General features: G+C 48.2%; 2 protein-coding genes and 1 long non-coding RNA gene across 12 annotated transcripts; all 3 read left to right on the top strand.

Annotated features, from left to right (window-relative positions):
* The first annotated feature begins 5,577 nt into the window (after nucleotides 1-5,577).
* On the top strand, nucleotides 5,578-7,360 carry LOC107966930 (uncharacterized). Its single transcript, XR_001706986.3, has 3 exons — nucleotides 5,578-5,704; nucleotides 6,539-6,701; nucleotides 7,167-7,360. It is a non-coding gene; the product is annotated as an uncharacterized LOC107966930 (long non-coding RNA).
* Nucleotides 7,361-10,364: 3,004 nt separating this feature from the next.
* Nucleotides 10,365-34,959, top strand: PRXL2A (peroxiredoxin like 2A). 5 transcript variants are annotated; one of them, XM_009458819.4, is made up of 6 exons: nucleotides 10,365-10,654; nucleotides 22,507-22,669; nucleotides 24,436-24,527; nucleotides 27,899-28,039; nucleotides 29,371-29,535; nucleotides 33,952-34,959. In XM_009458819.4, the coding sequence occupies exons 2-6, from the start codon at nucleotides 22,525-22,527 to the stop codon at nucleotides 34,063-34,065; spliced, it is 657 nt and encodes a 218-aa protein (XP_009457094.1). In that variant the 5' UTR covers nucleotides 10,365-10,654; nucleotides 22,507-22,524; the 3' UTR covers nucleotides 34,066-34,959. The 5 variants fall into 5 exon arrangements, with proteins under 5 accessions (XP_009457094.1, XP_001153100.1, XP_009457093.1 ...); XM_001153100.6 differs by having other exon boundaries at nucleotides 10,492-10,654; nucleotides 22,490-22,669; XM_009458818.5 differs by lacking the exon at nucleotides 10,365-10,654 and adding an exon at nucleotides 13,070-13,086 and having other exon boundaries at nucleotides 22,490-22,669.
* Nucleotides 34,960-56,119: 21,160 nt separating this feature from the next.
* TSPAN14 (tetraspanin 14) lies at nucleotides 56,120-121,482 on the top strand. Of its 6 annotated transcripts, none has more exons than XM_016918762.4 (10): nucleotides 56,124-56,327; nucleotides 70,500-70,640; nucleotides 91,106-91,203; nucleotides 106,601-106,651; nucleotides 109,098-109,244; nucleotides 111,169-111,339; nucleotides 113,987-114,112; nucleotides 115,859-115,903; nucleotides 118,046-118,165; nucleotides 119,745-121,482. In XM_016918762.4, exons 3-10 carry the CDS (start codon nucleotides 91,123-91,125, stop codon nucleotides 119,814-119,816), a joined length of 813 nt encoding a protein of 270 aa, XP_016774251.1. In that variant the 5' UTR covers nucleotides 56,124-56,327; nucleotides 70,500-70,640; nucleotides 91,106-91,122; the 3' UTR covers nucleotides 119,817-121,482. The 6 variants fall into 6 exon arrangements, with proteins under 6 accessions (XP_016774252.1, XP_054515727.1, XP_054515728.1 ...); XM_054659751.2 differs by having other exon boundaries at nucleotides 56,173-56,327; nucleotides 70,535-70,640; XM_016918763.4 differs by lacking the exon at nucleotides 70,500-70,640 and having other exon boundaries at nucleotides 56,120-56,327.
* Nucleotides 121,483-128,666: the final 7,184 nt, after the last annotated feature.

Raw genomic sequence — 128,666 nt, forward strand, 5'->3', positions numbered from 1 at the left:
AAGCATACACTTACCACGTGACCACTCATAAATATTGATCCAAGGGAAATGACAATGTATGTCCAAACAAAGGTAATACTCAAATGTTCCCAGCTGCTTTATTCATAATTGTTAAAACCTGGAAACAACCTGATTATATCAAATATATCCATTAACAGGTGAATGGATAAACAAATTAAGCACATCTATACAATGGAATATCTAGGAGCAATTAAAAAGGAATGGAGTTCTAATGCACGTGACAACATGAAGGAATCTCAAAAGCATTATTCTAAGTAAGAAAAGCCAAATACGCCAGGTGCAGTGGCTCACACCTGTAATCCTAGCACTTTGGGAGGCTGAGATGGAGAGATCACTTGAGGTCAGGAGTTCGAGGCCAGCCTGGCCAACATGGCAAAACCCCATCTCTACTAAAAATACAAAAAAAAATTAGCTGGGCATGGTGGTGTGTGCCTGTAATCCCAGCTACTCAGGAAGCTGAGGCAAGAGAATTGCTTGAACCCAGGAGGCAGAGGTTGCAGTGAGCTGAGATCACACCACTGCACTCCAGCCTGGGCAACAGAGTGGGACTCTGTCTCAAAAAAAAAAAAAAAATTTAAAAAAGGCAAATACAAAATACTACATACTGCATGATGCCATTTGTATGAAATTCTACAAAAAGCAAGACTAGGAAATATAGGAAACAGATCAGCAGTTTCCTGGAGCCAGGAGGCTGAGGGAAGGGATTGACTACAAAGGGGTATGAGAGAACTATCGAGGGTAATAGAAACGTTCTATGTGATGATGATGGTGGTGATGGTACATGACTGTGTACATCTGTCACCAGTCTTCAAATCATACACTTAAAATTGGCAAATTTTACCTCTACTATACCTAAATTTAAAAATTATACTTTACTAAAGCTGACAAAAAAGTTTTAAATTCAAGCCAAAAAAGTGAGAAGGAAATTAATCTCAGGATAAGAAATGGGAGATAATTACAGGTAGATTTTTTTAATTTTTAAAATAAATGTTAGCATGTGTATTTAAGGTATACACACAATGTTATGGGATACATATAGTGAAATGGTTACTATAGTCAAGCAAATTAATATATTCATCATCTCATGAGCACCTATTTTTATTTGTTTGCTTTTGTGGCAAGAACAGCAAAAATGAGGCCTGGTACAGTGGCTTATGCCTGTAATCCCAGCACTTTGGGAGACCGAGGCGGGCGGATCACGAGGTCAGGAGATCGAGACCATCCTGGCTAACACGGTGAAACCCAGTCTCTACTAGAAAAAATACAAAAAAATTAGCCTGGTGTGGTGGCAGGCGCCTGTAGTCCCAGCTACTCGGGAGGCTGAGGCAGGAGAATGGCGTGAACCCGGGAGGCGGAGCTTGCAGTGAGCGGAGACCGAGCCACTGCACTCCAGCTTGGGTGACTGAGCGAGACTCTGTCTCAAAAAAAAAAAAAAAAAAAAATTAACCAGGCATAGTGGCATGCACCTGTAGTCCCAGCTACTCGGCAGGCTGAGGCAGGAGAATGGCCTGAACCCGGGAGGCGGAGCTTGCAGTGAGCCGAGGTTGCGCCACTGCACTCCAGCCTGGGGCGACAAAAGGAGACTCCGTCTCAAAAAAAAAAAAAAAAAAAAAAAAAAAGAATGGCTAAAATCCACTTATTTATCAGGAATCCCAAATATAGTACAATTTTATTTCCTATAATCCTCATGCTGTGCATTAGACCTGGAGCCTTGCTCATCCCACATATCCAAACTTTGTATATCCTCTGACCTACATCTCCCCATTTCCTCTCCTGGTTCCCCCCACCACCCCTAGTATTTGCTGTTTTATTCTCTAACTCTGTATATTTGGCTTCTTTTTTCTTAGATTCCACATGAAAGGGAGATAATGCAATATTTTCCTGAGTCTGGTTTACATCCTTAACATAATGTCCTCCAGGTCCACATGTATTGTGACAAATGGCAGTGGAAGCAGTTTTTAGAAAATCATTAGGGAACAACTTTAAATAAGTACATTTTAAACATAATGGAAATAGACCATGTTTCAGAAAAATACAATCTAATAAACTGAATCTATAGAAAAGTTATTAACTAGTTTTACTATGCTGGCATAACCCAGAAGCGCCCAAACTGATCAAAGACATCAATGAGTTAGAAGTAGCACAGTCCATGCTACCCTCACTTCTGACACCAAATGTGAGTTTGGGGGTCCTTAAGATCCGTGGGTTTGATAATGCACCAGAGGAACTCGGAACTCACTGACAGCTGTTATGTTCACGGTTATAGTTTATTACAGGAAAAGGATACAGAGTGAAATCATCCAAGGGAAGAGACACACAGGGCAGATTCTAGCAAAGTTCCAAACATGGAACTTCCAGTGTTCTCTCTGGAGAGTCCTGGACAGTGTTGCTTTCCCGGCATCAGTGTGTGGCAATACACACAGCAGTGGCACCCAGAGAAGCTCACCCCAGCCTTGGTGTCCAGAGTCTTTACTGAGGCTCAGTCACGTAACCTGGTTGGCTGCCATGTGGCCCACCTCAGTCACTGGCCTCTCTAGGGGTCAAGTTAATACTGCTTGGTCTCCACCCAAAATCACACGGTTACTATCTGACTGTACCAATACCATAGTGATTTGAATTGCAATGACTTTATGGTATTTTGAGATGTGATAAGGAAAACTGACTAACACTGATTTAAGCAATACAAACTTTTACTATTCACCTAACAAGATGCTTAGAGGGAGACTGGACGTCATCAGACCAATCCTGCAACGGTGTCAGCCATAAAACTGACTCTGCCTCCTGCTTCACCAACCTCAGCTTGTTGATAGTATGTTCTGCTTTGTGCCTCATGGTCATGACACGACTGCACAGAACTGAGCACAGCAACCAGATCCAAAGGCAGGAAGCAAGAACTCTATGCTTATGAGACTCTGTTTTTTACTGAGAATAAAAAAGCCTCAATAGACTACTTGTATCTCATTGGCCAGAACTGGGTCATATGCTCATTCTTGGACCAATCACTGGCAAAACAGGATAGAAATTAATTACAGTTACTGGTTGAGACCAACAATTCATTAGTGTTGGGAGCAAGCCCCCCAAAATCTGGCCATAAACTGGCCCCAAAACTGGCCATAAACAAAATTTCTGCAGCACTGTGACATGTTCATAATGGCCCTAACGCCCAAGCTGGAAGGTTGTGGGTTTACGGGAATGAGGGCAAGGAACACCTGGCCCGCCGAGGGAGGAAAACCGCTTAAAGGCATTCTTAAGCCACAATCAATGGCATAAGCCATTTATGCCTTAAGGGCATGTTCCTGCTGCGGTTAACTAGCCCTACCTATTCCTTTAATTCAGCCCATCCCTTCGTTTCCCATGAGGGATACTTTTAGTTAATTTAATATCTATAGAAACAATGCTAATGACTGGTTTGCTGTTAATAAATATGTGGGTAAATCTCTGTTCGAGGCTCTCAGCTCTTAAGGCTGTGAGACCCCTGATTTCCCACTTCACCCCTCTATATTTCTGTGTGTGCGTCTTTAATTCCTCTAGCGCTGCTGGGTTAGAGTCTCCCCAGCCGAGCTGGTCTCGGCACATTAGTCTGAGGTAAGGACCAACTGAGGCCTATTCTCAGAGGAAGTTGATCCCATACCTAAACCCAGTGGCAGGTCTGTTTGAAAGAAATAAGTGGGGAATAACTGTTGGGCAGGCAATTGGGTCTGCCACACCTTAACATTAAAAATACTGCACCAGGGTTTTTTTTTCAAAATGAATACTTTGAGAGTTCTAGTTTGAGTGTAATTAAATTTATATACTGCCTGTAATCCCAGCTATTCAGGAAGCTGAGGCATAAGAATCACTTGAACCCAGGAGGCGGAGGTTGCAGTGAGCTGAGATAGTGTCACTGCACTCCAGCCTGGGCAACACAATGAGAATCTGTCTCAAAAAAAAAAAAATATATATATATATATATATATAAATTTAGATACTCAATATATTTATGATAATCAAGGTTTTTAAATCAAGAACAAGGTTTTTTAAAATTTGTTTTCATCTTATTTTAAGAACTTTAATAACATTTCTAGTTTCTTTCATATAAGTCCTGCAATTCTGGTTCACCAAAGGCCCAAGTATTTTAGAGTATTTGTCACAATTGTGAATTGAACATTTTTCCACTGTCCATTTATAGGTGCTTATTGGTATTTGCATGTATCCCTTGCATCCTGCCATCTTTCTAAATTATCTCATGAGAGACAATACATTTAATGTTATGGAGCCAAACTGCAAGAGACTTACTCCCATCTCCACTATGTTCTAGCTGTGTGACCTGTGCAAGTTACTCTCTGTGCTCAGTTTTCTCATCCATAAAATGGGTAATAATAACCCTTGTAAAGGTTGTTACAAAGATTAAATAAAGTAGCATATATGAAGGTTTAGAACAGTCCCTGGCATATAATACATTATATATTATAATTTTCTATTATTATAAAATAATATTTTATTAATTCCAGTCACTTTTAATAGAATATCTGAGGTTAGTTAGCCAGAAGGTGGCTTATGCCTGTAATCCCAAACACTTTGGGAGGCTAAGGTGGGAGGATCGCTTGAGCCTAGGAGTTCAAGAACAGCCTGGTCAACATAGCAAGACCCCATCTCTACAAAAAAAAATAAAGCCAGGTCCAGTGGCTCATGCCTGTAATGTCAACACTTTGGCAGGCTGAGGCAGGAAGATGGTTTGAGCCCAGGAGTTTGAGACCAGCCTGAGCAACATAGTGAGACCCTGTTTCTATAAGATAATAAAATAAAAATTAGTGGGCCATAGTGGCATATTCCTACAGTTCCAACTACTCAGGAGGATGAGGTGGGAGGATTGCTTGAGCCCAGGAGTTCAAGGCTGAAGTAAGCTATGAGCTATGATCGTGCCACTGCACTCCAGCCTGGGCGACACAGCAAGACCCTGTCTCAAAAAATAAAAATAAAGATAAATCATATGATTAGCAAAAAGTGATAGTCTTCTTTACCAATGTTTATGTAATTTCATTTTTATTGCATTTTTAATACTCCAATACTATGGAGATAAAGGGCTAGTTCCTTATTTAATTGGAATCAACATTTTTCCAGGTAAGAAATTTGCTTTCAGTGTTCGATAAAGAATTTTTATTATATTTAAGTGATTTGCTTTTATTTCTATCTTACTTAGGGCTATGACTAGGAAAGTCTACAATTTTTACTGGATTTCTTTTCAGCATCTATTAATATGATAAGCAGTTTTGTTCCTGTTTTCTGTTCATATGGACTAATAGATCTACTAATGTTGACACCCGCTTACAATCCTGGACTAAACTCTACTTGATTATAGAATAGCAAACCTTGTAATTTCTAAGTTGCTCATTTTTTCACATTTTAACATGTCTGAAATTGGGTCAGGCATTACACTTAGTGGTGTCCTATGACTGCTATTGTAGTAACAGATGTGACAGTTGTCATTGCGTGCACATACGTCAATGTAGTCATAACTGCTTAGATTGTTGACCCTTCAGTTGAGTTATAGACATTGCTTGTACTCCATGAGTTGACTTTAAATGCTCTATAAAATCTTCTAGGGCCAGGTGCAGTGGCTGACGCCTGTAATCCCAACACATTGGGAGGCTAACAGTGGAGGATCGCCTGAGTCCAGAAGTTTGAGACCAGCCTGGGCAACATGGTGAGACTCCATCTCTATTTTTTTGTTTTTTATTTTATTATTATATACATATTTTTGAGACAGAGTCTTGCTCTGTCGCCTGGGCTGGAGTGCAGCGGCGCGATCTCGGCTCACTGCAAGCTCCGCCTCCTAGGTTCACGCCATTCTCCCGCCTCAGCCTCCCGAATAGCTGGAACTACAGGCGCCGGCCACCAAGCCCGGCTCATTTTTTTGTATTTTTAATAGAGACGGGGTTTCACCGTGTTAGCCAGGATGGTCTCGATCTCCTGACTTCATGATCCGCCCGCCTCGGCCTCCCAAAGTGCTGGGATTACAGGCGTGAGCCACGCGCCCGGCCTTTTTTTAAAATTTATTTTTATTTATTTTTATTTTTTTGAGACGGAGTCTCGCTCTGTCGCCCAGGCTGGAGCGCAGTGGTGCAATCTTGGCTCACTGCAAGCTCCGCCTCCCGGGTTCACGCCATTCTCCTGCCTCAGCCTCCAGAGTAGCTGGGACTACAGGTGCCCGCCACCAAGCCCGGCTAATTTTTTTGTATTTTCAGTAGAGATGGGGTTTCACCGTGTTAGCCAGGATGGTCTGGATCTCCTGACCTCGTGATCCCACCGCTTTGGCCTCCCAAAGTGCTGGGATTACAGGGGTGAGCCACCACGCCCAGCCTCTATTTTTTTAAACAGTAAAATCTTCTAAAATATTACTCCAAGATTTGACACTGAAATGAAAAAGTTTTTGCAAATGCAGAAATTCATAAAATCAGAGCAGTGGAACATAAATTTGATATTAGTAAAGCAACTTTTGTTATCAGAAGAATTACTTCATTTTCCTATATTCTTGCAGAGCAACAATTGAGACACTTATGGAACCTAAGAAAGCTATACATACACACACAAATGAAGTCTATTATGTTTTGCTATTGAGAAACACACAAAAGAATTGTAAGGCACTGGAAAAGTTGCCAAATCTCTTGAAATGGATAAAAGGAATTCCAAAGCAATGAAAGGTTGGTGTCATCAATTCATTTGTTTTGAAGGACTATCATTAAGATGTCAAACATCTTTTTGTCAAAAACTTCTGCTGATGTTGAGCAGAAGGCTATATGGAGCACCCTTTAAGAAATGCTGTGTTACCAATGTTTCTAATGGTCAGAGGATAATATTGTGTGACAAATCCAGAAATCAGCAACTCTAAGTCTAAAAATAGTAAAAAAACAAAAAAAACAAAAAAAACAAAAAACGAAAGAGTTGGGCTTTGAATGTGAAGATATCTAAGGAATGCCTTATCCTGTTCATTTCACTTATATTTTTTCTTTTTAAGTGTGCACACAGGGATAGATGAGTTGGGAATGAACCTAGACTTATAACAGAGTGCAGTAGTACCCTGGCCACAATGACTGGCCAATCAGTATGAGGATCTGGGTTTTGTTCACTCCTTAGTCTAACTGCCCCTTCCCCATGTTGGATCCTAGGAATCATCCCATGACCATAGGGAGAACCATCCTTAATATGAAGCCAACACATGGATAATGGCAGAGAAGCAAGAGAACCTCGACTGTTGATGACATCATGAAACCACAGGATCACCTCAAGGCAACTGGAATTGGGTTTTCTGTTAACTTGCAAATCAAAGCTTCCTAACTGAATAAAGACTCAGTTAATGTTAGTTGGTAGTGCATGCAATGATGGTTGAGGACACTTGAGACAATCCTGCTTTCTCAACCTGGGGGCAGAATAATACCACCATCTAGCCCTCAGTCAGCCATCGGTTCACCTGGTAAACCATTGGCCACATCTATGGAAGGTTTTAGAAAGAGGTCCCTATTGACTTTGCTTTGCTTTGAGACACACTGTGGAAGTATAGGATTTTTTATGCTTAAAACAAATAAGAAAGAGCTGAATTCAGGGATATTGGCATATAGAGAAAATATTTGAAGCTGATCTATGCACATCTATTTTTGAGATTCACATACAAGTCTTGTTCTTGATTTCGCTTTTACACATCCACAGAATGGTAACCTGGGCCTGACATATTGAAGTGAAGTATCAGTTTTTGCTCTATTTTCATCTTGATGCTAGCTGCTTCCTGACTGTTCCCAGCGAGCCCAGACACCACAGGGCCATAAGCTTAAAAAGATCATGTTACTTCAGTCACTGCTGAGTAGCAGACGAAGCTGAAGCCAGCTGAATCTAGAAGTGCTATGACGCTGAAAGAGTCAGGAGTCTTTACCCAGATCTGCCTCCTGCAAGCAGTGTTTTCTGCCTGCCCTATGGGACTTATGAGGGACAGAAAAGTTTCCCAGCCCCTGTCAAGATGGTAACATTATCTAAAGTTATCACAAAGCTTCTAGTCAACCTTAATTTCTACCACCTGAAATTCAGAACCTAAGGCTATTTTACAATCTTTACAACATTTAAATTATTTTTCTCTTAAAAGCTGGGCAGGTAGGTGGGTTTTCTTGGTTTATTCTTCAGGTTTTTTGTTTTGTTTTGGTTTTTGGTTTTAGTCCTTGAGCTTTGTAAATAAGTTTTCCTGTGCCTGCTTGCCTGTAACTTATTTTTCTGGTCTAATGACTGTTTTTTAATGAGTTCAGCCTGTGCTTTCTTGTACAAAAAGAAACGTGGGCATGTGAGGAGCATATTAATTAGCTATCAGATGTAGCCTGGTTTTTGAAGTCCAGATCTTCAGGATGTTACCGAAGTGTAAATATAAGCATGACTTTTGCACGTGATTAGTAATTACATCACAGTTAAAGCCTCAGGGGACCTTCCACGCCAGAATTCTGCTATCCCCAACCCCTGAATGGCTCTGTCATTAATGGTCAGTCTCCGAGAACTCATTTCCCAAGGAAATGACTTCCTGTTTTGTTCTAAGTGGCCTTCCCTGCAAACCCTCCTCACCTTTGAACTTCCTATTTTGGGATGGAAAGATTGACCCTTCTCCCGCTCCTCTTCACAAGGTAAGGAGAAACAAAGGAGAAGAAAGAAAGGTCCTCTGGAGAGAGATATATGTATCATACATATCTTATACATATATCATATATATCTTATATATCTCATATCTTATATATCATACATCATATATATATATAAAACTACACCCGCATTGCACCAAAGTATACGAAATATTTTCTGGCCTTCAAATCATATGCCTAACTCCTGCAGGAAAACTGCATGGGCACTCAGGCTGATCTCCCTTACCCCACAACTTAGATCCACCTCTCACATTTTCTAAGTTTATTTCCGCGCTGTCCCTGGGCCAGGCTCTAGGGTCCCAGAGGTGAAGTGGAGGAATTCACAGTTTGGTTGAGGAGAGACCCCCTTGAATAGATCAAGCTCCCCAAGTGTTGCTGTAAGTTTACATGGAACATGGAGTCTGAGTGGGAAGTCAGGGAGGTGAATCACGGAAGCCTTTGGACTTTGTACACCTGTGGGCAGCTCCCAGATGAAGGGGGGAAGGTGTTGCAGGCAAATGACCACCTTTGACGGGCGGGCATCAGCCTGCTTTGCCACTTCACCTTATGCTGCCCTGTGACTGGTCTTTGCACTGTGTCACCGATATGTCTTTTTTTTTTTTTTTTTTTTTTTTTTTGAGACGGAATCTCACTCTGTCACCCAGGCTGGAGTGTAGTGGCACCATCTCGGCTCACTGCAACCTCCACCTCCGGGGTTCAAGTGATTCTCCTGCCTCAGCCTCTTGAGTAGCTGGGACTACGGGTGCGCGCCACCACACCCGGCTAATTTTTGTATTTTTAGTAGAGACGAGGTTTTGCCATGTTGGTCAGGCTGGTCTCGAACTCCTGCCCTCAAGTGATCTGCCCGCCTTGGCTTCCCAAAGTGTTGGGATTACAGGCATGAGCCACCGAGCCCGGCCAACCACTAATATGTATCGTGAGCCAGCTCTGCTGTCTCTGAAAGTCCAACCTCCTACTTTTTGTTTTTTGTTGTTAAGACAGGGTCTTTTTTTTTTTGTTTTTTAAAGACAGGCTGGAGTGCAGTGGCGCGATCTGGGCTCACTGCAACCTCCGCCTCCCGGGTTCAAGCGATCCTCCCACCTCAGCTCCAGAGTAGCTGGAAATACAGGCACGCGCCACTATGCCTGGCTAGTTTTTGTTTTTTACGTAGAGATGGAGTCTTACTATGGTGCCCAGACTGGTCTTGAACTCCTGGGCTCAAGCGATCCTCCCAAAGCCCTGAGATTACAGGCGTGAGCCAGCGCGCCGGACACAACCTCCTACTTTCATGAAAGAGTGGGCACTTCCAACAGGAGGAGTAAGTGGATGAGCGGTGTGTGACAAACCCGCCTCAGCGTCGCCCGGAGTCCGCAAGGCTGCGGCTCACCGTTCTCTGCCCCATAGCTGGCATTGTGGAGTGAAAGGGAACGTGGGTGGAGGATTGAGGTTGGAAATTCTGAATCTGTACATACAGCTTGAAGGGGCTCATCGAATGTGTCGGTCCTTTAGATTCCCCCTGCCCATGGAGGTTAAAAAAAAAAAAAAAAACCTATCAAAAGAGCTATTCAAAACCAGGCTGAAGATTGGAAGGAAGTTGGCCAGCCTCGGCTGCAGGACAGGTGCTTCCAGACTCCATTAGGGGTGTCCAGCGCCTTCTTTTGCCCTAGGCAGCGCCCTGAAGAACGCGTCGGGGCCTCGGTTCGCGGACTTGAGGAGTGGACCGACCGAGCGCTGTGCGTAAAAGGACCGCTGGGGCACACGCCCGAGCGCCACCGGAGCTAGGAGACCGCGGCCCGGAGGTCGGCGAGTCGGGGGCAGGCCCGGAGCTCCTCCCACGGGGGGCGGGGCGGGTCACATGGCGGTGGCGCGGTAGCGCGCGATGCAGCACAGGCTGGAGGCTGCGCAAGCGCGGGGCCCGCCCCTGGGACCCTCCGGGCCGGGCGGTTTGGCCCCTTAGCGCCCGGGCGTCGGGGCGGCAAAAGGCCGGCAGAAGGGAGGCACTTGAGGTAGGTGCTGCGCGCCGGGGCTCCGCGAGGCACGTGATGTCCGTAGGCGGGGCCTGCCGCGGCGTAGGTGGGGAAACTGAGGCAGTGCAGGGCCGGCGGCGCGCGGTAGGGTGGGTGCTGGGCTGGTGAGGCGCGCCCCTCGGGCCCGCGCCAACTTTCTTAGGAGCCGCCGCAGCGCTGGCGCTCCCTCCGAGGACGACGACCCTTCCGCCACCCTGCGTGGCGGCCGATGGAAAAACCCTGCGCCCAGGCGTCAGAGAACGGAGACGGGGACCCGGCGCTGCTGCGGCGGGCTAGGGCCCCCTCTGTCCACGCCCGCAAGCCTTGAGTGACGCCGGTGGCGCCAACCTTCGCGAATTGTTGGGACAAAGAACAGAGGAGAGGGCCCTGCCCTGGAGCATGGGCCCGGGGGCCGCCCGGCTGGACCAGCCCCAGGTGCGGACCTGGCAGTCCTCGTCCTCGTCTCTGTGCCCGCTTAGGGTGGTGTCTTTTAAGAGGGCACGGTTTCTAGCGTTGTTCAGCGTTTCGGAGGCACCTGTTCCCCCTCTTTCCCAAGAGTCACAAACGCCTGACTTTAAATTGGGTAGAGCCCAGTTGTAAACTTAACAGCCCTGCTGAGGTCTAGGAATGAAAAGATGAACAATCTGCCCCCAGGGTTGTTGCTGGGGCGGGAGGTGAAGGCGCAGGTGGAGATGGTTAGAGGCAAAGGGAGGGAAGTCAAGGCCCAGCCGGTCCAGGGCTGTGGGAAGGAGGCACACCCGGGAGTCCACTGCCGGACCGGGGTTCCCAGCAGCTCCTGCGCCTCTTTTCCTTGCCACATTATGCTGTCTCCACAGCCCAGCAACCCAGAACTCACCTTTTTTGTTTGTTTTATTTTAATGTATTTTCCTTTGAACCTGGCAGGTGGTTTTTCAAAAAGAAAATAATCAGGATTTGTTTTGAAAAGCATTGTGAAAAAGTCAGCTTGAATAGTCTTGAATGCTCCTGCTCGGGCCCAGCTTTGGAGAATGAGGATTGGGATTTCCACTGCAGACCCCGACTCGTTACCATACTCATTCATCAGAAAACTCTTCATTTTGTGTGCAAATAACGTTTTGAGGGTAATCATTGCTCTAGAAATGAAGAATTATACATCGTATTTATTGCACTTTTTGTAAGGTACCTCACAAGGCACCTCCTATACATTTAATCCTTTGATTCTTGCAACTCTGTAGAAGGTAATTAAGGAAGCATTCCCATTTTACTGATGCAAAACAGTTCCTTGTCCAGGTTTATACAGCTTGCAGGAATTAAAGTTAGATATTATTCTTGGTGTGGGCCTTTCCTATATCCCCGTCTTTTATAAGAGCATGTCAGTTGAGACCTTCTGCATTACTTCTGAAGGGGTACAAAAGACATTTCTGATGATTTTCTCATCTCGTGTCATTTAAATGGTGCTCAGAAAGTTTGGATAGGACTGGAACTCTAGGGCTCAAGCCCCAGGCTCTGTCCCTATCTAAGCAATAGGGCAGCTGTCCTGCCAGTTGGGTTCTTGCTTCTTTGTGAAATGTTGAGCAGAAGCTCCAAGTCTCTGCTGTGGCTTGTGTGGCAAGAACCATCCTGAGGTGCTGTGCAGAGAGCCAGCCTCACCTTTGAGCTCAGTGGCCTCTGGCACAGGGAAATTACAGCTGGGCAGTGTCCTTTGCCTTCTCTGGCACTGCTAGTGCAGGAGGCAGTGTTAGCTGCTACAGGAATAGCATGGAGCGGGCCTGCAGGCCAGAGGGGCTGAGACAAGCCAGTGTTCCCACCAGACCTAGAACGTTCACCAGAAAGCAGGCCTGCAGTGACACAGCTGCAGAAGTTCACTATTTTGTGCCTGTCCTGCTTCAGATATCCTGTCTTTATAGGGGCACGAGTGAATCTGAGCCCTGCAAAAGAGAGAAAGATAATGCTGCTTTGCTGGTTTCTAGTGCGTTACCGCATTAAAAATTGCTCTTCTTATATAATCTTTATGACAACTCTTTAAAGTGCCCTTGTTTTTAAGAAGACACTGAGGTTCAGAGGGATAAAATAACTCTCAGAGTCAAAGAGAGAAAACCCAGGATTATTGGCTTTTAGCCCAGTGTCTTCTGTGGTATTGCCTTGCCTTCCTATCCACACCCATATAACTTGATGAAGCCGGAGTTCTGAGCCCAGACAGGAGGCTGTGCAAGTGAGATTAGAATGGCTTGCTCTTTGAGGGGTGGGGGGCCCTACAGCTTGAGGAAACAAGAGGACATAATCAGCTACTGGGAAACCCTGAGATACGCCCAAGAGTGAGGAATGTGGGGGCTGGTGCTGCTTTCAGCATCTATTCAGAGGTTTCTGGATCTGGCATTTGAGAGTAGGACTGGGCCAGAACCAGGCAGATACACACCCCAAGGAGCAGGGCTGAGAGTTGGAGACTGAGGCAGGTAGGTGAGAGCTCATTGCAAGTGACTGGTTTTGTGGTATATGAAGACAAGGGTGGGTGGAAGGGCATCTGTTGCTCATAAGGCTCTGTGTGCCTGCATCATCAGTATGCTAGACAAGGATGGACAGAGTCTTGTTATTGTGGGGAAGAGAGGTGCAGAATGGCTTCTCAGCGGAGACTAGGCAATGTTAAGACATTTGGCTTCAGATTATAAGCTGCTTACCAAGGATTGGGCTTGGGAGAGGCTGATGATGTTCTCTCCAGGCAGCAGATTTCCCAGGCCCTGTTTAGGGGCAGTCTTGCTCTTAGCTTGCCTGAGGCCAGTGAACAGGCTTCAAGACCTGCAGGGCCCCACTTCCTGAGCCCAGACTGCCATGCTATTCCAGCCTTAGAGGCCACTGGCCCGTGGCTGGCTGCCCAGGACCTAGCGTGTCTGATGCAGGATAAACAGTCATGGACTGGAAGTTGGGAGACCCAGACCTGAGTCCCAGTGCAGCCACTGACAACCTGCCCTGCCCATGTGACCTTGGACTAGCCAGCTCCTTCTCTGAGCTTTAGTTTCTTCATTTGCTCAGTAAAATGAGCTGAACCAGCGCTTTGAGGGAAGGAGAGGGAAACAGAGGAGACCAGAGAAGGAAGATGAAGCATCCTTTCAAGACTTGTTCACTGAGGGCCTGAGGCAAGGAGGCCCATGTGCACTCTTAGTTTTTTGTCTCCCTCAGCACCCTTTCTTGCTTCTCCCCTATCTCTGCCTCAGGCCAGCTCATTCTGAAGAGGGACGATTCCCTGGGTGGGGCTGGGCTGGGCAGGTGTACCCTTGATGTTTAGAATATGATGCTGTCTCTACTTGTTTCAGACATGATTTAACTCACCCAGTGCTGATACTTTGTTTCATTAAGACTTTATCAGTTCCTGCCCAGAGGCAGCTCCTGAAACAGTCAGGAGTTAGGCCCAGCAAAGGAGGCAGGGTGAATGTGCACACCCAGCAGAAGAACAGTGGTGGCAGGGGTTCCCATGGCTTTCTAGACATCAGATCCCTGTAGTTGCAGTCACATGGTACTTTAGAGTCTTTGGATGTCAGAGCTAAGACAACCTCATAGAATTTTGAGTTCCTTCCTCTGTCTATATAGATGATGAGATCCAGGCCCCGAGTGTCTTCATACCTTAAGTCAGATTGCCCTGCTAGTGAGCAGTAGAGCGAGGACCCAGCCTAAGTTACCTAAGTCCCAAGCTAGAGTGTTTTCTTTAATATCAAGCCAGCCCTGTCCAAAATTGCCTTTCATACTGAACTGAAATTGGAATTGAGTAGTTATAAGTTCCAAGTCTGCCTCACTGTGGAATTCTAAGAGTAAAATTCAGATAATTTCATTAACATTTAGTGCCTGATAATTACCAGGATCTGTGTTGAGTGCTGGGGATGCAGGAATGAAGACAACAACACATTGTGCCAACATATTGTGGAGACAGACATGTAAATAACTAAAATTTACAAAACTCATTTGTGCGTTGTGCAGGGTTATGGGTGTGTGCGCACACACATGCATGCTATAGAAGAGGTCAGTGAGCAGTCAGTTGTCAGGGCTTTCAGGAAAGGCTTTGGAGAGGAAGTGTTATGTGTGCTGGGCCTTATGAATAAGTAGGCATTTACGTGGTTGGCCTGGGTCGGAGGGGGGCATCCCAGGCAAAGGAAACAACATGAGCAACACTTGCTGAAGCCAAGCTGTGGAGGGCCCCATCAGCTGGCTTGCTGAGGAGTTTATTGTTAGTGAGAGTCTGAACACAAGGGAAAGGTGTAATCAGGTGGGGGTGTGCTGGGATCGCTCTGACTACAGCTTGGAAAATAAACTATAGAGGACCAGACTAGAACCAAGCCAGATTCAGTTCTGTGGTTCTTGAAATAGGCTAGGGACAGAGTTACAGGATCCTGGGTTTGGACAGCAGCAGTGAGGTCGAGAAGAGGATGGGTAGCAGATACATTTTAGAAGATGGACAGAACTTCCTGAGTCGATGTAGGCAGTGAAGGCAAATGAACAGTAAAATGTGAACCCCTGTCCCCCACTGTCCCCCCTCCCTGCCCCCCCATCTACTGAGCCATGGAACTCCAGCAGAGAAATCGACTTTAGTTTTGGATGTGGTACAACCGAGATACCTACAAAACCCCCAAGTGGAAACTTTGGGTCAGAACAGCAATAGGAACTTGGAAGTCAATAACAAAGTGGTGGGAGAAGTGCTGGAAGTCACCCAGGAAGGGAGTGTGGGTTGAGGGAAGCCACTGATGTGGCAGAAAAGGAAGGGAAAGCAAAGGGAGGTAAAGAATAGACAGCAGATGAGGGGCCTCAGAGGTGCCAGCTGACTTTCCAGGCCTGGGGTGAGGAATGGGGCAAGGGAGCAGGCTGCACGAGGAGCCACAGAGAAAAGGACATCTTCTTTTATTTGCGCTAGTATGACATGTGGGCTGTGTTACGAGCTTTGCTTCTTTAGTCTGCACCGGATAGCAGAGGAGTCTGGTGGCACTTGGGAAATGTTATAATCTGCATGACTGCAAATGACTCAAAGCTTTGCTCAACTTTTTGAAGGGCTAGGGGGCCTTGGCAGCTTTCCATTTAGATGTTTTCTGGAGACTGACTGTTGGCAGCTGAAGGAGCCCCAGGGTTTCTGGGTGGCCTGGTCCTGCCTATGGAGTGACTGAGCCTAGGGACCTAGTCCCGCCTCCAGCCCTCCCCTTGCCGCCTGCCCAGGCCCGTCTGCTCACCCCTGGATATACTTCTTTGTCAAGAGAAGCAGAGGTGTGGACGCTGTGTATGGTGAGTGCCTTGTTCCCAAGTTTGAAGCGTCCGAGGTTGGGGGTAAGAGACCGTTTGAGGAAGGGAGTTGCCTTGTATAGGAAAGAGACAGGGTCTCAAAGCTGGAAACTGAATTTGGGGCGGGGGGGCAGTGTTGAGGAGCCTAGAATGTTCTGACTCCAAAGTGACCTGTTTTTGTTAGACTCATAGGATGTCACTGGGGATCATTAGGAACTTCCTCATGGAGTTGAGAAAAATGGGGCCTGGGGAGGAATTGATTCAGCTTAGCCTAGGGAGCCCGACTGGGTCTCGTCCTCTTGCACCCATGTTCAGACCACAGCTGCCACTCTGAGCTGCCACAGCTGTTGTTTGTTTGTGGCTTTATCCTACTTCACCTTCTGTGGGAGAGGGTGGATCAGATAAGCCCAGCAGTGGGGAACTGAATGCTATAGCTGTGTCAGGTGGGGGCTGGCTCTTCTGTAAACAACCCTACTATTCTGTTTCAGAGAAACTGACCCTTTCCTTAATGGAAGGGGGGATAGAAAGGGGGAGGAAAGAGAAGGAACATCTGGTGTATGGTAAATTTCCTTTAGAGTAAACATGGTTTGACTGTACACGATGACTGAAAAAACAAGGTGATTAAAAAAACATTCTCTTTAAGACAGAGGGAATCATACTCCTGGATCTCCAGGACCGACTTCTTTCTTCTTTTCTTTGTTAATCAACAATTACAGCAGATGTAAACCCACTTCTGAATGTGTGGCGAGGAAAGGTAGTCTTTCAGGCTTTGGAGTCCTATTCCTGTTGACTCGGGTCCAGGTTGTAGTACTGCTGCCTGCTGGCTCTGTGACACAGGGAAGTTACTGAACTCTGAACCTCAGTGTTAGCTGCTAAACAGGATAATCTTTGCATCACAAGACTGTTGAGTGAATGAAATTAGGCCATTACTGACAGCTTCTAAGACGACTGGCTGCAGAGGTACAAAGGATTGCTGGCCTCCATACCTCTGCAATCTTAGAGGCCCATGTGAAAATGCATCATTTCTGTTTAGAAATTAAAATTCCTTTGATTGTCCTTTTTTGTGTGTAGGAAAAATTGTGATTTCAGAATTCAGGGTCTGCTCACTGTGCAGCAAGTCACAGTAGTACATGCTTCAAGACATGACAGGATGGGAGTTGCTTTGTAGCCCAGGGGACTTGGATAAGAGGCTAGGCCTGTGTGCTCTCCAGGTATTCCTGAAAGTGAATTTTCTGTGCTTCTCTCTGGCACAAGAGTGGGCTGCTAGAGGCCCACTGGGTGCGGTCTGTCCATGGAGAGGCCTGATGCTCACCACTGGTCCTGATAACACTCTCAGCATGGTGCTGCAGTGCCTGAGGATGGGGTCCACTGCCCCAGAGGGCTGATTCTCTGCTCACACTTTCAGGATCACAGTGGGAGGTCAGAAGACAGCACTTATGGGGGTTTTGAGGTCTGGATCTTGTACCCAGCCCTTGAACTTGAGGTATGGAGATGGGGGTCTTTGGAACATAGAGGTTTGAGTTCTCAGGGTTCCTTCAGCACTGACACCTGCCCCAGTCAGCCTGCTGTCTCCCAGCTTAGCTGGCCCCATCCCAGCCTAGCCTGTCCATGCTGCCTCCTGTGTCCTACACTGGCTCCAAAGCCACTTCCTTCTGGGTGCTTCTGTGGCTACCCAGACTGGCTGTTATTCCTGCACCACTATAGCCTCATGCCCATACATTGCCCAAGCTGCCTCACCTTCCCACTTGATATTTTTTTGTTATTTGTGTACCAGGTCCATATTTTCTTGAGGATTGTGTATCATTTTATGTCCTCCCAAATCGCCATTTATTGAACAGGTCAGTACTGAATAAATGTTTGGAAATAAATGTTGAGTCTAGTTGAGTTGAATTCTCTTGTGCCTAGGAGCAAACATGCCAAACGCCCATCACTGGACAGTGGGAAGGTGGAGGCTGTTTGAGTGTGGCAGGGGTGTGTTGGAAGAATGTGGAGCTGACTGTGAGGGGCCCTGGACTTTGTGAATGCACTGATGTGTCCTAGGAGTCAGAGTCCATTTGTGGGATAGATGTAAGCTGGTCTTTGTATACTGAGCAGAAATGCCCATCAAATCTGTGATCAGAGACCATTCTATGTGCTCCTGAGTCATAACACAAGTCAGAAATCCAGGAACATTTTGGAAGTGCATAAAGGTACAGAAGTTGTTCCAGGCTCTGGGAAATCTCTTGTTTACAGCAAGCAGATAAGAGCTGTGGTTTTCCTCCTAATTGTTCTGTGAACTGTCATCCAGTAATGTGTAACTTTGTCAAATTAAAGAATTGGAAGCAGGCCTGTGGCAGGTTCTTTCCTGTATGTCCCAAGAACTTTGGTTGTCCATAAGCCATTGTCTCTGTAATTCAATTCTGTTGAATTAATTTCAGCATGCACTTGTGGTGAGCCTGCTTTGTACCAGATGTGCGCTGTGCTAGGTATGAGAGATTCAGAGATAAACTGCAGAATGTCGCCAAAGGAGAGAAATCTGACAGGTCCAAACCAGTGTGTCAAGCACATCAGAAGAAATGTGGGTGATGTTTGGGCACAGAACTGAGGAGGGGGTGAATCAACACCTCTTGGGGGTAGAAGTGGGAGGCTGGAAGTAGGGGGCTGGCAGAACATCAGGGAAGCCTTCTTAAAGAGGCCTCTGAGTTGTGAAGCACAGAATGAAATAGGATATTCCAGGCAGAGGGATAGAGATGTGTGCATGTCTGTAATGTTCTGTTCTCAGGGTCTTGGCGGGGGGCCCAGCTCTCCAAGCCCAGACCGCCCTCGTGACTTGACTTTATTCTGGTGGCTGATGGCCAACCAAGCACGAAGTCCTGAATTCTTTGCTCTAACACAATGCTTCTCAAACTTTAACATGCTTATGAATTGCCTGCCAGTCTGACTAAAAGGCAGTATAAGATTCCTTAGTTCTAAGGTGGGGGTTGAGATTCTTCGTTTCTAGATGGTGCCATTTATTGGTTACATTTTGAATAGTGGGTAGTAAGAAACTCTTCTTTCTCAGCACAGGTCCCTCATGTCAGACTGTTGTACCCAAGCGAGTTAGTGAGAACGCCACACTTGGAGACAAATTAAGAGTCCTTTATTAAGCGGGTGGCCAAAGAGACGGCTAACGCTCAAAATTCTCTCGGCCCCGAGGAAGGGGCTTGATGAACTTTTATACCTGGTTTAGGAAGGGGAGGGGGACTCATGCAATAATTCTACAGAAGTAAAAACATGCAAGAATCAAAAGAAGCAAAATGGTTACAGAGAGATAAACAATTTAAAAGACAAATGGTTACAAAAAGAGCAACGGTACCAGGTGCAAGGCTCTAAATCTTTCATTATAATTAGATATAGGGAGTATGTCGGACACGAACTCAAGGCTTTATATTGTTATCTCTTTAAGAAAAATCCTGGGAACTTCATACATTGTTGGTGCTAGTACCTTATCAGTTAATTGGGCTCCTTTGAAACGCTGAGGATCTGCTTACACAGGTCAACTCCTTGCGGAAGGGGGTTGGGTAAGGAGCCCTTAGTGTCTTGTAAATTAAGGGGTCAATTGGAGTTTGTCTGACTTTCCCAGCTAGAAAGAGTCTTATTTACAGGAGAGGCAAGGCTAGGTGATTAAAGAGACAAGCAGGATAAAATTCAAAGTAGCGAGTTAGAGTAAAAACAAGGTTAGGCATTTCAAGACAACCATAGCAGCACCCCCTTCCCCAACACACACACGCACTGATTTTCCCCTTCTTTTTCCTCTTCCCAAGTATATAGATGCCAAATTCCTCTTTCTTAGATGTTGTTTTTTGTTTGGTTACCCCCGTTACCTGGAACTTCTTTTCTTCTTCTTCATCTTTTTTTTTTTTTTTTTTTTTAAAGACAAGGTCTTGCTCTGTCACCTAGGCTGGAGTTCTGGGCTATAGTGATCCTCCCACCTCAGCCTCCCAAATAGCTGAGACCACAGGCGTGTGCCACCATGCCCAGCTAATTTTTTATAGACAGGGTCCTCCCATGTTGTCCAAGCTTGTTTCAAACTCCTGGGCTCAAGCAACCCTCTTGCCTCAGCCTCCCAAAATGCTGGGATTACAGGCAGGAGCCACCGCACTCAACGAAGGTTCTCTCTTATTCCTTTTTTTTTTTTTTAATTATTTTAGATTCGTGGGGTACATATGCATATTTGTTACATGGGTATATTGTGTAGTGATGGAGACTGGGCTTTTAGTGTACCCGTTATCCAATAGTGACCCTTAAACCTGATAGGTAATTTTCACCCCATCCTGCCCCCACTCTCCCCTCTTCAGCTGTCCCCAGTGTCTGTTATTTCTGTCTTTATGTCCATGTATACTATTGATTAGCTCCCACTTGCAAATGAGAACACGTGGTATTTGATTTTCTGTTTCTGGGTTAGTTCACTTAGGATGATGGTCTCCAGCTCCATGTTGCTGCAAAGGACATGATTTCGTTCTTTTTTATGGCTGCCTCTTTTATTTCTTAAATCTGAATTTCCATGTGGCTTCAATGCTAGTCTGGCCTGTCCTTTCCTTCCCAAAGTCACCACCGACTCACTCCCACCCCAACCTCATGCAGTGCACCCCTCACAGCCCCCACCCTTGGCAGTGACATTTGGATTTCCAGGGCCTTTCCTGATCCTTTAGAGACATCCTCTCCCGGCCAAGTCCTGCAAGGGAGACTTGAGTCAGAGGTTTGATGGGCTGGGGTGAGGTGGGCCACACAATTACCACACCCACTCCCAGGCCTATACCTGGTGATCTAAGCACACAGAAGCAGGCTGGTACTTAGAGAAGAAGGCACCAGGGTATGCCAGAGCTTAGGATGGCGTGAGGACCAAATGGAAAGATAGATATTGTAAGTGGTTGTTGGGAGAAGGAAGGCTGGAGGTGGGGGTACTTTGTGGGCTGCTTCCAGGAGCTCCCACCCACAGGCACAAGTCTTCCTAGCTGGCAGAAGAAGCCAGGAACAAGGCTGAATTCTGACAGAACCCGCCTGGAGCTCCATTTCAGTTGCAGAGGCCCTTATCTTATGCAGCTGTCTTTTGCCCAGCCTCCTCTGCAGATGCCATAGGACCTCCTCTTTCTTTTCTTTTCTTTTCTTTCTTTTTTTTTTTGAGACTGAGTCTTGCTCTATGACCAGACTGGAATGCAGTGGCACAATCTCAGCTCACTGCAACCTCCGCCTCCCGGGTTCAGGCGATTCTCCTCCCTCAGCCTCCCAAATAGCTGGGATTATAGGCGTGCGCCACCATGCCCAGCTAATTTTTGTATTTTTAGTAGAGACAGAGTTTCACTTTGTTGGCCAGGATGGTCTCCATCTCTTGACCTCGTGATTCACCTGCCTCGGCCTCCCAAAGTGCTGGGATTACAGGCATGACCCACCGTGCCCTGCCAGGACCTCCTCTTTCTTTTTTTCTTTTTCTTTTTTTTTTTTTTGAGACGGAGTTTCACTCTTGTTGCCCAGGCTGAAGTGCAATGGCACGATCTCGGCTCACTGCAACCTCTGCCTCCCAGGTTCAAGCGATTCTCCTGCCTCAGCACCCCCAAGAAGCTGGGATTACAGGCACGCACCACCACGCCAGGCTAATTTTGTATTTTTAGTAGAGATGAGGTTTCTCCATGTTAGTCAGGCTGGTCTCGAACTCCCGACCTCAGGTAATCCGCCCACCTCGGCCTCCCAAAGTGCTGGGATTACAGGCATGAGCCACTGCGCCCTGCCAGGACCTCCTCTTTCTGATATAACACCTGCATTTGTTTGGCAGACATCTGTGTAGTTCTGTTCACAGGAGAAAAAAGTCGGATTACTAAACACCAGTGTTTAACAGTGGCCATCAGTAGGTGGTAGCTTCAGAGAGTATTTGCTTTCTTATCGACTATGGTTTCATGTATTCTCTGTTTGGTTTTTTCTATAAGCATATTTTGTTTTTATAATAAGGGAGAAATAAAGCTCTTCTCAATTGGGAGAAATTACTGCCTGCCTATAATGAATGAGGCCCTGCTGGGCACTGGCTGGGGGCTTGATGAGTAGGATATGGTCCCTGTTTCTGGAGGGTCCTCAAACTAAAGAGGAAAGAAGATAGGGGAACAAAACAGTGCGGTTGGTGTTCTAAGTATCCTCTGATCACAGAAGAGAAAGCTGCCCCTACCCAGGGACATGATCCTGAGCCACCTGGATTGTGAGGGAGAATCAGGCATTGATGAGGAGGGGAATGAGGAAGTAGTCTGCCTACAGGGGACATAGCTCGGCACAGCTCCGCAGAGCTAGGGGCTGCAACTTGGGGCATGAGAAGAGAGAGCAGCAAGAGAACCATTTGAGAAGGCTGTCCTTTCTCTGTCATCACTCCTGATGCCCTGGTGAGCTCCACGGTGCAGGAACCTCCATGTGTGTGCTGCATCCCCAAGTTCTGGTGGCAGCAGGTGCTTAGCAGCCCTTGTCCAGTCTCGCCTCTGACACTGCTGCTCCCTTCCCCTGTCCTGACCTCCTGGTTGGCTGTCCTGCCAGAGCCTTGCCTGGAAGATGAAATTCCAGCTACCCTGTGGGAGCAGTAACGCCTTCTTCCTTCTTCTCAATCTCCAGAAATGTCTTTCCTCCAGGACCCAAGTTTCTTCACCATGGGGATGTGGTCCATTGGTGCAGGAGCCCTGGGGGCTGCTGCCTTGGCATTGCTGCTTGCCAACACAGACGTGTTTCTGTCCAAGCCCCAGAAAGCGGCCCTGGAGTACCTGGAGGATATAGACCTGAAAACACTGGAGAAGGGTAAGTGGTGACCCTTCAGGTCTCAGTACTTTTCCAAGGAGCTGGGATACAGGCTTACTGCTTTCTTTCTAAACTCTCTCCTTTTTTTAATTGAAAAGATAATATAACAAAATTAGGAAAAATTTAATAACAATTTTTAAACTAGCAATAATTCTGTTACCCTAACACAGTAATTTTGATTTTGGCATATTCCTTTCCATGTGTACATATTACATAGTTGTGCTTGGCTTAGGTGCTGTTTTACATTTTAGCTTTTCTTATCAAAGCATTTTTCATTCTCTGTTGTTGTCTCTGTAACTATAATGATAAATTGCTCCATAATATTTAGTAATAATTACAATCTTTTACTAAACCAGTGCTTCCAGAGTGTATTCTGAGGAATTCCAGGCTTGTGGGATCGTCGAACTAAAAGGAGTTCCTGAGTGAACAAGTATGGGAGACACCTTTTATCCAATTCCATGCTCCTGATGCTCAGCACAGACATATGCTTATTAGAATGAGGTGTCTGGATTGCTGCTGATTCAGGCATGGCCAGCCCCTCCCTGTGAAGAAGCTGTGGTGTCTGAGGAATCACTTCAAGGTCACCCGTTAGAGCAGACCTGCCTATCTCCCTCTTCTGGGGGACTGCTAGAATCCATTGTGGACAGCTTAGAGCCACACACTCAAATGTGTTAGCTCTGCCTCCTTGCTGTGTGCTCTCAGTGTTAGAGCTGTAGCTTGGTGGGATTTCAGTCATGCCAGTGGTGTGGCAAGAGAGTTGGAGTGGTGAAGGTCTCATTGATGGCGTGGTCACCATGTTAGCCCCCCAGGTGGAAGTCATCGTCATCTGTTTAGTAAGGAAGGAAGCTTGCCAAAGGAAGGCAGGAGATTGTGCAGGTTTATAGTAGGTCACCTTAGTAAGATACTAGGAGAGAGAGAGACCTGTTAAGCTTTGTTCAACCCGGGGTTTCCCAATCTTATTTGATTACAGACTCTTCTCCCCACCCTCTCACCCACCTGACCCCATTTTTTTTTTTCCACATAACATCTACGGGAACATGGATCCCTCTGGGAAATACTAAAATAATTAAGGGCTCATATTTATTGAGCCCTCACCAACTCTATATTACCAGACATTGTGGTGAGCACTTTTATATTCATCTTTCAATATGCCCTGTGGCCCAAAGTGGAGCTACTAGATATTTGCATTTTACAAATGAGGAAGTTGAGGTTCAAAGAGCAAAAATAACTTGCCCAGAGTTACACAGCTAGATTGAGACTCAGTTGGACCTTAGAGCTGGGCTTGAACTAGAGTACTCTACTACCCCAAAGCATTTTATTCCTAGGCATCTTCTATCCTCTCCTTCATTAATAATATTGCAGTTAACATATTTAGGTTAAAAATTTGAGACTTTTTCAGTTTGGGCCATGTTTCTGTTGTAAAGGATTATTATACAATATCTGATGACATCAGCAATAGACAAAATGGCCATTTTTCCAGAAATGTCCCACTTCTGAATGTTCAGGTTAGAAAAAAGATTTTCATGGTGGGAGGGACCTACCGGGTATATAACAGGATTCTTAAGCTTGGTTAACTTTCTTCAGGAAGGTGTGTATTCTGTCTGTCTGTGTTTCCTGTGTGTCTTTTCCCACGTGTGAAATGCCTGTCCAGGTCCTCTGCTAGGCCGGGTCTCTGACCTCGGCTGGACTTAGTGTGGTTCATGAGCTGCTTAGCGATTGGGGCTGGGCTGGGAGGAGTTATCGAATTTCTTTTTTTTCTCTCTTAGAACCAAGGACTTTCAAAGCAAAGGAGCTATGGGAAAAAAATGGAGCTGTGATTATGGCCGTGCGGAGGCCAGGCTGTTTCCTCTGTCGAGAGGTGAGTGCAGATGAGGATCTATTCAGAGAAAAGGATCCTGGCAAGTAGGGGCCATTGTTTTCCGGCCAGAACCAAGGGTCGGTAAGCCAGCTTTAGCCTTTTACCCACATGTTCTGTTCTGTTATTTGCTCTAGGTATTTCTTTTGATTTGTGCTCTTTTTTTTTTTTTTTTTTTAACAACTCACCCTCTCCTACTGGGGTTAGCAACACATCTCAGTTTCCCTTAGTACTCCCAGGCCTTTCACCCTGTGCTGTACCTTCTGAGTCCTGGACTATATTCCAATTTAATCAGGGGCAGTGACCAGGTCCAATTCCATGCTTCTGATGCTCAGCATAGATATATGATGTGCCTGGATTGCTTCTGATTCGGATGTGGTCAGTCCCTCCCTGTGATGAAGCTGCAGTGTCGGAGGAAACACTTCAAGGTTACCTATTAGAGCAGACCTGCCTGTCTCTCTTTCCTTGGGGAGCTCTTAGAGTCCATCGTGGACAGCTGAGAGCCACATTCTCACATGTTAGCTCTGCCTCCTTGCTGTGTGCTCTCAGCATTGAATCTGTAGCTCAGTGGGATTTCAGTCATGCCAGTAGTGCATTTGGCATGAGAGTTTGTTGAAAGTTGGAGCTCACTGACTGGGTGGTCTCCAGGTTGGCCCCTCGAAGGGAAGACATCATCTATTTGTAGGTGATGGAGCTTATCAGTGGAAGGAAGGAACTGTGATTGTTGAAACACAAAATGCTAGTGTGAGAAGGAACATTGCCAATACTTGGATCTAGCCTTGTCCCTTTATAGGTGGGCAAACTGAGGACCAGAGTGGTTAGTGGTCTGTTTGTGGTCACACAGCCAGTCAGTGGCAGAAGACCCAGATTCTGAAATTACTGCCCTGCCTGGGATAAAACTGGGAATGACAGTATTCCTGCTCTTGAGACAACTTTGCATCTCAAGCAGTGGCTGTGGCCCTGTCCAAATTGTCATCCTCATGCTCCTGGTTCCCCTCCCTGACCCTGAGACACCACCTTTCAGCCTTGCTGATCTCTCCATGCTTGTGTGGCTGGGCTGGTGAAGAATCCACTTGCGCTGCTGGATGCATGTGATGCTTGCAGTACCCTACCCCCAGGGCGCTGTGTGCCTGCTATCTCAGTGGGTCCTCACCATAGCCCTTGGAAATACAGCTTGTTTTACTCTCATTTTATTATTCTCATTACAGAGGAGGAAACAGTTACAGAGGTTGTAACAAAGCCACCCTGATCGGGGAGATGTATTAATTTTCTATTGCTGTAACAAATTACCTCAAACTCAATGGCTTTAACCAGCACAGATTTATCTTGTAGTTCTAGAGGTCAGAATTCCAAAGCGGAATCTGGTTGCATTCCTTCTGAAGACTATAGGGGAGAATCCATTTCTTTTGCCTTTTACAGCTGTTAGAGGCCACCTATGTATATTGGTTTATGGCCCCTTCCTCTATTTTTAGGTCAGCAGTGGCTGGCAAGTCAGCAACTGCGTGGAAGCCTGTTTTGACTTGATTTCTCGGGGCCATTAAAATCCAGAAGGTTCCAAGAGCAACAGCTCTCCCTAATTATAACCTGTTTCCCTCTGTACTGGTCTGTGCCCACATAGAACATTTAGTGGAAACTTACGTTTCCAAAAAGATGGGTGGATGGCAATCTGAGTTATTTTGAGTGGCCCAACTAGGAGGTATGTGACTCCGTTTCCACGTCATGGCTTTGTATAGTGCCACACCGGGAGTAAAGAGCCAGGAAAAGTGAGTAAGACCTTTCATCTCAGCCAGGTGCAGTGGCTCATGCCTATAATCCCAGCACTTTGGGAGGCTGAGGTGAGAAGATCACTTGAGCCCAGGAATTTGAGACCACCCTAGGCAACATAGCGAGACCCTGTCTCTACAAAAAAAAAAAAAAAAAAAAAATTAGCCAGGCATGGTGGTGTGCACTTGTAGTCCCAGCTTTTCAGGAGGCCGAGGGAGGATGATTGCTTGAGCCCAGGAGTTCAGGGCTACAGTGAGCTATGATTGTGCCACTGTAGCTAGGCAACAGGGCAAGACTCAAAAAAAAAAAAAAAAAAAAAAAAAAAAAAAGCCAGGCGCGGTGGCTCACACCTGTACTCCCAGCACTTTGGTAGGCCGAGGCAGGTGGATCACTTGAGGTCAGGAGTTCAAGACCAGCCTGGCCAACATGGCCCATCTCTGCTAAAAATACAAAAAATTAGCCAGGTGTGGTGGTGCGCCCCTGTAATCCCAGTTACTTAGGAGGCTGAGGCGTGAGAATCACTTGAACCCAGGAGGTGTAGGTTGCATTGAGCTGAGATTGTGCCACTACACTCCAGCATGGGCGAGTAGCATGGGTGACAGAGCCAGACTCCATCTCAAAAATAAAAGACCTTTCATATCACAAAAAGGTGGTTTTTGATTATATCAAACACTGTAGTCCTCTGCTCTAGGGCAAAATTTGCCAGTCAGTAAAACTCTTGATAAATGTATTGTAATCAATTCTGCCTCATTAGTTGTCTTTTTTCTTACTCTAGAAAATAAATGAAAAATTAAATGTAGTTGCAACCATACAACAGCATATTTGTATTGGAGATGAGTAGACTGCATTTAAAAGGATTTTTGCTCATTCTTTAATTCTGACACCAAATGTGAAAAAAGGATTGAGTTCTTAATGTTGAAGCTTTACCATGACTCATGCAGTTTCCCTCATCCATCTAGCACACAGTTCCTGAGAGTCAAGGGTATCTGCATCTCAGCTCAGCTGCATTCTCCCCATTGTCCCACTTCAAATCTTTCCACCTGGTATTTAGCACCTGTTTTATACCCAGCCATGTTCTAGGCACTGAGGGTTCCAAGAAATGGAAGACATAGTTTCTAACTATTAGAAACATTTGGGAATGTAAGAGACAACCCTCAACTTAGTGGTAACATGCAGACTCAGTACAGAAAATGTCACCAAACAGGGAAGATAGGATATGCACAGAGAAGCAGGGCTTTACTTCAGGGTGGACTAGCCAGGGAGATCTTTTTAGAACAGGGATACCTTTCCAGAGGGTAGGGTTGAGCTGAAGAGAGAAGGAAGGTTATGGCTAGAGGAGCGTGTGTCTGCTGGGCCCTTGTGTTAGTTTGGTCTAGTGCAGGGAAGGGGCTGGGAGATGAGGTAGGAGAGAAGCATTGTGGGCAGGAGGAGAGGATGTGTTTGGGTATGGCTGCTCCCAAGCTGTGGTTAGGACAGCCATAACAGGAGCCTTGCCTCTGCTTTCTACTGGAGAAGACAAGGAGCCTGGGCTGCAGAGGGAACCTGACACCCTATGTGGAGGCCCACAGCCAGCTGGGACAGATGTCCCTGAACCCTTGTGTCTTCTACAGGAAGCTGCAGATCTGTCCTCCCTGAAAAGCACGTTGGACCAGCTGGGCGTCCCCCTCTATGCAGTGGTAAAGGAGCACATCAGGACCGAAGTGAAGGATTTCCAGCCTTATTTCAAAGGAGAAATCTTCCTGGATGAAAAGGTGTGTGTGATGGGAGGCTTTTAGACACAGACTGCTGGGGATTGTGCTCAGCTGTGTGATAGTCGGGTGGCCCAGGTATGTCTGGCCTGGAGCTGGAGGCTGGCCTTCCCTTCAGCTGTCCTGAACTTGCAAGGCCTTTTTCAGCCCCCTGAGCAGAGCATGATCAGACATTTTAAAGTTGTCCTCTCAGTTACAGACAGTCCCTGACCATCTGGTGGTTTGACTTAACGATCTTTCAGCTTTGTGATGGTGCAGAAGTGATAAGCATTTAGTTTCTACATTTCTTCAAGAACCCATACAGCCATTCTGTTTTTCACATTCAATATTCAATAAACTACATAAGTTATTCAACACTTTATTTTAAAATAGGATTGTGTTACATGATTTTATTCAACTGTAGGTTAATAAGAGTGTTCTGAGCATGTTTAAGGTAGTGTAGGCTAAGCTATGAGGTTAGGTGTATTAAATGCATTTCAATATAAGATATTTCAACTTATGATGGGTTTATAGGGACATAATCCCATTGTAAGTTGAGGAGCATCTGTATTACTTAAGTCTTTCCTGCCATGTGAACTGGGAGAGTAGGAAATAGCTGAAACTCCAACAGGTTCCTCCACTGTTGGGGGCCTAGTACAAAGCCCCACACCCTGTCCCTTAATTCATTTATTTCTTTCTCTTCTGCTCCCACCTCTGCAGAAGGTAGCACTGTTACCATCCTGTCAGGTGGAAGACTAGTGAGAAGGTAGAGTCAGAATTGAAAGCTACGGATGTCACCCTAGGTCAGGCCTACCTTGAGGTCTGAAACTGGACCCAGCAGGGTTCTGTTTCCTTGGCAGTTGAGAATGGACCTGGATTGGCTGGGCATGGTGGCTCATGCCTGTAATCTCAGCACTTTGGGAGGCCGAGGTGGGCAGATCATTTGTGGTCAGGAGTTCAAGAACAGCTTGGCCAACGTGGTGAAACCCTGTCTGTACTAAAAATTCAAAAATTAGCCGGGCATGGTGGCAGGCACTTGTAATCCTAGCTACTTGGGAGGCTGAGGCCAGAGAATTGCTTGAACCTAGGAGGTGGAGATTGTAGTCAGCTGAGATCGCGCCGTTGTACTCTAGCCTGACTGACAGAGCAAGACTCCATCTCAAAAAAAAAAAAAAAAAAAAAAAAGAGTGGACCTGAATGTGGGCAGTGTGTGTGTGTTGGGTGGGAGAGAAGACTGGAACCAGCAGCCTTTTGAGTCTTTGCCTGAGAACCAATGCCCCGTCAGGAGCGTTTCCTCCTTGAGGAAGGCAGGCATGTAGAGTACTCATATGGGATCTGTCTTTCTCACTCCATAGAAAAAGTTCTATGGTCCACAAAGGCGGAAGATGATGTTTATGGGATTTATCCGTCTGGGAGTGTGGTACAACTTCTTCCGAGCCTGGAATGGAGGCTTCTCTGGAAACCTGGAAGGAGAAGGCTTCATCCTTGGGGGAGTTTTCGTGGTGGGATCAGGAAAGCAGGTGAGTTCTTGGTGTTTACTTGTGGTCTGTAGGTGTCTGTGTCTGTGAGTGTGAGACTCCAACCAGAAGCTGGAGTGGGGGTTGACTTTCCCTGTTTTGGGTCTCCTAGCCTTCCTTCTAGCAAGCCAGGGAACATGAAGAAGGGAAGGGAAGGCAGTTGTTGTTTATCACACATCTTTCTCTGCTAGTACCTCATACTTGAATCTACTCACTCATCACAGTGACATCATGAGACAGTTTGATCATTTTGCAGACAAGGAACTTAGAACTGAAAAGGGATGAGCATCTGCACAAGGAGCACAGCTCATCGGTGGCTCTGCTAGGCCTGAACTCAGGTTTGCTGACTTTAAGTTCAGGGAGCACAGCTCATGGGTGGCACTGCTGGGGCCCGAACCCAGGTTTGCTGACTTTAAGTTTTGTTTTCTGTGCTTGAACAAAAGCATAGTTTTATTCTGTTTTTGAATTTACTCTCTTGCAGTGTTCCAGGCCACCATGGATGGATGATAGAAAAAAAAATAAGAGGAGAAAATAAGGAATAGAACCAGGCGTAATTAGGGGAAGTGGCAAGGAGGTGGCGGGGAGACGATGCTTTTTTCTGTGGGGATCTTGGTGTTAGGGCCGGCCTAGGAAAGGTATCTGACTCCTCTGCAAACAGGCTATTATTATAGGTCCTGGCTGTGAGGCTCCACAAGCAGCATGGAGCCCTAGGGGAAGGTGTGGAAAGGAGGAATGGGGTCTCTGTAGGCCCAAGAGCCAGGTAGGCAGTTGTTTGTGTCAGAGTCTAGGCAGCCTTGAGCCATGGTGGCTCCCCTGCCCTGGAGGGCAGTGTCAGCAGAGGCCAGGAGGATGTGTAGCAGGGATGGAGCAAAGTGGATGAGGGGGCTGGGCACGGTGGCTCACACCTGTAACCCCAGCACTTTGGGAGGCCAAGGCGGGCGGATCACTTGAGGCCAGGAGTTCCAGACCAGACCAGTCTGGCCAACATGGCAAAATCCCATCTCTACTAAAGAAAAGCTTAAAAAATTAGCCGGGTGTAGTGGTGCACACCCATAGTCCCAGCTACTTGGGAGGCTGAGGCAGGAGATTTGCTTGAACCCAGGAGGCAGAGGCTGCAGTGAGCTGAGATTGTGCCACTGAACTCCAGCCTAGGGGACAGGGCAAGACTCCATCTCAAAAAAGCAAGTGGATGAGGGAAGGGTATGGGAGAAGGACCTGGAAACTGGTGGCCTGACTTCTAGGCCTGTCTCTGTCAATTTTGGACATGACATTAACGTGTAGAAAGTGTTTTCTTTCTGTAGAAAGATGGGGTTTATCTGCATTGTTGGATCTCACTATTAATGTTGATAATTACATACTCTTCCCAATTTTGGAGGAATAAAAGGGAATAGAAATCCTTCAAGTTTAAGCTTTATTTCTTTTTTTTGAGATGGAATCTCACTGTGTTGCCCAGGCTGGAGTGCAGTGGTGCGATCTCGGCTCACTGCAAGCTCTACCTCCTGGGTTCACGCCATTCTCCTGCCTCAGCCTCCTGAGTAGCTGAGACTACAGGTGCCCACCACCACACCCAGCTAATTTTTTTGTATTTTCAGTAGAGACAGGGTTTCTACTCGTGATCTGCCCGCCTCGGCCTCTCAAAGTGCTGGGATTACAGGTGTGAGCTACCACGCCTGGCCTGAGCTTTATTTCTTACGTCTTCCTTTTACAGCTTGGTAACTGATTCGCTTGACTATATTAGAATTTAGCATAAAATGGTGTCTGATTTAACATAAACCTATTTGCTAATTTTCTGGTAAATCTGTCAAAGTGTCTTAGTAATAATGGTTTCCAATGAGTGCCTGTCTTGTTCTACGTGCTCAAGTACATGGTCTCGTGTCTTCCTCACAACCAGTCTAGGATGTTAGGCATTTTTATTCCCATCCACATATACAGCAGTCGGCCTAGAGATTTAAAATAACTCAGCCAAAGACACAGCTAAGTGGTACAATGGAAATGAAACTTAGGAACTCAAATCTGTCAAACTCCAGAGACCCTTCCCGGCCCTGCCCTGCCCTGCCCCGCCCCGCCCCTAGCCTCTCCTGCCCTGCCCTGCCCCTAGCCTCTCCTGTCCTGCCCAGCCCCTAGCCTCTCCTTGGAGGTGTTTCCCAGCGACCACTTCCTGATGTCCTTATGCTTGGGCAGGCCACTTCCCCAGTGGATTGCCCATCCTCTTCCCACTCTGACAATGTGGGGTTCCTTCCCCTACCCGCCTCTGCCTTCTCATGGCCTCTAGGGCAGGGCTTGGCATGCCTGCCAGCCTTTTCTTGCCTGGCGATGACTCATCTGGTGCTCATGGGCCCTACTGGCATGTTTCTGATGTTGCTAGGTGTGTTTGACTTTTGTTCGTATTCCCTGGAGCCCCTGGCCTTCATTCTCCTAGGCGGAAGGTTAACTGGCTAGCTGAACTTCAGGACTTACTTCAGTTCTTGTTGGGTGTAGAGTTTTTGTACTCTAAAATTGGGGTGGTGGGGATTTCCTTTTTTTTTTCTTTTTTTTTTTCTGGAGACAGAGTTTCACTCTTGTTGCCCAGGCTGGAGTGCAATGGCACGATCTCCGCTCACGGCAACCTCCACCCCCCCGGGTTCAAACGATTCTCCTGCCTCAGCCTCCCGAGTAGCTGGGATTACAGGTACCCGCCGCCATGCCCAGCTAATTTTTGTATTTTTAGTAGAGACAGGGTGTCACCATGTTGGCCAGACTGGTCTCAAACTCCTGACCTCAAGTGATCTATCCACATTGTTCTCCCAAAGTGCTGGGATTACAGGCGTGAGCCGCCGCACCCGGCCTGAATTTTCTTTTTAATAATAATCTTGAAAGCATTCTTAAAGAAGAAGCAGCTGGGCAACATAGCAAAACCCCATCTCTATAAAGAATAAAAAAGTTTAGCCGGCGTGGTGACATGCACCTGTAGTCCCGGCTACTTGGGAGGCTGAAGCAGGAGGATTTCTTGAGCACAGCAGTTCAAGGCTGCAGTAAGCTATGATCGCACCACTGAACTACAGCCTGGGAAACAGAGCAAGACCCTGTCTGTAAATAAATAAATAAAAAGTGTGTTTGCACTACAGAAAATTTAAAAACAGCAGAACATAGAAGGTGGGGAAAACCATCCTATGAGCTCAACCACTGTGGAAAATCCACTGGAACAAAGCTGAGTGGCCTTTCCTTTTGTTTTGCTTTGCTTTAGAAAATTGTACCTTACTAAACTAGATGTTCTTTTTTCATTTAACAGTATATTGTGAACATTTTCCTATGTCACTATATATTGTTAGTTTTTTGTGCGTGTTTTTGTTTGTTTGTTTGTTTAGATGGAGTCTTGCTCTGTCGCCCAGGCTGGAGTGCAGTGGCGCGATCTCGGCTCACTGCAACCTCCGCCTCCCAGCCTCCCAGGTTCAAGGGATTATCCTGTTTCAGCCTCCTGAATAGCTGGGACTAAAGGCTTGAGCTACCATACCTGGCTAATTTTTGTATTTTTAGTAGAGACCGAGTTTCACTGTGTTGGCCAGGCTGGTCTTGAACTCCTGACCTCAAGTGATCCGCCCACCTCAGCCTCCTAAAGTGCTGGGATTACAGGTGTGAGCCACAGCACGCAGACTATTAGTATTTTTAATGTCTGTATTATGGTTTACTGAGCAAGTAAATATAATTTTCTGATCTGCTTGCCCATAATCACTGCAGTGTGGTGGACCTTTTTTTTTTTTTTAAGTCTTTATAAATAATGACACAGTGTATTTACAGATTTTCTTTTTAAGATGAGTTTCCAGATGTAATGAATCAAAGAACTCTAACAAGGATTCCTTGATGCTGATCTCAAACATGTTATTTTGTCTTTTTTTTACTACCTCCAACTTTAGATAACTTTGGGGTATCTTGTGTCTTAGTGCATTTTTTTTCACCGTATGAGAAGAAAGTGGCTTCCAGTTTCTTAGAAGACTAAAGAAAAACGAGGGTCTCTCTTTTAGATGGTCATTCAGTGCCTTCCAAAGTCTAACCTCTGAGCTCCACTTCCACACCTTTGGGCCTTTCTGTGTTAGCTTCATTTTTTTCTCTTCACCTGGTATGTTCTTTTACCTGCATCTCTACTTGTAGACATCCTGGTTACCCTCCATGCATCTGTGAGGCCTTCCCTGATTGCCCTTGTCATGCTTTATCACTTCTGACTTCCTACTTCTAGAGCTGCTGGTACAGGCCAGATGGATGTGGCCTTCTCCGGTCTATCTTCCCTCAAAGACTGAACTCCTTGAGGGCAGGAGCCAGGCCATATTTGGATCTGTGTCCTTTGCTGTTCAAGCAAAAGGCTTGACAGACAGCTGGTCCTCGATGCCTGTCTCATGAACGAACGATTTAGGATGAGGACTGACATTATCTCTTGTTTCCTTTTAGGGCATTCTTCTCGAGCACCGAGAAAAAGAATTTGGAGACAAAGTAAACCTACTTTCTGTTCTGGAAGCTGCTAAGATGATCAAACCACAGACTTTGGCCTCAGAGAAAAAATGATTGTGTGAAACTGCCCAGCTCAGGGATAACCAGGGGCATTCACCTGTGTTCATGGGATGTATTGTTTCCACTTGTGTCCCTAAGGAGTGAGAAACCCATTTATACTCTACTCTCAGTATGGATTATTAATGTATTTTAATATTCTGTTTAGGCCCACTAAGGCAAAATAGCCCCAAAACAAGACTGACAAAAATCTGAAAAACTATTGAGGATTATTAAGCTAAAACCTGGGAAATAGGAGGCTTAAAATTGACTGCCAGGCTGGGTGCGGTGGCTCACACCTGTAATCCCAGCACTTTGGGAGGCCAAGGTGAGCACGTCACTTGAGGTCGGGAGTTCGAGACCAGCCTGAGCAACATGGCGAAACCCCGTCTCTACTAAAAATACAAAAATCAGCCGGGTGTGGTGGCATGCACCTGTAGTCCCAGCTACCCGGGAGGCTGAGGCAGGAGAATCACTTGAACCTGGGAGGTGGAGGTTGCGGTGAGCTGAGATCACGCCACTGCATTCCAGCCTGGGTGACTGAGACTCCATCTAAAAAAAAAAAAAAAAATTGATTGCTGTGCCTCATTACAAATGCATATGGTGTTTGAGTGCTGTTGTTTGAAATTATTTTTCTTTTCGGGTCTTCAAAAATCCAAGAAAAGTTGATGATTGACTTGAAGATTACAGAATTTAAGGTTTTTTGGCGTGTGTGTTTTCTATTAATAATTGGTTATATGATGTCAAAGTAATACTTTCATAATAGAATTGACATGCTCTGGGATAGTTTGACAAAGGTAAATTATAAAGTGAAATCTCTTGTTTCATTATCTTCCATTCTAACCTCAGAGATCTGTTTCTCTAGAAAAAATGTCCATCTCTGGCTTTAATAAAATTATGCATCAGAAATCACCTGTATGTATAAGATTTTCTGATAAAACTAATAATTATATTTACCATATAATTGGCTGAAAGTAAAAAAAGTCAGCATTCTCCATGGCTGAGGGGTAAAGTGCCTGGGGGGATTCCTCTGGTTCTAGCTATCTAAGTGGTTTGAAAATGACCAGGAAAAATTCATCCCGTCATTCACGTTAGTAATTTTGCTGTCTTTCCTAGAGGAATGACTTTGGGGTTTAAAATTGATAGCTGTTTTTCTATTGGTCTTTTAGCCTAATTTGGCAAATCAGAAGAAAGGACATAGAGATGATGAAATATAACTTTATCTTTTTTGTTTGAATTTTGTCATGTAAGTTTGAGTGACATCATCAAGACCTACCAGGGAGCTCGGCCACAGGGAGTCTACTCAAGGCATCAAATTGTCCCAGGAGTAGAAAGGTGGGGGTGGAAATAGGAAATAGTGTTTACCCAGGGGACTGGCCCAGCCAGGAGGAGAAGGGAATCAGTGTTTACCCAGGAAAGCAAGAATGGATACTGATGTTGGAGGTAAAGCTGGGAAAGTAGGAGAGCATAGGGATTGAGTATGCAGAGTGAGTTAGGGTTGAGTGGTTCGGGACTAAGACCCACTAAGACCATGCCTGCACCTGACTTCATGTAGCAGTGGTTGCACGGGGTATGCATGGGCCCATAAAGGGCTGGGCTTCTGCAGCATTTGAGGCCATAGCCTTTGGTACTTGCACAGGGTTGGTACCTGTCATCCTTGGGACTCCAGCTACTGATAGGATAACTCAGTACCTAAACTTAGAACTTTAATACCTAAGACACTTGATGGTGGAACAGTTCTCTTGCAACTAAAGAAGAACCTGAGGTCAGGTGTGGTGGCTCACGCCTGTAATCCTAGCACTTTGGGAGGTCGAGGTAGAAGGATCACTTGAGGTCAGGAGTTCGAGACCAGCCTGGCCAGCATGGTGAAACCCCATCTCTACTAAAAATACAAAATATTAGATGGACGGGGTGGTACATGCCTGTAATCCCAGCTGCTTGGGAGGCTGAGGCAGGAGAATCGCTTGAACCCAGGAGGCAGAGGTTGCAGTGAGCCGAGATCGTGCCACTGCACTCCAGCTTGGGCAACAAGAGCAAAACTCTATATCAAAAAAAAAAACCTGAGAGGACATTGCACCAATGGAGATGCATCAAGAGAAACATTTTTGGTTTTTTGTGAGCCTCACCAACTTTTTTCCCCTGGGTCCTCATGTGCAGTGTAGTCTTCTCTTTCTGATTAGCATGTCATTTTGGAAAGAGCACTGGATTGAGTCATGAGGCATAATCAATTTCTAGTTTACCAGTGTGATCTTAAGCAAAGATCTAACTCATTGGCAAAATGGGCGTAATTCCTTCCCATTCAGGGCTGTTTATGATAAGTCACTGAGGGAATGATAAATATTATGACACTGCTTCTCAGACTGTAATGTACATGCACATCACATAAGGACCTTATTAAAATGGAGACTTAAAAAGCTGGACACTAAAGGCAATAATGACAGATTTTACTCAATAACTACTGCAGAAGGAGAGAGTCCTCAGTATAGAACTGAGCTTAGCTCCAATCTGTGCAGAGGTGATGGAATTTTAAAGAGGGGAGGGAGGAGGTTCAAATAGAACTAGGGAAGTGCAAAATTACAAAAAGCTGGTAAGGAGATTGGTCATTGTGATTTGGCTATCTGTGTCTACTAACTCTCAAATTTATCTATCAAAATTAGGATCCTAGCCTCCCACAGAGACCAGGAGTCGGCCTTATCATTCCTGATAAATTATATGACAAAGGGATGGCTCCCAGAAAAAGTGAGAAACACATTCCTGTGCAGCAGAAGATACATATATCCCCCAAAGGGACAGAAAGGATTTACAATTGTAAATTTTATAAAGTATGTCCTCTAAGAAGAGGGAGGGGCTGGGTGCCATGGCTCATGCCTATAATCCCAGCACTTTGGGTGGCCAAGGTGGGTGCATCACCTGAGGTCAGGAGTTCAAGAGCAGCCTGGCCAACATGGTGAAACCCCATCTCTACTAAAAATACAAAAGTTAGCCTGTCGTGGTGGCGCGCACCTGTAATCCCAGCTACTCGGGTGGCTGAGGCAGGAGAATCGCTTGAACCCAGGAGGCGGAGGGTGCAGTGAGCCAAGGTCACGCCACTGCACTTCAGCCTGGGTGACAGAGCGTGACTCCATTTCAAGAAAAACAAGAGGGAGATTAGAAACCTATGATCAGGCATTGGCTGAAACAAATGGTAAATTCTTTTGGCAGCCTTGAGCTTCCCCAGGCAGGGACCCAAAGGGGCCTGGGTTATCCCTGAGACAGGGCCTTGAGCTGCTAGAAACTATGCTAGTGTTTGTTCAAGTCTCTCCGTGTCCGGGGTGGGCAAAATTGTTTGTGCTGAAAATCAATGATTTGCAGCTCTCAAGATTCCAGTGGGCAGTCTGGGTGGGCCTGAGTTTCTGCTTTTTTTTTTTTCTTTATGTACAGGGTCTTGCTCTGTCACCTAGAGTATAATTAGTGGCTCCAGTCATGGCTCACTGAGCTGCAAACTCCTGGCTGCAAGCTGTTCTGGCTCAGCCTCCCAAGTTACTGGGCTTACAGGTGGATGCCACCGTACCCAACAGATTTTATTTTTGTAGGGATGGGGGGGTCTCCCTATATTGCCCAGGCTGGTCTCAAACTCCTGGCCTCCCAAAGTGTTTAGATTACAGGTGTAAGCCACCACACGTGGCCAGCCTCTGCATTTCTAACAGGTTCCAGGTGATCTTGATGTTCTGCTGGTCCATGGGTCACACTTTGAGAAGCATGGTTCTAAAGGACTATACAGATTAAAGTCATTAATCTCTGTGGGCTTTGGACTTGAAGTTTCAGCAGCCTTTGACAAGCATTTGCAGGTTTCCTTTTTATTTATTTGATAAACTGAGAATCCACATGCAAAGAAATGCAAGAAAATGCAAAGAATGTAAGAAAATGTCCTTGCTGTAAAGCTGGTGGTTCTCAATCTCGGATACACAGTAGAATCACCTGGTGCGGGGGTTGGGGGCGGGGCGCAGTGTAAAAATTATTAAATCAGAATCTCTGGGGTAGGCCCCAAGCAACTTTTTTTTTTTTTTTTAGATAGAATCTTGCTTGTCACCTAGGCTAGAGTGCAGTAATGCAATCATGGCTCACTGCCGCCTTAACTTCTGGGCTCAAGTGATATCCTCCCACCTCAGCCTCCCTAGTAGCTGGGACTACAGGCGTGGACTACGACACCCAACAAATTTTTAAATTTTTTGTAGAGGCAGGCTCTTATACTATCTTGCACAGGCTGGTCTCGAACTCCTGGGCTCAAGCAGTCATCCTGTCTCAGCCTTCCAAAGCTCAGGGATTACAGACATGAGCCACAGCACCAGGCCAACAATATTTCTTAAAGCTCCTGGAGTGATTCCAATATGCAGCCAAGGTTGAAAACTACCCTTTAAAAGGCTCGGCATCCAGTGTGGAAGACCAGCACTCACACGTCCGGAGACCTTACCCAGAGCCAGGCTGCCCCTGATCATCTCTGATAACTTTAAAAGGAAGGCCTCAGAAGCAGCCCCAGAAGCAAAAGTTTCTCTCTGACCTCCTGCCCTCATGTTTCTGGCTTTTCATTCTCCCCCAAGGCTACCCATAGAAACTAGAATCCCTCTTCCCCAAGGCAGGTCATCAGAAACCAGAACCAGTTTTACCCAAAGCCAGCCATAAAACCTAAAAATAGTCCTCTCACTCCCCATTCCCCTTTCTGTGTAAAAACTGGTTGGAAAGAAATGATCTGACCTACCGTGTTTGACTGTCGTAAGATACCCATTCCAGAGAGGGTCCCACCCCGTGCCCAGAAGGAAGGAATCCTGCACAGAGAGGCCAAGAAGAATCTAGACAGGCCTTGCTGGGTTTCCCCTCTCAGTCTATTACTATTAGATCATACCCTTCTTGTCCAATCATATTTCTACAGTCCATAATCTGTTGAACCTAAACATAAAAATGGACAATTCCCCTGTATCTTGGGGTCTTCATTCTGAGGGCTCACATACAATTATGATCAAATAAATTTGTTTGCTTTTTCTCCTGTTAATTTGCCTCTTGTCAGTGATTTTTTCAGCAAGTCTGCAGAGGGTGAAGGGCGAGTTTTTCCTTGGCCCTAGCAGTGGCAAGGGTCACAGATGGGGTGGACAGGGGTGCATGGGGAACCCCCAGCTGGAGGACCTTCCAAGGCAGAGATTTGGATAGCGAAGCATGACTATGGGAAAACAGGGAGGAGTCTAGTCTGTTTTGTTTACCTGGTTCTATGTCCTGTCTCCCAGTATGCAGATTTCTCAAAAGCAATGCCTGTGTCTGCTTTCTCTCTTTCCCAAAGCAAAGCATACCATTGCAGTGTAGGGGAGTGGAGGGCAGGGAAGGTGAGCTGTGGGGAAGAGGCTGTAGGGGTTGTGAGGATAGAGGGTGGATGCAGTCAGGGCAGACTGCAGTTTCTTCCCAGCACTAGCTGCCCTCCCTCCATTCTGGGTTGCCAGTGCCCCATGGGGCAAGCAAGAAGGTGTGTATTTGTCAGTTTATGTTTGGGAGGGGAAGGGAAAGAAAGTTGATTTGTTCTCATTTAACCCTTCAAATCCTTTCTACATTTAAAGGAGGATTTGTTGTTTTGTTTTGAAGACAGTAACAATTGAGGATGATAGTGGGTTAGATCCCTGGATTAGGGAGGTGTGGGGAGGTCCTTTCAAGGACATGCTTCTTCCAGCTGTACCTGGTCCCCTTTCTGTATTATATAATGATGGTCAAGGTCAACCCACACACTAGTTACTGCAGTAGGGGATAGGAGACAATTCTAAATTTTACTGGGAGCGATGGGAATTCGTTTAGAGGGTTTTTAGAAGAGTGACATGATCTGATTTCTATTATTCTGGCTGCTTTGAGAGAATAGATTTTAGAGGATCAAAGGTGGCAGCAGGGAGCCCATTTGGGAGGCTGGTGCAATGATCCAGGCAAGAGAGAATGGTGGTGGCAACCAGGTGGGAGCACAGAAGATAGTGAGAAGCGTCATGATGGATATATTTGAAGGCAGAGCTAAGAGGATTCTTTAACTGTTGGATGTAGGATGTGACAGAGGAGCTAAGAGGATTCTTGAACTATTTGGATATAGGATGTAAGAAAAAGAGGAGTCAGGGTTACCTTCATGATTTTTCTCCTGGACAACTAACTGCTCATGAATTTTTGATCATTTTACAGCAGAAAATGATGGGGTAGTAGAAGGTTTTACTGTGCTATAATAGTTACAATGAATGAATGAGAGGTATAAGTATCAACTTGGATGCACTGAAACAATGAAGGAAAAAAGCTTCAGAATGTACATTCAGTAGGATACAGTTTACATAAATGTGTAAGGCTTGCAAACAGTATTGTGTAAGCTCCATATATAGATGGTAAAAGTGTAAAGACAAATACAGAATAATTACAGTCAGGGTTGAGCCCCATCTGCGAGCCTCACACTAAACAAAACAAAACAAAACAAAAAAAAAACATGCCATTGCTCAGTCCAGATCCTAGTCCAGTTAAACCAGAATCTCTGGGGCTGCATCAATCCAGGCATCAGTATTTTTTAGAGCTCCCTAGGGGATTCTAGTATGTAGGCAAGGTGGAAGACCACTGCCTTACCTTGACAAACAATTGTGAAATCTTTTAAGAAGCAGAGGAATTTTCCCCTTTGGTGCCAAGTAGTGGTCCATGTCTGTTCTGAAGTTAGTTAAGAGACACCCATGCCCTAATTTCCATGGTGTTCAGCCAGGAAACATGAATAAAGTCTCTCAAGAGACAGCTGAGCCCAGAACATGGTCTTCCAATATCAGTTTCTGCTAAAGGGAACTCCTTGGGGAAATGGCTGATTGCAGGGTTGGGGCAGAAAATGTACAAGATGAGCCTGTAACATCTTGTTGTACCAGATACCAAGCAAGCTCTCAATCACCACTAAGGGCTTGTATAAAGGACAGACTCAGGAGACAACTCTCACTTGCCAAAGATGGGACTCTTTGAGCATCAATAAGAATAATGGCAATGAATTAAAACACATCAGATGTTTAAATCAATGAGTTCATAATGATCCTTTAAAAAAAGAAAATCTCTGGATGATGCTAAGAAAGCAACTCATTTGAAACCTGGTAAAGAAAGACAAGCATTTATCCTGCCTTTGTTACTTGAAAGTTACCGAAGACTTGATGATGGAAGTTTCTCATTGCAGAAGCACTCGTTAAGGCCCAGGTCCAGCCATAATTAGAGTGAGAGTTGCCAAGGGGTGGCCAGTGGGAGATACCTGAGTCCCCAAAAATGCCTCTCTCAGTCCGTCCACAGGGCAGCTCCTTGCAGAGCTTTGTTCCAGCAGAAGATGCCTCTAATTGCAGTCTTCATCCAACAGGATGTGCTGGTCCCACTTGCTACACTAAATGCTCTCCCAGCACAGTCTGAGTCAGTCAAAAATCTTGATCTTGGGGCCGGGCACGGTGGCTCATGCCTGTAATCCCATCACTTTGGGAGGCCGAGGCAGGTGGATCACTTGAGGCCAAGAGTCTGAGACCAGCCTGGCCAACATGATGAAACCTTGTCTCTACTAAAAATACAAAAATTAGCCGGGCATGGTGGTGCGCACCTGTAGTCCCAGCTACTCAGGAGGCTGAGGTAGGAGAATCGCTTGAATCCAGGAGGTGGAGGTTGCAGTGAGCCGAGATCGTGCTACTGCACTCCAGCCTGGCCAACAGAGCGAGACTCTGTCTCACAACAAAAACAAACACACAAAAGAAACAAACGTTGGAAAGGATGTGGAGAAAAGGGAACCCTTACACACTGTTGGCAGGAATGTAAATTAGTACAGCCATTATGGAAGACAGTATAGAGTTCCTTAATATAGAGTTCTTATATGATCCAGCAATCCCACTACTGGGTATTTACCCAAAGGAAATGAAACCAGTATGTTGAAGAGATACCTGCATGCTCACGTTCTTTGCAGCACATTATTCACAATAGCCAAGATATGGAATCAAGATAAGTATACATCAATGGTTGAATGGATAAAGAAAATGTGGTATATGTACACAAAGGAGTACTTTTCAGCTTTTAAAAAGAAGGAAATCTAACACTGGGTGTGTTAGTGCACATGTAGTTCCAGCTACCCAGGAGGCTGAGATGGGAGGATTGCTGGAGCCCAAGAGTTTGAGACCAGCTTGGGCAACATAGCCACACCCCATCTTTAAAAAATAATAAAATAAGGAAATTCTGTCATTTGTGACAACATGGGTGAACCTGGAGGCCATATGTTAAGTGAGATCATGCAGTATCTGTCTTTCTGTGCCTGGCTTCACTTATTTGTGGAATTTTTTTTTTTTTTTCCAAAAATTGAACCCATAGGCCAGGCGCGGTAGCCCATGCCTGTAATCCCAGCACTTTGGGAGGCTGAGGCGGGTGGATCACCTGAGGTCAGGAGTTTGAGACCAGCCTGGCCAACATGGTGAAACCCATCTCTTTTGTATTTTTGTACTAAAAATAGAAAAATTAGCCAGGCTTGGTGGCGGGCACCTGTAATCCCAGCTACTTGGGAGGCTGAGGTGGGAGAATTGCTTGAACCTGGGAGGTGGAAGTTGCAGTGAGCCAAGACCACACCATTGCACTCCAGCCTGGGCGACAGAGTGAGGCTCCATCTCAAAAAAAAAAAAAAAAAAAAAAAAAGGAACGCATAAAAGCAGAGAGTAGAATGCTAGTGGATGGTGAAATTCTGCACATTAGATGGGCTGGGGGTGCCATTGGATATCACCCCTGGAAATGAGATGCACCATTGGGCTAGCAGCCTGAAGCTATACACCAGGCTGACTAGGGAGCCTGCCAGGAGGTGTAACTGACTCTGGGTTCATGTTCTTTATGAGCTCTTTGGTACCTACCTAGGAGTCAGTGCTCATAAAAGAATGATAAGAAATCTGTCCCTGACCATGGCAGATGTTGCCTCCTTCACAGCCACTGTTTTGGCAGCCCTGCAGACATCCTTCATTTCTCTTGGGAAGATTGTTTTACATACCAATATTGCTCTAGACTTCCTTTTAGCCCAAGTGGGAGGAGTGTGTGCAATTGTTAACACCTCCTGCTGTACCTGGATAAGCACATCAGATTTCATAGAAACACAAGTAGGCTGGGCGCGGTGGCTCACACCTGTAATCCTAGCACTTTGGGAGGCCAAGGTGGGTGGATCACCTTAGGTCAGGACTTTGAGACCAACCTGGCCAACATGGTGAAACCCCATCTCTACTAAAAATACAAAAATTAGCCAGGCATGGTGGTAGGTGCCTGTAATCCCAGCTACTCAGGAGGCTGAGGTGGGAGAATTGCTTGAACCGCGGGCAGTGGAGGTTGCAGTGAGCAGTGAGCCAAGATTGTGCCATTGCACTCCAGCCTGGGCGACAAGAGCAAAACTCCATCTCAAAAAAAAAAAAAAAAAAAAAAAGGAAAGAAAAGAAACACAAGTAGAAGAAATTTAGGAGCAGACCCACACAAGCAGAAAAAATTTAGGAGCAGGCCCACTGGCTGCAGACAGTGGGGCCACCTGAAGGATCCTTCTTAGACTTCCATAGCGACTTCTTAACTGGATCGCTGTGTCCAAGGCTAGGTCATGCTCCAGGCAGCCCTGGTTATTCTGCAGTTGTAGGGGTCCTCCTGGGCCTCGTGAAATGGATTCTGGCTATGGCTTAATGAAGTCGCACTGGGATTGTGTCAGTTAAAGTGTTAACATCGAACTAATGAGACAGACCAAACCCCTGCCTCCAAATCCAGGGAGGTTGGTGGGATATGAAATTGACCAGCTTTGCTAAGGGGGATATCTGGGTTTCGGATGGACTACAGGGCAGTTCTCCAGATGGCCTTGGACTGACCCAGTTCTCCCAGCTTTCTCACTGTAGTTCTCAAGAATAACTGTAGAATGTGCTGGGAATGCAATAGCCTGAGGTCAGGAGGAACTAGCCAGAACAGCCTGGGCTTGTTCCTGTCCCTGCTATGAAAGAATGCCCTTCAGGCCGGGAGAGGCGGCTTACGCCTATAATCCCAGCACTTTGGGAGGCCAAGGGGCAGATCACCCGAGGTCAAGAGTTCAAGACCAGTTGGCCAACATGGTGAAACCCTATCTCTACTAAAAATACAAAAATTAGCCAAGCGTGGTGGCGCACACCTGTAATCCCAGCTACTTGGGAGGCTGAGGCAGGAGAATCACTTTAACCCGGGAGGCGGAGGCTGCAGTGAACTAAGATTGTGCCACTGTGCTCCAGCCTGGGTGACAGAGCAAGACTCCTCAAAAAACAAAAGAAAACAAAACAAAAGATGATGAAGAAGAAAGAATGGATTTGGGGAAAAAAACAAAAGCCAGCAGTGTCTGCCATAATATATTTATGAGAAAATACATGAAAACTTGTAACAGTATTTGCTCTAGGAACAGGATACTGGTGATTGGGGACATAAAGGAGAATGTCCCTTTTAATACCCTTTTGAACTTTTATAATCTGTTCCATATGAATATATTAACTAATCACACACTTTTAACAGAGTAATAAAAATGCACCATACTGCGTGCTTGGTAAACCTCTCTAGCTAGTTCACTGACAAGAAGTTTTGTGCCCTCACCCTTAGCCCCTCAGAGAGGGCTATTTGTGTTGTGAAACTCAGGCCACCTAGAACTGTAAGAAATCCATTTGATTCAAGGAGCATAGGAAATCTCATGGGCCTGTATGGGCAGGAGCCTGGAAAGGGACACAAATCCAGCTAAGTGTCCTGGGGGGTGCCAATCTTCCTGAGCCAGTGGACCCAGCTGGTACTGGCCCTCCCTTGTGCCCTTCATGACTGTGCTAGGCTTCCTTAGGGGGAGAGAAGGCCAGTTCTGCTGCTAAGCTCTCACCCCAGCACTGCTTATACACAGAGGCAGGAGGAGGCCAGATGCCTCTGGCCAGGAGGGGCTAGGGTGTGGAGCCTGGGGGCCAAAGCACAGCCAGCTCCTGGGAAAGCGGGTGCTGCTTGAAGCAGGAAGTCTTTAAAGTCTCTGCCATGCAGAGCTCTGGGCTGCCCTTATCGGACTCTCATCTTTCCCCAGCCTTCATGACTCAAGAGATCCAAATTTATGAACCTCGTCATTCTTCAGTTGATGATAATTTTTAGAAAGTAGATATTTTCCTTGAACATTTAAACATTAAATGTAATCAGTTACACTCTTCCCAACTGTAATGACTCAGTCTCATAAATGTTTAAAACGCCTTTAAAAATTGACAAATAATAACATAATCATTACAAAACTGGATCTGTATATGCATACTAAAACCAGTTACAAATGCTAATATGTGGTTCTAAATTTGCTTCTTTATTATTTGCAGTTAGCAGCCTTAGCAGCAGGTGGCAAGACATTATGTGCCCAGATGTTGCTGTCCCATCCTGGGGACCTCAGAGTTGGCCATGCCACACCTTCCATTGGAGGCACCCAGACTCTCCACAGTCTGCACCACAAACCCCGGTCCTGGGCACATCGACTGGACCGGGGTGGACCCTGGACCCTAACTCAGGCCTCTGTGAACTAGCCAGGGACCTGTAAAACCTGTACAAAGTTTTTCCCCAGAAGGGGCGCAGATGGTGACAGCTGACCGGCAGAAGGCAGGGAGGAGCCCTGAGGGGAAGCTGGCCAGAAGTTGCTGGCACTGTGGAGATAAATGAGATACCAATGTCTCAGTGAGAATAGAGAGTGGGTGACGTGGAGGCAGTACTAGATCCTGACCTCTGCTGGCCAGTTCTCCTAAGGGCCTGGCTGCGAGGTTGTGCTGGGTGGCTTTCTACTTCCTGTGCTCAGACAGGCAAAGGAAGATAACTCAAAAGCTGTTCTGAGCCAAAGTGATGGCATGTGCCAAGTGCACAGGAAATAGAAGCTGGTCCAGAAATGTGTATGCAAGAAGTGAGGGGAGCAGGACTGAGTGGAGGGCGACATGGAGCTGTGAGGCCTCAACTGATCCCACAGGAGCTCTGAGTTGAGATCACCCAACAGATGCCCCGAAATGAGACAAGGGGGCTTTGTAACTCCCACCCATCACTCGTTTAGTGGACATAGGCTGCACCCTGCACCAGGGATGGGGGTGGGGCAGAGCCCTGGTGGGGGGCAGCTTCCTTCTGCCAGGGGCAATTCCAAGTGAGTGATCTAATCTAACACAGTGGGTCCTGAAGTGTGGTCTAGGTGGTCACAAACCAGAGGTGACAGGCTAGGTCACTGTGTGTGAGGCAGGCCTGTGGTCAGAATATGGTTGGAGCAACCCACTCAGAGCCCAGGCCTGGTTAATCCCTGTAGAACAATGGAAGGAGCTGTGTTCATGAAATAAACCTCTAACGGTTTGCAGGAGTAGGACTGATGGGATCAGATTTTCTTTCTAGTGTGAGGGAGGGGAAACCGGAGCTCAGGAGAGGGATCTGGCCATAAAGATGGGTGGGGCCAGTGCACAGAGGATTCTAAAGACACAGAGTGGCACAGAGGGCAGAGAGCCTGTGGAGATGAGAGGGGGAAGAAAGTGGTGTTAGATGTTCCCAGCATCTGGGAAAAGTAGCATTTGTAGGAAATGGGGAGCAGGATCTGCAAAGAGACTGAGGAGGAGCTGCGTGCAGGACACGTGGTCCCGAGTGGGTAGAGGAAGAGAGCCAAGGGCTCCAGGAAAGAATCAGCAGTGCCAGACAAGGACTGAAAAGCCCTCCCTTCCTCCCCCAACACACAGAAAGACAGACTGACAGACACACACACACACCCGTGGTTTAATAAACTTGGAGTTTCCTCAGACTGCCTCTAGGTGGCAGTGTATGCACGCGGCATCAACTGCTGCGCAGCTCTCCCCGGGGACTACCAGATTCTCCATGGAACCAACTAAAAGTCCCCAGAGCTGTGACAGGGACAGGGAGAGGTACCTGTGATGTTTGCAACATCCATCTGTTTTCTACTCTGTCTCAGATGAGTCTAGGTGTGCCTCTCTCCCCTACTTTGTAGTGGTAGGGGGAACTTTCAGTGGCTCTCCTAGCAGTGTCTGCGCCTAGAGGTCCCAGGGCCTTAGCCGACCCTCAAATCTCTAGGTGTGAGATGGAGACAGACTGGGGACTCAGGTGTGGTCATAAAGCTGACAGTCCTGCTTCTACCACTTATCAGCTAGGTGATTCCCTCTAAGCCCCCTTTCCACATTTATGTTACTAAGTCAGAGCTTTGTGAAGGTCAGTTTGCATGACATTATTCCAGAAGTAACACTCTGTGCTGTCAAGTGGCTTTGACATCTGCACAGATCCCATAGTTCCCTGGGTAGACATGAGCAGCTCTCCGGCCTGAGTGGACCTAGCTTTCAGGGGCAGAGTTGGGACTTAGCCCAGGCAGTCCGATTCCTGGTATTATACTTGCTCTTAACATCTAGGATCTGCTCCCTCCCTTGATGTCTTATTTGGCCACATCTGGGGTTTTCTTCTTTGGCAAAACTTTCTTCTCCCATGTGGAGTCATTACAGTGTGGTTGATGCACAGGGCTGAAAGGGCCGTGGGATGTCACCTGTTGAACAACCTTTCTTTCTCCGCCACCTTCAGTTTATGAAATGGGACAGCTGAGGGCAGAGAGATGACAGGACTCCTTGTCACCACCATCTGCTTAGACAGTCTCAGATGCCATAATTAAAGGGTGTTCCACTGTGTCTTATCCTCACACATGGGCTCCTATCACAAATCTTAGTCCTAATTCTTTGCAGGGGACACCACTGGCAGGCAGAGGTCCCATGGCTGAGGCTGTAGATACAAATAAGAGTAGGAGCCTCCTAGAAGTTTGCAGATTCCTTAAAATAGATTGTTCTGGAACAAATAGGCCAAGTATAGAATGACAGGCCAAGAAATAAATTTCCTTTCTGTTGTCTTTTCCCCAAGGCTCCCTAACCTCTTTCTTCAAGAAAGGCAACACCAGTGCAAAACTGAGCTTGAAGTAAAAGTTCTACCAAAGATGTTGGCGCCTAACTCATTGCCATTGCCTGCACTCCAAGTCCTGCCATATACTGATGGAGTCACCCATCTTCCCACTAGCCTCTTGGTCCTGACCTCCTCACCCTCAGGGCCATTTGTTTCTCCATTTCTTCCATCTCAATCACCTGGTCCCATGGATACACACCTCTGTCTGACCACAGCCTTGTGTCACCATATCTCCGTTCTTCACATGCTGAGGGCCCTCCAGCCCCAGCTTCATCTTCTTTCCCCTTATCTACTAGCCCCTCCAGCTGTCACTTCTCTCCCCTAGTAGCCAAGACTCAGGATACAACACCTCAACTGCTTTATTTCCAACCTTCTTGAATCCTTTGCACCATTGTTTTTCTATCATGCTCTCCTGGCAAACCCCAAATTTTGATCAATCCTGCTGTCTGTGCTCTCTGCACTTGCACATACTCCAGCTGCTGAGTACTGATGAAAAAGGTCATGTAATCTGAGATGTGTGTCACTCTCACTCTGGGTCTCCATTTGCAGCTGGGCTTGCAACCCTTCCCCAAACATTCCTGCTTGCCCCTGCTCAGAGGTGTCTCTCGTTCTCTCCTTTCTCTGAAATCCTTGGATCCCACCCAACACCCACTTACCTTCAGCAGGTGCCCATTCTGTCTACTTCCAGAGAAAGTGGACCCCTTCCCTTAGGAAGCCCCACCGAACCCACAAACATCTGCATCTTCACCCAGCTTGTCTTCCTGCCTCCTGTCTCTATGAAGGTCCTGCTGTCCTCCAGTTTGGGGCTCTCCTCTTGTTCTGAACACCAATCCTTCCCACCTTCTCCAGCAAGCGTTTTCTCTCTTCCTTCAGATTCTCTTATCTCCCCTCCTCTTGCCTTCTCCCTTCATCATTTAAACATATTTGAGTCTCTCCTTTGTTTTTCTTGTTATTTTCTTTTAATAGAAACAGGGTTTCACTATGTTGCCCAGGCTCACCTGGAACTCCTGGGCTGAAGCGATTCTCCCACCTGGGCCTCCCAAAGTGCTGGTATTACAAGCATAAGCCATCGTGCCTGGCCCAAGTCTCTCCTTTCTTAAACAAACACCCTCCTGCAACTGCTTATCCTCATCATCTTCCAGTTAACAACCTCTCTCTCATTTTCCAATTGCTGTTCAGCCCACTGTTAACTGTCTTTGACCCAATTCTCCACTGAAACAGTTCTCTGAAGCTATTAACCCCACGGTTGCTCTTCAGCCTTGTTTCACTGGCTCTCTGCAGCCCTGGAAACTGGACCACTCCCCTCTTCTTGAAACACTTGCTGCCCCTGGACTTCCATCCATTCCACCCTCTTGGCTTTTCTCCTACCTCACTGGACAGTCTTCCTCAGTCTCTTTGGTCCCTCTGCTCTCTCGTTTTCCAAAGATTCTGTCCTTGGTCCTTTTCTCATCTCCCAGTCCCAAAATAATCTCCTCTACTCTGATGATTTCAATTATCACATGCTGCTTCCTCAATATCGATTCTCCCTTCTTTCTTTAAAACAGGAGTTAATTTTTTAAACATTTCCCAACCTCCTTTGGAGTTAGGGTTTGTCATGTGACTGCACTCGGCGAGTGAGGCATAAGCAGTAGTCTGGGGATTTCTGGGTAAGTTTTAGGTGTTGCCCCTTCATTCTTTTTGCTCTTTCTTCTGTCTGGAATGTGGGTGGGAAGCTGGAGCTGGGGCAGCCATTGTATGACCACAAGCCAACTCTGCCCTGTAAGGAGAGCCAGACACACCAACAGAGAGGAGCTGGGACCTGATGACATTGTGGGGCTGCTGATCAGCCTTGCTCTGCTTACCTTTAGACTTCTTGTTGTGTCAGAATTTCCTACAACTACAGCAAGAAAGCTGAATGTAGTTAAGGCAATGTAGTTGTGTTGCTATTTTCTCTCCCCTCCCTCCCTCCCTCCCTCCCTCCCTCCTTTTCTTCCTTCCCTCCTCCCTCCCTCTTTTCCCTCCTTTCCCTCTTTCTCTTCTCTCTCTTCTTTTTTTTTTTTTTTCCTAAAGAGATGGGGTCTTACTATGTTGCACAGATTAGTCTCAAACTCCTGGGCTCGAGTGATCCTCCTGCCTCAGCCTTTCAAAGTGTTGGGATTACAGATGTGAGCCACCGCACCTGGCCTTGGGTTATTGTTAGAAAAGCTAAACACAATTTCAAATGGATACAACTTCCAAACTGATAACTTCTGTTTAGCTGTCTCTCTTAACTCCATACAGCAAATTGCACCTCTCCACCCTACCCAGGAACACTTCAAATGGAAGAGGTCTAAGGCGTCACCTTTCACCAAACATATTATACATCCACACAGGGTCTCTTATGTTCCTTCTCAGTGAATAGCGCCACTGCCCATGCAGCCAGAATATGATGTCTCTTTATTCCTCATTCTCCCATGCAATTAGTCACTTGTCAGTTCCAGCTCCTAAATATATCTTGATTCTGTCCACCTCTTTCTATTTCCTCATCATTTCTTTTCTAACCATTTTTTATTCCAATCTTGTTCCCTCCCACCTTCCCTTCCCACTCCAGCCTTAGGGATCTTTCTAAAGTACAGATGTAACAATGTCACTATTCTGCCTAAAACTTGCCCAGGGCCTAAAGAATACTTGGTATACAAGACTGCTAAAAATGATGATGTTGGCCCTGCACACACCACTACCCCTTCTTCTGCATAGGCCTTGCCCTACTGATCATAGGCATGGGCATGTGACCCAGACCTAGTCCAATTACGGTATCTCATCTCCCTCATCACGCTGGTTGTGTCAGAGTTTGTTTGGCTCTCTCAAGCCACTCCATGTTGCTGTAAGAATGGGTCCAGGAGTGAACATGTGACCAGAGCTGACCCAATTAGGATCCTTTTCTTTTTTCTTTTTTTTTGAGATGGAGTCTTCCTCTGTCGCCCAGGCTGGAGTGCAATGGCACAATCTCAGCTCACTGCAACCTCCATCTCCCCTGTTCAAGCACGATTCTCTCACTTCTGCCTCCTGAGTAGCTGGAACTACAGGCATGCGCCACCACACCCAGCTAATTTTCCTACTTTTAGTAGAGACGAGGTTTCACCACGTTGGCCAGGCTGGTCTGAAACTCCTGACCTCAAGTGATCCACCCGCCTCGGCCTCCCAAAATGCTGGGATTACAGGCGTGAGCCACTATGCCCGGTCGATCCTTTCTTGAGATTTGTTCATACCGACTTAAGAGTGTAGACTTACTCAGTCACATACCTGACATGGCAAACTCTGAGAACTAGGAGAAACAGAGGGTAGGGCCCCCGTTCTGGGACGTTGTCAGGATCAGCCCCGTTTTGTGTCACTCTGGTTTCAAGTCCTTCTTTCAATTCTGTGAGCAATCTGAGGCTCCTTCCAGTATCTCCCCTTTGAAGACCTAAGCTAGTCTGAGTGGGGTTCTCATTTCCAGCCAAAATGTCCCGACTAATCCTTGGTAGTCTGGTCCTAATAAGACATCTTTCCTGGGTAACAGAGTTCTTTACAGCTTACCCAGTATTTTTCGAAGTTTTACAAACTTTATCTCTTTGGATTTTTATTACAAGCTTGTGAGGTGGGTTTTAGTATTACCTTGACTTTACAGATAAGAACAGCAGGGCTCAGGAATGTAAAGTGGCTTGCTCAAGATCATGTTGAGAACTAGGAGAGCTTGGACACCAACTCCCTCTTCTGCTCAATCTCACCCTGACCTGCCCATTGCCCTGTGAACACACACAGAGGCTGCAGAGTGGAGCCCAGGGTGGGAGTGCAGCACTGGGGACCGACACAGGGGGCTATAGAAGTCAGGGGAAGACAAAGGGCAAGCTCTTCCACTTACAATTTTATCTGTGGCAGCTTCAGGTCCAGGAAAAAGATGAGAAACTCTCAGCTTTTTTCTTTTCCTCCTTCCTGTACTGTTTTTTGTTCCCACAGTCCATACATTAGGCTTGCAGTCTGTACTACAATTCAGTTATATGCTTGGCAATTATGGTTCTAGGTGCTAGCCAGGAAAGTAAACCACTGGTCATAATACAACCCTTTTATGAGTTGGGGCTGTCTACATTGAATTTTTTATTTTTTAATAAAGGAGAATAAAATAGACCTGTTTTGCATTTTGTGTCTCTGAGGCTCTCTCAAGCCACTCCATGTTGCTGTAAGAATGGGTCAGATAGGCCAGGCACAGTGGCTCACGCCTGTAATCCCAGCACCTTGGGAGGCCAAGGTGGGCAGATCATGAGGTCAGGAGTTCAAGACCAGCCTGGCCAACATAGCGAAACCCCACCTCTAATAAAAATACAAAAATTAGCTGGGTGTGGTGGCACGTGCCTATAGTCCCATGAATCCAGGAGGCAGAGGTTGCAGTGAGCCCACGCCATTGTACTCCAGCCTGGGTGACACAGTGAGACTCCGTCTCAAAAGAAAAAAAAAAGAATGGGTCAGATAAAGCTTTGTGGGTCTCTGCTACAGCCGGGAATGGCAGGTGAGTGTCAGATATGACTGTCTGGGGCATGGCAGGGAAGGCCATGCTGGCTTTGTGGGTATTCCCACCACACTTTTCATAGCAGCAGTGTGGCCAACTATTCCAGAAAGGACACGTCTCCCAGACGCTGCTCAGGCCAGCAAGATCTCCAAAACCGCTCAGTCCATGGTTTGCAAAACTGGCTTCCCCATCTCCTTCCTCCTTGTTCTAGCTCATGACCTCCTGCACATGCAGGATTGCGCAGAAATCACCAGGTGTGAGTAATCATCTTCCCAATCCCAGCCTTTACTGGAAACCTCTCCTCGGCCTCCACACTCCTCTCCTTAATGATGGTGGAGGTGTCCCTTTGTAGGAGGTGACCCTCATTAGTGCCCATACCCTATCTCCTTTCACCTGCTCTTCCTATCATGGCCCCTGCCTTCTTCTTAGATCATTCCTATCAGTGTGCAAGCCTGCTTCAGTGACTCCCATATTTTAACAAACCCCTCTTTATTCCAACAAATGTTAGAATTAGATGTGGCTACATGTGCCATAAAACAGAGGATTAAACAAGACAGAAATGTCCTTCTCCCATAAAGAAAGTCAAGAGGTAGTAGTCCAAATGTGTGGTGGCTCCCTACACATTAGCATCCACATTTATTCTCACTTCCACTAACATCCTCAACACTTTGGCTTCCACTTAAGATCCAATATGGATGCTTGAGCTCCAGCTATCTATTAATATATCCTAGTGGGCAGGAAAGAGTAAAGCACATGACTTCCCTTTAAAGCCAGTTTTGAATTTGCACATGGACTCCTACACTTACTTCCTATTGGGAGGAATGAAGTGTAGCTGCAAGAGAGGCTGAGAAACTTGCCTTTATTCTGGGAAGCCATGTGGCCAGACAGAATTAGAAATTCTATGAAGGGAAGAGAGAATTACTACTAGGGGCATCTAGCAATCTCTACCAAAGCATCCTATGCTTCCGTATCCTTTCTAGATCCCTCCCAGTTCTCCATTCCCTGTTAGACAAGTTGTGCAAACATGGTAGCTCTACCACAGCATGGCTTCCACCACTACTCCAGGAACACTGCCCCCATCATGTTCACCAATTGCCTTCATGTTGCCAGAGCCAACAGGTCCCAGTCCTCATCTTACCTGATCTCTAAGCAGTATCTAACACAGCTGACAACTGCTTTCTGGAAACATTTTCTCAGTCTCTGGCATACTCCTGATTCTCCTTCTGCCTCCCCAGCCTCTTTTTCAGTCTTCTTGCCTGCTTTGGTTCCCCTGGGTCCCTCCTGAACTCTCTCCTCTTCTGCATCTACTCCCTCACCCTGTGTGTCCTTCTCAGATCCCGTGGCCTTGAGCATCTTTATGCTGATGTATCCCAAAGCCCCTCTCCCACCCTGGCCTCTCTTCTGAGTTCCTAGTGATGAGATAACCCCGCTGGTTCTCTAACAGGCATCTGAAGCTCCATGTGGCTTGAACAGAATTCCTGATGTAACTCCCTGAGATGTGGTTCATGCTTTTTGATCCAATAAATGAAGCACTATCCACCCACTTACCCCAGCCAGAAACTTGAGTTATCTTTGGTTTCTCCATTTCCTGCCCCCATGTCCTTCCTATCAATGTGTCCTGTTAAGTCCAAAATAGCATCTCTCAACTACTCATCTTAGCATGACCACCACTTTGGTTCAAACCACCATCATCTTTGGCCTGGATTGTGGCAAGCCTAATTGGCTCCCTGCTTTTATTTTTGCCTGACACCCACACACAGCCTTAAATCAGAACATGTTAGTCTTCTGCATAAAACCCTTCCAAGGCTCAACAAAGTCTCCATTCTTTGACACAGCCTACAGGCCCTGCATGCTTTGGCCCCCACCCACCTTCTCACTCCATCCTGGGCCTCTTCCCCTAGGCTTAAAACTTCAGCCACACTGATTTTCTTTCAATTCCTTGACCCATCCAGAACTTACCCTGAAAAGGCACCTACTGCTCTCAGCGAGGAATGTCTCTGCCCAACTTTTCCCAAGGCTAACTCCTTACTCTTTTGACTTCAATTTCAGCATCACCTCCTCACTTTCCCTGACCGCTTCATCTAAGGTAGCTTTTATTCTCTATTCTAGCCCCTTGTTTTTGTCCCAGCCTTTACTTCAACTTGTGATTATGTATTTGTCTTCTCCACTAAAAATTAACTTTATTGGGCAAAAGGCCTCAGCTGTCTTGTTCACTGAAGTATCCCACCATGCACACAGGGCCTGGCATATTATCAGGCACTCAATCAAACACTCACTATCTGCTGAATGAATGGACAGGTTCCCAGGGAGTTTCCAGAGCTGCCTGGGCTGTCACAGACAGGTTGCATCCCCCCTTAATTAAACAAACAAATAAAATTAGCCAGGCACCGTGGCTCATGCCTGTAATTCCAGCACTCTGGGAGGCAGAGGCGGAAGGATTGCTTAAGCCCAGGAATTTAAGACCATCACTGGCAACACAGCAAGATCTCGTCTCTACAAAAAAAAAAAAAAAAAAAAAAAAAAAAAAAAAAAAAATTAGCTAGGTGTGGTGGCCTGCACCTGTGGTCCCAGCTACTTGGGGAAGCTGAGGCGGGAGGTCGAGGCTGCAGTGAGCCACGGTCATGCCACTGCACTCCAGCCTGGGTGACAAAGCGATACCTTAGCTCAAAAAACAACCCAAACAAACCTGGGAATGGACTGAACAGTCTCCATTTCAAGATTTCCTCCTTCCATTGGAATTAACCTGTTGGTTGCTTGTACTGGCATGTGGCAACCAGTCTTAGCCCAGTTTTAATAGATCCCTGTTTGGTGTTACCCAATAGAGCAGACCACTCGGCCCTCAGCCACCGAATAAGTTTAAGAAACAGAGGTGTGGCATGCTTCATTCTACAGGTAGGGAGGCTGAGGCTGGGGAGCCGCCCCTGGCTATCCCTGGAAACCCCTCTACCCCACAGGAATCGTCCCAGCCATCTCTTTAGCGTAAAGGTGAGGAACAAATCTCAGCCACGATCCAAAGAGGGGCGCCACCCCTGGCTGTCCCTGGAAACCCCCCTACACCACAAGAATCGTCCCAGCCACCTCTTTAGCGTAAAGGTTAGGAAGAAATCTCAGCCACGATCCAAAGAAAGCTTGGTATTTTTAGCACCAAGGCCAGAAGGAGCGTGTCCTTACTCCTTGGTTTACAAAGAAATAAAAACCTTTTCCCCATCCTTTTGATTGAAGACTACCCCCGCCCCCAGGCTCCAAAGCCGGGCAGGAACGCCTCTTATCTCCACCACAGCCATTTTCCTAATCCTTCGCCCGCTCTCCACGGTCATCCCGTGTATCCCTCGAGACGCCGCCTCCCACAGCTCGTGCTTCTCCCAGGTTCGGCTCCGACAAGGCCAGAGCGGCGTCTGCGCAGCGCAACGGCTCAGAGCGCTCCTGGCGGCTACAAGTGCCCGGCCCCGGGCCAGGCCCGGCCTGCGCCGCGCACCCACTAGGAGGGCGCGGACCGGGGCCGCCCCAAGCCTCCGGCACCGCCCAGAGCGGGACAAAGGGGCGGGCCGGCGACCCGGCCTCGCGGTCCCCGGTGCCGCGCGGGCCGGGAGGCGGGGTGCGGTGGGGGAGGGGCGAGGCGGCTGGGGGGAGGGGCGGGGCCAGGGCGGGCCCAGGCGCGCGGGGCCGCACCGGGCGGCGCAGGGAAGCGGCGCCCCTTCCTCGGCAGACGGCAGGCGCCGCGCCTCCGGCCCCGCCCCTCCGCTCCCCGCCCCCGCCGCTCGGACGGCCCGAGTCGCGCCCTCCCGCCCCGCGCCGCCGAACTTGCTCTAACTTCCTCGGCCGAGCCGGGCCGCGCCGCCGCTGCCGCCGCCGCGCGCGGGTGAGTAGACCGCGGAGACCTGGCTGGGGCGTCGGGCCCTGCCCCTTTCTTTGTCTGAGGCCGACTTCCCCGAGCGTTCTCCGGGGGCGAGGGCTGCTCCTTAGGTCCCTGTTTGGCCCCTCAGCCTTCCTCCCCGCCTGCCCAGGAGCGGCCCCGCGGGCGGCTCTGGCTTTGTCTGCCAGGATTGCTCGCTAGAGGTTGGAGGCCTCCGCCGGGACCCCGCTGAGCCGAACTCCGGCGCCGGGCGGACGAGAGCCGCGGCGGGCCCGGGGCCGGCACTCCTGGTTCGGTAGCCCTCGCCCCATCCGCGCGCCCCGGCGAGTGCGCGCCCGTGCCGGGCGGGGTGAGGGCGACGGGAGCCTGGACGGCCGCTGCTGCTCGGGGCTCTGCTTCTCGTCCCCAGCAGCGAGCTCGGGGATGGGCCACCCTTTCGGCTCAGTCACCCACCCTCGGCTCCCCGGAGATCGGGTCCGGGGTGGGGGTGGGCGTAGGCCGGGGCGGGCCGCCCCTTCCTCCTGCCCCGCCGTGGTTGTGCTCAGTCTCCCACGCCGCCGTGGGTCCCACTCTGCCCGGCTTGGGTTTGGGACGGCCGGAGTTTGAGTAGGCGGTGACCCAGCTTCTCCGCGTTAGTCGTGTGGGGTTGTGTTTGGGAGCAAAGCCTGACCCCTGACCTAGCCGGAGTTCTGGTAGAGTGAGGTTTGTGGCTGCGGACTGTGCTTGTCCCGGGCCGCTGCTGCTTCTCCTCCACCCCCAGGGGTGGGGTGCGGGTGGGTAGGAAGTGCCTGTGTGAGGGTGTGTGGAGGGACTTTGGCCCTGGGACCGCAGGAGCACTTGTCTTGGGGACTTAAAGTTGATCTCCGGCGAGAAACAGTCCGTGCTAGGGGGAGTCGGGGGAAGTCGTGGGCCCGGGTACTTGCCTGGGGCTGGGCGCAGAGCGGTGGTGAGTGCGGCGGTGTCACACACTCGTTGGCTGTGCTGGCGCTGCTATCCGGGAGGTCAGGCGGTGCTGGGCGGCTGTGCAGAGCATTGTATTGGAGCCTCTGCAGGTGTGCTCTTGGCAGTGGTCTGCTCTCCAGGGGATCTTCCTCCCTTCCGAGAGGGAGTTGCTCTTGGGCTAGTGAGAGAGTGGCCTGCCAAATCCTCAAAAGTAGCCTTCCCCTCGCCCCTTGACCTTGAAGTCCAGAAGCAGTTAGTGCCTGCTGAGTGCTCCGGCCACCCTTCTCTATTTGTGAAGGGAAACCTGGGGACAGGCCATCGGAGCACCCCTATGTCCTTGCCACATTTCAGCCAGCCGAGTGGTTGGTGGGGGCGGCCGTCTTTCCAGGGATCTTCCTGGGCTCTGGCACCCCCAGAATGAAGCCCAGACTCCACCATAATGGCCCTGTATGCCCTTCTATCCCCTTAGCTGCTGGTGTGATCATAGCCTCAAATTGCTGGGCTCAAGTGATCCTCCCACCTCAGCCTCCCAAAGCACAGGGATTACAGGTGTGAGCCACCACGCGCAGTCTGATCCCACTCCGATCCCTAACGTTATAGTGACAGGCCCTGGAAACCCAGGGCCACCAGATGTATTTTCCCTTTCCTTCTCATTGTGTTGCACCCCAACTTCAGTTGGAGACTCTGGATATATCCATCCCCACATCTCTGAACTCCACTGCTTGGGCCACCTAATGTCATCCTCAGTTTAGTTAACAAAGCATGGTTGAGATTTCTGTGGGGTGCGAGGCATTGTTGCAGGCACTATTCCAAGTCTGGAAAGTCCCTCACCAGCTATAAACTTGGTGTGGTCTTAGAACCCAGGCTGGACATGGCATAGGTGCTCAGTAGTGTTTATTGATCTGAGCTTGATCTCAGCGTAGCAGGATCATTTAGGGAGACGGGGTTGGTGGGGGGATCTGAACCCATGGGTGCTTCTGAAGGTTTGTGGCTGCCCCAGGAAGAAAGGGCATGGAGCTGCAGAATGGTTGGCTGCCCAGGGAATTGTCCCCTTCACCAGCTGGGCAGCTGTGCTAGTCTCTGAGGACTGGTGAAGGTCCTTCTCATGTAGGAAGTGGCAGTATGAAGTGGGAGAGGAGATGGCTCTGCCCTGAAGGTTGTGGCGGCAGTGAAGTGAAGTTCCCATGGAGGCCGGGGAGCAGGAAAGCCCTGGGTTCTGAAACTATTTCCTGAGGCCTTACTCTATGCCACCATGTGTTCAGGAATTTGACCCATTTAACTTCAACTGAGGTAGAATTCCTTTTAGCAGTGCCTGCAAAGTGGCATTGTGCCAGGCCTGGGAAACCTTTGCTGGCTTAAAATTTAGTGAAGGACAAGATTATTTCATAGTGATACTAATAGTGAGTTTATTGAGACTTACACCCTAGAAGTTTGACTTGTAATAACTCATTTAATCCTTGAAAACAGCTGTGATGGCTGGGCGTGATGGCTCATGCCTGTAATCCCAGCACTTTGGGAGGCCGAGGTGGGTGGATCACCTGAGGTCAGGAGTTCAAGACCAGCCTGACCAACACGGTGAAACCCTGTCTCTACGAAAAATACAAAATTAGCTGGGCGTGGTGGCACATGCCTATAATCCCAGCTACTTGGGAGGCTGAGGCAGGAGAATTGCTTCAATCTGGGAGGTGGAGGTTGCAGTGAGCTGAGATCGCGCCGTTGCACTCCAGCCTGGGCAACAAGAATGAAACTCCATCTCAAAAAACAAAAAACAAAACAACCGTGATGTCAACAGCTCCATTTTACAGATGAGGAAACTGTGGTCCCGAGAGGTCACAGAGTAACTTGCTTGAAGTCTCAATATGAGCTGGGTTTTCTCATTTCTTTTTTTTTGATACTGAGTCTCACTCTATTGCCCAGGCTGGAGTGCAGTGGCGTGATCTCGGCTCACTGCAACCTCCGCCTCCTGGGTTCAAGTGATTCTTCTCCTGCCTCAGCCTCCCAAGTAGCTTGGACTACAGGTGTGCACCACCACACCCAGCTAATTTTTGTATTTTTAGTAGAGATGGGGTTTCACCATGTTGGCCAGGCTGGTCTTGAACTCCTGACCTCAAGTGATCCGCCCGCCTCGGCCTCCCAAAGTGCTGGGATTACAGGCGTGAGCCACTGTGCCGGACCAGGTTTTCTCATTTCTAATTTAGACAATATGTTCCTCTCAGAGGTGATTAAAACGGATTCATATACCAAACAAGCCTGGCCCACAGTGGAACTAATGAGTGTTTTCAGTGAAGGTGCCCTTGTATCCCTGCCTCTGAACACATCTCATCTGTCCAGCACAGCCTGGGCACATAGCAGGTACCCCGGAACCCCCGCTGATTGGTGATGTAGCTTCTGTCTCCCTAAGGCCAGGGAATGGGAAGACCAGCACTACCACATGCAGAAGATTGGGGAGTCACTGCTTGTGTCTGTCTGGACAGATCACGGTTTGCTGTGGTAACAGCAATCCCCAGGTCTCAGAGGCTTAAAGCAACAGAGGTTTATTTCTTGTTCACACTGCATGTTCATCACTTATCTGCTTTATGTTGTCCTCACTGGGGGGACCCATAGTGATTAGTGGGAACACCCCTGGTGGCTTGGACAGAGGGACAGAGAACATGATGATCCCTGTGTCCTGCCACTGAGTCCTGGTGGCCTTTAAGATGCCTATGGGAAGGGGATTAGGCTCCTGCTGCCTGTCTCTGCCCTGCCATGTCAGTCCTTGGATATCTTGCATGTTCCATCCCCTACCTGGATGTGGCCTGTAGGGGCAGCCACCTTTCCTAGAAGCAGGAGCAGGTAGCGATACCCAGGCAGGCCTGGTCCTCCCCACTTTTGTGGGACTCGGGGATTGAGCTTGCAGGCATAGGGGTGTAGAAAGCAGTGGTAGCGAGGTGACTGAAGGTGGACTCCCACTGGGGATGGGATTGAGTGTAGGGCTAGATCCCTGGTCGTAGAAGGGAGTAGGAACCCTGTTAGTTACATTTTCCCCCTCAGGCCACCTTAGCAGGATTTTGAAGAGTCAGCCACACTGTGGCTCTTGATTTTGTGCCTGGTCACCTGCTTGGTCTCTGGTGATTTCCCTCGGGACCAGCAGACACTGTTGGAGGTGGTGAGGCCTCAGGTTCTTCTGCTTCATGGTTAACTCACTCTGCTTAGGCATATTTCCACCTTTTCCAGGGCTTCCGTTTTTCTGCCAGTGGATTGAGAGGTGGTGGTGGTCTCCAGCAGTGGTCTCACTCTTGGCAGGCTATCAGAGTACCCAGGGAGCTGCGTAGAATGAAGTTTTGAGAGTCTTTGGTCTAGGTGAATGCCAGCTTTTCAGTTTGCTTATCTTCCATTATAGTAGTGTCCTCTGTAACTGTGAATCAGGGAGGTTATTCATAATATCTCCACATCCATTTTCTCCCTTAATTGCGTATGCTTTTGATTTAGACAGGGCAAGTAGCCATTTTGGTGGAGCGCAGGCCCTGGCAGGGGGGCAGTGTCCAGTGCCGCTCTCAATTAAACGTGAAGATGTGAAGATGAATAACACTGTCCAGCTTGCAGAGTGGACGGTGGTGAGGCAAGCTTTCAAGTTGCACCTACTTTCTAGTTGAGTGACCTACACAAGTCTTTGATTTTTTTTTTTTTTCTTCCTGGAAAAAAAAAAGTTGTCTACTTTTCTCATCTGTAAAGTGAGAAGAATCAAGTCTGCCTTTTCTGTCTCACGGGGTTGCAGTGAAGCATTAGTACACTGAGAAGCAAGATCCAAAGCCCCTGAGTTAGGCCTGACACTGGTGTGAGACAGCTGCCATCTCTGGCGGCACTCAGCAAGTGTTCACCAGCAGCTGATTCTGGGAACCTCACTTCCTCCGCCCTTGGGCTTGGTGGGGTTGGGTAGGGTTGGGTGGGGCTGTGGTTTTCTTTTAGGAGGCAGCAGGCCAGGCCTGGAGACCAGAGCTTAAGTGGGCCTGGGCAGGCTGGGGTTGAAACTCTTCACCCCTTGCGGTCTGTACTGCCTCCCAACTGAGCAGCCAGGGAGAAGGCCTAGAGCCTGTGCCTTTCAGCTAGATAGCTGGAGGAACTGGCTCCTCCCTCCTTAGGCTGTGCTGGCCTGAGCTGGGAGCCTGAGAGCTGGGGCAGTTGTCTCTAAAGTGGCTTCTGGGATTCTGGTAAGAGGTGAGCTCCTGGTGCTGCCTCAGAGTCTTTGTGTTTCCTGGCATTTGGGAGAGCTGGAGTTGGGCTGTCCTGCATGGGTAAGGTTTGGGGAGGGACTGGAACAAGGGGCTAGTGAACCTTCTCTGGGTTTTTCCTGCCTGACTATGCGTTGACAGTCCCAGCTGTTGGGCCTGTGCTCCTGTACACTGCACGGCCTTGAGAGGAGTTCGGAGCCCTAACGTCCAGGAGAGAGGCCCCACAGCAGTGGAAGGAAATGGGTCTCTCCCGAATCTCTTTTGTTTGTACCCCGAGGTCTGAGTGGTGATCCTGGGGATGCTGTGGGACTCTCAGCAGTAGGAGTGTGTCTGTCCCCAATCTGGGTGCCCACCAGCTGTGCTGAGGGTCCTCTCCTGTGTCCCTGGGCCAGGCAGACAGGGTCTTTTTCTGGGGCTTGTTAGGGGAGGTCAGCCACAGCCCCAGACCAAGTAATTTACACACCCTGAGTGAGGGGTGGGAGCAGTGGGTCCAGGAAGACTTAGGGAGCTGGTGAAAGAAAAACAATTCTGACACTTGTTAAACTGGTGAGGTAGACTGTATCAGGACTATTACAATAGATGTAGGAATTATCGCAATGGATTTTGCAGTAGAGGGGAGAGAGTGGGCCAACTCCAAATACAACAAAGAAAGTGGGAACTTATAGTCAAGGAGCGGAGTGTGGGGGCTCCTGAAAATTTCTAAGAGGGTAGGGAAATTTTTACTAAACTGAGCTAACTGAATTCTTGCTGCAGGTAGGCCAGGGTGATCAGGTTTTACCTGGGAGATAGTAGAGGATGAGAAATACGATCAGATATCCAGTATGATTAGATATTGAGGTTGGGGGATTCTGGTTAACAGGAGTTTTGCTAAAACTAGGCTCTTAGAGAGAATGGAGTTAGGAACCCTAGGTCAGGACCAGATGAGTAGAGGGCTCAGAGGAATAAAGTTTGGTCAGGGACAGAATCTCTGTCAGTATCCCGTGGCTGGCAGTGTCCTGTCCATTCTTCTTGCACTGGCCTGTCCCTCAGGAGACAGGTGTGAGTGGTCCTGAGCTTGGGCCGGTGTAAGAGTAGGGGACAGGTTTCTCTCCTTGTAGGTGTCCCTTCTTGTAAGTGTCACTCTCTTTTTTTCCAGAAACCTTGGTCCTTTTCAGCATCTGCTGGCCCCTTGTCCCTTGGCTCCCTTGCTCTTGGCCTGCTGGATTTCCCCTCTGCACCCAGGAAATCGCATGGACCTGGGTCCTTGTTTCCCTACAGCCCACCAATTTTGCTGCTTTTTTTTGCCCCCTGAAGCTGAGCTCCTGCTGCAATTTGTGTTTCCTGCTCTCCCTGTCCTGGGCAAACCAGTCTGACAACTTTGTGGTTCTCGCTCCGGCCTCCATCAGCCTGGGGATTGACTGTCCCATTTGTCTGAGCTGGGCAGAGGGAGGTGCTGTGGGGGATCTCTTCCTCTTGCCTGGACTGCACACTCCTGCTGCCTTCTAGCCAGAGCTCCTGGGCATTTTGCCTATGGGAGCTTCACCAGCTTCCTTCTGTCTGAGGCCTACAGGTCCCTGCCTCCAGCCTACCTTGTTCCTCCTCCGTGAGTGAGGCTCCTCCTTTTCTCTCTGGCCCTCCTGTCTACTTGATCAGACTCTGCCTCTCTTGAGGGCCGGCTCCCTCCAGCCTACCCTGCACAGGTGACCCTGTTTGGCCTGCCTCCTTTTCTTGAGACTGATCTTGTCTCAACAGTCAGCTTTTCAGGAACCAGGCCCTTGCTGTTGTAAGGAAAACCTGTCGGCTGTGGATGGGGCCTTCCCTCCTTCCTAGAGGCTCTGTAGCCAGCTTCCACCCTTGCAGTGTAACAGTGGTGGTGCCAGAACCCTGCTCTCTGCAGCCATCCTGCCTACCACAGTCATTGTGTTTTGTAACTCTAGTAGCTTCTTGTGAAATACAAGTGATGGTATAAACATGGATAGGTTTTTGAGGGGGCATGCCAAAATCAGAGTTGGTGGTAGTGGTGGGGGATTCATTCCCAAGGGCTCTGGGGTGCTAAGTGTGTGAGCAAAGAGGAACAAGTGGCATGTGCCCAGGATGGGGTGGGGCGGGCAGGTTTAGTTGAGGGCTCCTCTGGTGTAGGGTAGCCCTGACGCTCCCCTCCATGGCATGACTGATGAGGTGGCAAAGGCAGGTGCCAGGATTTGGTGTGTTGAAGATTAGTGCCTGGGTTGGGCTCTGCTCACTCCTGCAGAAAGACGGTTGGAGAGGGGCTGGTCTTGGTTTCACAGAGGATTGTGGGATTACAGGCAAGACCTGCTGAGGGCTTGCACTGAGCCACCGAGAGGAGCAGAAAGAGATACGAGGGCTTCAGGTGCCAGTATAGTTCTCACTGTTGTGAGATCTCATTTGTGCCTTTTTTTTTTTCTTCAGACAGGGTCTCACTCTGTTGCCCAGGCTGGAGTGCAGTGGCCCTATCACAGCTCACTGAAGCCTCCACCTTCCTGGCTCAAGTGATCCTCCCGCCTCAGCCTCCTGAGTAGCAGGGACCACAGGCATGCAGCACCACACCCAGCTAATTTAAAGAATTTTTTGTAGAGATTGGATCTTGCTATGTTGCCTAGGCTGGTGTCAAACTCCTGGGCACTTGATTTGTGCTTCTTAATTCAGGGGCTACTTATTGAACATATTTAGCAGTCTTCAGAAAGCATCTTATTCTGTAAGGGGAACCAAATATACCCATTCCCCCTCTCTGGCCTTCTTTCCCTGTGGTCTGGGCGGTCTTTGAGCTTGAGGTCATTGGGAGGTGTTTATTTCTGTCCGCCCTGGTGGCCTAGGGGGTAGGAATGGGGTGGGATGGGATGGGATGGGGTGGGGTGGGGTGGAGGAGTTATTCTACATAGATAGAATTCTGTTTGTGAACCACTCCCTGCCATCCACATCTCTCACTCAAATGGTCTGGCCAGTCCTGGTTCTAATGGTCATTGTGTCATTCCCCTCAGCAGCAGGAAAGGCTGGAATGGTTTTTGTATTGTTCCTTAGGGGGAAAAATCACTTGGAGGAAGTATATCAGTGCTTCTGAGTGCAGAGTATTTATTGACACGTCAGTTAAAGGAAGCTTTTAAACAACATATATGTATCTCTTTAGTGAGGAATAAATCTGCAAGTGCATCTCACAGCTCCATTTTGCAGCTTCCATTTCCTGGAAGGTACATGGAGTTTAGTGGTTAGGGAATGGGGTTTTGAGCTGGGATTTTGGAGAAACTGTTTTTAGCCTGTCCTTGGAATTGGGCCAGGCCTAGAAATCTGTTGAAATAGCTTTCTTTAGTTGCTGAAACTGGGATGTGTTCATAGCACTAGGACCTTGAGCTCCACTGATGACTGAGTGGGGAGGGCTCAGAGAAGGGTCCCTGTGGATGCCCGGGATGCCTGGGTTTCAGCCCCGTCTCCTGCATCGCCTACATTGCCTGAATCTTAGGGTCTTACAGGTTTATCATGAAGTGGGCTTGGCAGCAGATGGTCTGGTTTCTTTTGTGCCTTTGTCAGAATCTGTTCTTGCTCTTCTTAGGAAAACTTTCTATTTCGGGACTTGGGGTGGAGTCGAAAGCAGGGAGCCCTGTGAGTTGGTGAGTCTGTATCCCTGAGGCTGCCACTGCCTGACCCCCTCCTTCCCCTTGATTCGTTTCCCCTCCCCATTACTCTGCCTTGTTCTAGGGAAACACCGGAAGCTGCTTGCAGACAGCTATGGGTAAAATTGTGTGTCCAGCCACAAACTTTAGGCGTTTTAAATATTAATTTAGGTTTAACATTTTTATTTACAAAAATGTATACATGATGAAAAACACATAACAAAGATACACGGTGAAAACTCCTATTTCTATCCCTGACCCCTTCAGTTCTGCTCCCCTGAGGCCGCTGTCACCAGATGTTCAGTGCCTAGTCAAGCATGTCTGTATTCCTCTCTTGTTTATTACCCCAGTGGTATACTAATTATGCTGTTTTGCACTTCCTGATTTTTACCCTGAGAATTTATCCCAGGATTGTTCCATTTTAGCACACATAGTTTAGTCCATTCTTTTTAACAGCAGCGCATGATTCTGCTGCACAGTGAATGATGACTCACTTTACCAGCTCTCTATTGATGGATTTTGAGGTTGCTTTCAGTGTTTTGTTTCTATAGGCTAAGCTGCAGGAGTGTCTTATGCATGCTGCAGGTCTGTAGTGGAAATGACTAGATGTGGAGTTACTGCATTAGGTGTGTAAAAGGAAAAGAAACATGCGGCTTTGATTCCGAAAGGGGGAATGAAAGTTTACGAAGTTTTCTTTTGGAGGGATCTTGGCCTTCTACAGAGACAAGAGCTGGAGAAACTACCGGGAAGGCATGAGGGGTGCCAGCGTGTTGGTTCCCACCCAAGTCCATCTTTGGTTCAGTTCAGGCCAGCCTGTCTCCGTGACCTCCATATTTACAGCCCTTGGCTGGCCCTCTGGGTCATGCAGCCTGTGCCCCTAAAAGTGTGAGGAGTCAGCCAGAGCGAGCTGGGGTGTAGGGAGAGGGGGAGCAGGCTTCTCATAGTGGGTTCCAGCAACCTCACGACTTTGCAGGACCTGTGTGGGGTGTGAAGGGGGAGCGTTGGTTGCAGCAAGCTGGAGCTGGCGTCAGCTTTTAGAGGAGCAGATTTTCCCGCAGTGTCAGGGGTTGGTGTGAGGATCGGCCTCCTTCTCTGGCCTCCCTTGGCCTTTCGCTGCTCTGCACACCTCCCTGTTCAGGCCGCCTTGGGCCTGATTGCCACCCTGTGATTTTAAAAGCCTGTGTAAAAGGCACCTGGTGAAAATAATAGATGGGTTTTGTGTTTTGAGCGGGCGCTGCCTTTCAGAACAGAAATGGGGTATGGTTCTTCCTGGGATGGGTGGGGAAGGAGGGACAGTCGTGACAGCATGTTGGATGTGCCCACTCTGTGTCGGGAGCTCTCTGGTTGTTTCCCTGTGTGGCTCTCACTGCCCCATGCCAGGGCAGGGTGGGAAGCAGGGAGACTTTAGGGCTGGCTGGCAGATAGACCTCCTAAATAGACCCTGACCTGGTGGGTTTGAGGCCTGTGTCCCTGCCCTGGCTCTCCCACCCTTCTACTCAGAGAACTTCTCACCATTGCAGTTACATGCAGTCCCCGTGAGAAGGCCAAAGCTTCCCATGTGCAGCTCATTGTCTGGGCCTGGGTCCTTGGTAGCACAGAGGTTTCTATTGTGGCCTGGTGGCAGTGAGGGCTGACCTGTGGGGCTGAGGAGGCGGGACCTGGGGCCTCACAGTGGAGCTATTCAGGGGCTCTGCCCTGGTTTCCTGCTGCTTCCCATTGTAGATTTTTTTGGGGGAAGGGTGGGAGGGGACTAGAGAAGGAGGAGAGTGGGAGAGGGAGTGGTCAGTGCAACTATTGTTGCTGGTAGCAGGAGCCCATTATGCTTAATAGAGGTCCATTTGCAGACAGCCTTGAGCCACTCCAAGGCCCGTCATGTGTTCTCAGATTCTAGTTTCTGCCTCTGTCAAGATCCCCCTTCGCCCTTCTCAAGTCCCTGTGCTTGCCTGGAACACCTCTGGGTAAGAGTTCTGAGCAGCTGGGCAAGGAGCAGGAGTGGCCGGTGCCAGGCTTGTCGGCCACCTGCCCACTGCTTTGGGGAGTGAGTTCTGCCGAGTCTTCCCGGCCCAGCTGTGCCCTTGGGTGGGGGCCAGGCACGTGCCTGGGTTGCTATTAGTCTCCCAGGCCCCCCACTTGCTTTGTGCCTCAGTGCTCAGCCCAGTGCCCCCGTTCCTCACGCGAGCACTCAGCTGCTGAAAAGCCTGTGTGCTGGCAGCTCAGCCTGCAGCCACCCCCGCTGCAGGAGCCACAGCCATTTTCCTTTGTTCTGCCATCTCCGGGCTCTTGAATCTCAGGCTGGCAGTGGGCAGCAGGCAGCCAGCACACAGCGCTGGTGGGGTGGAAACCCTTGTGACATGAATCTGCCCACTGAGCCAAAGGCATGGCAGCCCCCTGGCTGCACCCCTAATTCCTCTGGCTGTACCCCTATCTCCCAGCCATGCTGAGAGAAGCACAGAGTATCCCCTCTTACTGGATCAGAAAGATAGTGACACCTACAGTGGGAACAGAGAGAGGTCTCACCTGTTTTTGGCCACTGAGATGCACACTAAAGAGAGAGTTAGCCTCCGGGTCTTTGGCAGAAAAAGCCACTCTCAGGCACAAAGGATGCTCGTTCTTAATCTCCTGGTCTCTGTTGAAAACAGAGGCAGGATTGGTTAAGAATATTTTTTATTTTGGTCCTTATGGTTGTGAGGACCTTTCTCTAACTGAGGGGAACTGTACCCTGCTCCTTCACATCTGAATCTCTCCCTTCTCTCCCCCACCACTTTTTGGTGGGCAAAATGAGCATTCTCTCTGGGGGTACAAATTCAGCTATGTGTGGGGTTGCAGGCGGGGTGAAGGCCACTCTCACCCGCTGTCTGACTTCTCTATCTGAGGTGTGCCCGCCCCAACCCATACTGTCTCCTTTCTAAACCACAGACAGAATCTGTAAGGCACCTGCCTTTGAAATAGAGTTGTTTTGTATAGAACTCATAACTCCCACTAGTTTTCATGTGTTTAGCATTATAGCTTACCCTTTCAAAACCCATCCTGGCTGTCTTATTTGATTCTCTTATCAGCCAAGTCTTACAAATCAGGAAGCAAGCCTCAGCCCCAGATAGGGTTGCACCTTGGAGTGTCCTCATTTTATTTTAATTTTTGACATGGAATCTTGCTCTGTTGCCCAGGCTGGAGTGTAGTGGCATGAATATGGTTTAGTGTAGCCCCCACCTCCCAGGCTCAAGTGATCTTCCTGCCTCAGCTTTCCCAGTAGCTGAAACCACAGGCACGCATCACCATGCGCGACTAATTTTTTAAAATTTTTCATAGAGACGAACTCTTGCAATGTTGCCTTGGCTGGTCTCGAACTCATCTTCTGGGTTCAAGCTGTCCGTCCGCCTCGGACTCCCAAAGTGCTAGGATTACAGGTGTGAGCCATAGCACCCAGCCCTCATTTTAGCAAATGTTGTAGCACCTACTAGACTCAAAGTAAAAAGAGCTGGTGCTCATCGTAAAAGGCATTGAAAAACCCCCACTTCGGTGGGGGGTGGGGTATGTTAACAGAAAAACCACAGTCTCTAAAATATTTTAAAGAGGTTTATTCCAATCCAGTGAGTGTCTGCGTCCTGGGAAAAGCACGGTCTCAAGAGGTGTGGGGAAAGGGTGCTTGAGGCCGTCGGATTACGGTTTTGTTGTTTTATACATTTTAAGGAGGCAAAAGTTACAGGCAAAGGCATAAGTCAGTACATGGAAGATATGCATTGTTTAAGCCCAGAAGGGTGGGATATCATGAAACGGGCTTACAGGTCATAGGTGGGTTCAGAGATTCTTTAATTTGTAATTCGTTAAAGGAGTAAAGCTTTGTCCAAAAATTTAGAGTCAGCAGAAAGGACTGGTAAGATAAGGAAGTCCGTTAACCAATACACTGGGTTAGAGCTGTGGGGTGAGTGACTTAACCCTTGTCTGGCATGGCCTTCAGTCCTCTTTATATTTCGGTATCTTATTGTCACAAAGAGTCTTGTTTCTTAGTCTTATAATCTCTATTTTAATGTTAATGATGGTCAGTTTTTGTGTCTAAATCCCAAAAGGGAGGAGGTATGTAATGAGGCCTTTCCAACCTCCTCCTTGTTGTGGCCAAGAGCTGTTTTTCGGGTTTCTCTGGGGTCCTCGTGGCCAAGAGGGTCTGTTTAGTTGGTTATGGGGCTTAGAATTTTATTTTTAGTTTACAGGTTGTTGGACCCAAACAAGACTGGGAAAGTCACCATCAAGGCAGCTCAGTATTCCTTCTGGGAAAAACACAATGGATGTAGAGGCTGGGGTTTGAATTCAGGCTTACTGGGTGACCTTGGTGGGTCACTTCCTGGGGTGTAGATTCTTACTAGAAAATGGAAGTGTTGCTCAGAGGAACTTTGGGAACATTTTAGCTGTAACCCTTGGAGTTCTATTAATCTAACTCCAAAATGGTTCTATTAATCTAACTCCACTACCTGGAATCTCTCTTGCCAACTCAGGATCCTTTGGAAGAGAATGTCATCAGATGGAATTAACAAGGAGCCCCTCTTTTCCTGGGCATTTCTTCCTCAGGTTCTTGAGGGGTGGTGATGATCACCTCAAAAGATGCCTGTAGTTTTCAAATGGAAACCGAGCCACCCTGAGCCCAAACACACACTCCCAGTTCTCAGGCGCTGAGTGTGGCCCCTGGAGTTCACTGATGAGTAGTCTTACCTTGGACCTCGCCTTGGCTTTTCTTGGAAATGGCACATTACTTTTGTTTATTAGTGTAGCCCCTCTGTTGTGAAGTGGAATCCAGGGAGAGGGAAGTAAAGCTTTTAATTTTACCTCTTGCCAAAGTGAGGCCAAGCTCTTAAATGTAAAAACAAACTTGTTAAAAGTAAAAATGAAAACAGTATCCCCATTCCTCTTCTTTGGGGGTGGAGACTGTGTTTAAATTTTGCCTCTATTTTGTCAACAGGTTCTAGGAGACAAAATGTTCTTTTCCTGGTGACCTTTCAGGCTGGGTTTCTGCCCTTTATGTGCCTTTCCTGGCCCAGCCTCCATCCTCTGGGCCCGCCCGCCCTAACCAGCACTGCCTACCAGGCCCCCCTGTGCCTGCTGCCCGTCTGACTTCCTCCCATTGTCTTCGGGGCCAGCTTGTGGCCCCGAAACACAGCTCTAGGCTGTGTTTCTGCCGGGCATGACACAGGAGGGCGGTGGTCTTGGAAGAGGCAGGTCTCTATCATTTGGTTAGAGTAGCTTTTACAGCTGAGAAATGGGAATAAAAATAATCTGTGAGGATCCACTGGGATGCAACAAAATCCCAAACAAATCCCAAAATTAAAGCATTCCTCCAGGGAAGCTGATTGCATCCTTGTAAATCAGGAACAATAAAGATGGGTGGCTTTCTTCCCATGACTTGCTTTAATGGTTGTTTTCCTTCTGTGTGTCAGTGTTACATCCTTACTATTCAAAGTGCCATCCACAGACCTGCTGATGGGCAGCATGAGCATCACCTGGGAGCTTGCTGAGCTGTAGAATCTTGAGGGGTCTCCATCCCGATCAGCTGAATCAGAATTTGCATTGTTAACAAGGTAACCCAAGTGATTTGAATGCTTTTTTAAATTTTTTTTTTTTTTTTTTTGTGAGATAGGGTCTGACTGTTTGCTCAGTGGTACAATTAAGGCTCGCTACACCCTTTATCTCCTGGGTTCAAGCGATCTGCCAAAGTGCTGGGATTACAGGCCCAAGCCACCATGCCCGGCCTGAATGCACTTTCATGTTTGAGAAGCACAGCCTCAGCCAGCCACACTGTCATGCTTGCCCCTTCGCTTTGTTAGCCTGTTTCATGGTTTTGCAGTCTTTACCCACTTGCTTTCCTGAAAGTTGTCGACTTTAAACAGGTTTGGCAGCCCCAGCTCTCAGTCCTTCCCCTCTGGGTGTGCAGTGCACAGCAGTTATTCCTCGGTGCCGGGGATGTCTTGGAAATGGAGCTAGTTCGAGAAAGCCCCCTTAGCCCAGAGCCCTGCTGGCGAGGTTATCTTTGGGGAATGGGGGTGGGGGTGGGGATTGGGGGGGTAACTGGAGCCCTCCTGGGTGAAAGGGCAGCCCTAAGCCTCCCTGGCCATCTGGTGCCACTTGCCCCTCCCTGTTCCAGCGGGAGAACAGGTTCAGAATCAGGTTGTAAATATTGTTTGCTTTTGGAAGAAACACAAAGCATTTTCTATAAAGATGTTTTGGTGTATGTTGAAGATAAATAAATAGTCCAGAAGAGGGACTGTAAATTTGTATTTTGTAGTAGTTTTGCAGCAGAAAACAGTTTGAGGTGCTCTCCTGATTTCACTTTACACCTGCACATCCCCTGCATTCTGGCGAAGGTTGGGGCTTTGTGGGGAAGAGCTTGCTTCCCTGGGAATGAGACCCTGACTCTCCTGCTCAGCTACCCAAGGGCTCCCCTGCATTTCTGGCTCTGTTTTAGGGGATGATCTGCTTTCTCCTGACTCTTGATTTCCTCTCAGCCTTTTCTAGCAGTTTCTCACCATTGATTTGCAGTTTAAAAAATTCTGCCGCCTCTTCCTCCTCTCTTGACATTCACAAGGCACACTTAGTTTTATTTTTCCCCACTGGGCTTCACTTTTCATGGCTTCTTTGGAAAGGATTTTTGTTTGTTTTGTTTTAGCTCTGTAAATCTTTTTCCCCCAGGCTGGGGGAGCCAGGCACTGGGGTGGGCTGGAAAGTGTCCCACCCTAGACTCAGAAGTTTTCCAGATTGCCGTCCTTTGAGGTGGGTTTTTTTTGTCTTAAAACACAGTACAGTTGTCCCTTGGTGTCCTGTCTCCAAAGGAGATTGGTTTTAGCCCCAGCACTTAGTAGTGTTTGCATATAACCTATGTACTTCCTCCCATATACTTTAAATCATCTCTAGATTACTTATAATAACTAATACAATGTAAATGCTATGTAAGTATTATATAATTTAAAGCATTTGTAATTTTTTTTTTCTTTTTGAGACAGAGTCTTGCTCTGTTGCCCAGGCTGGAGAGCAATGGCGCGTTCTCAGCTCACTGAAACCTCCGCCTCCCAGATTCAAGCAATTCTCCTGTCTCAGCCTCCTGAGTAGCTGAGACTACAGGTGTGTGCCACCAGGCCTGCTAATTTTTCTGTTTTTGTTAGAGACTGGGTTTCACCATATTGGTCAGGCTGGTCTTGAACTTCTGACCTCAGGTGATCCACCTGCCTCCCAAAGTGTTCGGATTACAGGTGTGAACCGCTGCACCCAGCCTTTCCTGAATATTTTTGATCCTGGTTGCTTGAATCTGAGGATGTAGAACCTGTGGATATATGGAAGACTGACAGTATATTCTAGCTGACTGTGCAATTTTGTATAAGAAGATTTTTAAGCATCTTACAGCCATAATCTTTATGCCTTTCAGGCATGGAAACATAGAGAATGAGGAGTAAATATAATTCTAAACTCTCTTATGTAGTTTCTTTGTGACCTGTACAAAGAGAACACTTCAAATCTACATTAAGCATGTAGGTCAAATCCCTGCAGCCTACTGGAGCAGCTCCTGTAACAGCCAGCTTTTAAAGACCCAGTTATTGGAGCAAAGTTTGTTTCTCCCCAAGAATGGGCCACTCATCACTTGGAACATCTATGGTGTTCAGGAGTGGCTCCCACACCAATGGTGTCAGCCCTGCAAGGATGACCATGCTGGTTTTGTCTTGGTATCATCTGCAGGGCCCAGCCTGGAGCTGGGGATGCACTGAAGGCTCTGTTAATAATCTTCATTGGAGGGTCCGTCTCGGGGTGAAACAGTTGCCTGCTGCCAGGTCGGGTTGCAGTGTGTCACTCCCTATCTTTAGGCACAGCTCTCGATCCCAAACTGGGGAGCTTCTAGATGTGCTGCCCTCATCTAGTACACATTTAAACTAGCTGCTTTAGGGAGCATTTCCTGACCAGCTTGCCACCATCACCGCCTCCTTCTCTCTGCCCTCTAGCACCTACTTGACTGCACTTAGTGAAGGGAGTCATGTTCTGAGTCCCCTGAGTCAGGCACAGGTCCCACTCTGAGTTGGTGTTTGTCTCCACAGCCTCATTCTCGGTGTCTTACATGCAGCAGTGCCCTGAACATGTAGAAACAAGTCTTTAGGTGTTTGTCTCCCACAGCAAAAGCCTTTTCACCCCATGAGCTTGGCAGGCGAGCCTGTGCACTGATGGATTGCTGGGTGGTTTGCTTCAACCTTGCTGATCTAGGGAGGCCACAGGGCCCAGCCCAGTCCTCCTGAGGTCTGGAGGCACAGCACCTTGGACCCCGTGGGTTCTTGTTCACATTGGGAATACTAGTGTAGACTGGGCCCAGACTCTCCACGTTTGTTTGCAACTAGCTGAGGAAGAGGCTCTGATGTGCTCTTACCAGGGGCATGTAAAAGGATTCTGTGTATAGACATTTCATGTAGACTTAGATTTTCAGAAACAGGCCTGTCATGATGATCAGGGTATGGGTATAGGACACGTGCACTATGCCTGCTTTGGCCTAGCATCCTCCCTTGAGTGGGCAGCTTCACCTTCAATGGCAGAGGGAAGTAGGTTGGGACATCAACTTGGAAGTCAAGGTGCCAGGCCTCCTTTTGCCTAGCCATTTGAGAAGTGGGGGTGGGGTGGGTAGCAGGTGTGGGGTGAGTGGCAGGTGTGGGTGACCAGGCCCTGCCTCACCTAGGTGGGCAGGTGTTGCCCTGAGGCTGCTGGTGCAGTTGAATGAGCTGCCTGATGAATCATTCTGAAAATCTCTCATGGGTGCTGGGCATGGTGGCTCATGCCTGTGATCCTAGCACTTTGGGAGCCCGAGGCAGTAGGATGGCTTAAGCAGGAGTTTGAGACCAGCCTGGGAAACATAGGGAGACCCCATCTGCCTATGTAGCTGGGACTGCAGGTGTGCACTGAGGTAGGAGGATCACTTGAGCCCAGGAGGTCAAGGCTGCAGTGAGCTGTGACGGTGCCACTGCACTCCAGCCTGGGTCACAGAGTGAGGTCCTGTCTCAAAAACGTAAAAGTGAAAATCTCCAATGGGGCCCAAGGCCTGAATGTTTTGTTTGCTTTTTTTTTTTTTTCTCCAAGAAGGACCACAAACTCTATGTTTCAGTTACTTGAAGCCAGTTATTTTGTAGTATCTCCCTTAATTTAAGTTTGTTTGTTGTTTCCTCATGGTTAGCTGCAAGTTTTGCAGTTTTGTAAGGAATACTGCGGAAATGGTGAGTTCTAGGTGCATCCCCTTGGGAGGCACATGATGTGGGTCTGAGTCATTACCGGTGATATTGACAATGATCGCTTGCTTATGGTGATGTCTGCTGCGTTTCTCCCCTCTAAGTTACTATTTTGTTCTTTGTAAGTGTCCTGTGGGGAGATACTTTGAGACTATGCAAATACAGTATGCTATTTCACGTCAAACTCATGACTGGTTTTAGGACCCATTGCAGATTCTTGGCACAGTCGGTTGTTTCTGTCATGGGTGTTGAATGCGATGATTTAATTCCATAATTCCTTCTACATTTATCATTTAACTATACAGAACTGCTGTAGCTATGTATCATTGTGCTACCCATAACTTTTCCTTCTTTCCTGTTTATTTATCTCTGTGTGTGTATTAGAATGGGCTCATGAATTCTTATTTTATTCAATGAGTTAAAATCCGTTGTTATTATTGTTTATTTTGCCGCTCAGATTGCTCCAGATTTGGCCAGTGGGGGCTTTTTCAAGCTGCTGTGAATGACAGCTCTTCAAAACATGCATTTCCAAGTCTATCACAGTTCTGTTGAACTAGTTGCCATATGATTCTGGAGGCAGCTCCTGAACCATTCTGCTGTCCTGTGGAGCATGGCATCAGTCGCAGTAGGCCCATGGTTTTTAGTGTGCACCTTGTGAAGCCTTCCTTTCCCCCAGCCACCTGAAGATAAAAGTGTCCTGCTCTGCCTGCTTCCATGTTGGGTTTCTGGGTCAGAGTTTCTTTGAACAAAGCCTCCTGTAGCTTAAAAAATAATAAAAATAGTAAGCTTGGAAGTCACTGGACTAGGTGACCTCCATTCCAGGCCCAGTGCTTCTCCCACTGAGGACTCCCCTGACTCAAATCCACCCACTCTGCTGCTTTCCTGATGACAGCACTGAGGTAGACAGAGGCCTCCTCTCACCAGGTTAATGAGGAGGCCCCTCGGTGTCCTGAAACTTGGCAGGTTTTGGGTTGTGAGTTTTTGGTGGTGGAAATTCACAGTGCTTCAGTCACTAAAATCAGGGTTTTTACAGGATGCCAGGCACTGAGACCCTCAGACCCGTTGGAGAGCCTGGTGGAGCTCAGAGCTGGGGCCCAGCCTCTCCTGCACCTGCACGTGGAGGCCATCCAGGGCTGGCGGTCAGGGGCTTGATGGCCTTGGAAGCCGGGGGCCCACCTTCCCCACACTGTGCCAGGGCAGTGTTTGTCACCCTGTGATAAAGGAGGGGATCCAGCCCCCCCGACATTGTGCAGCTGTGTAGTGACTTCCCACAGTAAAGAGTCAAACTTCTTCACTCCAGTGAGCGGTTGCTGCCACCATGGTGGGTTTTTTTTTTTTTTTTAAATTAAAGTTTTTTTTTTTTTTCTTTTTTGTTGGAAACCACAGGTTCACATGCCACGGTGTCTGATTTTGCAGTGTTTCTGGTGGCCCCTGGATGTGGCGTTTGGGTTAATGAGGGAATGGGTCAGGGATGTACATGGACAGTTCTGGCTCTAAGGGGTGAGTCAGAGAGAGCCGAGCCCCTCCTTCCATCCTCAGAGGGTGAGATTGCTGTGGGCAGCTGAGCAGCCTGCCCTGGCCTGCCTTAGTGATTCTCTCTTCTACTGGGGCCCATTCCCTTTCATATTCGCCTGCCCCCTCCTAGGCTTCTCTCCCTGGACCTGCCTGTTCCTTTGGCCTGTGAATGTTCCCCAGCACCTAGTGGGCTCTAGAGACCCCCTTCTCAGATGGTAGGAAGGTCTAGGCCCCAGGTGCTACTAGAGGTGCAGCAGAAACTCCGCCTTCCTTGGGGGATGTGGCTGCCCTTCCTTGGGATGGGCCTGTGATCAGGTCAGAGGCCAGTTCTGGGGGCCTCAAAGGCCAGGTGGTGTTGAAGGATTGGCTTCGGAGAATGAGAGGGAAGGAGAGATAGCAAGGATAATTTGGGGGCATGGGGTGTATGTAGCTCAGGATATGGGTGGTGGGTGTTGTCATTGTCACTTGGGTCCTTAGGAAAAAGAGGGGCCAGAGGAGGGGTGGGGTTGAAGGTAGAGAGCCGAGTAAGAGACCTTCAGACCTTCCCTGAGGTCATGAGGAACTGACCTGTGCCCTCAGGAGGGGAGGGGAGGGGAGTGAGGGGAGGGGAGGTATTGGAGCGTGAGGAGTTTAGGAAAGCTCCTGAGTGTCTGGGTGGGTGAAGGCTGAGGGATTCTGGGTGGGGCCCCTTGGTCCATGCTTTGTCTGGTATTTGTGCCTGGTGCTTGTGTGGAAAGATGCAGATCTCTGGAACCATCAGCAGAGTAGTGTTGGAGGGTTGTGAGGCATGTGATTATCCCATAGGAGGGGCAAACACTCCAGGGACATCACTCTCAGGAAGCCTGGGGAGCTCGCAGTGCCTTTGTGCAGGGTCAGGCCACATGGTTTGGGCCTGGCCTTCCCAACACTCAGTTCACTTTTCTCCACTGTCATGTCATCCGGCTTCCTTCCCTTGGGGTTTCTCTCCCCTCTTCCTCCCTCATGACCCCTTATTAGTATATAAAAAATGAGACTCTTGTCTCAGAGCTTCCCAAATTTTCATCTTATTCAGGATCTTAGTGAAATGCAGATTGAAGGGAATTGAGATTCCACATTTCCAGCAAGCTCCTGAAATGGACATCGTCCAAACAGGGCCAGGCAGAATCGAGGGATGCTAAAGAACTGGAGGTAGAGGACACCCCATTGGAGGGGTGCAGGCGGCCATCCTCCCCCTCTGAAGGTCCCTGTGGGAGGAGCCAAGGGCCTGACTTCTTTGGGTGTGGGGCTGCCAAGCACTGGCTGGAGTTTAATCTGGATCCAAGGCTTACAAACAGCTGGTTCTTAAGGGAGTGTCAGTGTTGCAATGATGTTTGATAGAGCTAATCTGGCAATAGGACAGATAATGAGCTTTTCTGTAAATCTAAAAGTTTTGGGCTGAGCGTGATGGCTTATGCCTATAATCCCAGCACTTTGGGAGACTGCAGAGGGAGGATCTCTTGAGCCAGGGGTTTGAGATTAGCCTGGGCAACATAGTGAAACCCTATTTCTACAAAAAATTAAAAAATTAACTTGGTGTGGTGGTACACACCTGTGGTCCCAGCTACTTGGGAGGCTGAGGTAGGAGGACCATGTGAAGCTGGGAGTTTAAGATCCTGTCTCTAAAAAGAGAAAAAAAGTTTTAAGTTAAAGGTCCACTCTGTTCTGAGTTGATGTTCTTTTTCTGCCCCCTTTCCCCATCCTTTTTTTTGTTGTTGAGACAGAGTCTCGCTCTGTTGCCCAGGCTGGAGTGCAGTGGCGCGATCTTGGCTCACTGTAACTTCTGCCTCCTGGGTTCAAGCAGTTCTCTGCCTCAGCCTCCCAAGTAGGTAGGATTATAGGCGCCTGCCACCACACCCAGCTAATTTTTGTATTTTTAGTAGAGGCAGGGTTTCACCATCTTGGCCAGGCCAGTCTTGGACTCCTGACTTTGTGATCCACCTGCCTTGGCCTCCCAGAGTGCTGGGATTACAGGCATGAGCCATGGTGCCCGGCCTCCCCATCCTTTTTATACAGTCATCCCTCCACTGTCCAAGGGGGTTTGGTTCCAGGACATACCCCCTCCATGATGCCAAAATCCATAGATGCTCAAGTCCCTAATATAAAATGGTGTAGTATTTGCATATAACCTTCACACATTCTTCCCTAAACTTTAAACCATCTCCAGATTACATAAAAATATCTAATACAATGTAAAGGCTGGCTGGGTGCGGGGGCTCACGCTTATAATACAAGCATGTTGGGAGGCTGAGGCAGGCGAATTGCTTGAGCCCAGGAGTTCGAGTCCAGCCTGGGCAACATAGTGAGACCCTGTCTCTTAAAAAAAATTTAAAAATCAATTGGGCTTGGTAACACACTCCTGTAGTCCCAGCTACTTGAGAGGCTGAGGCAGGATTGCTTGAGCCTGGGAGGTCAAGGCTGCAGTGAGCCCAGTTTGCGCCATTGCACTTGAGCCTAGGAGACAGAGCAAGACCCTGTCTCAAAAACAAAAGTAAATGCTGTGAAAATAGTTGTTTTACTGTTTTTTTTTTTTTTTGAGACGGAGTCTTGCTCTGTCGCCCAGGCTGGAATGCAGTGGCGAGATCTCTGCTGCTCACTGCAAGCTCCGCCTCCCGGGTTCACGCCATTCTCCTGTCTCAGCCTCCCGAGTAGCTGGGAATACAGACACCCGCTACCACACCCGGCTAATTTTTTGTATTTTTAGTAGAGACGGGGTTTTACCATGTTAGCCAGGGTGGTCTCGATATCCTGACCTTGTGATCTGCCCGCCTCGGCCTCCCAAAGTGCTGGGATTACAGGCAGTTTTACTGTATTTTTTACTTGTATCATTTTTTGTTTTGTTTTGTTTTTTTAATATTTTTCAAATATTTTTCATTCCCAGTTGGCTGAATCCATGGATACAGAACTGTGGTTGCAGAAGGCTGACTGTATTAAATCTCACAATTTCTGTAGGTCAGAGGTCCAGGCCCAGCATAGCTAAACTTATTCCCTCCTTAGGGTCTCACAAAGCCCAAATCAAATTGTTGGCAGGGCTGTGCTTCTCTCTGGAGGCTCTGGGAAGAATCCACTTCTAGGCTCATTCAGGTTTTCAGCAGAGTGCAGTTTCTTGCTACATGTAGGACTGAGTCCTTGCTAACTGTCAGCCAGGGCTACTCTTAGCCCTTAGAGTCCCTCACTGGTCCTCGCATGTGGCCCCTGTACTCAGATCCAGCAGCAGTGCATCAAATCCTGCTGCTGCTTCTCTGCCTTCCTCTTCTGCCCTCAACTGGGAGGAAGCTCTGCTTTTAAGGGCTCATGTAATTACATTGGATAGCTCAGATGATCCCCCTATGTTAAGATCAGTTGATTAGTAACCTTAATTACATGTGTCAAGTCTCTTTTGCCCTTTCTTTTATGTAATAATGGACTATACTTCCTGATTTTTTCACTTTGCTAAATAAAAAGGTGGCAATTAAAAATACTTTGAAATGTTCCTAGAGGTCTTCTGGGTAAAAAATAGTGGTTTGAGTAGACACATGTAATTTTGCTTTCTCCTAAAACCCCACATAAGATAAAGGGAGTTGTAAAAAAGAAATCAATGCATGAGGACAGGGAGAATGAGAAAGAAAACAACAGCAAGAAAAATTTTGCAAGCAAAGAGTACATGAATGATTCAGTTTAAAATGTAGGAGTGGATGGCATGAGATTTTTTTTGTGGGGGGAGGGGAATGTGGGCATCAGAGGTTGCTGAGTACAAGAATAGTTTGAAAGCAGCTAATGCAGTTACATCCTTCCATCCCTTCCTTTCCTTCCACCGTGATGCTGGGTGATGGCCTCCGACTTTAGCTGCATGTTGCACATTTCTGCAGAAGGAAAAACCAAGGGCCCAGGAGCCTCCAGGTATTCTTGGGAGTTAATATAGAGACCACCTCCATTCTCTAGTCTTCTAACCCCTTTTAGCTTCTAGAACATTGACAGCCAGGCCCTTATAGATGAAAAGGGGCCTCACTGTGGAGTCTAACCAGCCTAAGATGGGAAAAAAATACAAATGATGCTGACAACAGGGATTTCCCAGCAAATGGCCCAACCAGATCATCCTAGACAGAAACTTAGCTGCCCAAGGACTCAGAGCTTCCAGCTAGTTCCTGAGTCATTCACCCTTAGTCATGCGGACTGCCAGGGATTACTAGATGGCTAAAGAAAGTGCCTAATATGAAGGAAAGCAAAACAAATGAAAAAAAGCAATTTGAAAGGAAGTCTATTTAGAGAAAAGAACATTTTGAAAAAAATTCTTGTATCCATGAAATAAGAACAGGATACAATAAAAAGGAACAGTTAGAAAACAAAGTTATCAGAAAATTTTTAAAAAATAAGAGCAGAGCAAAGATATCAGTAGTAGTATTAGAAAATAAAGTTCAGGGAGTCTTTCAGAAAATAGAGCAAACAGATGAGGAGATGAATAATAAATAAGGCAGAAAAGGTAAGAAAATTAAAGCATCAGCCAGGCTTCCCACATCAATTGATAGGAGCTAACCGAAAGGGAAAACAGAGAAGAATGCAAGTGTCAAAATCATTGAGGAAAATATTGCCTGAAATAGGTTATTAGCTTCTCTATGGAAGGGCCTGTGGAATATTGAGCCAAGTAGTTGAAGGCAGACCCAGACTAGTACCCTCAGATGTCAATATGCTTGGAAGAAGGGGATGATGCTACAAGTTACACAGAGAAAGAAACAGGTCAAATACAGAGATCAGAAATCTGAGTGGTTTCGGGCTTCTCAATACATCTGAATATAGGAGGTGGGGGAGTGATGCCTTCATCATGCTCAATGAAATGGATCCCCAGCTTAGAACTCTGCACACAGCCAAACTCATTCAAGAGTGAAGGTATCCTGTAATCCCAGCACTTTGGGAGGCCGAGGCAGGCGGATCACTTGAGACCAGGAGTTCAAGACCAGCCTGGCCAACATGGCAAAACCCTGTCTCCATTAAGAATATAAAAATTCCACAATGGTTGAACTAGTTTACAGTCCCACCAACAGTGTAAAAGTGTTCCTATTTCTCCACATCCTCTCTAGCACCTGTTGTTTCCTGACTTTTTAATGATTGCCATTCTAACTGGTGTGAGATGGTATCTCATTGTGGTTTTGATTTGCATTTCTCTGATGGCCAGTGATGGTGAGCATTTTTCCATGTGTTTTTTGGCTGCATAAATGTCTTCTTTTGAGAAGTGTCTGTTCATGTCCTTCACCCACTTTTTGATGGGGTTATTTGTTTTTTTCTTGTAAATTTGTTTGAGTTCATTGCAGATTCTGGATATTAGCCCTTTGTCAGATGAGTAGGTTGCGAAAATTTTCTCCCATTTTGTAGGTTGCCTGTTCACTCTGATGGTAGTTTCTTTTGCTGTGCAGAAGCTCTTTAGTTTAATTAGATCCCATTTGTCAATTTTGGCTTTTGTTGCCATTGCTTTTGGTGTTTTAGACATGAAGTCCTTGCCCATGCCTATGTCCTGAATGGTAATGCCTAGGTTTTCTTCTAGGGTTTTTGTGGTTTTAGGTCTAACGTTTAAGTCTTTAATCCATCTTGAATTAATTTTTGTATAAGGTGCAAGGAAGGGATCCAGTTTCAGCTTTCTACATATGGCTAGCCAGTTTTCCCAGCACCATTTATTAAATAGGGAATCCTTTCCCCATTGCTTGTTTTTGTCAGGTTTGTCAAAGATCAGATAGTTGTAGATATGTGGCATTATTTCTGAGGCCTCTGTTCTGTTCCATTGGTCTATATCTCTGTTTTGGTACCAGTACCATGCTGTTTTGGTTACTGTAGCCTTGTAGTATAGTTTGAAGTCAGGTAGCATGATGCCTCCAGCTTTGTTCTTTTGGCTTAGGATTGACTTGGCGACGCGGGCTCTTTTTTGGTTCCATATGAACTTTAAAGTGGTTTTTTCCAATTCTGTGAAGAAAGTCATTGGTAGCTTGATGGGGATGGCATTGAATCTATAAATTACCTTGGGCAGTATGGCCATTTTCATGATATTGATTCTTCCTACCCATGAGCATGGAATGTTCTTCCATTTCTTTGTATCCTCTTTTATTTCATTGAGCAGTGGTTTGTAGTTCTCCTTGAAGAGGTCCTTCACGTCCCTTGTAAGTTGGATTCCTAGGTATTTTGTTCTCTTTGAAGCAATTGTGAATGGGAGTTCACTCACGATTTGGCTCTCTGTTTGTCTGTTATTGGTGTATAAGAATGCTTGTGATTTTTGTACATTGATTTTGTATCCTGAGACTTTGCTGAAGTTGCTTATCAGCTTAAGGAGATTTTGGGCTGAGACAATGGGGTTTTCTAAATATACAATCATGTCATCTGCAAACAGGGACAATTTGACTTCCTCTTTTCCTAATTGAATACCATTTATTTCCTTCTCCTGCCTAATTGCCCTGGCCAGAACTTCCAACACTATGTTGAATAGGAGTGGTGAGAGAGGGCATCCCAGTCAGTGTGGCGATTCCTCAGGGATCTAGAACTAGAAATACCATTTGACCCAGCCATCCCATTACTGGGTATATACCCAAAGGACTATAAATCATGCTGCTATAAAGACACATGCACACGTATGTTTATTGCGGCACTATTCACAATAGCAAAGACTCGGAACCAACCCAAATGTCCAACAATGATAGACTGGATTAAGAAAATGTGGCACATATACACCATGGAATACTGTGCAGCCATAAAAAATGATGAGTTCATGTCCTTTGTAGGGACGTGGATGAAATTGGAAATCATCATTCTCAGTAAACTATTGCAAGAACAAAAAACCAAACACCGTATATTCTCACTCATAGGTGGGATTTGAACAAGGAGAACACATGGACACAGGAAGGGGAACATCACACTCTGGGGACTGTTGTGGGGTGGGGGGAGGAGGGAGGGATAGCTTTAGGAGATATACCTAATGCTAAATGACGAGTTAATGGGTGCAGCACACCAACATGGCACATGTATACATACATAACCTGCATATTGTGCACATGTACCCTAAAACTTAAAGTATAATAATAATAAAATAAAAGAATATAAAAATTAGCTGGGCGTGGTGGTGCATGCCTGTATCCTAGCTACTCCAGAGGCTGAGGCAGGAGAATCTCTGGAACCTGGAAGGCAGAGTTTGCAGTGAGCTGAGGTTGCGCCAGGGCTCTCCAGCCAGGGTGAAGGAGTGAGACTCTGTTTCAAAAAAAAAGAGTGAAGGTAGAAAAAAAATGTTTCAGACATACTGGATGTGAAAAACTTGGCTTTCACATTGAAGAAACTCATGAAGGTGAACAAAGACTGGATCTTCTTTAGGGTGTATCCCAAAAGATGTAAAGGGAATTCTGTGCACTGGTCCAGATGGAAGGATCTCCGAAAGCCCCAGGAGGATTTCTTTTTGAAGAAGAAATAGAAATAAAACATCAGATGTGAAAAAACTCAGGGTAGATTTAGACAACTGACATCAAATTTTTGGTTAAATATTGATAAATTCATAGAAAATTAAGCAAACAAAACAAGTTGTACGGGAAAAGAAATGAAATCACGTGTTATGTTGCTCACTCTGATAGCTCACATGGTCATAATAAGGTCAACTATGAAAATTACTCCAGCCAGCACTGCAGTTTAATTAGTGGAGAGATTGGAAAGGACAAGCATGAGGGGTGGCTTGCAGGGAGAGGGATTTATGGGGAGTAAAGGGTTAAGTCCTCCTCTTCCAAGGTAGAAAGCAGATGCATAATGCATAAAACTGAAAAGCTGGGGAATTGTAATACAAAATGGCGCGATCTCGGCTCACCGCAACCTCCGCCTCCTGGGTTCAAGCAATTCTCCTGCCTCTGCCTCCCAATTAACTGGGATTACAGGCATGGGCCACCGCACCTGGCTAATTTTTTTTTTGAGACGGAGTCTCGCTCTGTCGCTCACTGCAAGCTCTGCCTCCTGGGTTCATGCCATTCTCCTACCTCAGCCTCCCGAGTAGCTGGGACTACAGGCACCTGCCACCATGCCTGGCCAATTGTTTGTATTTTTAGTAGAGATGGGGTTTTACCATGTTAGCCAGGATGGTCTCGATCTCCTGACCTCGTGATCCTCCCACCTCGGCCTTGCAAAGTGCTGGGATTACAGGCGTGAGCCACTGCGCTCAGCCTATATGCAGACAGTTCTAAGAGATATTTGGGTGTAAACATCAAGAGTCAGCTAGAAGTTGGAAGTGTCACCTAGAAAGGGAAAACCTGACTTAAGGGCTGGGATCTGCTGTTTTCTCAACACGGTTTTTACAGTAGTTGATTCTTAGATTATGTGCAGTTATGATTTTGAAAAATGAAAAGAAAAAAGCAAATCTACAATGCACAGCATGTGATAAGGGGACATATTTCACAAAACTGATTTTTATTTTTTTGAGTTGGAGTCTCGCTCTGTGGCTCAGGCTGGAGTGCACTGGCGCAATCTCAGCTCACTGCAACCTCCGCTTCCCAGGTTCAAGCAATTCTCCTGCCTCAACCTCCCGAGTAGCTGGGATTACAGGTGCCCGCCACCACGCCTGGCTAATTTTTTGTATTTTTAGTAGAGACGGGGTTTCGCCATGTTGACCAGGCTGGTCTCAAACTCCTGACCTCAAGTGATCCACCTGCCTCAGCCTCCCAGAGTGCTGTGATTATAGGCATGAACCACTGTGCCCGGCCTCCACAAAACTCATTTTAGTTGTGCATGTGAGTGTGCGTGTGCACTGGATTGACTTTTGTTAAATGTATTTCTTACTATGGGTTGTGATAAGATTTGAAAACCCTTGTTTAGTGGTTTCTCATTGTCAGTTCACTTTTCTTTTCCTTTTTTTTTTTTTTTTTGAGACGGAGTTTCGCTCTTGTTGCCCAGGCTGGAGTGCAATGGCACGATCTCGGCTCACTGCAACCCCCGCCTCTCTGGTTCAAGCGATTCTCCTGCCTCAGCTTCCCGAGTAGCTGGTATTACAGGCGTGAGCCACCACGCCTGGCTAATTTTGTATTTTTAGTAGAGATGGGGTTTCACCATGTTGGTCAGGCTGGTCTCAAACTCCTGACCTCAGGTGATCCACCTGTCTCGGCCTCCCAAAGTGCTGGGATTATAGGCGTGAGTCACTTTGCCCAGCCAGCCAGTTCACTTTTCACACTTATGAACTGTTGAGATATTTTACAGTTGAGAATGTGCTACTTTTTTAATTTAAAAAAGGGCAGGAGGGAGGAATATTAAAGGTGAGTACAACACTGAAGCCAAGGAGCCCTGTTTATGATGACTGCCAGCCTTATCATATTGTAGCAAGCATTCTCCTCCCCAGCAGGGGCACCTCCAACCAGCAGCGGCCCCATTTTCATTTATAATACAAAGGTGGTAATGGTAAGTGTGATGCTGGAAACCTTTTTGGAAAATCACTTGTAAGTCCACCACCACCCCATGCAGCCATTTTCATGCTCTTAACATTCCACTTTGGCCTTTAAGCACATGCTTACAAATTGTCTCATAATTGCAAACCATGAGGTTCATGTTTCACTTAATGTGTATTCTTTTTCTGGAGGCAAATTCTTAGTCATTAGTTTATTGATTAAGGGTGTGACCTTTTTTTGGGTGGTAAATGTAACCATATTGCTACCAAATGGTAGTAACCGTTTCATCTGCTGCCAACAAGGAATAAATGTGTTTGCCACAATAGTGGTGGCAATTTTGTTAAATTAAAAAGTGTAAAGTAGGCCGGGTGTGGTGGCTTATGCCTATAATCCCAGCACTTTGGGAGGCTGAGATGGGCGTCAGTAGTTCGAGATCAGCCTGGCCAACATGGTGAAACTCCTGTCTCTACTAAAAATACAAAAATTAGTTGGACATGGTGTCGGTCGCCTGTAATCTCAGCTACTCAGTAGGCTGAGGCAGGATAATCACTTGAACCCGGGAGGCGGAGGTTGCAGTGAGCCAAGATCGCACCATTGCACTCCAGCCTAGGCAACAAGAGCGAAACTCTGTCTCAAAAAAAAAAGTGTAAAATAGGCCAGGCACGGTGACTCAAGCCTGTAATCTCAGCACTTTGGAAGGCCAAGGTGGGCGGATTGCTTTGAGCTCAGGAGTTCAAGACCAGCCTGGGCAACATGATGAAACCCCGTTTGTACAAAAAATACAAAAATTAGCCAGGCCTGGTGGCATGCACCTGTGGTCCCAGCTACTCCAGAGGCTGAGGCTAGAGAATCACTTGAACCAGGGAGGCGGAGGTTGCAGTGAGCTGAGTGCGCCATTGCACTCCAGCTTGGGCAACAGAGCGGGACTTGTTTAAAAAAAAAAAAGTGTAAAGTAGTATATCTGGATTGTCTTTAAGTTTTATTTCAGTGACATTGAAAATTTTTCCTTTTCTTTTTATTTTTTTATTTTTTAAAGACCGGGTCTTGCTCTGTCACCCAGACTGGAGTGCAGTGGTGTGATCACTGTTCATCACAGCCTTGACCTCCCAGGCTCAAGCGATCATCCCGCCTCAGCCTCCCAAGTAGCTGGGACTTCAGACACCACACCCAGCTAATTTTTGTACTTTTTGTAGAGATGGTGTTTGGCCTTGTTGCGCAGGCTTATTTTTCCATTTGTTATGTTATTCTTCCCTTTGTTATTCTTTCCTTTGTGTATAATGTTCATATCCTTTGTTCGTTTGTGTACAACGGGGGTCTTTTTGAAGTATGGGTCTCTAGGTTGCAGATATTTACTGTGTCATAATTTTTTCAGCTGCAGATAACATTTGTGTTTCCTTTTTTATTTTAATGTTACTTTTATTCATGGGGATTTTTTAGATTTGTTATCTGTTCAGGCTTGGTAGTCTTGTGCTTTGAATTGTTTTTTCCTGTTGCCTCAAAAGTTGAAGGAGGGTAAAATGGACTTGAAAACCCTGTTCTCTGGGTGTGGTGTGTGCGTGTATGTGCGTATGCCCTTTAAATCTGTAAGTTGTTATTTGCTTATTATTTAACTCCCCTCAAGTTGCTAACCAGTTATCTCACTACTGTTAAACAATTCTCCCTTTGCCCCGTTTTGAGAAGTTGGTATTTTGATAAACATGTGCCTCCTTCCTGCCACACTGATGCTTTATTTTCTGTCACATTCTTAGAGTTGAGACAGTTTGAGATCTTAATTTTTTTTCTATGCACACAAAATAGCTTTTGGAGATTCTTCTCTGCTGGAATGGTACCTAACATTTGTGAAAAGTTTACCCATCTCTACTTTTAGGAAGGTTCTTAGTCATGCGTGGGTGTGTGTGTGTAAGATAAAGAGTGTTGGTGTTCTTTGTGGATGCATCTGCTCATAGAGGGCTAACTTCTGCCTTCCTTCAGTATGATGTGGTTTAGCAAATGAGGTGAGATGCTAGGGACCATGGTCATTTTGGGAATCATTTTGGGTCAGATCTGGGTTCTAGTTTCAGCACTACTGCCTTTATCAGCCTTCCTGCATTTTTGTGTAAATGCCCTAGTAGCTCCGTTGGTGGCTCAGGAGCGCTCAGTCCTTTTTTCCTCCCTTGGGGTTCTGAAGCCTCCGAGCCATACCTGTTGTGCAGCTCCATCATTACCCCTCCACAGTCAGAAGGCCACCTTACACTGTGTAGGAGGATGTGGCTTAGGCTGGAGTCCAAATGAGTCTCCCATTTACCTTCTTCAGCTTAAATTATGTGGAGACCAGGATCTGCCAGCCCCACAGAGGGTCAGGACCTGCTTTCCAACCCGCTGGCCAACACAGCAGAGAGGGACAGATTGAGAGGTGCCTTCCCTCCCTGTCCCGAGGTTAGGTGGGTGGCAGGGGTGGGGAAGGGGGGAGCGGAGAAGGAAAACTGAAATGTTTCTTTTCAACAGTTTATTGCAATAGTTTCCTCTTCTGTGGGTTGAGGATGGGGGAAAAAGTGTCACTGGGACAGCCCCACCCCTAGACCTCATGGGGTTATCCTGGGTTGTACAAAAATGGCATAATACTGGCGGTGCATGTGCTCTGGGTTGTAAGTGGCACATGCATCAGGATACGTTGTCTGGGTGTGGCACACCTCTTCTTGGATGAGAGAGGGTTTCTTCCTAGTTATTCCGCAGTGTGGCCCCTAGTGTAGTTTCGAGTGTTGATGTTACCAGGGAGGAAGTGAGGGCTTGGAGTTTAGGACGTGGCTGTGAGAGTCTCTGACGGGTGTAGGTGTGGACCCCAGCATCTGAAGGCAGAATTGTTTCCTGGTTGGTCATGCATGTTGGGTGGAAGGTGAAGCAGCAGATGGTGAGGGAAGCCAGGCGCCCTGTGGAGAATCCTTGCTCCAGAGCGCTGGCCTCCCTGCCAACTGCATCCCCATGAAGTGTTCCCTGTAGCCTTTCCATGTTCTATACACTTTATGGGTGTGAGCTGCAGGAGACCAGGGACCGTCAGGTTGAGATTCCCTGTGTTGCCACAGGACAGTCATTTTGCAAAGGCCCCGGGCAGGGGAGCAGAGGTGAGCCACCGACACTGTGGAAAGCACACAGACACGTTTGCTAATGAGCTGGTTTCTTTCTGGAGCTTTCATCAAGGAGGAAGGGGGAAGTTTGGCTTTTCTTACTGCTTCCGGAGAGTTCTTTACAGGGTTGGGTTAAATGAGGTCAAAGGAGCACTCTATAGGATCCAAAGGCATTGGATTCCATGGCTCGCACCAGCCCTCCTTAGTTCCTGAGGCCCAGCTCCCTGGAGGGTACAGCCTTCTACTTTCCAGGCTCCTCTGGGAACCACGAGGAAGAGAGGAGGCGGGATTGTCTTGTCTATAAAAAAAGAATAGAGTGTCTCCCGCTTAGAACATTTTTCTGCCTCATAAGACATTTCCAGCTGAATTGACAGTTCTCTGTGATAAATGTACTTGAGTTTTAGGTTAAAAATTTTTTTTCATCCTATATGCATTAATCCAGACATGGATTTATGGTTGGGTAGCCCAACCCTCCCCTGAAGGGAAAAAAAAGAACAATTTAAAAAGTCAAACCATTGGCTGGGTGTGGTGGCTCATGCAGGTAATCTCAGCAATTTGGGAGGCCCTGGCGGGAGGATTGCTTGAGGCCAGGAGTTTGAGACTAGCCTGGGCAACATAACACAGTGAGACTCCTATCTCTACCTACACAAAAAATTAACAAACCAACCCAGTGCTTTGGGACCCTGTAATTTGAAACAAGCTGGTGAATGCTAGTTATGGCTACCGTTAAGTTAGTTGCCTACAAGGAGCCCCTCTCTGCGAATCCGTGTGCTGCACCACAGCTCAACAGGCCCGTCTACCTTTGTAAGATCCCCAAGGGGACTGCTGCAGCCCTCAGTGCCTAAGCTGATACCTGATCTGCTGGGCATGGGTCTGCTGGCATGTCAGTATCACCGTGGGGGCGGGGGTGGGGGACTTGTCGGAAATGCAGATTCAGGGCTCCAACGCAGACCTTCTTACCAGAACCTTGTGTTGGGGGCTGGGATCTGTATTTAAAATAAGTGATTCTGATGCTGCCAGCCAGGACCCTCATGCCAGTGACATTGGAGCAGGTCACTAAAAGCCCCACTTTAGTTGAGGATGCTGAGGTCCTGAGAGAGCAGGGACTTGCATGGGCTGAGGTCATGTTGCTGAAGGAAGGCGCCTGTGTCTCTTCCTTGAGAGCTCCTTTTCTCCCTGCAGCCGCTCTGGCCCATGCAGTGTTCAGGCCTTGTGTGTGTCCTTGTGTCCTTGTGTCCTGTAGAGTTCTTGGGCAACAGGTGGTTGTGTTCACACTCATTCTTGGAGGCAAGTTTTATGGATGTGCTCTTGTGATGGTGGGGCGGTGGTAGGGGGAAGGTGGGGATAGGGCAGCTGGGTAGCCGTCTGCCTGTCATTCTCCCCAGCTGGTTTCCGAGGTCAGACAGAAGGAGGGTCTGGTGGGTGAGTGGTGGTGTCTAGGCTGTGCCCGTCAATTCCACACCGTGGGAGAGGTGGAGCGGTCACAGGTTCCATTTCCAGAGGAGTGTGGTTTCATGTCCCTTCTTGGCACTTCTTTCTCAGAACATTGCAGACCAACAGCCAGCCTGCCGTGGCTGCCTCACAGGAAGGGGTTTTGCAAGTAGCCACTCCGTGGAAACTGGTTTCTCACTGGCGGATGTGGGTGGGTCGCCTCCTCACCTCTAGAGTGGCCTTGTCTCCTTTCGCCTTGGGCTGTGTTACTCTCCTCACCTGGGAAGTGGGGGGTGAGCAGGGGGCTGGCATGGGACCACTGCCCTACGGGCCTCTGATCCTGTCCCTACCTGTGCACTTGAGGCACTCCCTCCTTCCCCACTGTTCAGCCACTGCATTGGGGGCAGGGGACCATGGAGGACTTCGGGGTCCACCTGGATTGCCACTGGGGTTCAAAAAGGAAAGCAGCAAAGGTAGGCCAGGCCCTCAGAAAAGTCCCTTGGAAATAGCACCCTCCTGCAGTAGGATCTCTGAGGTTGCTTTGAGGGTTAGACACAGATAAAAAACAGTGGCCCCACCCTTCACTCTGTAGTTCACAGGGTCTTCCCACATAGGCTGTGTAGTCCAAGCTTCATTACAGCCCTGGAGGACAAAGCTATGGCTATAGTCTGGGTTGAGGTGGAGTAGGGGGTGAGTGACAGGGGAGGGAGGGAGCAGGGGGATGGCTGCTGGCTGCAGTGGCCTTCCTCACCTCTGAGGGCTGAGCTTCAGAGGTTTTCAGAAAATGTTGCATGAATGAGTATGGAGCCCTCATCTTGGCTTTTCTTCACTGGGCACAGTTGGATCATGTCCAGACCTGCCTGCACGTTCATCTCCCAAACATGGCTCTTTGTGGTCAAGCCCGTTTCTTCTGTTGGCTCTGGTGGGTGGAAAGAACGTGGACTGTGAAGTCCCCTGTCCTTGGTTCCAATCCTGGGCTGTCATTGCTCTCTTGTCCTTGGGCAAGTCATGTGACCTTTCTGAATGGTTTCCTCAACCATGAAGTGGAAAAAAATCAATTCCCAATCGAGAGGTGATGAGATCAATATTTGGGAAGGCTCCAAGCAGAATTCCTGGTACTTAGAAGACACTTAAAAAGCATCTTTCTTCCTTTCAAAAATCTCCCTTATCCTTTCGTTTGTCTTTTGGAGAGCTGATTTAACCTGAGTTTTGCATTACCTATACCTGGCCTTGGTATCAGGCCTCTGCTTGGACCAGTAAAGGGTCATGAGGGAAATGATCGGGAGCTTTCTAGAATCCGCATATGAGCAGGTTTGGGGGAAAGGTTTTAACGCTGAGCCTGCCATCTCACTAGTCACACATCTCTCCGCAGATTCTGCTTCTCAGAAGATGCACTATTATAGATACTCTAACGCCAAGGTCAGCTGCTGGTACAAGTACCTCCTTTTCAGCTACAACATCATCTTCTGGGTAAGTGGATGAGAGCGGCCACATTCCCTTGTTTAGTCCTGCATTCAGTAAATTATGGTTTTCTACACACTCTTGATTTGCCAGACACTATGTAAGGCTCTGGGATAAGGTGGTGGGCAGGGTCAGTGACCCCTACCCTCACAGAACCAGTTGCAGCTGTGGGGATGGGGGAAGGCCAAAGGCCGAGGTGATTGAAAGCCAGAGTAAGGCCAACCCAGCCTTGGGGGTTCAGGAAGCCTTGGGGCTCTGGCCCAGATGCCTGTCTGTCTCCCCTACCTGCCCGTGTTCCGATCCTGGGAGTGCCCCAATGAGACATCAACAGCAAGGTACTTTGTGTGCATCTGACTATGGGCCAGGCCCTGTTTTAGGTTCTGGGAGGTGATAACAGACAAGGGCAATAAAGTCTTATCCTTGTAGTGCTTATGTGTAACCAAGAGCCATGTTAGCCTCCTGAGCAACAGGACAGTGAGGGAGAAGCTCCTTGGATAGGGTGACCAGGGACAGGCATTCTGTGGAGGTGACTTGTGGGCTGAAAACTTGAGTACTAATGAAGAGGCAGCCAAGCAGGAGTCTGGGGAAGAATGCTCCAGACAGACAGAATGGCAGCTGCAAAGGGCCTGAGGCAGGAATGAGCTTTGTGTGTGCAAAGGACAAACAGAAGGCCATGTGGCTGGAGCTGAGTAAGTGGGAGAAGGGACACAGGTGGGGACAGAGGCATGCAGGAGCCAGGTCACAAAGGATCATACAGGTCTCAATAAATAGTTGGAATTACTTTCTACTGCTTTAAATAATTATTGGAAGGTTTGTAAGTTGGGTGGTGTGATCTGATTTTGGAGTGACTACAGAGTGAGGGGATGGATGGTGGTACCAGGTTCTGAGATGGGATTTGGGTTAGAAGGGGTACATTTAAGTTATCTCATAGCCACCCTCAGGGAGATACTATTTCCTTTGTCGTTGACTGTCCTGGAGATGGAAGTCTTGGCCAACCACCATCAGAGGAAGGGCTGGACCAGATGAGAGCATGGAAGATGGGTGTGTTGACTGAGAAGAGGAGAGGTCTGAATATTGAGCCCTAGGATGCTAGAGGTTGGGTCGAGGAAGAAAACCCACTCCCAAGTTGGCTGAGAGCGAGTGGCCCGTGGTAAAGGGAAGACCAGGAGATTGTGTATTGTAGAAGCCTTTAAAGTAGAAAGGCACAGTCAACCATGGTGCAGGGAGGTGAAGAAGGATGAGGACAGGTCATTGGTAATGGCTTAGACAAAGTGGAGGTTGTTGATGATGTTGACGGGACCACTGTGAGCTCTGGGTAGGGGATCTGGGCGGGTGGATAGAAACCCAGCTGGAGTTGGCTGAGGAGCCAATGAGAAGTAAAGAAGTGAAGGGGATGACTCTTGACAGTTCTTCCAAGGATGCTTGCCTTAAAGAGGAGAAGAAAAATTTGGACACTGGCTGGAGATGGTCAAGGGATTAAGGGAGATATAGCATGTGTTTCTTGCCAGTGGGATTGGTCCAGGGAGAGGCAGACATTGATTCTGTGCAGGAGGGCCTGGGGACATGATCATGCACAGAGTCTTTGAAAACCATTAAACATATTTTATGCATATCTGTGTGGGGGTAGGTGGAGAAAGAAGGACAGAATGAGTGGCCATGATGTCACATTTTGCTTCTACTGCAGATTTGGCATCTCCTATGGGGACTGGAACTCTTGAAAACAAGGCAGACTTACTAAGCCTTCTCAGCCTTGCAAGCTTGATTTTGCAGCCTCATCTCCTGGTGATTTATCTTAGTATGTTTGGGGATTTTCTGTCCTAGAGAAATAAGGTGGGATTCAATGGCTTGGTCTTTTAGCCCACATCTTTTCCTGTGGTCCGATAACTTTGCACCAACATCTGCATCATTGTCCCTGGAATAGGGCATTGCTGGATATTTGATGTGGTGCCTCTGGGTCCCTCTTAATGCGGGAGTCCATGCTCCATCCTCATGATGTATGGCTTCTCAGAGCAGCATTGTTCCGTCTGGAGAGCCCTCTGGCCTTACCTGGTGTTCCCCTCCACCATCCCGCACCCCCAGGCAAGTATATGGTGGAGGTTCGCTGGGCTAGGCAGGCAGTCTGTCACTTGTGCACTTGGACACCCAGTTGCTCCTCTCTGTGGGTGTGCTGCTTGGCTTTGTGCCTCAACCTCCGACTCTCATCTTGATTTCTGCAGCTAGAGCAACACTCTCCCACTACTGCTGTGGCTGAGGGCCCTGGTATCTTCATTTCTTCAGAGGGTTTCAGGAGAGTTTTTGACATCAGGGAGCTCTACTAACTTGCCCAGTAACACGTTTGCAGCACTATATTCCAGTAGTGGAGTGCATGAATCCAGCATGGTAGCAAGTCTGCTGGTGGTTGAAGGGTGCTGCGGTGTTTTTGGGCTTTGCAGATTTGGCAATGTGTGTTGAAAGTTAATCATTTTTCAGTTAGTGTGCATTGGGGCAGAACAGGAAGGAACAAACAGGAACAGTCAGGAAGACCAAACATGAGAGAGCTTGGTTGGGAAATAAGAGTGGGAGGCCAAGTGCCTTGCTTAGGGGGAAGCTGCTGGACCCTCCCCACTGGGTTCCTGGTAGTGATGTGCAGTCTTCATTTGCAATGGAGCTGGCAATGTGGGGTGAGGCCTGAGATGGGCGCACAGACCTCTGGGAAGCTCATGGTATAGCAGGAGGGTGCCGGGCTGGCTCTGGGCACCCAGGGCCTCCCTGAGCTGAGTGACCTGGCTAAGCCTCAGTGTTTTCCTTGTGACGTAGCACTCTCAGCTGCCTAGTGTCTGCCTCAGGTTGCTGAAAATGTATAAAGTGGAATGCCCAAGCCCTTACCTCTGCAGATAAGTTTTCTTTTTTTTTAAATGGAGAAAATATAAAAGTAGGATAATAAAATGAACTCCATGTTCCCACCGTCTAGCTTATTTGATTTGTATCCCCCTGCCCAACCCTTTGGATTATTTTGAAGCAAAGCCCAGGTAGATGATTTTGCAGTGTTTTTATTTGTATTTTGTTTAATGAATTAACAGTGAGCAGTGGTGCAGAAGGATTGCACGTGTTGATGGTGGACACTGGGCTCAGCAGGCAAGTTTGAATGTGCAGAAGGCAACTTGTTGCTTCTGTGACCAATCCTAGGTGTTGGGACAAATATGAGGTTTTATTTAGTAGTTTGCCCTCACTTAGAATTATTTTCACAGGCCTGGCGCGGTGGCTCACATCTGTAATCCCAGCACTTTGGGAGGCCGAGGCGGGCGGATCACGAGGTCAGGAGATCAAGACCATCCTGGCTAACACGGTGAAACTCCGTCTCTACTAAAAATACAAAAAATTAGCCGGGCGTGGTGGTGGGCACCTGTAGCCCCAGCTACTCGGGAGGCTGAGGCAGGAGAATGGCGTGAACCCGGGAGGCGGAGCTTGCAGTGAGCCAAGATCGCGCCACTGTACTCCAGCCTGGGCGACAGAGCGAGACTCAGTCTCAAAAAAAAAAAAAAGACTTATTTTCACAATAGCATTCTTTATAGATAAATACCATTTGGTCGCTAATAGATTTTTTTAAGCTCTCTTTCTGACTTCGGGGCCAAGGTTTTCCCAGGATTGTTAAAACCTGCTTGGGATAAGAAATGTGGATGCCACTGATGTTTGCATGTCTGTTCTGAACCTCTTGGTTTACAGAATGAGAATGGAATGGGCTTCATGAGGTTCTTATCACAAGGATGTTAGGGAAAATATGCTTCCATGCAACATGGCTTTTTGAGAGCGCTAGTGTTTTTTACTTACTAAAAAAATCATTCTTTGGTTGTGCTAGACCTGTTTTTAGTGCAAAAATCTCACTTTGACTTAGGAAATGCAAATCAAAACCACAATGAGATACCACTTCACACCCATTGGGATGGCTATTATTTTAAAAAATGGAAAATAACCGATGTTGATGAGGATGTGGAGAAATTGAAACCTTTGTGCACTGTTAGTGAAAATGTAAAATGGTGCAATTGCTATGGTAAACAGTATGGTAGTTCCACAAAAGTTAAAAATAGAATTACCATATGATCCAACAATTCCACTTCTGGGTATAACCAATAGAGCTGAAAGCAAGATCTCAAAGAGATATTTGTACACCTATGTGCACATTCATAGCAGCATTATTTACAGTTGCGAAAAGGTAGAAACAACCAAAGTGTCCATAGATGATTGAGTGGATAACCAAATGTGATATACAGATGTGAAAGAGCTTAAAAAGGAAGGCAGTTCTGTCACATGCTACAGCATGGGTAAACCTTGAGTACATAGTGCTGAGTGAGATAAGCTAGATGCAAAAAGACAAACACTGTATGATTCCACTTATATGAGGTGCCCACAGTAGTCAGAATCATAGAGACAGGAAGTAGAATGTTGGTTGCTAGGAGCCTGGGAAGGGAAGATTGGGGAGTTGTTGGTTAGTGGGTACAGAAGATCTCACTTTGATGTGCAGAGGAAGGGAAGCTGGGAGAGGCGTACACTGGAGGAGTGGCATCTGGCTCTTTGTCTTTGTTCATTTATACCCCCCACTGGTTCCACAAAGCACTTGGGCTTTTCTAAGTTTGCCGAGTGAATCCTCTAGAGGGATGATTCAGATAATGTCTGCAACTCCAGGGTTGGTTTCCAACACAAGCATTGGCTTTAATCTGCATGCAGAGGTTGGATGAAGTCCTTGCCTGGATCTGCTTCAGAGATGGATTAAAAGTGAAGAACTGAGACCCTTTCTAAATAGACTGTAGGCCTGTGTTACGCAGGAAAGTCCTTTGCTTGCCTTTAGTTTAAAAAAAATGTTTTTAAATGACATTCTGCCATTGGCTTTCTCAGTGACTTGGGTCTATTTGAGCCTACCCTTGTAAAATGTGTGAATTCACCTCTGTGCAGCCTGTTTCTGAGTGAGATGAGAGCCATGGACATCTGTGCTCTGTGACCAGCATGGCTTGAGGCCTATTCCTTCAAAGTCACAGATGCCTCCTGTGAGTAGGGTGAACATGTAATCTATGGTTCAACTTTTGACAGTAAGAGAATTTTGAGAGAGTCTTGCGAATTTTGCCAGAACAACAGGTGTACCCCAGGCCTCTCCTGTGCAAACCTGGGCATGTGGCCACCCTGCACAAGAAAGGGAAGACAAGCCCAAGGTGGAAAGATCAACTCTCTTCCCTTACCTCTGTGTAGGGCATCTTTGCAGGTGGGGTCTTATTCTCTTCCTCTGACTTTTAATGCTCCTCTTTATAGAGGACTTGCCACCTCCCAGGATAGTCTGCTGTTCCTGGGCTCTTCTGACTGATGGAAAATTGCCCTTATTTGAGCTGAACTCTGCTCCTTTGATATCAGACCCCAAGGCCTGATCCCTAGATCTTCAGACAAATGATTTCTTCATTTCCATCTCAGTAATGCAGTCAAAAGGGAAAAGTCTAGTGTTTTAATAATGTATATAGTGTATTTTTGTTTTCACTGCTGGGAAGATGTCCCTTTTTCTCTTCAGGTAGTATTTAATCAACTTTTGTAATTTCGTGGAAATTCGTAAAGGCTAAACAAGGCATCCCAGGTTTACTGCATTTCCTCTTCTATGCCCCAGCGTCCTGTCTGCAGGCACACAGTTTCATATCCTGTGAGTAGTATCCTTGCAGTCTTAAGATACGCATTTTCACACCAGCATCTGCTAATATAGAACATCTACTAATATAGAACATTCCAGGTTGCAACATTATCTTTCCAATTGTATTTTTAGAAATTCCCATATTGGACATTTAGGTTGTTTCCAATTTTTTTGCTATCCTAGATAAGGATGCAGTGATTAGTTTATGTAATACACATTCTTCCCTTTAGGGAAGGGAGGGAAATTATTTGCTGAGATAGATTCCCAGGAGAGATTAATTGGGTCACAAGGTGTGTACATTGTTTTGACCTGCCTGAACATACAGTCAAAATCACATCCCCAGAACGACTGCCCCAATTCATAAGAAGTTGACTCTCTTTTGGCACTGTGTGTGTGTGTGTGTGTGTGTGTGTGTTTACGTGTGTGTATTTCGTCATTTAGGCTTGCCAAGGCAGAGGGCAGGGATTGCTTAATCAGAAACTCCACTAGAGCTTAAGGAGTGGCCTGTGGTGCTGATGCCTGCATGGCCTCAGCCCCTGATTTCCCCAACTTAGGCAAGTGTGAGGCTGGGACCACCAGTTGGGATTACTGGGGAAGGGATGTTCAAAGTGCTCTGAGATTATTGCCTGGCACACAGGACTGTTAAATGCTTGCACGTACTTTCAAGTCTTAAGTAGTTTGGTGTGCTTGTATAACTCTGCCTCCTTGGCTGGTAAATAATCAGCATGGCATAGTCTACAGGAGTGATTTTTCTTGTTTGTACTTTTTTTCTTTAATGGAAATCCTTTTTATAATGATCACTTTTATTGATGTCTGGTTTAGATAGAATAACATTTATTCATTTCAGCTGTACAGTTCAGTGACAGCTGTACATGCCACATAATCACCATCATCACAATGAAGATATAAAACTTTCCCATCACCCCAGAAACTTTCCTTGTGCCCCTACAGTCATGCCTGCCCCACCCTACCCCTTCCCTGGGTGATGGTTGTTCTGCCTCCTGTTGCTATAAATTAAACTCTTTGGTATCTGACTTTTTTTTAGTTAGGTGGTAGTGTCTCCGTTGTTTTTCTGTTTTTAATTACTTTTTAAAAATCTTTTGAAATTATTTTTTATTTTTTAATTGTACAATATACATAACAGAACATTTGTCATTAAAACCATTTTAAGTGTGTAGTTCATTGGCGTTAAGTACATTCACATTCACCTTGATTGGTGTTCTTATTTTTATTATTTCTTCCTTTCTACTTGGGATGATTTTGCTTTTTCTTAGCTACTTAAACTGGAAGATTAGATCACTGATTTTTAGATTTTTTTCCTAATATAAATATTTGAAGCTGTACATTTTCTGCATCCCACACATTTTGATATGTTTTCACTTGATTTGGTAAAAATAGTTTGCATATGCATACTCTATGAACTGTGTCTCCTCCCACCTCCAGGCTGACTTCAAGAGTTTCTCCTTTTATTCTGGATTATAGCAATTTTATACATGCTGGTATAGTTGTCTTTATGTTTATTCTGTTTGGGGGTTCATTGGGCCTTTGAGATTTGTGGGTTTATAGTTTTCATCAGATTTAGAATATTTTAGCCATTATGTTTTCAAATGCACACCCTTTTTCTCCCCTTCCCTGTCCCATTTCCCTAGGACATTGTTTATCTAGGTTGCAGAGGCTCGGTTTAGTTTTTCATTTTGTTGAGTGTTTTACCGTTCTCCTTTAGTTTCCATAGCTTTGTCTTCAGCTTTACTGATCTTTTCTTCCATAGTGTCTCATTGGCTGTTAAACCCATCTAGTGAAGTCTTCAATTCTAATATTATAGTTTCTATTTCTAGTCGTTACATTTAGGTATTTTTTATGTCTCCAATTTCTTTCCTTATCTTATTTATATTTTCCTTTAAATTCCTGAACATATTTGCAATACTTGTTTTGAAGTTGTTGGGATTTCATCTTCTTCATCATTCTTGTGTCTTCTATTTACTGAATTTTTTCTCTTATAGCTCACTTCTTTCCTTTTCTTGCCTATCTAGTAACTTTTGATTGGATATTAGTTATAGTTTTTCTACTAAGTATTCTTCCCTAACAGTATTAAGTCTTTTGTGTCTGACATCTTTCATTTAATATCATATGTGAGATTCATTCATGCAGTTATACGTAGTTGTAGATCATTTATTCTTGTTGTGTAATATTCTATTGTGGGGATATATCATTTGTGTTATTTACAGTTTTAGGCTATTAAGACCTGTTACAGTGATATAAAAACATACCAGTGTTGGAGACCTGAGTATAGGGTATCCCAGGCTTTGTGTGGCTGAGCAGGATGAAATCCCATCTTTCCTCTCCAGGTCCAGATGGTTTTAGTGTGATAGTTTAGAGCTGAGCTTTTCAGACTATGGCTTGCAGGCCAAACCTGGCCTTCCGCCTGTTTTTACACATACAATTTTATTGGAACACAGCCACACCCATTCATTTATGTATTATCTATGGCTGCTTTCCCATTATAACAGCAGAGTTGAGTAATTGCTACGGGGATCATCCAGCACACAAAGCTGAAAATATTTACTATTTGGCCCTTTACAGAGATGCTGACCACTGCCTTAGTATCTTGATTTTCTACCCACCTTTAATCACTGTGAACTGTGCCAAAGTTAGGTTGGGGGGTTCCCTCTCTCCTGGGGGTACTGCCTGTCACCTCCCTTGAATGGCTGTGCTCCCTCCGCCTGCCTTCGTTTCCAGGGCCTTGACTCAGGTTCCTGGGCGGGGCTCAGTGGGGGTCAACTCTCTGTTATCTGGCAACACAGAGACAGCTGTGGAAGCTGCCCCTGGAGCCCTCTGCACAGTCCTTCCCCACACTGGGGCCCTCACATGGGTTTGCTGGCTCTGCTGGGAGGGCACATGTGTTGCCTTTTCTCAGAACCACCCTTCCGGCAGGAGGAAAAGCTGGGGTGTGATAGCTATGTGACCCCATGCAAGGCACCTCCTGCTCTGGGCTCTGTTTCCTTCTGTCATAAGGAAGCCGAGCCCTAGCATCCCTTCTGGCTCCCAGACCTTCTGAACTCCCACTGACAAGTGGCTTGGTTCAGACTTTCAACACAGGACAGATAACTGCAGCTCCTCCCTTGGCCCACTGGGCTCTCAGGGCCAGGTTGGGTCTGGGGTCTGCACCCTCTGGTCCTTTTTGGCTTCAAATTCTATTGAATCGTCAGCATTTCAAGTGGCCACAAGTATCTCTGTTGTTTCCTGAATGCCCCAGGCCTGGATTCAGGATTTCTTATTCTGGAGAGTACCAGGACCCTGGGGTTTCCGTCTGGTGTAATTTATAATGGCAAAACTCAGCCAGTGGGAGATGCATGGGTCCTTGCTGCTTATTTTGCTGATTGACAGACTGAGGCCCAGGAGAGGGATGGCTTCCTCGAGACCCTGACTTTGTGAGTTAGGGACAAAGCTGAGACTCAGTCCTGGCTTCCTCCACTCCCTGCTGTTTTCTTTCCATCATCCTTTCCTACCTCACTTGAAAAGCCTCCAGAAGGCCATATTTCCCTAAGCTCTGCTTCACTGTTGTCTCCAGAAGCCCAGTAAAACAGGTGCCTCTGGAAAGGACTTGGTCTTAGGACAGAAGCTGGTGCTGGAAGTAATTGGGGGTGGGGTACAGAACACCATTGTCAAGAGAAGGAGACTCAGTGTCTTCAGGACAGCAGATGCTTGTGGCATATCCTTGAACGCCCCTCACATCTCTGCTCTGTCTGCCGTGCAGGAGGGCATGGCCACCTTGAGACTGGCTCTGTGCCTGGAGTAAGCATGTCACGTAGGATCTTCCTTCAATCTTTACAACCTTCCTGTGACCTAGGAAAGATAATCCCTGTTTTGTAGAGAACATAGGCTCAGAGAAGGTCTTGGACTCGCATGAGGCCCTGTCACTAGGTAGCTACAAAGCAGAGACTGGACCCAGGGCCGGCTTTGTTCAGGGGAAGAGGCTCCGTGAATGTCAGCCTGAGTCAGCGTGTGGATTGTGCAAGACCCGGAGGCCAGCAGGGCAGAGCCTGAGAGCATCGCCTGCTGCTGGTGATTCGCCTTGATCTTGCTGAGGAAAGGCCTCTGGGGCCTGCAGGAGTTGCCAAGTACTTTTATACACGCTTAAATGAAATCTTGCAAGGAGCCAAGGCCATTAAATCATGGGTGAGAGGCTGCCTTTGACCTGCTTGGAGCTGCATCTTTCTCCTCCAGTTCAGCAGGGCCTGGCCGGGTGTCACTTCCTTTGTGACTTGATTGTGCTTGGGTAAAGTACCACGTGCTTGCTCATGTGGTAAGTGGATTTCTTGTGTCTGGACTCTGGCTGGACCAGCCCAGAGTGCCCCAAGAGGACCTCCTGCCTTTCGCAGGGTCATTTGCCTAAGGTGAAAGGTCAATATTTAATCTTCACAGTGACCCACAAAGAGGCCCTGCTGCCTTGTCCACCTGCCCTGGTTGGGACACAGCGTGGTCTCACTACCTGACAGTGTGGGTCATTTGGCTGTAGAGCTGCACAACCCCAAAGCCCCCCTGTGGAATTCCTACATCACTGGGCCCTTGTGTGAGTGCCCCTGTGTGGAACGCAGCTGCTCTGTGGGTGGTAAGATACTGTGTTGCCAGGGTCAGAGGCATCCAGGTTTGGTTCTTAAGTCTGCCACCAGCTAGCCGTGTGACCTTGGGCAAAGGACCAAATTGCTCTACATTTGAGCTTTCCCATCTGAAAAATGAGGGTAATTGAGCCAGAGTTATGGGATATGGAGGGGTAGCCTTAGGTCCATTAAGTATTTAATGCAGCGCACAGCTCCCAGGAAAGGGCAGCTATTCACAGTGACCATAGCAGTCTAGGTGCTCGCTGGTCCAGCAGAGAAGGCTGGCCTCTCCTCAAGCTGGGCCGGAGCTGGGCCCCGTTTTTCAGTAGGTAATTCAATTAGGTCATAGGAGGGAGACAAAGAAGGTCACTTGAGGCTGGAGGGCACTCAGCTGAACCCTCACTCCCAGAAGATTGGCAGCCAGGGCTCACAGCAGCCAGGGCTTACCCGGCCTGGCCCCATGGATCATCTGCTGCAGAGTTCCAGGGAAGGGTTCCGTGGGGTGAAGCGGGCCAATGACCCGGTTCATTCATGGGACTGTTATGTGACCTCTCAGGCAGGTCACTTCCCCTGTCTAGTCCTCCCTCAATCTCCTGGTCTCTGAAACCAGGTTTGTTGGTACTCAGAGTTCCTGCCCTGGGCCACTGTTCATTGAACCCATGATCTGACATGTGATCCCCAAGTTCCTGTCTTTCCGGTGTGAGTTAACTTTAGTTCTTCCTTTAAAACAGAATGGAAAACAACACAAGGCCTTATTCTTTTTTTTTTTTTTTTTTTTTTTGAGATGAAGTTTTGCTCTTGCTGCCCAGGCTGGAGTGCAATGGCGTGATCTTGGCTCACCGCAACCTCCACCTCCCAGGTTCAAGTGATTCTCCTGCCTCAGCCTCCTGAGTAGCTGGGATTATAGGCATGTGCCACCACGCTCGGCTAATTTTGTATTTTTAGTAGAGATGGGGTTTCTCCATGTCGGTGAGGCCGGTCTCAAACTCTTGACCTCGGGTGATCCGCCTCCCAAAGTGCTGGGCCTCCCAGCACTCGGCCTCCCAAAGTGCTGGGATTTCAGGCATGAGCTACCACGCCCGGCCAAGTCCTTATTCTTAGAGCTGAGAGAAGGAGAACTGCACGCAGTGGTGGGGAGCTGGCTTCCCCAGCAAACAGAGAGTCAGCCAGGGCTTTCCCTGGGAGCCTTGAGAAGAACAGCAAGCGAGGGAGGGTGTGGTCTGTGGGCCATATGCAGAGCGGTAAGCGGCCCTACAGCGGCCCTGCGTTTGGGGAAGGGGCGATTGGAACAGAGGTGAGCAGGAGCAGGCCTACCTTTGCATGGGCACTGTGCCCCTGAGGGTGGGGATATGAACTGCTCTTGAGGTTGAGGGTCTTTTTTGAGAACTTGTGCAGACCAAAATTCCTTTTGTGAAACCAGTCACCTCTTCCTATTGTATCTATTTAGTCACTATTTAGTCACCTAGGAGAACAAAACAACTAAAACAGCACCTCAGTGTGAATTCACAGAAACCTATTAATATAGATGGAACTGACGCTGTTTTTGTTTTTTTCTTTTTTTTGGGAGACCTGGTCTTACTCTGTCACCACCCAGGCTGGAGTGCAGTGGTGCAATCTCAGCTTACTGCAGCCTTGACCTCCCAAGTTCAAGCAGTCCTCCCACCTCGGCCTCCCTGGTAGCTGGGAATACAGGCATTTTTTTTTACAGCTAATTTTTTTAGAAAACCTTTTTTTTTTAATAAAGAGATGGGGGTCTTGCTATGTTGCCCAGGCTGGTCTTGAACTCCTGGGCTCAAGCAGTCCTCCTGCCTCAGCCTCCCAAATTGCTGTGAGCCACTGTTCTCAGCCTGAGGCTGGTATTAATGTGGGAAACAATACCCTTAGAAGTCAGACTTAGTAGTCAAGGTGAGAGAAGGGGTGAGCTGTGAAGTGCAGTGTGGAGGAGAGAGGGGAGCTCCAGCAGTGGTTTTGTTGAGTGTCCTTAAGGTAGACTTTTCTCACCTGTCCCATGTGGCCCCACAGGATGAGCGGACTGTCATGGAAAGCTGTTAGGCAGGGGCTGGAATGTCTGTTGGGAATGCTGGATGGGGCATCGGCCTCTGGGCTTGTTCTGCTCTGACCATAGGCAAATGCCCCTGTATAGAGCCTGACCCATGCACCTGGGCCAGGCTAAGCTTTTCTTGGCCCACATTTGCTCTGAATGCCTTTGGATTGAATCACACCCAGAAGTGTGCCTGGGGGTAGCTAGAAGGGCCCAGGCAAGCACTGTCCTGGTCTTGAATCCTGGGGAGTCACTCATGCCTGCTCTGTGCCTACTGAGGGCCAAGCCCTCCTCGTTGTTGGGCTGCAACTCTGAACAAAACAGGTAACATCTCTGGCCTCAGAAGGGCTTAGCTGGGGAGACACAATAGAGAGACAGCCCCTGTGGTCTGGTATCAGTGCCGCGAAGAAAATCAACAGAGGAGGTCACACATGGAGGATGGGGAGCAGTTCCACTCAGGGTGGTAAAAGGAGGCCTTGAACGCAGTGAGGGAGGAGCCAGGAATGGATATGGAGGAAGAGCATTCCCGGCTGAGGGAACAGTGTCCAGGCTCTGAGGCAGGGGTGATTTTGATGACTTCAAGAAACAGAAGAATGTCAGGGTGGCCCAGGGAGTGGCATTGGAGCAGGGAGGTGGGAAGGAGATGCCGTGGGAGATGTGTGTGAAGCCTGGCTGCAGAGGCCCTTGGGGGCCATGGGAGAGAACGTGCATTTTCTTCTAGGTCTGCGTGGGAAGTCACTGCAGAGTTTCGAGGAGGGGAGTTCCCAGCTCTGTATTTTTGAAGGGTCAGTCTCGTTGCTTGGACCAGTGAGGAGCCCCGTGGGATCCAGACTCGAGTGGGTGGAGCCGGGGCGGGTGGGAGCAGAGACACTGGAGGAAAGCTGGTCGAATGCACTGTGTATTTGGAGGCAGAACCAGCAGAGGGTCCTCTGGGTTGAGTGTAGGGCAAAAGAGAAAGAAGGCACCAAGCCTGGGGTCTGGGTTTTCTCTCTTACACTTGCTGGGTGGACGGTGGTGCCACTGAATGAGACGGAAAAGAGTTGGGGGGAGCTGGGTTGGGGTTGGGGGACCAAGGCTGCGTAGTAGGGCACAGTAAGAGTAAAATATCGTTAGCTGTCTTAGGAGGACAAGTAAAGTAGACATTAGGGTATTTGACTGGGGGCATGGCCAGGACTGGACATCTGAGTGTGTCGCTCAGCAGTGTTTAGATGGTATTTAAGCCTTGTGAATTATGAGATCATCGAGAGGGCTCAGGGCAGGGTGAAGGAGCTAGGACTGTGAGTGAGGCCCACCAGCGTCTAGAGGGGTCTGAAGGAGGAGGAGGAGGAGGAAGAGCAGGGAGGAAGGCAGTCAGGGGCATATGCTTGGGGTCCCCGAAGCAGGGTGTGTCAGTGGAGTGGTTGGAGGAGGAGAGAATGACCAGCTGTGACCAATGAGGTCAGATACCATGAGGAAAAGTCTTGGGCTCCAGCTTTGGCAAGAGGGAGGCAGGTCCCTGGGGGCCTTGAATAAGATGGGTGGGGATGGAGCCTGCAGGATTCGGCAGGTGGTGACCAGTCACCTTCAGGTTGCTCAGCATGCCAGTGTAAGACACCTGGGGAGGGAAAGGAAGTGGTCATGCATTCTATCAGGAAAACCCTTCCCAGCTAGTCAGTTCAGGGGGAGGACTGAGAAGCGGGAAATGGGTGTGGTGTGGTAGAAAGGGCTCTGCCCCCTTGGCTTGGTGCTGTATCCAGTACTTGAGACGGTATCTGGCACTCGGGATGTACTCCGTGAATATTTGTTGAATGAATGAGTGAGGAGTGAATGAATGAACTGAGACTTGTGATTCAGCCCTTCTCCCCACTGCCTGACATTTTGGTCTTGGCCCTCCCTGGGCCCCAGTGCTCTGCTTTTGTAAGATGGAGGGATTGGTTCTTGGTGGGGGTTCTTTACTTAGTGTTCACAGACCATTGTGGGAGCCAGCAGTGGGAAGCTGTGACCCCTCTAAAATTTCATGCAAAATACTGGGCATGTGTGCATTTTCTGAAAGTGATCTGTGATCCAGAAGAGGTTGGATCACAGATCACTTTCAGGTTGGATGAGACTTCCTGGGGCTTTCCTTGAGCCCTTTCTTTCCATTCTAGCCCCTGGGGCTAGTTATTGAGTAAAATAGGTAGAAGTGGCTCAAGTCTTGAGATCACCGGTAGTCATAGAGAAGCGTGGTCCTGTTATTTATCGTGAGATGGTGATAAATGGCAGTGAAATGCCAGTGTGGTGTAAAGTAGTCACAGAAAAACAGGAGGTAGCTTTATTAGCAGAGCCCACGTTGTGTTTTGTTCTATATGGAAAAGCCCTCCCTGGTTCAGGAACCTGTGTGATGTATTTGGGTGGGCCCCTTTCTGTTGTGGTGCACATGGGGTATGGGTTCCTGCAGGTGGGAAGTTGGGGTTGGGGGTGGTGCTCCTCTGGGGCGAGCTCATTGCTTAGAGCAAGCCTATTTTCATTCTCTAGCTAAAAGCCCAGCCTTTCCTGAGCATAGATGCGCCCCCTGCTCATTGTAGTTAACAGTGGGGGGGAGGCTCAGCCCTGGCCAGTGAATGGCCTGGGCCACTGGATAGCTGCTTATCTGTGCCTGGAGTCTTATCTCCAGGGCTGGAGAGCTGGGGTGTGTGGCAGAGATGCTGGACTGTTTCCCCCCGTCCTCACCCTGTGGTGGTGCCTGGTCCTATGCAGTCTCATCCTGTGTTGGGAACCTCTGAGGGGACCTGGGTCAGCCCTCCCAAGGGGTGATGTCTTCGTATACAACAGATAGTGCACTGAAATGAGTTCAGGGTTGCAGAAAGGGGAAGAAGCAGCACAGCCTGATGTCTGTGACCCATAGTCTTTCCAGGGTGGAGTCTGCTCTGAGATCTTTTCCTCTTCCTTCCCTGGGGCATAGGGTCATCTGAGGTTGAAGGAGTTTGTCCAGATATTCAGGAAGGTAGGTTCAGGTTATCTGTCATCTGCAGGGCCTGAGGGGCCATGTGGGATGTGAGCTAGGAGCATGCCCTACCTGGCAGTGTGGACTTTGCTCTATGAAGCATGTTCACAGTGCTGGTTTCCAACCTAACTTCCTTCTCTGTCTCTTTCCTCTGCCCCGCTTAGTTGGCTGGAGTTGTCTTCCTTGGAGTCGGGCTGTGGGCATGGAGCGAAAAGGTAGGTGTAACTGTCGCAGGACACTGAGCTTCAGGCAGCCAAAACCAGATTCGTTGGACTTCATTTTCCCTCCTCCAATCTGTTCCCTGACAACAAGCATTTCTTGTGCAGTGTCAAGGTGTATAGTTGTCAATCTTTACAGACACAGCTCTTGCGTACTCTGCCCACATGATAGTATTGGCTGCTGGAGGTATGGGCTGGGCTGGTTGGGTTTTGAGCCCTGTGGATGTGGAGAGCTCAGCTCTTGTATGCAGCTGTGCCCAGAGCAGGCTTGGGCAATCCAGCTTCCTGACCCTGTCTGTGCCTCTGGGAGCAAGCGGGCAGGTCCCTGAATACAGGCATGCTTATTGTTGAAGCCCTTATCCTCCAGGATGAGAAAGAGCAGGGAGCAGGGAGCGGGGCTGGGTGACATGCCCCCAGGGTGCCCTGTGGGGCAGGGGTGGGCCTTTAAGCACTTCTGGGCCTCCTTGCCCAGCCTCAGGAGGAGAGGGGAGGAGTGGAGACCTGGCTCCTACTGTCGGGAAGGACATGGTGCAGTTGCGGCTCCAGGAAGGGGATGAGACTGGATATGGGCAGGGTGGGGCTGTGCTGCTGCTTGTTGCCCTGTGGCAGGGGTGCTGGGGAGGCATTGAGGGCTGAAAAAGGCCAGGGAGGGAAGAGGGGAGGGGAGGGAAGCAGTAAGGTGGAGCAGGCCTGGCCAGAAAGAGCCAGGAATAAAGCTTCCTCTAGTGTCTTGGGCCTAGGCCTTCTTCCTTCAGCGGAACCTCCCTTTGCTTCCAGCAGGAGGAGGCAGGAGAACCTAGGTCTACAGGCTTTCCTGCCATGGTCTTAGGGACTGGATAAGGCCCACCTTCAGGTTTGGGCACCTTCAAAGTGGCCTGTGAACCCCTAAAGGGCAAGAGCTGGGGTACGGTGTCCCTTTGCCCCAGTGACCCAGAAGCAGGTTCAATCTGTGCCTCACAGCACCACCGTGTGGCTTCCCCTGGGACTGCAGCCGCCTAACTGGGTGTGGCCCTGAGTGTGGAGCTGGCTACTACAATTCCTTTGAATCTGTCGATCTAAAATAAGTGAAAAGGCCAGAACCTAGTTTAGAGAGAGTTTATTCAAGTACACATGTTGAGGACAGGCCTACCCAGGAAGCACAAATTCCAAAGAATGGAAGTCAGCTTTCCTGTTCGAAGTATAGGAGCTTGGGATCATTTATCCAGCCAAAGCCAGACAGAGACTCTGTTGCCCAGGCCGGAGCGCAGTGGCTGGATCTTGGCTCACTGCAACCTCCGCCTCCCTGGTTCAAGAGATTCTTGTGCCTCACCCTCCCAAATAGCTGGGATTACAGGCATGTGCCACCATGCCTGGCTAATTTTTGTATTTTTAGGTAGAGATGGGGTTTTGCCATGTTGGCCAGGCAGGTCTTGAGCTCCTGGCCTCAAGTGATCTGCCCTCCTCGGCCTCCCAAAGTGCTGGGATTACAGACGTGAGCTGCCATGCCCAGACACCTATGTATGTCTTGATGCTTAGTCACAATGTTCTGATTAGTTGAGGCGGTCTTTTTCTTTCAGGAAAGGTATGTTTAACATTCCACACTGAGGATGTAATTGTCCCTGGGTCTTAGATGATACCTGATCTGAGTTAGTAAAGAACAATGAAGGAGGCAGTTAAACTATAACAGATATCAGTGACTGGAAGGGGGGCTGTGGTCTCTCCGGTCCCTTAGTTCAACCATAATCTAAGAAACAGAATTGCAAACATGCTACATGACTCAGTCTCCAGGGCTTAGCTTCCCCCTTGGCGTTTTACAAACCCTATGGAACTGCTCTGCCCATTGTGTGACTGTGTTTATATTTAAATTGAAATTGAATATAAATTAAAATTCAGTCCTTCTGTCTCATTAGCCACATTTCAAGTGCTCCACGATACCTGTGGCCAAACAGTGGGGGTATAGTCTAAAACACCTCCATTGGTGTAGAAACTTCTATGGACAGCATTGCTTTGGCCTGCCCTTGGGCGTGTTTTCTACAAGAGTGTTCATATTGAGGCTGTTTTCATCTCAGAAGAGTAGTGTTCTTCATTAATTAGGTGCCAAATTGGGGGACTAACAAGGTCAGCCACCTGGGTGACCAGTTTGACCACAGGCCACAGGGCCCCGTTTCCCTCCAGGCCTGGAATAGGCACCCCACAGGCTGCAGAAGCCTGGTGGCTGCCTAGGAGGAACTCGCAGCGTAGGTGGAGGCCAGGAACACTTTCTGGGACCTGAGGTGGGCAGGGATCGCCTGGTCGGAGGGGCCCCTAAGGGCATGGATGGGGCCGGACTCTGGCCTGGCTGTCAACAAGAGGGCTGAGCCTGGGGAAGCAAGTTCCTGTTTTCAGTACCACCTCCATCCCCCAGGGCAGCATCCTTGACTCCCCTTCTGGGCCAGTGCTGCCCTGCTTTCTCTGTCTCTTTCAGGGTGTGCTGTCCGACCTCACCAAAGTGACCCGGATGCATGGAATCGACCCTGTGGTGCTGGTCCTGATGGTGGGCGTGGTGATGTTCACCCTGGGGTTCGCCGGCTGCGTGGGGGCTCTGCGGGAGAATATCTGCTTGCTCAACTTCGTGAGTGGCCACAGAGACAAGAGTGGGATAGGATGCAATGGGGTGCAGGCTCTGCTGGGCAGGATTATATGTTACCTGGTCAGAGCAGGTGGCAGCTCTTAGGAGCCTCCCCTAGGCCCCTGCCTGGGAGCAGGAGGCAGCCCTTTGCACTCTACTGTCTAGAGAAGCTGGTTCCTCCCAGGAGGAGAATTAGGTGCCCTCTGGTTTTTAGCCCTGGGTGGGAGGAGCCAGCTGCCTATAGGCCAGCTCTACTTCCCGCTCCTTTGCCTTTTATCTTCCTTCAGAAACTCTAAAAGAATTGTTTGTCTGCTACTGTCCTTTGCCCTTCCTGGCTAAGATCAAAAGATGTTGCAAGTAACCTTAAATCATTTCCCTCCTCCAAGGATGTGTGAGTCTGTTGGATGTACAAGTCAGAATCCCAAATTTCCTGGCAGAACTGCAGATTACTAAGAGTTTAGTTTTATATTTAGATACAAATTCATTTTTAGATTTATTCAGTTAAATAACACCTGGTGGGGAAAACACATTATCATATTTTGCAGTATATTGTTTGTTGACTTGATTAGATCAAGCTTTCTTTTTCTTGGACATAATTTTAAAAGCAAAACTATGGGCTTTTTGTCCTAATTTTTTCTCTGGAAAAAAAAAAAGAAAAGCTATGTTTAGCATCTTGCTTTTATATGAACAGAGATTACGTTTTGGCAGGCCTTGTGTGCATGTGTGTGTTTCCTTTTTCTTTTCTTTCTTTTTTTTTTTTTTTGATACCGAGTCTCGCTCTGTTGCCCAGGCTGGAGTGCAGTAGCGTGATCTCGGCTCACTGCAAGCTCCGCCTCCCGGGTTCACACCATTCTCCTGCCTCAGCCTCCCGAGTAGCTGGGACTACAGGCGCCCGCTACCATGCCCGGCTAATTTTTTTTTGTATTTTTAGTAGAGACGGGGTTTCACCGTGTTAGCCAGGATGGTCTCGATCTCCTGACCTTGTGATCCTCTCGCCTCGGCCTTCCAAAGTGCTGGGATTACAGGCGTGAGCCACCGCGCCCGGCCGTGTGTATGCTTTTTCTTACTTTGAAAGATTACTCCAAATTTGTCGGTTGTGGCAAGCTGCTTAGTGTCTTATATAGCCAGTGATAATGTCTGTGAGAGCACAGACTGCAGGCTGGGAGTCTGCCCTGATGGGATGTGGACCTGTGGCTGCACTGGCCCCTTGCAGAATGCCACCACTGCTTGTGGCCTGGGGCAGCTGAGCTTCTGGAGGGGTCTTTATGCTGACGATCATATACTTTCATGCAGAGTTGGTACAGATAACATTGGCACTTCCAGAATTGTAAAGAGCCCTGCAGGGAACTCACATGTCCTGCATGAACTATGTGACCCCAGGCAAGCTATGTACCTCGTGACGTAGCCATAGTTTCCTCATCCCTAAAGTGAGATAACAGATACGTAGGCACTCGATGGTTTTGTGTGTGTAGTGGGGAGTCATCAGATAGTGTCTTGGGCACAGTGTCTGTCCTAAAGGAGCCGACACCCCAGGATGCCACCCTGGAGGGTCCAGGTGGAACTGCTGGGGTAGGACAGCCATTCATTCCTGTGATAGGGTCTCCTCCTTGTCCAGGGAGGAGGGCTGCTTCATAGCAAATGATTGACACATTGGCTTGGAGCTTTCTCACACTTTTTCACTCATTTGAGTGTTATCAGCAATGCAGTGACATGGGTAGGGATAAATAGCCCCTTTTTACAGATGAAGCGAAGTTGTGCAGAGTCACCCAGCTAACTAAGTGTGGGGTTCTGGGGCCCCGATGTGGGACTCTCAGGTGCAGAGCCCACGCTCTGCTGAGGATGGTGGTTCTGGGTCAGGTGGGGTTATGTCTGTGTGGGTGCAGGCTGGTGGGGTGGTGACTTCTGCTCCTGTCCCCTTCCCCTGCAGTTCTGTGGCACCATTGTGCTCATCTTCTTCCTGGAGCTGGCTGTGGCCGTGCTGGCCTTCCTGTTCCAGGACTGGGTGAGGGACCGGTTCCGGGAGTTCTTCGAGAGCAACATCAAGTCCTACCGGGACGATATCGACCTGCAAAACCTCATCGACTCCCTTCAGAAAGCTGTAAGCACCTCCCCAGCGGGCCCCCGATAGAGCATGCACCTCCCTGTGCTGCCTGGAGCTGAGTCTAGCAGGGGCATCAGGCCTTCTCTGTGGGTTGTCTGCCTGCAGCTTGGCAGACAGCAGGGAGGCCGTGGAACAAGCCACTCCACCTCTGGTCCGTTCCACTTTGCCGGCTTGTGGTTGCCTGGTCAGCCAGCCCTTTCCCATTGGGATTGGGCAGGCAAGTCCAGCTGCACCCGAGGCCACCCACCCCCACGTGCCCGGCCCTCCTCTTTCGGCCCCAGATCTTTCCAATCCTGCCCAATAGCCACACCAGCTGCAATCCTCCTTAGGCGCTGCATACCGTAAGGCACAGCTTCTTCCCCCCGGCTCATGACTCACCGTCTGACGCTATTCCTATCCCCTTCCTCCCCGGGACCTTTTCCCCTTCCTCCCTGTGACCTTTTCCCCTTCCTGTTTAAGAAGCCAGGGCTGCCTGGAGGAAGCTTTGTCAGATCTAGTGGAATGTGACCTCCCTGGAATATGTGCCCAGGGGTTTGTCTAAGCAGTCCCAGGCTGTGGCCTTTACTCCATCTGGTCCCCATCCCTCTTATCTCTCTCATGTGTGGCTGCACCTGGAGGCTTGGACCATAGCTGTCACAGCCCCCTGGGGAGGAACCCACTCCTTGGCCATGTCAGCCTGTGCAGTGCAAGGCTCTTGTTTGATCTGTGTGCTGACAGAAAGCCCAGCTTCCTTAAGAACTTTTCATGTGGAACACTTTGGTTTTGAGAAGAAAATAAATCAGAAACCATTAAAAATCTATGATTCACTCTCATTATTAACCAAAACTTGTTCACCTTTATTTCATGTATTATGGGATCCAGCAAAACCCATTTATGGGACCAAAGACCCTGCCTGTATTGGTATTACTAATGTGTATTAGTCTGTGAAAGTCACCAAATCCCCGCCATGTTTTGATGCCTCTCCTTTCTTTTCTGTTCAGTGCCACCGTCCTTTTTTCATTTTCACGTAGCCTTGGCTTGCTGGTCTCAGCATGCTAGGTTGCGGTTCATCCCTGCATTGCCTTAAAAACATAGTTTTCTGCATTGACTTCTTTTTCTTTTAAAAATAAAACTTCTGGCCGGGCGCGGTGGCTCACGCCTGTGATCCCAGCACTTTGGGAGGCTGAGGCGGGTGGATCACAAGGTCAGGAGATCGAGACCATCCTGGCTAACATGGTGAAACCCCATCTCTACTAAAAATACAAAAAATTAGTGGGGCGTGGTGGTGGGCACCTGTAGTCCCAGCTACTCGGGAGGCTGAGGCAGGAGAATGGTGTGAACCCGGGAGGCGGAACTGGCAGTGAGCCGAGATCACGCCACTGCAGTCCAGCCTGGTCAACAGAGCAAGACTCCGTCTCAAAAAAAAGATAAAATAAATAAATTAAACAAAACAAAACAACACAAAACTTCCCAGGGGAGGGATTCAGTAAATTACAGAGCTTCCTTGGAGTGAAATTTCAGGTAATCACTAAAGCAAGTGGAACCGTGGAGGTGTGGGGGAGACAATTTTACCTGAGAAGTAAGCAAAACAAAATAACCAACCAGAAATCACCGTTGTCATTTGTTGTGATTATTGCCATAACCATGTCAGCTGTAAGGGCAAATGCAAAAAAGTTTTTTAGGGGAAGAGACACTGCCAGCTTCACAATGATGCTTTCAGTGTTTGGATTTTACACACTTTTTAGTCAAATAAGGATTTTCTTTGTAGCCACACCAGATGAGAGGAAGGGGAGGGCAGAGGCCCCAGGTGTGGGGCAGAGCTTTGATTGTGTTACCTTTCACCTTCATCGGACCTCTTTTCCTCAGGAGCAGACACTTAGCAGCTGTTTTTTGTAAAGGGGTGAAAAGGGGAATTCACTTGCAAGTTTCTCAGGGAGGAAGAACACTGCACACTAGGAAGTGTTCTCTTGTGGCAAGTAGAGGACCACACCAAGGTGCCGAGGGGGCCACAAAGGAGAGGATGCCACTCTCTTGTTCTCTGAGGAGGCTGGAAGGAGGCGTCTCCTTTGAGGAGGCTGGGAAGAAGGGCAAGCTCCCTGCTAAGGAGCGCCAGGGCTGGGTATGTTGTGCCTGGCAGTGGGGCCAGAGGGCTCCACTGAGCCAGCCATGTGGGTTGGACAGAGGAGGCACCGTGGCCCGGAGATACCTTCACTGCCATTTCCTTTTTGTTATTATTTTCTTTAACACATCAAAAGGGCAGGTCCTCTCTCTCTCTTTCTCTCTCTCTTTTTCTCCCCTTTTTTCTTTCTCTCCTTTTCTCTTTCTCTCACTCTTTCCTTTCTTTCTTTCTGATTGGGGTTGGGGGTCTTGCTGCGTTGCCCAGACTTGTTTCCAACTCCTGGGCTCAAACCATCCTCCCACCTCAACCTCCCGAGTCACTGAGGTTACAGGCCTGAGCTACTACGCCTAGCTGTTTTCTTCTTAAAGGGCTGCCTGGGTTGCCAGCTTAGCATCTCTGCACATGGGAGGTAGGGGGCGGGCCTTGATTTCTCTGCATGGTAGATGCCAGCAGACTTAGCCTGGCATCACTATGAATGATGCCGTATGCTGGGCAGCCATGGCCCTGTCTTGGAGCCCCTAACAGTTCTGGCTTTTGTGGTTGCAGAACCAGTGCTGTGGCGCATATGGCCCTGAAGACTGGGACCTCAACGTCTACTTCAATTGCAGCGGTGCCAGCTACAGCCGAGAGAAGTGCGGGGTCCCCTTCTCCTGCTGCGTGCCAGATCCTGCGGTGAGTTGGCTTGTGCTGGGGCACAGGGAGCCCGCCCTTCCTGAAGCCCAGCAGCTTTCCTGACTCCTCCAGTGCTCTGGGATACTTCTCTGTCATGGAGGTCTGAGGAGCAGGTGTGCTCTCTCCACACCCTCCTCAAGGCTGCCTCAGCTCTGAAATCCGATATGTGTACATTCTAGGAACACTGCTTGCATGACCCACCCTGGCCTTGGTGTTCTGGGTGAGGCAGGAGAAAAACAGTATTATTTCTACCTGGAGGGCTGTCACTTGTAGCTGGCCAAGAGCTATGAGTGAAATAAGGCCCGCTTAGCCCTCTTCCCTGTCCTTTTTCTGGAGCAGATTCCTAGAACTCAACAGTGCACGGGGGCTGTGGGTACACATCATTAACTGGGGAACAGTAGTGGAGAATTATTTTCTTTCTTTCTGTCTTTCTTTTATTTTGGAGACAGGGTCTTGCTGTGTCGCCCAGGCTGGAGTGTAGTGGCATGATCTTGGCTCACTGGAACCTCTGTCTCCTGGGTTCAAGCGATTCTCCTGCCTCAGCCTCCTGAGTAGCTGGGATTACAGGTGCACGCCACCACACCAGGCTAATTATTTTCTGGTTTTTTTTTTTGTTGTTGTTGTTGTTTGGTTTTATTTTAGAGACAGTGTCTCACTCTGTCACTCAGGCTGGAGTGCAGTGGTGCGATCTCAGCTCACTGTACAACCACTGCTTCCCGGGGCTCAAGCAATTCTCCAGCCTCAACCTCCCAAGTAGCTGGGACCACAGGCTTGAGCACCACACCTGGCTAATTTTTGTATTTTTTGTAGAGATGGGGTTTCACCATGTTGCCCCGGCTGGTCTTAAACTCCTGGGCTCAAAGCGATCTGCCCATCTTAGCCTCCCAAAGTGCTGGGATTACAGGTGTGGGCCGCTGCGCCTGTCCTGTCCTTTCTTTACCTATTGGCATTCCCAATCCAAGGCCAACGTCCTTGGGTTCCAGAAGCTGGGTTCTTGGGGTGACCTGTGAAGGAGCTCTGAATTTTGCCTGAACTGAGCCTGAGTAGAACTGGGCCAGTTGCCAGCTCTCGGTGCAGTTATGCAAAGCCTGGTCCTGGGTTACGGGCTTTGAGAAGGCAGAGCATCACCACTATTATATGGGCAAGTTCTGCAGCCCAGGAGAGGCTCAGATTTGCTGAAGCTGCACAGCTCTTCTGAGGTCTCCACTGCGACTGTGAAATGTACCAGTCTTGTAAGTGTTGCTTTTAGCACATATAGTTCTTACCTCCAAGTATAGGTCTTACCTCCTAGCAAACTGTGGCCCCCAGGCCAAATCCGGCTTGCTATTTTTCCATGACCTGTGAGTTAAGAATGCATTCAGATGTTTTTAAATGGTTGGAAATAAATCAAAAGAAGAATAATATTTTGTGGTACGTGAAAATTGTATGAAATTCAAATTTCAGTGTCCATAAAGTTTTCTTGAAATACAGCCATTCCTGTTTGTTTACAGATTGTCAGTGCCGGCTCTCATGCAACAAAAGCGGAATTGAGTCTGTGTCTGAAGTACTCACTCTCTAGCCCTTCACAGAGAAAGTTTGCCACCCTGTCCTGGCCTGAAGGATTAGTTGGTGGCGTGATTGAAGGACATGAGCTGTAATGGAATTTGCACAAATGTTTGCTAGTGTTTGGTTGTGACTTTACTAGAGCCTCTTACCACCAGCTTCTTGAGACACCAGAAGCAACTAATTTTTCTGCTTTTCTTGCAGCAAAAAGTTGTGAACACACAGTGTGGATATGATGTCAGGATTCAGGTGAGAACTCCCATGTATACAACTTGAAGAGTTCTTTAGGTTTTATTCCCTGTGGTTCAACATTCTGATTTAGCACAAGTGCAAATTGAAGTGGGAAAACTCAGGGCAGTGAAGCTCTTGATGCCACCTAAGCTGAGCATAGGCACAGGGTCACACACACTGCTTCCTGAGCTGGCGGCAGGACTCCTGGGAGCAGTAATGGTGATTCTAAGCCTTGTGAGCTGCAGTCCCAACAACTAGGAGTTGCTGCATTTAAAGAGGTGGGATGGAAGTTTTGAGGGACAAAGACTGCATTTTTAGGCGGCTCCTTGGCATCCCAGAAGACGTCTCTCGTTAAGGGGACAGCTGCAGGAGTGTATGTGCCTTGTTCTGGCCTCCGTGTGGAGGCAGTGGTGACAAAGAGGGAGGCAGGCCTGGGGCAGGGGCGAGGCTCTGTCCTCCAGGACTTCCTTTAGGCTGTGGGGAGTGTGCTCTTGGATGCAAAGAGAAGGAAGACCCCACCCCACTCCAGTCCTTGTTCTAGTGGTCTTTGGTGATATGAATGACTGCTGTTCTAAAAGGGAGGAGTCTCGAGGAATCTTCAGAGACCCCACCTGTTAGCCGTGGATATGAGGGATGTGTCCCTACAGCTTGGGGAACTGTCCTCCTTTAGGGACCTGCATTTCACAGGGAGAAACTGCTGTAAACTGAATGTGTGTGTCTCTCCAAAATTCACATGTTGGAACTTAAACTCCAATGTGATGGTATTTAAGAGGTGGGGTCTTGGGGAGGGGATTGGGTCATGAGGGCAGAGTCCTTATGAGTGGGATGAGTGTCCTTATGTAAGAGGCCCAGAGAGCTTATTTGTCACTCCACTGTGTGAAGACACAGTGAGAGGGTGCCATCCATGAACCAGAAAGTGGGCCCTCATCCAACACTGAATTTGCCAGTGCCCTGATCTTGAACTTCCCGGCCTCCAGGACTGTGAGAAATAAATTTCTGTTGTTTATAAGCCACCTAATCTATAGTATTTTATTCTAGTTGCCTGAATGGACTAAGATAAGAACCTATATCAACATCAGCTTCCCTAATTATGATTTTTTTTTGCCACTTATATTAATTTGCTAAGGCTGCTGTCACAACATACCACAGACAGAAATTTAAGCCACAGCAGGCATTTATTTTCTCACAGTTTGGAGGCTAGAAGTCCAAGATCAAGGTGCTGGCGAGGTGAGGTGGGTGCCTTCAGAGGGCTGTGATGGAAGGGTCTGTTCCAGGCCTCTCTCCTGGCTGCAGGTGGCTGTCCTCTCCCTGTGTCCTCACGTGGGCTCCCCTCTGTGCATGTCTGTGTCCTGATCTCCTCCTCTTAGCAGGATGCTCTTCATATTGGATTAGGGGGCACCCTGATGGCCTCATTTTAGCATAATTACCTCTGTAAAGAGCCTGTCTACAAATACAGTCACCTTCTGAGGTCCTGGGGGTTAGGACTTCAGTGTATGGATTTTGAGGACACAATTTAGCTCCTAACACCTCTAAAGTTAGGGGCTAATACTCCATCATGTTGCCATGGAGGAGGCTGATAGGTGTGAGGGGGCTGGGGCCGATTGCCCTGTGTGGGGTGGGCAGGGCTGGGGTGTGTGCTGGGATGGTTACTGACACCCCACCGGGGTTAGCAGTGGAGGGAGCTGGTTGGCTGGCGACTGTTGCTTGCTGGCTCTGTCTCCTGGAGCTGAGCTTACTGGTAGGATGCCTGCTCCGAGAAGCACCCTTCTTCTCTTCTTAGGAGACTCTGGACCCCCTTCTCCAGGTTTCTCTCCCTTTAGAGGCACATTTTCCTCCAAGCCTTCAAGCCCCTTCTCTTTCTCCAGATGTGGATGATGGGGAAGGGTATCTTGAGAAAGTTGGGCTTTAAATCTCTGGAGACCTGAAAGGAAACAGCCAGGGAGCCTTTGGTCAGACAGGTGGTGCGATGGCACAGTGCCCAGTGAGGGGCAGAGGCTGAGAGGAGCTGACGAGCATCTCCTGGAGAGTCCTCCTTGCCTGCCTGCTGGATCCCTCGTTCCCACCCTGCTTTGCCCTGCTCCTTGCCAGAGCTCACTAGGGGATCAGGGTGGGGACATCGTGTGTGCCAAAGGCTCAGACCCCTGTGGTGTTTTCCTGCAGCTGAAGAGCAAGTGGGATGAGTCCATCTTCACGAAAGGCTGCATCCAGGCGCTGGAAAGCTGGCTCCCGCGGAACATTTACATTGTGGCTGGCGTCTTCATCGCCATCTCGCTGTTGCAGGTGTGTCCCAGGAGCCTATAGGATTGGCAGGTGGCCTTTTTTCATTTGAGATTGGGCCCTTAACATAGAGTGCATGGGTCCAGTTTGGGTATGGTATTAAGGAAGCTTGCAGAAGAAAAAAAGGGATTCAACTGGATGTCCAAGGCTGAGAGAGTGTATGCGTGTTAAGTGTATTGGGGAGGAGAATGGTGGCTTCCATAAATGCTACCTATAGGGGGGCCCTCTGGGCAGGGGCAGGCTGGGAGGGGCTTGTGGCCCTGCACAGGTCCTGGTGGCAGCCCTCTCCAGAGGGCCCAATGGGCTGCAGAAGGGTCACTGCCTATCTGGAGGTAGGTCAGGAGTGTGCTCGGGGTGGGCCACCAAGTGCTGCAGATGGGGAGGTGAAACCCTTGGTCACCTGGGGCCTGAGGGTGGCCTGAGGCTCACGTGTGTGCACTTGCCCCAGGACCTCTCCTCCTGTCTCTGGCCCCTGGGCTGGAGTTGTCAGGTATCTTCCCTGTCCATGAGACATCCTCTGAGGCCTGCTGCCGTTTGTGGCATCCTTTCCTCTCCCAGGCTGTGCTTGTTCATTTGAACCAGGTTGCACATGTGGGAGGATGTTGGTGGCTGAGCAGGCAGTGAGGCCTGGGATGACTGGGCTGGTTGGTGACTGCTAGGAGAAGAACTGGCAGAGAAAGTCAAGAATTCAGTGATCAGAGAAACCAGGAGTCTTTCCAGTGCTGTTCAGGGCTTCCAAGAAGCCACAGCTTCTGGGTCCACTGATGCATTTCTTGTGTGGAAAATAACACCATTTAGAAAGTGTTTGACTCTGTTTTTGCCTTGAAGAGGGTGACTGAGGTAGACCCAGGGCCACCAGCCACCCACACATGCCTTCCTCCTTCAAGGAAGACTAAGAAATAGGAGGAAGCAACTGGAAAAGGAAAGATAAAAGTTATTTGCAAAATAGGCAAGGGAAGAATCAGACTTCAGAAGGACTGACTAGTCAAATTAGAACCACACAAGAATTTAAAGGGAAAAAAAGCCATTTCCAGAGGTCACCAAGTTCGTGTTCATCTGTTCACGTTAGAAGAACATCAGTCTCCTCTCATGATTTCCCTGCTCACCAAGGTTGGGATGGATCTTCAGACATTAGCACAGCCAAAATTGGGGATGGCCTTGGTTTTATTATGGAATCGACGTTTACAGGAAACATTCAAGATTTATTATTTTGGGAATCAGAACCAGTCAGGGTGACCCTGTTATTTTTGGTTTAACCCAGGGACAGGCGTGTCCTGCCCCATGGCTTGTGACATACTTAATCATGTTGGAGGCAGGACAGAGTGTCTGTTTTGCTTGTGGTGCCTGTGGTTTGCCTCTTCTAGGCTTTGGGAATGTAACAGACTAGACCCCAGGACCCCTTTTTTGCGGGAGGGGTGGCTGTGCTGTGCCACTCGCTCCGCGGTGCTGTCTCTACGTCCTCAGTCGCAGCTGGGGGGTGAGGAGAGGCGTGCAGTGGGAGCTCCCAACCCCACCCTCCGCTCCCTGCCCTCTGCCTTTGGGCCCCAGCAATGGCCGCTGACTCTGCTGGTGTTGGTTTCAGATATTTGGCATCTTCCTGGCAAGGACGCTGATCTCAGACATCGAGGCAGTGAAGGCCGGCCATCACTTCTGAGGAGCAGAGTTGAGGGAGCCGAGCTGAGCCACGCTGGGAGGCCAGAGCCTTTCTCTGCCATCAGCCCTACGTCCAGAGGGAGAGGAGCCGACACCCCCAGAGCCAGTGCCCCATCTTCAGCATCAGCGTGACGTGACCTCTCTGTTTCTGCTTGCTGGTGCTGAAGACCAAGGGTCCCCCTTGTTACCTGCCCAAACTTGTGACTGCATCCCTCTGGAGTCTATCCAGAGACAGAGAATGTGTCTTTATGTGGGAGTGGTGACTCTGAAAGACAGAGAGGGCTCCTGTGGCTGCCAGGAGAGCTTGACTCAGTCCCCCTGCAGCTCAAGCATGTCTGCAGGACACCCTGGTCCCCTCTCCACTGGCATCCAGACATCTGCTTTGGGTCATCCACATCTGTGGGTGGGCCGTGGGTAGAGGGACCCACAGGCGTGGACAGGGCATCTCTCTCCATCAAGCAAAGCAGCATGGGGGCCTGCCCGTAACGGGAGGCGGACGTGGCCCCGCTGGGCCTCTGAGTGCCAGCGCAGTCTGCTGGGACATGCACATATCAGGGGTTGTTTGCAGGATCCTCAGCCATGTTCAAGTGAAGTAAGCCTGAGCCAGTGCGTGGACTGGTGCCACGGGAGTGCCTTGTCCACTGTCCCCCTGTGTCCACCAGCTATTCTCCTGGCGCCAGAACTGCCTCTGGTCTTGATAGCATTAAGCCCTGATGGCGCCGGTGGCGCGGTGGGCATGGTTCTTCACTGAGAGCCGGCTCTCCTTTTCTTAAAGTGTGTAAATAGTTTATTTATAGGGGTAAGAATGTTCTCACACCATTTCACTTCCTCTTCCTCTCCTCCAGCATTCTCCTCTGAGCAGCCTTAGATAGTGTCCATGGCTGAAGCCGACCCTTTGAGTCCCCTTGAGTGTCTTAAGAACCAGCCCACAACAGCCTCTCTTTCTCCTCCACATACTGCAGCCTCCCTCCATGCATCCCACATACAAGCACTCCCCCACTCCCCAGTGTGGCCTGTCTTCTGGTCTTGGTGCTACTGAAATTGTCACCCAGAATTTGAATCCTGACCCTCCCCACTGCAAGCCCAGGGACCCCCAGCCCAAGATGGCCAGCCTGAAACTGTTGGCCAGGGCTCCTCTTGTGGCCATGTACCCAGGGCTGGCTGGCCTGCCATTTGCCTCTCCCCGGAGACAGCCGTTCTGCAACCACGCCCCTTGCCTAGCCACAACCCCAGGCTGCAGCTGCTCAGAAGCTCCGGGCGTTTTGTTTCTGGTGACCACCCCTAATGGGATATCGGTGATCACTGGTCCACCCTTCCTGTCAGGGCTTTCCTGGGGCTGCTCTTGGAAATGAAGTCTTAAGTACTGAATAACTCCCCTGGGGATAGCTGGGGCATTTGTCTAGCTGGGCTACTTTCTAACACTTTGCCATAGCTCGGACCACTTCTCATGTTCAGGGATGGAGTGCAACCTTAATTTACTTGCCGGAGTGTACATTCTAGTGTGGTGTATACTGGTGGCTGTTGATGATGATATTATCTTTTTTTTTTTTTTTTTTTTTTTTTACAATTCTCTGTAGACTAGGAGAAGAAGAATGCTTGTGTTTTTCGGAAGTGTGATGCTTCTCTTTGACTGCCAAACTCTTTTATGGAATATATCTTTATATTAATGCTGTTTTGGTCATTTTTGTTTGGGGTCACTATTGAGATATTGCTAAGCATCTCAGTGGTAAACGCGGCTGCCAGAGGAACCAAGGGATAGGGTATGTAGACCTTACAGAAGGATGGATGGTAAAGGCAGTCCATCATCAGCACAATCTGACTTACATTTCATTGAGTGATTTTTTTTTTTTTTTAAGATTCTATATGGCAGCACTTTCAGTTACCCTTGTGTGCCGGCCACAGCCAGCACAAGTTGGCTTGTGGTTTATCCCCCGCTATAAGTGAGAGCTGGAGAAACTTCAACTCCATAGGTCTAGAGGAAATATTGTTTTAGGTTATTTCTGTCCACCCCTGTGCGATACTATTTATTGATCCAAGCAGAAGAGCTTGGGGACACTGAGTCGAAGTGGGGACATGGGATTGAAGCCTGGGCACTGCCGCTGCATGAGCTGTGTGTCCTGGGTGTGCCGGCCTTTCTGTGAAGGGGGTTGGTGGCAGTGCCCACCTCACTAGATGCCTCTGACCCAGCCTCCCCTGGGGGAGTGGGTGGCCGCAGACCCTCCCTGCCAGAGCTCTTGGAAGGCTCCTGCAGGCCTGACCCATCTATTCCTGTAGACCTGGTTTAGGATGAAGTCTCGGTGCGATTTTTGCAGAGTTGGGTTTGTCTTTCAACTATAGACCCTTCTGGCTGTTCTCAGCCATATCATGTGACTCTGAATAGTTGGATGAGGAATGGAAAGAAAGCAAGAATGAGAGCCGGGCACGTGGCAGTCTCCGCCCAGCATCGGCTGTCCGCACAGAGGCACAGGGCAGGCCTCCTGTGCACTCCCCACCTAGCACTGGCCTGTCCTGAATCCCCGCCTTCCCTGGTTGGAGGCCAGCTGTGGCATTTGCACCCTCTTCTCACCTCACCATGCACATGCTGACTTTAAAGCTTTGGGGTCTTTCCTGTACCCCCTCCTCAACCCTGGTCCACCCCCTCTCAGGATCTTGTCAACGTTATTTTTCCTGTCCCCTCTTCCTGTCGCTGGCCTTCCTTTCCCCATCCTAAAAACTTGCCGAGGCCCTATGGCTCCCTCCCTTTCTTTCCCAGGCAGCTTCTTATCTGGGCTGTCTGTATCCCTCCCTTTGCACCACCCACCATGCCCCACGTAGCTGAAAGCTGCTTATCCCAATTGTCAACTCTGGCCTTCTTCAGCCTCTGTAGCACCAGACACTGCACCTCCTGAATGTCCTCTGCTTCTCTGCTTCAGAGGCCCAGGCTCGCCAGTTCTCTGACCTCTCCCATATGTCTGCTTAGGACTCTGCTGCAGCTGTCCTCACCAGCCTCCAGGGAATCCCACTACCCACAGGGCAGGGCTGTGGGCTGGGCTGAAAAACCATCTGCATGGTCCACAAGAAGCCTGGCACTGGGTTTCCCCATGAATAACAATGAAAATGAATGGATGCACAACCTTCCTGGAACATGGAATTTCTCTGGGAGATTCCATGCAGAGGCCACTGGGGAGGTGACAGGCATGCATGTGACTGTAGGTGGCTGCAGTGTTGGAAGGCTCCCAGCAGAGCAGAGAGGGTGTCAGTCTCATCAGGGAACCCACCTGATGGCTTCTCAGCCAGCAGTCTCAGAGGAACATAGACGACTGCTGAGAAAGGAGGGAGGCAGCAGTGGTCCCAGCACCTGAGGCATCCTGCTGTCATGGGAAGGTCTCCGCCCAAATGTCAGATGCATCAGCCTGTCACCCGCTGGTCCAGAGCTTTCAGCTGTACTGGTTGGGGGTGGGTGGTGGAGTGCTGAATGACCTTCACAGGTGGGCCTTTCCAGCTCTAGGGTCTTACGGGTGTCGGTCCACAGAACCACGGTTTTTAGGTTGTGTGTCCGGGGCTATGGGAACCTGTCCCCCATGATGGATCTTGGTAGAGACACTTCCCTCTGTCATCGTGCCCAGGAGGATGCTGCAGGTGACTACCTGCAGCCCTGTTCTCATTCATTTGGATGCCCTCCAGAAATCTGGGGAGCCATACACCTTTAGAGCCTTTTTTGCTCCTTATCAAGTTGGCAAGGCTTGGCCAATTCCTGTTCAAGGCTGCATTAAAGGCACGTTCACCATCCTGGCTAACACGGTGAAACCCCGTCTCTACTAAAAAACAAAAAAATTAGCTGGGCTTGGTGGCGGGTGCCTGTAGTCCCAGCTACTCCGGAGGCTGAGGCAGGGGAATGGCGTGAACCCAGGAGGTGGAGCTTGTAGTGAGCCGAGATCACACCACTGCACTCCAGCCTGGGCTCAAAAAAGGAAAAAAAAAAAAAAAAAAAAAAAAAAGGCCCATTCATTCTCAAATGCTTTTGGCATCTCCAGGGTGCCTCAGGAAAACATGAAGTGGGCATTGTAGAACTTGGGGCTACTGTGTAACTTTGGAAGAAAAAGTTAAGGGTACTTTTAAGTGGATACTGTTTTGATGAAATTGCCAACTTCAGGGAGCCCAGCTTGGAGAAGGAGGACGTGAGTATTCCTTACAAGGCTCCGAAACAATTCTTTCTTCACTTAGTTTTCTTTCTGTGCTCTGCATCTTATATTCCAGCAGGGTCTTCCAATGCATGGTTTAATAACTACCAGAACTGGCCAGGTGCAGTGGCTCACGCCTGTAATCCCAGAACTTTGGGAGGCTAAGACAGGCAGATCACTTGAGGCCAGGAGTTCGAGACCAGCCTGGACAACATGGTGATACCCAGTTTCTACTAAAAATACAAAAATTAGTCGGGCATGGTGGTGTGCACCTGTAGTCCCAGCTGCTCGGGAGGCTGAGGCAAGAGAATCGCTTGAACCCGGGAGACAGAGGTTGCAACGAGCCAAGATCGAGCCACTGCACTCCGGCCCGGGTGACAGGAGACTCCATCTCAAAAAATAAAATTTTAAAAAAACTACTACAATAAATTATCACCTTGGACTGTATTTTTGACACCTCAAACAACTTTTAAACTAGTCTTTTTAAAAAGTACACTTAAATAAAAATCTAAACATAAGAGAATGTAAAGTGAAAAGTGAAAGTATGTCTTCTGTTACGCAGAGGTAACTACTATTAGGAATCCTTCCTGAAAATGTCCATGCATCTACTCAGGTCATCACACCCATGGAATCATTTTACATACTATTTTATGAGTGTTACTTAATATACTGATCCACAGTGCGTTTTCACGGTCACGCCATCAGTTGTAGGAGTGTGCCAAGAACAGATGGGCCTTGCCTTTGTACCAGAGGAGTCCATTTACAGTTGCAGGTAATAGAAAACCCAATTCAGACTGGCCTAAACAATGAGGGGAGGTTTTGGCTCCTGAAACTGGAAAGTCCCAAGGTGGGGTGAGTTTCAGGTTTGGGTTGATCCAAGTGGCTCAGTGACGTCAACAGGATCTTGTTTCCATTTCTCTGCCTTCCACAGCCTCCCCTTCATCTATGGTGGAGGGAAGGAGTCTACCACAGACAAACCCCGAGCCTCCCCCTGATGGGTGGTGTGGTGGTGAAGCCAGCAAGGGAAGGGATCCCCGGACACACCCCTCCTCATGCTTTATCCCACTGAAACCATGCGGCTGTGAAATGCAGCATCCTCCAGGAGGGGGATGAAGGCCGGGGATGCTGTCAGCTATTGCCATTGCACTTCTGTGGATGGGTGTTACAGTTTTTTGCAGGGTTTTGCACTTACAAGGACATATATATATATGAACTACAGTGTTATTGGAATTGCTTCTTACAGTTTGTAAGAAAAAAACGTTTTTAGAGTTCTCCTGGGAGGTGGGATCACATTTTAATAAGTAGGTACTCAGGGCTGGGGTGTACCTGTTGCTGCCTGACCACTGCTGGTGTGTGTGGGTATAAGGTGACAAAACCTCCTACCCCCGTGAGGTTGTTTCAAGGATTAAATGAGTTGAGATGGGTAAGCATCTAACAAAGATCCAGATTATTTAGTATGCATCCCCTGAATTATTGCTAACATAATTTTAATGATTGGGGAATTTTATCTGTGGCTGCCAGTCCCTACGAGAGAGGTGCCTGGGTCACATGTCAGATAGCTCAAGCTTTGAATCACACTGAAACGAAACGGTCCACTTCCCTGTCCCTTTAGGAACAAGGCTTCGAGGTCTGTGGCAAGCCTCAGCAGGCATTTGGAGTTCAAGGTCTGTTCTCTTTCTGTGCCATAGAGGTGGGGAGACAAGGTAGGGTGTTGCTTCTTGCCTGGAGCGCAGATGCTACCAGAAACCAACACAACCGAAGTTGCCCGGGAGCCCCCAGAAGCAGCAGAGTGGCCATCAACTGGCAAGGGGCCAGGGTAGGCCACAGAGGCCTGGGGCCCAGGAGGGATGGTCTGTGGGGAGAAAGGGGATTATTGTGAACATCAACGCTGGGGATAATGTGCCCTGAAGACAGCAGCATATCACGTTTGGACGGTTGGTGGACCCCATCTGGTCCCACTCATAAGGAGAACAGAGGCCCTGGGGTGTGCTGGGACTTGCCTGAGGCCTCAGACCGGGACTGGGTGCTCCTCCGCACCTCCTATGAGGGAGGGTGTCCGTCTCTGTGAGGACAGCTCAGCAGGGCTGGGAACCTGGGGGCAGTGCTGGGGGACATGTGTGAGACGAGCGTGTGTGGGCCTTGCTCGGCTTGCCCTGGTGCCCTGAGAAAAACCTGGTATTTGAAAATACACATGGACTGCTGGAAGGTCAGGAAATCCAGGGTTTTGTTCTGAGGCAGTGGAAGTGTTACCGTGAGCCTGTGTTGGCCTCTCTCCTCACTCCACCTGCAGCCAATTCAGCCACACTGCCTTTGCATGGAACCCAGGGTTGCAGGCCGCGTGTGTAGATGCTGATTTAGGCCCAAGCACTCAGCTGTCAGCAGGAAGGACCATAGTGTTTTCTTCTAGTTTTAGATTTGCACTCATTCTGTGTTTTAAAGTCACAGCTGTGAGCCAATATGGGAAGAAGTGAAGTGGCCTCTAGGAGGGACTGAGCACCCTGTCCTTGGAGGTATGCAAGCCCAGGCTACATCCTTCCTGTCTGGGATGATATGGCTGGGGGTGGGCTTTGTGCTGCGTGGACCATGGCAAGCCTTTCCATCTCTGAGAGGTAGTGGTCCTTCCCATGCCTTCTGTTAAAGATAATTTTTTTAAAAAAGGCATAACTCATAAATATTACATGTACACATGTCAAAGATTTTATTTAACTCAGTAATTGAGAGTGCTGCTAAGATTAACAGCCAGTTCAAAAGAGAAATCACAATGAACCATAAATCTATATGGAGCAAAGGAATGTTGAAACTGGCTGGGGTTTTTTTTTTTTTTTTTTTTTTTTTTTGAGGAGAAAGGTCAATTGAATCTTATTCGTATAATATGCACATCCATAGACAAGAATTATTTTGCATTAACTCTACAACTTAGTTGTAAAAATAGCTCAAAGGCAGTGAAAGACTAGAATCAGATAACTGGAAGGGTGCACCCTAAGCAATGCATAGTTCTATTTTCTTTCTTTTTTTTTTTTTGAGACAGAGTTTCCCTCTTGTCACACAGGCTGGAGCGCAGTGGTGCAATCTTGGCTCATTGCAACCTCTGCCTCCTGGGTTCAAGTGATTCTCCTGACTCAGCCTCCTGAGTAGCTGGGATTACAGGCGCATGCCACCACACCTGGCTAATTTTTGTATTTTTAGTAGATATAGGGTTTCACTGTGTTGGCCAGGTTGGTCCCGTACTCCTGACCTCAGGTGATCCACCCGCCTCGGCCTCCCAAAATGTTGGGATTACAGGCGTCAGCCACCACGCCCGGCCCCAGTGCATAGTTTTTTACTGAAGACAACCAGAATCTCTGTTGCTTATTCCAAATTTCCTTCCACCACTTGTCCATCCAGCAGAGCCACTTTTAAAATAGGACGCAGGCAGAAATTTAAAGGAGTCAATATCTCATGGTGAAAAGTGAATCCTGAGGGTTAGAGCATCCACCAGGTGCCCTAGGTTAGGGCCAGCCACTCTGGGAGGCAGCCCGGGGCACTCACTGTCCTCTCAGTAGTAAATGAAATCACTCAGGCCATGTCTGCTACCCAGAGAGCCTGAGTGTCCTCAAATGCTTGTTCTGCCTCTCCATCCACTCCTGCAGACACCTCAGTGGCTGCATCCAAAACCGCTGAACTTTGCTTCTCTTTCTCCAACCCCCAATTCCACCCACATCCAAAACTGCTCTGCCCCCTATTCCCATCTCAGCTGAGGGTACTATCATCCACTCTGTGGCCACATCCAGGAATGTGTGTATCACCTGGGCTCTGAGGATGACATCAGCTCTTCTAAGTCAACAGAATGTCGGGTCTATTCTAAAAGTCTCATCTGACAAGGAGATCTTTAAGGCTTTACTCCCTTAAAGGCTTTACTCCCATCATGATGGGATAACCATCATCATGGATTTCAGTGTCATTCTGTCTTTTTCTTCGGAATGATTCCTGGGACTCGCCTTGTTTGCAACATGTGCATTGAAATATCTTTTCAACATAACTTTGTTCTTAATTGTGTTTACTTCCTTTCTCTGTGAATCTCAGTGATTCCTGGAAGCTGTGGTTGGTGGGGGATGGGGTGGGAGGACTTTGGTAGTATAAAAGAGTACCTGCAATGAATGTTCTAAGAAACTGGAGTGTTGGGGTCCTCCAGCCCTTGGCTGGTAAACTCTCCATTCCTTCCTCTTTGCAACACAATTCTCATAACTGGCAAAGGTGTGCATTTAAAATTTGTGACTGTAGTCTGAGTTTTTTTCTCCCTGTACAATTCCGCCTTCCCCCCTGCAAGCCTGTACCAGGAGAGGTCTCAGCTGCCTTGGAGGCGGTGAGACATGTGGGTGTTCACTGTGGCCCTCAGGGGTGAGGCTGGCACTGGGGCATCTGGGACCAGAAGTCCTCCTTTAGTCCCAAGTCTCTGCCACTCAAGTGCATCAGTGAGAGGTCCTCATAGAAAATCTACTGTGGGCACAAAGCTGCCAGGCTGATGGGGGTGGGGAGCAAACGAACACCCTTTTCCCCTTTTACACCAGAGGAAACAGACTCAGACTAAGGAACTTGCCTGCTGCCAGACAGCTGGGAGGTGGTAGAACCGGGCTTACAGCCCAGGGTTTCCACTCTAGGAACTCTTCTCCCTTCCTCTGATGACACTAACTCGCAGGCCATGATCAATGAGC

This window comes from Pan troglodytes, chromosome 8, assembly GCF_028858775.2.
Source record: "Pan troglodytes isolate AG18354 chromosome 8, NHGRI_mPanTro3-v2.0_pri, whole genome shotgun sequence".
In the NCBI taxonomy this organism is placed as follows: domain Eukaryota; kingdom Metazoa; phylum Chordata; class Mammalia; order Primates; family Hominidae; genus Pan; species Pan troglodytes.

Coding starts and splice junctions, on each gene's coding strand:
- PRXL2A (XM_001153100.6), top strand. CDS start 22,492: ATGTCTTTCCTCCAGGACCCAAGTTTCTTCACCATGGGGATGTGGTCC. Junction 24,528..27,898: donor GCTGTTTCCTCTGTCGAGAG/GTGAGTGCAGAT, acceptor TGTCTTCTACAG/GAAGCTGCAGATCTGTCCTC. Junction 29,536..33,951: donor TGGTGGGATCAGGAAAGCAG/GTGAGTTCTTGG, acceptor GTTTCCTTTTAG/GGCATTCTTCTCGAGCACCG.
- TSPAN14 (XM_016918763.4), top strand. CDS start 91,123: ATGCACTATTATAGATACTCTAACGCCAAGGTCAGCTGCTGGTACAAG. Junction 114,113..115,858: donor GCTGCGTGCCAGATCCTGCG/GTGAGTTGGCTT, acceptor CTTTTCTTGCAG/CAAAAAGTTGTGAACACACA. Junction 115,904..118,045: donor GATATGATGTCAGGATTCAG/GTGAGAACTCCC, acceptor GTTTTCCTGCAG/CTGAAGAGCAAGTGGGATGA.